At 38.3% G+C, this 111133-nt stretch overlaps 11 protein-coding genes across 11 annotated transcripts; 6 read left to right on the forward strand and 5 right to left on the reverse strand.

The window, feature by feature from the left end:
• Window positions 1-20266: 20266 nt before the first annotated feature.
• Window positions 20267-30164, reverse strand: psmb5 (proteasome 20S subunit beta 5). The gene is made up of 3 exons (XM_084412198.1): window positions 29893-30164; window positions 25687-25993; window positions 20267-21091 (listed from the first exon to the last, which is right to left on the reverse strand). Exons 1-3 carry the CDS (start codon window positions 30106-30108, stop codon window positions 20805-20807), a joined length of 810 nt encoding a protein of 269 aa, XP_084268324.1. The 5' UTR covers window positions 30109-30164; the 3' UTR covers window positions 20267-20804.
• A 1274-nt stretch (window positions 30165-31438) lies between these two features.
• On the reverse strand, window positions 31439-32554 carry psmb11a (proteasome 20S subunit beta 11a; the record flags this gene model as incomplete). The annotated part of the gene is made up of 1 exon (XM_084412602.1): window positions 31439-32554. One exon carries the CDS (start codon window positions 32552-32554, stop codon window positions 31439-31441), a length of 1116 nt encoding a protein of 371 aa, XP_084268728.1.
• Window positions 32555-33441: 887 nt separating this feature from the next.
• On the forward strand, window positions 33442-50855 carry prmt5 (protein arginine methyltransferase 5). Its single transcript, XM_084410998.1, has 17 exons — window positions 33442-33600; window positions 33692-33799; window positions 39157-39275; window positions 40859-40944; window positions 41287-41421; window positions 42450-42562; window positions 42760-42809; window positions 42911-43074; window positions 43147-43308; window positions 43416-43493; window positions 44372-44430; window positions 44546-44668; window positions 45226-45401; window positions 45484-45687; window positions 45798-45908; window positions 46321-46385; window positions 50174-50855. The coding sequence occupies exons 2-17, from the start codon at window positions 33702-33704 to the stop codon at window positions 50324-50326; spliced, it is 1896 nt and encodes a 631-aa protein (XP_084267124.1). The 5' UTR covers window positions 33442-33600; window positions 33692-33701; the 3' UTR covers window positions 50327-50855.
• Window positions 50856-53073: 2218 nt separating this feature from the next.
• Window positions 53074-65240, forward strand: slc7a8b (solute carrier family 7 member 8b; the record flags this gene model as incomplete). The annotated part of the gene is made up of 11 exons (XM_084410413.1): window positions 53074-53194; window positions 56884-57088; window positions 57158-57309; window positions 59500-59625; window positions 60627-60780; window positions 61639-61762; window positions 61944-62047; window positions 62579-62675; window positions 63009-63158; window positions 63333-63510; window positions 63621-65240. The coding sequence occupies 11 exons, from the start codon at window positions 53074-53076 to the stop codon at window positions 63710-63712; spliced, it is 1503 nt and encodes a 500-aa protein (XP_084266539.1). The 3' UTR covers window positions 63713-65240.
• Window positions 65241-65963: 723 nt separating this feature from the next.
• Window positions 65964-79524, forward strand: ap1g2 (adaptor related protein complex 1 subunit gamma 2). The gene is made up of 22 exons (XM_084412185.1): window positions 65964-66224; window positions 68054-68262; window positions 68455-68579; window positions 68687-68828; window positions 69073-69169; window positions 69269-69345; window positions 69433-69528; window positions 69646-69726; window positions 69817-69915; window positions 70044-70099; window positions 70741-70854; window positions 70958-71098; window positions 71982-72036; window positions 72502-72624; window positions 73029-73118; window positions 74039-74166; window positions 75011-75115; window positions 75239-75383; window positions 75470-75602; window positions 76051-76202; window positions 78791-78889; window positions 78995-79524. Exons 2-22 carry the CDS (start codon window positions 68062-68064, stop codon window positions 79118-79120), a joined length of 2385 nt encoding a protein of 794 aa, XP_084268311.1. The 5' UTR covers window positions 65964-66224; window positions 68054-68061; the 3' UTR covers window positions 79121-79524.
• Window positions 79525-79609: 85 nt separating this feature from the next.
• Window positions 79610-81130, reverse strand: nedd8l (NEDD8 ubiquitin like modifier, like). Its single transcript, XM_084412186.1, has 4 exons — window positions 80797-81130; window positions 80488-80535; window positions 80313-80395; window positions 79610-80211 (listed from the first exon to the last, which is right to left on the reverse strand). The coding sequence occupies exons 1-4, from the start codon at window positions 80812-80814 to the stop codon at window positions 80118-80120; spliced, it is 243 nt and encodes an 80-aa protein (XP_084268312.1). The 5' UTR covers window positions 80815-81130; the 3' UTR covers window positions 79610-80117.
• Window positions 81131-83240: 2110 nt separating this feature from the next.
• zp3f.2 (zona pellucida glycoprotein 3f, tandem duplicate 2) lies at window positions 83241-85618 on the forward strand. Its single transcript, XM_084412477.1, has 10 exons — window positions 83241-83429; window positions 83732-83916; window positions 84009-84112; window positions 84211-84302; window positions 84380-84560; window positions 84685-84790; window positions 84871-84959; window positions 85046-85137; window positions 85234-85334; window positions 85514-85618. The coding sequence occupies exons 1-9, from the start codon at window positions 83354-83356 to the stop codon at window positions 85296-85298; spliced, it is 990 nt and encodes a 329-aa protein (XP_084268603.1). The 5' UTR covers window positions 83241-83353; the 3' UTR covers window positions 85299-85334; window positions 85514-85618.
• Window positions 85619-87550: 1932 nt separating this feature from the next.
• On the forward strand, window positions 87551-89996 carry zp3f.1 (zona pellucida glycoprotein 3f, tandem duplicate 1). Its single transcript, XM_084412040.1, has 10 exons — window positions 87551-87650; window positions 87764-87942; window positions 88294-88391; window positions 88478-88569; window positions 88658-88838; window positions 88979-89084; window positions 89161-89249; window positions 89506-89597; window positions 89741-89821; window positions 89895-89996. The coding sequence occupies exons 1-9, from the start codon at window positions 87569-87571 to the stop codon at window positions 89788-89790; spliced, it is 969 nt and encodes a 322-aa protein (XP_084268166.1). The 5' UTR covers window positions 87551-87568; the 3' UTR covers window positions 89791-89821; window positions 89895-89996.
• A 1226-nt stretch (window positions 89997-91222) lies between these two features.
• On the forward strand, window positions 91223-93823 carry LOC311292831 (E3 ubiquitin-protein ligase RNF212B-like). The gene is made up of 12 exons (XM_084412637.1): window positions 91223-91566; window positions 91687-91739; window positions 92074-92148; window positions 92344-92450; window positions 92524-92584; window positions 92670-92698; window positions 92787-92830; window positions 92929-92953; window positions 93043-93091; window positions 93212-93272; window positions 93421-93451; window positions 93558-93823. The coding sequence occupies exons 1-12, from the start codon at window positions 91467-91469 to the stop codon at window positions 93631-93633; spliced, it is 711 nt and encodes a 236-aa protein (XP_084268763.1). The 5' UTR covers window positions 91223-91466; the 3' UTR covers window positions 93634-93823.
• A 662-nt stretch (window positions 93824-94485) lies between these two features.
• Window positions 94486-100814, reverse strand: homeza (homeobox and leucine zipper encoding a). The gene is made up of 2 exons (XM_084412636.1): window positions 100487-100814; window positions 94486-97232 (listed from the first exon to the last, which is right to left on the reverse strand). The coding sequence occupies exon 2, from the start codon at window positions 97201-97203 to the stop codon at window positions 95227-95229; it is 1977 nt and encodes a 658-aa protein (XP_084268762.1). The 5' UTR covers window positions 97204-97232; window positions 100487-100814; the 3' UTR covers window positions 94486-95226.
• Window positions 100815-101323: 509 nt separating this feature from the next.
• On the reverse strand, window positions 101324-105871 carry dhrs1 (dehydrogenase/reductase (SDR family) member 1). The gene is made up of 9 exons (XM_084412638.1): window positions 105708-105871; window positions 104297-104440; window positions 104048-104191; window positions 103851-103930; window positions 102631-102763; window positions 102299-102442; window positions 102105-102174; window positions 101891-101971; window positions 101324-101786 (listed from the first exon to the last, which is right to left on the reverse strand). The coding sequence occupies exons 2-9, from the start codon at window positions 104438-104440 to the stop codon at window positions 101650-101652; spliced, it is 933 nt and encodes a 310-aa protein (XP_084268764.1). The 5' UTR covers window positions 105708-105871; the 3' UTR covers window positions 101324-101649.
• Window positions 105872-111133: the final 5262 nt, after the last annotated feature.

Consider the following 111133-nt stretch of genomic DNA (forward strand, 5'->3'; position numbering starts at 1 on the left):
AGTCGCCAGCTGAGGAGAGTGAGTCGCTCGCTGTGTGAGGAGAGTGAGTCGCTCGCTGTGTGAGGAGAGTGAGTCGCTCACTGTGTGGGGAGAGTGAGTCACCAGCTGAGGAAAGTGAGTTGCTCACAGTGTGAGGAGAGTGAGTCGCTCGCTGTTTGAGGAGAGTGAGTCGCTCGCTGTGTGAAGAGAGTGAGTTGCCAGCTGAGAAGAGTGAGTAGGCTATATAGATCCACCGCCGGCATATCAGTGGGGAATCTCAGTAGCTAGTGGCTATAGTAAAGTGACTTCCCACGTCATTAGTGAGAAGCAGTCCTATTTTTGGACTTTCCGGTCCGCTATACACCCATATTCACACCGGAGTCTCAGGAATATCTAACAGAAACATCTAACACACACAGGCCAATCTGATGTTTTCATTCCTACTCATATTTCCCATGGATCTCTCTCTCTCTCTGCTTCTCTCCAGCGCTCCCTCCTCCTCTCATCTCCCTTCCTTTTCTCCTTCTACCAGATGGCTGACCCATCTGCTCCCTCTCTCTTGCTATCCCTGCCTTTACCTCCATCTCCATCTCTCCTGATATACCCCTTGGCTTTTGGAGTGTAGGTCCAAACCACATAGTTCATACATTTCATAAATGTCAAAGTAACAACAAATTAACCCCAAGGTTACACATAGACACCACAGCCTCAAGGATGGGAGAAAGAAGGAGAGAATAATCTATGTTTTGAATCTCTTTGGCTTTATCTCAAGCGTCTCTCATGCTGCGTCATGCTGCATATCTCAAGCGGCGTGTTGGGCTATAAGCTGATCTGATCGTAGTGAGGTTTTCCATCTCTGCCAAAAATGTCTCTCTTTCCCTCCATACGCAATTTTAGCCTCCATAATCTGTTTGTGTAAGCAGGGTTTCAGAGTATCCACCTAGGTTGTTCCAGACATAAAATGCTCAAGTCATACATGTTTTTATTTAAAGGAATAGTTCACCCAAAATAATGAAAATTCTGTTATTCATTCAAATCAACTACGACTAGTTTTTTTCCCAGTAGGAAAGAAAAAAAACTCTCTTTTCCATACAGTTACAGTAAATGGTGACTGAGACTTCCAAGTTTCAAAAAGGGCATAAAAGCATAATTCGGTTCTCAAGTTCAAATTAATAAGCAGGGGAGGATACGTGAATAACGACTTAAATTTTGGAATGTTCCGCACACAAAGCTGTCGTATGACTTAGACTTAGATGACTTAGATGACTTAGAATATAGTGCATGAGTCATATGAACCTCTTTTATAATGCTTTTGTTTCCTTTTTAAAGCTTGGAAGCCTCACTGCCCATGAGGACTAATTGCATGGAGAAAAGTAGGCCTACCTAATTCATCAATTTTGTGTTTAATGGAAGAAAGAAAGTCATACAAATTTGGAATGACATGAGGTTAATTATTTTTAGGTGAACAAGTTTCCTAATTATATCCCTGAGGACCACTTTTCATGTAACTGTAAAGTTTCTTTTTCATCCTAAAAAGGACCATAATTTAGTTTTTCACTGCCATTTTCCACCCTGTTCTTTACACTGGTTTATAAAAATATCTCCTCTGAAATGAATGGTTAGTATAAGACAAGATGATCATGGATCTTGTATTAAAAAAATGGCGACATGACATGATGACATGACTTCACTGAAATGGCGACATGGCATGTCTTAAAGGGATGGTTCGGAGTAAAATCAACTTTTACGTGCTTTTCCCAAATCACTGAAGTGGCCTCGACGTCCAGGGTTAATGGTAGCATGAGCCATCAGTCAAGTGTTATTTAAATAAACTCCTGGTGTACTTACAAACTTTCCAACGCCTCGTTTTATGAGTACAGAACCTATTTGTACTACTGTAGAAGTTTGGTACCATTCTGGGCATTATTAGTGGGGTAATTTACGAGATACAACCTTGGATCCATTAGCGCCTGCACTAAGCCATTCGGCTGATATCTCTAAATAAGCTCTAACTTTAATAATGTTCGACCAAGGGGACCAGGGGTTTGGCTCGAGGTCATAGGGGAAACGGACCCTAGGTTGATTTTACTCCGAACTATCCCTTTAACTAAAATGGCGACATGACATGACTTAACTGAAATGGTGACATGACATGACAACTGAAATGGCGACATGAAATGGCATGACATGATAAAGACACAGATTCAAATCCTATACGCTTAACTTTTCAATAAACTATTTAATTGTGTTTGTCTTATGATTTTACTGACCTGAAGCATAATTTTATTTAAATAATATCCATCTCCCTCTTTGTTCGGGTTCTGGAAGCTGTGGAGACTTAGTGTGAGACAGCTGGAGAAGTGTGATGACGAGGTGGCCAACCTGCAGTGAGAAAAGTATACAGAGCATAAAGAACCTCTTCAAACATATATCACTATCTGAAGCCACAATCCTGTTAAACTGTGGTTAATCTGCAATAGATAAGTGAACACTGCGGAGGCCAGAAGCTTCCTATGATGATAGGACGAAGCTTTCCATATCCTTGTAATCGTTTAGCGCTGATATATATTCATTTCTTTGACATCAGAAAGCTCCAGACATTCATAACAAGCTGTTTTTGCGGTTTAGTTTTAATAAAGCAAATTCAATAAAGGACAATAAAGCAATTTTGAGTCCCAAAAGTTATAACATGTTTCATTGTACATAAAGCTCTTTAATATAAACAATCAAAGAAAAATTATCCTCAACAACAGTATGCTGGGAAAAGGGAATTCATGGAATTTGTGAAAGCCTTAGAACAAATATATACAGTGACTACAAAAAATACTTGAATACTTAAATTACAATTACAATGTATACATGTTTTTGCACTATATATAACAAAATATCAAAATAAATGGCATTACTTTTAAAGAAATATCGCACAGGCGCACTTTTCAATCAAAACACTTGAAGCAGCAATACATTTATGTTCAGTAGATTGAATAGATGTTGTTCAAATTGAATACAAAAAGTCTTGGACACTTGTGTAGAACTAACACCGGTGGATACTCTGCTAGGACATGTGTGTAAACTTTCGTTCTGAGAAAAGCATTAGCCTCATTTGTTTCCAGATTTCATTGATATTTTGCATACTGCAATGAAAGCCAGACATTATTGTGACTTAAATGTTCAAAAGCTTTTTGGGACCACCGTATTTGTAAATGTATTTTTTGAAGGAAAAAAGCATCTGCCAAATTTTGTTAAATGAATATAGCCTACACTACTGTTCACAACTTTGGAATCAGTAAGATTTTTTCATGTTTTTGAAAGAAGTCTCTTATGCTCACAGAGGCTGAACTTATAGAATAAGTTCTATATTCTATTTATTTTCTATTCACAAAAATACAGTAAAAACAGTAATATTGTGAAATAAAATTGTGGTTTAAAATAACTGTTTTCTATTTTAGCATATTTGAAAATGTAATTTATTGTGTGATAGCAAAGCTGAATTTTCAGTAGCAATTACTCCAGTCTTTAGTGTTACATGATCCTTGAGAAATCATTCTAATATGCTGATTTAGAGCTCATGAAATAACACTGTGCAAAAACCATGATCTTTTTTTTTTTCAAGATTCTTTGATGAATAGAAAGTTCAAAAGAAGTTGAAATTGAAATGAAAGTCTCATCGCAAAGTCATAGAAATGACTTTTGATCCATTTAATTTGTCCTTGTTGAATAAAAGTATATATACAGTGGGTACGGAAATTTTTCACTCTTTGTTATATTGCAGCCTTTTGCTAAAATCATTTAAGTTCATTTTTTCCCTCATTATTGTACACACAGCACCCCACATTGACAGAATTGTTGACATTTTTGCACATTTATTAAAAAAGAAAAACTGAAATATCACATGGTCCTAAGTATTCAGACCCTTTGCTGTGACAATCATATATTTAACTCAGGTGCTGTCCATTTCTTCTGATCATCCTTGAGATGGTTCTACACCTTCATTTGAGTCCAGCTGTGTTTGATTATACTGATTGGACTTGATTAGGAAAGCCACACACCTGTCTATATAAGACCTTACAGCTCACAGTGCATGTCAGAGCAAATGAAAATCATGAGGTCAAAGGAACTGCCTGAAGAGCTCAGAGACAGAATTGTGGCAAGGCACAGATCTGGCCAAGGTTACAAAAAAATTTCTGCTGCACTTAAGGTTCCTAAGAGCACAGTGGCCTCCATAATCCTTAAATGGAAGACGTTTGGGACGACCAGAACCCTTCCTAGGGCTGGCCGTCCGGCCAAACTGAGCTATCGGGGGAGAAGAGCCTTGGTGAGAGAGGTAAAGAAGAACCCAAAGATCACTGTGGCTGAGCTCCAGAGATGCAGTCGGGAGATGGGAGAAAGTTGTAGTAAGTCAACCATCACTGCAGCCATCCACCAGTCGGGGCTTTATGGCAGAGTGGCCCGACGGAAGCCTCTCCTCAGTGCAAGACACATGAAAGCACACCTGAAGGACTCCAAGATGGTGATAAATAAGATTCTCTGGTCTGATGAGACCAAGATAGAACTTTTTGGCCTTAATTCTAAGCGGTATGTGTGGAGAAAACCAGGCACTGCTCATCACCTGTCCAATACAGTCTCAACAGTGAAGCATGGTGGTGGCAGCATCATGCTGTGGGGGTGTTTTTCAGCTGCAGGGACAGGACGACTGGTTGCAATCGAGGGAAAGATGAATGCGGCCAAGTACAGGGATATCCTGGACGAAAACCTTCTCCAGAGTGCTCTGGACCTCAGACTGGGCCGAAGGTTCACCTTCCAACAAGACAATGACCCTAAGCACACAGCTAAAATAATGAAGGAGTGGCTTCACAACAACTCCGTGACTGTTCTTGAATGGCCCAGCCAGAGCCCTGACTTAAACCCAATTGAGCATCTCTGGAGAGACCTGAAAATGGCTGTCCACCAACGTTTACCATCCAACCTGACAGAACTGGAGAGGATCTGCAATGAGGAATGGCAGAGGATACCCAAATCCAGGTGTGAAAAATCCAGGTTGTTGCATCTTTCCCAAAAAGACTCATGGCTGTATTAGATCAAAAGGGTGCTTCTACTAAATACTGAGCAAAGGGTCTGAATACTTAGGACCATGTGATATTTCAGTTTTTCTTTTTTAATAAATGTGCAAAAATGTCAACAATTCTGTGTTTTTCTGTCAATATGGGGTGCTGTGTGTACAATAATGAGGAAAAAAAAAAGAACTTAAATGATTTTAGCAAATGGCTGCAATATAACAAAGAGTGAAAAATTTAAGGGGGTCTGAATACTTTTCGTACCCACTGTATATATATATTTTCTTTTTTACGTACTGACCCCAAAAAGGTAGCTTGTAAGCTTATTCATATTTTCCGGAACAGAAGGTCATCTATAGGAGAATAAAGAGCAAAAAGCTTCTGTTTACATCACATCTGCGTCATAAGTCAAATGTCAGAACAATTACCCACTTCCAGGTCAATTTAGCCCATTTACACCAGTGGTGATAATGAAACTAGATGGACAGTGACAACATCTATACCCTCGAGGCACAATTTTCCAAGTATTCAGCAGTGCTTCCATGGAGTCTGAGACACCTGCGCACTGCCTCGCAACCGTCTCCAGTATCAGCCTCTGCTCATGAGCGCCACTCCAGCTGTCTCGAGCATATTGAGGGAGGAGGAGGATGAGGAGCATGATGAAGCAGGGGACGTCTGCCCCTTCATCTCTTTTCCCACGCTGACGCATCAGTTAGGCATCCGGAGGCATTCAGCTCGAGGCTTGGTATCCAGCCCAGGCCTTATGGTGTTCCTGAGAGCTCCCAGTGCAGGACAGATTTGCCAATTAATAAGATGAAAGCCAAGTCTACATGGGCACGATCACAGCAAAGAATTACCGAAGTCAGGTGATGCAAACAAACAAACCGTTGAGATTAGAACTGAAGCAGACATCGAGCTGTAAGTGGATGCATGGCGGGTCGTATACGGCAGAGAACGATTGTGCACATCTTCGGCAGACACCGGGACTCAGTAAAACTAATTAAAGCTGCAAATGGGAATGAAGACAGAAGCGGCAAGGGTGCGAAGCAGTGGTAAACAGCAGATTAGGAGTCATTCTGTCTTTATTAAACCTCATCTCTCTGAAAGGGACACTCTAGTCACCACATACACACACCCGCTAAGTACTACACTGTGATTTAACAACACAATTAATTACAGCACAGATGCACTACCAGACTCTTAATATATACTAATAAGGTAAATAAATCTGAGAGCTGAAGGAATACACCCTTGATTTCTCTCAAATACCCATGGGGTGCAACAGTCCAGATCTTCTCATAAGCTACAGAGACACACACAGCCAAGACGCTACAAGTAATAAACCTGTCCTTGATTTACTGGATAAGATGAGCCAGCATTGGCTAAAATAAATCTTCTCAAGGTAAGGCTGGATCAGCTACTTGATTGCGGGATTCTGTCTTAAGGAGTTTCATGGGGCAAAACAAAAACATATTTTAGAAAAACAAGAGAACATAGTAGTGACAAAAAAAAATCCTGCCCTTAAAAAAAAAAAACCTTTTCTGGAGCTTTTCTCATTCATGGGATTTCAAATCGTCTCATTGCATCTTATTTCTACCACTTTTTAAGTGATCCCAAAAGGGCTTTTCAAACTACTTAGCCCTGGGTTATCATCGTTCTGAACCCCACTTTTAATCCCGGATAAAAGAACATTTTACACTTGTTATTTGGAATTGGGGTTAGCACCGCTTTTTACACGGGGGTTATGAAACCCTGCTCCATAGCAATGTTAGCACCGCTTTTGCATAATATGAGAACATGCAATGAGCTTTTATATAAACTGGTCGCATGCTGCACTCGTCCTAACAACAACACTGACACAGCAAATATGCAAATAAGGATGTTAACCAAGGGTTTAGGAATGTATGGTGTGAAACATCTTGCTTATAGATACCCAGGCTGGGATTAATTGTTAACCCTGTGTAAATTACGAGCCATGTGAAACGTGAAGCAAGATAACCCAGGATTCCATTTACCTGGGGTTTAGAATGACCCAGGGTTAACTATTTCACATGTGAATAGCCCTAAAAAGTTCTAGCCACAATTAAAAATGACTGAATGTCATTACATTAACAAAATACGCAGCTAAATTTGAATAAATATAGCACAAGCACAAAAAAGGAAGTTTAAGTGGTATAGTTATTTTATAATTATATTACATTAATTATGTTTAAAAATAGATTAATTTTTTTGCACATTTTGGTGGAAAACCTGGGGAGTGAATTTAAACATGGTAAACATGCTAATTAAGCTCATGGTAGATGAACACATTATCAAATTAGCTAAAATACTTAAAGAATTGTGCGAGGGACAGGGAACATGTAAAACTACTTTATGTAAATGATGGATGTATTTGCAGGGGGCACTGATTATGTATGGGCACAAACACTGAAGTTAGAAAACATCACAGTTTGATATTTTGTTATTTGCTGTAATGGCATACATTTTTAGTGTAGCTTTAGGGGCACTGTATGACAATCTCTGCCAGAGGCATTTTCTCCAAAGAGGCAAAAAAATCTGGATAAGAAAATAACGGACACTGCAGAAATAAAACAAAATGAATATTACAAAATATAAGATGAAATAATGCGTACAGCAACTGTGCAGTTTCACATGGAGACAACTTCACTTTAAAGACAAGACACAGGTGAAAAGTCAAGTGAGAGGAGGCAATGCCATAGTCACGCTTGATTGGCCTTTTACCCTGTCAATGTGATAATGTGCGCCTATTATGTTCTCTTTATCACTGATTGGCTTATTACACTGTCAGTGCAACAAAGACCACATTTCATGTTGACAATCAGTCTACAAATCGGCCAGAATAGGTCCACTCGCCGAAGAAAAAAAAAGAAGAAAAAAACAGCTGTCACTGGAGCAGGACAGTGCATATAAATACCTTAAAGCAGTATCGGCTCCTGACCGTAAATTTAGGTAGGGAAGATTCTGGGTCTTAGCACTAGCTTATGATAAACATTTTGTAAGCTTAATATTCTAATCGTTGAACACGCGCAGAACACTTGGCAGAGGTTGCGTTATTCAGCCTGAGGGTGGCTTTCTAATATTGACAGGCTTTAAGTACACTTGACACGCATAGAATGCTATCTTAGAATTGCCTTAATAGGCCTATTTATTGCATCTGAATGTTGTTTAAGAATGTTAGAGGGTTGTGGAGGAATTCATGGTGAGGAAAAGAAAGTCAAGTCCATTCTCAGATCAAACAAAACAAACACAACAGAACTATTTAAAAGCTATTCTTATGAGCATGTTTAAACTTTATGATTTATACTTATTTATAACTTAATTTGATATATGATCCACAAGGACAGACATGCCATCTAGTTACTGACCTGATGCAGACTAATACACAATGCTGAAGATGATTGATACCCAAAAATGAAAATTCTGTCATCACTTACTAGGCCCCAAACCTGTATAAATTTCTTTCTTCCACTGTACAGAAAATAAGATATTTTGAATAATGTCGTAACAGTTGATGAGCCCCATTGACTTCCATTATAGTGTGTGTATATATATATATATATAGGCCTATATATATATATATATATATATATTTTTTTTTTTTTTTTTTACATACTATGGAAGTTTATGGGGCCCAGCAAACATTTGGTTACCGACATTCTTCAAAATATATTTCATTGTTGCAGATTTGTTACAGAGAACTCATCTGCAATCATCAGGACACCTGTAAGGTTGTCCAAGGACTTATTGACTAATGGCCTGAAAAAAGGCAACAATTAATAAATAATATTTACAAGAAATATGTGTTTAATATCTACAAAAAATTATGTAAATAAAATAAATAAAAATGTGTACATTTAAAATGTAGGCCTATATTAAAAGTTTTGGGGTCAGTAAGACCTCCTCATTTATTTTTTAAAATTATACATCAACCACCTTAGTATTCCTCAATCAATTCATTATAAACAATATGACAAGAAATGTTTTTTTATAAAATTATAAAAGAATGCCTGTTTTCCCATTAATTTTTTGTAAAAAAAAATTATTGTATAGGGTTTTTGTTTTGCAAAAAAAAAAATTGTGACGACCCGAGGTGTGTATCAGTGTAAGTATATTTTTTCTGCACAACAATAATTTAATCTTTGACGACTGAATAAGTTCAATTCACCTTTATTCCACAAGGAGGCAATGTCTGATAAACAATGAAGAAGTGACGTTTCACTCATAGTTACCGCAGGCAGAAAACAAAAGAATAGGAAGTAGCTATCATCAGCAAGTCTTGAAATAGCTCAGTGATTTACTGCAGAGCAAGTACTGAACGCAATCACTGTCACTCCATGGTGGATCTGGTGAAGAGCTGTCAGCGATTAAAATACTGATTTTGAAGAAATGGAAAATTATGTTTTGAGAATTTTGAAATCGTGCATATGAGCCAGATGCTGAATGTACTGAGAAATAGATATAGATACAGGCCCGAATATGTAATAATGATTGGCAAAATATTCATGCATTTAAGAGGTGTGTGTGTGTGTGTGTGTGTGTGTGTGTGTGTGTGTGTGTGTGTGTGTGTGTGTGTGTGTGTGTGTGTGTGTGTGTGTGTGTGTGTGTGTGTGTGTGTGTGTGTGTGTGTGTGTGTGTGTGTGTGTGTGTGTGTGTAAACATATATATATATATATATATATATATATATATATATGATTTCTGAAGGATCATGTGACACTGAAGGCTGGAGTAATGGCTGAAGAAAATTCAGCTTTGCATCACAGAAATAAATTATATTTTAAAGTATATTAAAATAGAAAACCAGAAGGCAAAAGTACTTCTGTAATACAGAATCAAAGGTGAAAACTGTGCTTCACTCAATGAACAAGATGAATAGATCAGTCAATCACATTTCAGCTACTGTAAGAATAAATTACACCATGCTGAAATCATATATACAGTGACAAATACCAGAGCTAAATTACACAAGTGTAGGTCAAAATCAAAAGTGACTCCATTTAGAATTTTAAATCACTTTCAAGGTGACTGGAATGTGGAGATATGGCCCTAAAACTACATTGCCATGGCAACATACTTTTTCAGACTAAAGGGGGAAGTAAAGGCCAAAGCTCATTGTAAAGTGTGAGGTGTATGATCCAAAACCTTGCATCAAGGTCAGGTGTCATCGTTTAGTAAGGCACTAGACACCCTAGGTCATGGAATCGAAGTGTATCTTTAGCTAAGAGCGAGTGTAGGTGTGTATATAAGCAAATTTACGGACAGAGGCGTCACAGTGTGCCCTTGAACAGACAAACAGTTCATGAGCAGACTACTGAAAAAGGCCTTGGAGAGGCACTAGGGAGAGAACACCAGTGATCTGAATCATCACCATCACCATAATGAGAGGAGATTTGTCCTCTCTGAGAGCGAGAGAGATCATAAAACGAGAAAGGGTGCATGGGTATAAGCATGAGCACGATGAAACAGAGATTCTAGGGAGAATAACCAAAAGGAGTCAAATAGATACAAACACCGGGGTAGATAGAGGACATGGGAGGCAAAAGATAAGGGCGGCATATGTAGTTATTCTGGGATTCTGCTTCAGCCCTGACAAGCCGACATTATAGGCTAGATAGCAACTGGCAGGATTTTAACACCGCTGGATATTTGAGCTTGTACTCGATTACACACAAGGAAAGGAAGAGAAAAGCAAACGGAAAACAAGAGCAGCCAGGTAAACAGGATGTGCAAAGGACGCGACATGGGCTTTCAAGGTAAAGGACGAGCCAAAAATACGCCTGGAATTTGCATAACACATTCCCCTACCTCAGCCCGTTGTGTCCCAAACAAAGTCGGTTCATTTCCATAACATGATCTATTCATTTCCACAGCAGCCGACACGGAATAAGAACGATAGGAATCTAATCTCCTCACCCGCTGACCTTGTCACTCTTCCCGAATCCTCCACCCATCCCATCCCATCCATTAGTACAACTTTCACACAATCCACTTCTAGATTCGTCAATTATACCCAATCTTGTCCAGTGGCTGTCAATCACCACCCTGACGTCCTGCCCACTAGATCATCCATCAGTTGTGGCAGGCCGAACGCATCCCTTCTCATTACCCTCATGTCGCTGGCCTGGAGAATTACAAGTGTGGCGACAGTGGAGAGGCCTGCAGCGGAGGGGAATGGCTTGAGGAATGAGCTGGAGGGCCTTAATTAAGGCTAGTCCTCTACCGCCGTGAGGAGGGCTGAGGCATTGATTAGCCTGAACAGGAGCACAGGGGAGATGGCCAGTGAGACAGGGCGCTCGCGAGAGATTAAGTGGGAAACTACAGGAAAGGAGAAGACTTCACGCCTCAGAGACTTGTTCCTTAGGTGAGCTGGAGACTGCTTCTGCATATCTAACATCCCTGTCACAGCAGCCACAAAGATGTTAAACTATCCAAACTAACGGCTGAAATGCACTCTGTGCAAGTACACAGACATTAATGATCAGCCAAGCAAACTGTGCTGCGGTTACTGTGGCAGCAGCAAACCTCAGTACTTAAAGTGGCGATGTAACGGAAGTTGCGACAGATCTTTTCTTGCGTATTGCGATGTACTTCCGAGTGAAACGGATTATCACAAAATAAAAATAATAAAGTAGGGCGGGGACTTGGTTCTATCCATCGGTAGTTGATTGGATGGAGGTCGATCTGAATGTAACCTTAAATTAGTGGGGTTTAAGCACACTTAATGATTAGTCAATAAACAATTTAACATAGCCTATGCATAGATTAATCATTAAGATTAATAACATGCATTTAGAAAACAGAGTATTTCCATTTTATGCCAACTTTAAAGGCAGAATGAAACAATGAAGTCACAATAGTCTTTTCTTCCCATTGTGATATATCATGTGATCTCATGTGATTGACAGGTTGCCCCGCCCTCGTGCCAGTAAACGCATCATCAGAGAAGAGAAGACGTCGTTGCAAGTGGAAGGGAAAGCTCGATTAAATATTATGAGGGCATATGAACTTTAAAAAATAATGATGAATTAGAATAAATCATTTATAATAAATACTGCAATATTCTAGCCTGGCAAGCCAAACCCACATCAAGATGTTGGGTCTGGGAACTCACCATTGGCAGGGCTCAATCCGAGGGGCGGGATAAACGGTTGTCTTTCAAATTCCCTCTGCACGCAATAGCGCTACAACCAACCAGAGCATTTTCCCACCAGCAGAGCTAGTGGATTCAACTTTTGCCGTATCTGGTCGGCAAAACTACAAACACACGAAAGTGACGTTCTTTGTTCTTTTCTCAAAGAAAAGCTTAACTCCAAGTCTTCCAGAGTCGCGGCCAAAGCCGATTCGAAAGACCGCTGTTCGCCAGCAGCAGCAGCCATTCTTTGTTTTCAAGTAGCAGGGAATTCACGCGGAACTGTTGCAACTCTGTCGTCATTATGTTAAGCCCGCCCACCGACTCTATACACGATGTGATTGTCCTGACTAGAGTTTGGTTTTTCCAGCTCGAAAGCCAACGGAGAGTTGCTAGACCACCCTGGCTGCAAAATAAAATTTGCTGCCACTAGGGTGCGTCCAGATTTCTAGGCTTGCAATATTCCATTTAAAAAAGAGAATTGTACATTTTGATTTCATGGTAACTTTAAAGGTGGGGGAGGGGTAGAGTTGCCTTCAAATGTCTGTTAAATCACATGTGGTATAAATCAGGTAGACAGCTATGACATGTCAACTATTTTATGTACAACAATGCTGTGAAAACGTATTTGCCCCCATCCTTTTTTTTCATCACATCTTCTCAAAAAAGTATTTATTTGATAGTATTGGTGTCACCAATTACTTATACGGCGTTTGCGGAAAAAAATTAACTCCCTTTGAAAGCAAAAAAAATAAATAATAATAATAATAATTTGGTAATTAGATTCAGGAGAATGAATCTGTCCAGTTAAAATGAAATTGCACATATATTTAATCTTTGTAGAGTCACGAAAAAGCTTCTTTGGATACACAATGCCACATTTAAACATAATGACTAAAGTTTTGACTTAGGTCAGTGTTCAAGGCTCCACTATAAGAAAGAGACTGCATTTAAATAGGCAAAAGAAGAAATCCCTGAAGTGGCACTGGTCGCTGAAACATCAAGACTCTCTTCAAACTGTTGCCGTGCCATCACAGTAGCTGACCTGAAAGGTAAAAATGCACTTGCATAAAGTATGTTTCGAGCCTGAGAAAAACAGAGATTAACATTAAACATTTACAAAAACTAAGATAAGGTTCATTATACAGAATGAAAAAAAATCAATCATTTGCATCCTTCATGCATGCTAAACACATGTAAATAAGGTCCATACACTTAGAATAGTGAGTATTTGGTAGTGTTATTTTGCTCAGTCGGCTACTCTCTAGTGCAGAACGCACAATGCCGCATACTCCATGACCCGCTGTGAAAAGCAATAAAAAATTTTTTTTGCTGGTTGTCCCCGTGGGGCATGCTCAAAAGGACACAGAGAGCAAAGGAACAAAAATACACAAAAGCAGTGACCACAGTCGCAAATTTCAGTCTTAAACTCTTCTCTTCAGACAACAGCATCGCCCCGCTTCACCTTCTCCCTTGCAGGGCCGCCACACGCTTCAAACAGAGACGCTGATTATAAGACAAACAGACATGATGCATTTATATGGTCAAGTGTCATGAGCAAAGGTGAACGGCTTGTGTCAGTCTAGTCATTCAGAAGACAGGTGATGACTATATGATGGACCTTACCTTGTTCATAACTATCATCTGAAACCTCCATCATCAAACACAATTTCAGAGACATTAAGCTTAATCAACAACCACAAAAGTGTCTGATTCTGCCAGCTATAAGGTGCATGGTGTTACATCTAGCTCATTTCAAAAGAGTTGAAGTTTTGAGGGTTTTGGAATCTATGATTCTAGTCAACATTACATTTATGCTGTCAGTATAAATATGTAGTCTATAGGCTACTACACATTCAAAAGTGTGGAGCCAGTAAGATTTTTATTTTTTTTAGCATGGATACATTAACTTGATCAAATGTGGTAGTAAGTGCATTTATAGTGTTAAAAAAACTAATTCAAATAAATGCTGTTCTATTAATCAAAGAATCCTGGGGGAAAATATATATATAAGATTTGCATTTCTGAAGGATCATGTGACACTGAAGACTGGAGTAATGATGCTGAAAATTAGCTTTGCCATCAAAGGAATCAATTACATTTAAATTATATTAAAATAAAATAAAAAAGTTTTTTTTAATTGTAAAAATATTTCACAATATTACCCTTTATCTGTATTTTCTGCTCTTGGTGAGTTGACCTTTCAAAAATATTCATATAAAATCTATATAAAACATACTCTAAGTAAATTGATACCTTGGGTAAACATAATCCAATGGGTTGGCTTTTTTCCACACTGTTTATACTTCGCCCTGGGTTACAGTAAATCTAGGTAGGTTTCAAGACTGTACACTGCACATTTGTAAACCCTGGATTAAAGTTGTTATTTGCATATTTATAGATTGATAGCACTGATTGAACAAACACAGCATGCATTGAGCATGCAAACTGTTTCAATAACTGCTTGTCCATCTGTGAAAATGATTACTGTATCCCTCAGAAGACTTGGGTTCAGAACAAGTTAAGCTAAATTGACAGCACATGTGGCATAATGTTGATTACCACTCAACCTTTAAAAAGAAAAAGAAAAGAAAAGAGAGCGAGCAAAAATCTGGGGTTCAGAGGCACTTACATTTGAAGTGAATAAATTAAATCTGTAAACATTAAAATACTATTTCAGTAGTATTAACATGACATGTGTTAACATGCTTTTTGTGTAAGAGGAAAAAATGCTCACAAAACTTCTGTGTGAAGTTCAATTTTGAACTTATATATGATGATATATAGCTGGGCAGTTTTAAAACTGAAAAAAAAATTAAAATAATAATAATAATAATTTGTTACATTTATATAGTGCTTTTCTCAACACTCAAAGCGCTTTACATATAGAAGGGGGAATCTCCTCAACCACCACTATATACTATACAAGTTTTAATAGAATAATAAATGTTTTTCCAAATTATAATCTTTACATTTGCTCCTCCAAAAATCTATCAATCTCGTCACAATTGCTGTCAGCTGAGCTTACTGAACTCAGAATATCATTTAATTATTTTAAAACATAAAGCAAAAATAGTGTCTCTTCACTCCAATTTGCACGTTTGAGGTTGCTGCACAAGTTTTAACTGTTCCCTTTTAAACACAGCGTGAAAGTTTCTATGACTGACTTCAATATGAATATTTAATTAGATAAGAACTGAGGCGGTTTATGATTGGTTGTGTCTCTAGGCCTAGGGCTGCGGGTTTCCTAACCCAGGGTAGAAAATGCTGAAGGCGAACCCGTTAACTCTTTAAACCTGAAGTGTACCGCCGGCAGTAAAAAGGCCCATTAGGGGGGTGACCGTTAAAAAAGTTTTCTGTCAAACGATACCAACCTTTTGACTTTCCTTGGAATAATTTTGGAGTAATGAATCTTTACTTTTGTGTATATAATTATTTGTACAGCCAGCAAACACAAGGACACAAAACACTGCAATACAGCAGAACATAGAATACCCAGAGTCTCTAAAACACAATAGGCCTAGTAAAGAAATACATTTAAAACAGTTCATATCTGACAGACAGACAGACAGACATTTGATGGGGAGATGAAAGACAGAATTACTGAAGCCACTAAGATACGACAAAACAAAATTTCATGCAGAATTGTGTCCAATATTGTCTGATCATGCAAGATTTTACATAAGCCTATATATTTAAATTACCATTAATTGAAATTAATGAGCACAGCCGCAATTAAAATGAAACATTATTATGAAACTGAGGGAGAAGAAACAAGGAGGGGTGAGCTAATGAGGTATGCAACAGGAATGACAAGAGCGTGTCTGTCGCACGCGGGGAGAGAGAGAAAAGAATGCGCGAGTGGCACCAAACGCAATTACACGAGGCACGAGCTCGAGGACTGAGGCACGCTGATTATATAACGTCTCGAGAGTCTTTAGGCGGACACTGTATCGGACCAGAGTGATTTCCTGACAAATTGACCTCTCATTTGTTTTCGATCCGGGAACAGCTTCCGAAGAGGAAAAAAAACAGTTTTAATCTTGTATATTCAATCACAACCACAGGATTAAATCACGATCCACTGTATTTTTTTATTTTGATCTATGCTTACATCTTCCAGACCAGAAGAATTTTTTTTTTTTTCTTGAAGAGAAACCACCCTGAAACCAGCTTAGACTAGCTTGATGGTTTGGTGGTCTTAGCTGGCATCCAATCTGCACTTCCAGCCTGACCAGCTGAAGTGTGTCCAAAACCACTATAAAACCAGCTAACACACTAGCCTGACCAGACTGTGAGACCAACAAACCATTTAAGATCAGCATGGCGAATATCTCAAAACCATGGCCCTGTCCCAAATGGCACACTCCGGACTTGTGGACTTCCTCAGAGTCCACACTTTGGTGACGTCATGTAGTGCAGACCTATTGGGCCCTTGGCGCGAGTCCACGAGGGCGCATTGAGAGGTATTTTTGGGACAGACTCGATCGGCACGCCGGAAATAACGGTCTGGTTGTTGATGGAAAGGAGAAATCACATTTTTGCGCTCCGACGTCTTATCTCCATGTCAACTACACAGCCTAATTTTACAGTTCTATATTTTGATATTGTGCATATCACCTGGGCATTAGACAATAGATATATCATGCTTGTTTAAATGATGTATACAGTTGTACATAATAATACATAATGTTCCATTTGAACTAAGATTACAGTTTTAAAACATAATGAAAATGTGCATGCGTTTCAGATGAATTTACAGGTTTCAATATTCATACTATGTTTACATATGACTCAGTAAAGCCCTGCCATTCGGTTCTATTTATTTAATGAATCATAATGCGATCGTATTATTAAACGAGCTATTATTATGTTTGAGACATCAACCACTGGTCGATGACCATAATGTTTGTATAAACTGTAGGTAACAACTGGTCAAATGTACATTTAGGTCATAAAAACCCTTCTCTTCTTCTCAGCCATGTCAACAATTATCCGTGAGTGAAATCTCCTCCCATCCGTTGTCTGATTGGCCTTTCGCAAGGATTCCTGGGTAGTTAAAGTGCGTGGAGCCTGCTTCTATGCGGGCTTCGGGTAAGACCGCTTCAAGGGTACAAAGGGGGCGCTGCTGAGCACACCTCAGAGCGGTAAAATGCTGAATGGGACGGCCTACGGACTCGTAGACTCAGCGAGCACGCGCAATTCAAGTCCACGAGACCGAAAGTCCGCATGAAGTGCGCCATTTGGCACAGGGCCCATCTCAAATCTGCTAGACCAGCATTAAGACCAGGTGTGAATCTAATTAATTGGTAGTTGCGGGTTGTAGCAGGTCTATGCTGGTCTTAGTTGGTTTAAGATGATCACCTTACCAAATAAAACCAACCAATAGACCAACATGACCAGGAGAAGAAAACCAGTGTGTTGGGAGATGAAGATCTTCTGGTTTTAGCTGGTTAAAGCTGGTCTCCCAGCCTGTCTTGCTGAAAAACACCACAAACACCTTTAATAAGAGCAGCCAGTAAAATTTCAATTCGGAGCAAATCAAATAAAGCAAAAGAGATTTGTCATGTATGCTACGGCCACCTGACAGATGGTGGCACGTGGGTGCAATGGGGTTATTTTTTGACACTGTGAAAATCATATCGCTGGCACCAACAAACTAACCAGCTGGTCTCTCACACAATCCTATTCTTCATTTTGGCTTTGGTTAAGATACAGTTTGACTATCCAAATCACTACAGACTTACGTGGATTGTATCACAATGCTTGTTGTATCATAGGACAAATAGTGTGAAGATGATCCATAAATATCGACAAGCACACTTCTGGTACTGAAACTTCAAGTAGCTCTTCCGTTCCTACATTTTTAAACCTTGAAGTGGAGGTTTATATATATTACTCATGAGAGATTCAAATGGTAACTTCTCCCATTGCAAAGCATCCAACAACATTATTTTGGTATAATGCATGTGAATTGCATTTTCTAAAAGCTAACCATTATGGATAATTAGGGTAGTTGATGAGTGCTTTCAAGAGTGACCTGCCCAACATCTCATTTCACCACTCAAAACAAATACGTGTTCGATGCTGCAGATGTTTTGCAACTAAATTACTTCAAAAACATGATTTGTAGTCATGTCGTAAGAAACTCTCTCATCTCTTCATTTTCTCCAAGCAAAGTAATGGAGAAGAACTCCCCATTTACATTTATTGAAATCCAATTTGCTTTCCATCTGCTAACTAGCCACCTGTGAAACTAGTTTTTAACAATCATTGGGGCTCAGGGCCACCACATCGTCCCATAGCCTTTATTAGTGTTTATTTTCAGCTATAAAACTACTGAGGGGGGCTACAGTGAATCCTTGCATTGTAAAACAACCTGATAGAGCACATTTGGTGTTGGGAAACTAGGTGTGCTCAAATTAAAATTGGAAATAAATTCCCCCTCTAATTAAAAAAATAAGACAACCAAGGACTGAGTCCATTGACCCGAAAGCCTGAGGACGATTGCAAAACAGTACAAAATACAATTACTATTTTCCTTGTCAGCTTAAGGTGTTAGAGATTGTTTACTTCTGTTCAGCAAGCGCAAGCACTAATAGCCCACAAGACAAGACCAATGCAGACAAAGACACAATGCACTATTTGCATCTCTAAAATGCTATTACGAAGCAGTGATGGCAAGAGGAAGGAAAAAGACAGACACTTAAAACGGGGCCTCAGGCAAAAGTGAAGAGGAAAATATTCAGAGTTCCTGTGCTGATGGAGACAAATGGGCAAGATGGCTGAAACGAATTCCATTGCAAAAAAAAAAAAGGAGATTTTTTTTAAGCCATCTGAGCTGATATTAAAAGGTTCACCTAGAAATAGATACAATGCTCCCAAAATAGTTGGACACAAATGGAATGGCACTAGATATAGGTTCTAGAATTATATTCATAATTACACGATATACTAATTTAATCCAATTTATGAACAAATCAATTAATTTGGAGACTTTCACAGATAATATTGATCAATTCAAAGACATAACATTATTGTGGCAAAAACATTATGGTGGTATTTCAAGCTTCAACTGCTCCGAAAGTAGGAAAATCCCTTAAGGAATTTACACACGGGTCAGGGGGCATGATTAATTGCATTAATTTTTGCCAACGCATTTTTGTATATAATTAATCACAATTTAATTGACAGCCTAATTTGATAAAATATCAAACCAAGTGGCATTTATTTTAATGAAAAATAGCATGAACACAGTAATTAGACCAGTGGTGTTCAACCTTTTTGACTGATATGTCCCCCATTGGCTAACACAATATTTGAAGGCTCGCTAGGGGTGGGCATTATAATGGTAGACACGATAATCCAGAAGAAATTTGTCAACCGGTAGAGATTTTGAACTATCGTCTCTATCGCGGTTATGCTCATGTGGCGTTGCACATGGATAGCACAAAAGCTTGTCATTTGCATGCATCTTTAAGCATTGCGGTTTAAAAACAGGTGATTTGAAGCACAATTGGGAATTTACACAATTGTATTTGAAAACAGTCATTTATAAGGAACCCCACTGGCTAACACAATATTTGAAGGCCCGGCCCACCATATATTGACTGCTTTCTCTGGTATTTCTGATGTAATTATGAGATTATGAATGGAAACTGGGTTCATATTAAATGAACCGATTCACTTTGTGGTTCCAGAATATCCATGATTCTTTATGTTGTTCAATAAAACAATAATAAATGAGGGACTGATTTATTGGGGGGCTTTTTTTAGCATTTTGTTTTTGCATAATAAACTAATTATTTAAAGACATCATGCAGCCCTAATTAAAAATGATCTTGGGACAAGTTGCCTAAAAGTAACTGGACAAGAAAAGTATAGTTCTGAGAAAAGATATAGCATTATTTGTTGGCACTTTGCAGATGCCGCTGGTTTGATATTTTGTAATTTAATGCAATGACATTCATACATTAGCTGTGACAAGTTTCCAAATACATTTTAGAGCCACTGCACAACTTGTGAACACCTGTCAAAACACTTACCAACCAATACATCAGGATCAAGAAAAAGAACACTTAAATAGCAAAATTTCAAGGTTTTATTGAGAGTAGGTTTAGTAACTGTGGTAACTGCAGATACATGTGAGAAGAGAAGAACAGAAGCCCACTCCCACTCAGCGAGAGCTGGCCAACAGGAGTTTTGGCTTGTCATAGTGTCCATTGGGACGCAGCGCCCCCTTATTTTATAAATCACAAACAACAAGTGGAACTGCAATGGATGGGGTTGTAATACTACTGAAACTGTGGCTGAAAACTCAACGAATAACATGCGTGAGAAAAATAACGGAAAATGATCTAACTTCAAGAGAAAGAGAGATGAGAGGAAGAGAGAGAGAGACAGCTTTGCTTGAGTTTCTCATGCGCAGACGAGCAAGCTCTTACAAAAGAGTTGGCATTAACTTTCCTGGAAGCAGATTTGATTTCATTAAGTTAACTGTAGTGCCTTTCAGGTTATATCAGCAATCTGCTATTCATTCTTCATCTGACCGGTCTCACCCTTCCTTTTGAAACTCAATTGATGCTGTGGCTTCTTCCCTCATCCCCATCCAACCCCTCTCTCTATGCTTTCTCGCTCTGGTATTTAAGGTGCAGCTGAAGCACGTCTTCCTGAGAGACCCTTTCCCAACCCTCGCTGTGGACGTGGTAGAGATTGACTTGGCCTCCGCTGTAGGCATCACGGTAAGTAGCTTGGTAGATGGCGCGGCGGCCCAGGTCGCAGGCTTCCTCTATGGACAGGTCGTTGCGAAGGCCGCTGTCGACGACACCGTAGGCGTACATGGAACCCGAACCAACCGCGAACAGGTCTCCGCACACGCGGTTGCCCTCTGAATCCACATAGTAGAGCCCTGTGATCAGAGGAAAGCAGAAGGAAGAGGAAGAGAGAGACTATCAGTACTGCTTTACATCCTGCTGTGTTTAAAAGGCAGGCGCCTCCACGAAAGATGAAAGCGTTAAAAAAATAAAAGCAAAACCCTTAAGAGAGAATTCAGTAGATCGATGTTATGAACATAAATAATGTTCTGAACTATACAAGGTCAAATCCATCTCGATGAGTACATGTGAGAAATGGAGTCATGGGAAACAGTTGGTTTACTATTTTTTTCTGACAGCCGGATGCTCGATAGCTCAAGCTCTGTCTCAGGGTTACCTAAGGGCTTCAGCATAAAATCGGGGGGGGGGGGGGGGGGGGGGGTTACAGAAGAGAATATCAAGCAAGCTAAAGGACAAGCTATGACCTGGCACAAGCAAATATAGCATCCAACCCGGGGCGTCGCCTAAGGTGCTATTGAGCGCTCCAAAAACACCAGAATTAATTATTGATCTACACCTGAAGACTTGAACTCTCCCCAAACATGATGGACGACGCACATCACACTTGGTGAACTGGTGGGTCACTGTCTGGTCCAGCAGCAGATCACCTCAAGGCAAGTTTCAAGTGCCCAAAAGGTTGCGCTATGACAAAACGCACTGCTAGAGTAATGGTGACTACATACCATCTGTGCTCCAGCAGAACCAGGCTGCAGATGGACCATTAACCGGATAGTTCACCCAAAAATTAATATCGTCATCGTTTACTCACCTTTTGGAACATAAAAGATATTTTGGAGAATGTTTCAACTGATTTTGTCCACACAACAGAAGTCAGAACATTTGACTCATTGTATCAACAAAAAAGCAACATTTCTTTTCTGCAGTGGAAAGAAACTCATACAGGTTTGAAACAACATGAGGATGAGTAAATTCTTTTTTGGTAATAGGGCTGCACTATATGTCGAAAAAATATAACAAAAAAAATATTGAAATCGTGATATGAATATCACAAGGTGTGCGGTAACAATTGTAATACTTCAGAAAGTTACGTAATGTCAAAGATAGCATAAACGTAACTGTTATTTTGAATTCGAGTGTGCTCTCCGATGACACATGCGAGACAACAAGCTGTTATGACGCTCTTATACCAAACTAGTCAGAGAAGATGAGTCAGCCCAAGGCACCAAGAGAGCATGAAACATGTTGGTCCTATTATATCAAATTGATTTTACACACTTAAAGCATTATTGCATCAACACATACTGCATTATTTAACAAGTAATTACACATCACATTTGTCTTTAATATCATGCAGCCCTTTTAGGTGAACTATCCCTTTAATGAGCGAGCATGTTAGTCTGATAGCAACGCAAAGAACATCACTAGTACTGAAAACTAGGGATGTGATGATTCACCTTTCAAGCAATTGAATAAAAAAAAGAATTATAAAAAAAAGTGCAATGACAAACTCGCTTAAACAGGCGCTTTTACATTTTGCTTTGAAACTGAATCTTTCGCCGTCGTTTTGTCAGTCAAGAGTGAGGTAATATGGGCGAAGTGCCACGGTGGGCAAGGGATGTAAGGGTTGCTGCTGAACACCATCTAACACCGACTGTCGCAGCAAGCCTACTGAAAACGTAATGGTAAGTTTGAGTAAAGTTCAAGGACCCCAAAATCAGCTCACAGAGACATTTTAAGGACAATCGTAGGAGGTAAGGCTCAGACGTCTTCAAGCAAATTACACTCTCTGTACGCATCGTTAGCTCAACCTGATAATCGTTACTGCTCCCTGAATATATGCAAGGTAATTTACCATTTTGTAGAGCCAAGTGTGATGACTAAAAACAGGTTAAAAATGCAATAGGACGTCTCTTTCAGCCGCAAGGCACCGGTTCTCATTAGGAGCGGAGTGCGAGGGTACTTCAGCAGACTGGAATTTTTTTTAATGTACAACACCTGGGATCGTTTTATCACACAACGGCCGTTGCATGCTACCTGCGTCGCTGAGAAAGGGTGGGGGAAGTAAAGGTGAACAAAAGAAGCACTTGAATTTGCGAGCCCTCGTAAAGCAGAGGCGCCGAAGCGGGAGCGATCTCGGGATGCTACGACAGCCAGACTCCTTGCACTCCATCACAAAGGTGACAGGCAGTTAGATGTGCAAGACTGAAAGAGCGGCTGTCTGCATGTATGAATGGCAACTTCAAGACAAAAGGAAGGAAGGAATATACACAGGTGATTGGCTGACTGCTCTGTTGATTGTCACACAGCCATGGTTGGTTAAGAGTGCCACTGATGAGCGCAGCTGTTCAGAAAGCCAAGCATCTCTGTGTACAGACGTCTAAGCATGCATGCACATCGCCAGTCCGTGTCTACAGAACATGAAAAGATGGCAGTTGAAAGCTTCGTACGTCTTTGAGATAGCAGTCCTGCTGATATTTGCATCTCCTGGCAGGACAGCAGTTGTCTATATTTTCACAGTTGCTGCACAACAAGCCAACAGAGAACAAAATAAGTAGATGCAAAATGAATGTGTAATGTAGAAAGATGCAGAAAGAAAATACAGACCATGACTGTTGCTTATAGAGAACTCAGACCATGGTGAAACACTTCTTGAACTGCTTGACCAAAGGTCAGATTGGCCTCGGTCTCAACATGAATCTCATGTAACCACTTCATGCATGATGGCAAGAGTGTTATTTAATATAGTCTTTTAACGTCACATTCCTGAATAAGGTTAAAACTTGTTTAGGCTCAAAGCTTAGGCTTAATTGATAGAGTAAGCGACTGAACCACACAACATTTGGACCTCGCTGTGATTGAATCACAAATTAATTTTAATACCAGTTGTAAACAGAGTCCATAACTCAACCAGCAAGGAAAGAACGCATCTGTAGAACCGCTCTAATAACACAAGGGCTAAACTTTGGGGCGTCAACAGTGGTCTCAACAGAAGTTTAACTGCATCACCATCTTGAACCATGTCACAGATTTTTATTTATTTTTAAATCAGACACTTAATCACAGGTATAAGAGTGCCAGACATTGTTAAGGCAGTAAATGTGTTCTGTTCAATCAAGATTGATTTAATTTGCACAACATTTACCTCTCTATTGAATCACAACGCAGCTAGTGCAGCTATCGAACTTCTAACAGCAATCACTACTTGCTAAATTAATTGGAAGATTTACCACGTAGTTTTGTTTATCCGCCAGGCAAAGGTTGTTGTTTTTTTGGGGGGGGACACGCTAGCCCGTGTCACTGCATAAACCCCAATTGATCGAGCTGACAGGATTTTGCATGCGACCCGATTGCCCTGGCTGAGAGCCGCGTCCATCATGGTGTGGCTCCCTCCTGGCCCACAGTCACCGGCGCATTGATTTCCCATTACTGTGTCACTGTGCAGGGCCTCTTTAAACACATTGGCCGTGATGTAGAGCAGTTACAACACACCAGTGCTTGCAATTGAGGGATGCATCCGTATCACAGAGCGCTTTGTCGCCATCTGATGGTACTGGCTCTAAATCCCTGGTTTGCACACTCATGAACTGCATTTTGTAGCAGCATTTTATCTTAGTCTTTCTCAGTCAGTTTTGCTTCATTTAGGCTTGCACTCCATGTTAGGAAGAAACAAAATGAACTGAAAATGGGCAGAGCTCACCATTAAGACCATTAGATTAAAAGCCTCTTATAGATCTAAATGCAATATCCAATTAAGAAAAATGGGCATCAATCATTTTCTAGAAAAGCAAAGGTCTTGAGAGTCCATTAATGTGCAAGTTTGTGATTCATCTCAAAAACAAAGTCATGGTGCTGCATATTAAAACCAGATCCTGGCTACCGATGGAGTCTGGCGGGAAATTATGGTGATAGAGCTATTTTTACAAAGCGGTTTCAGCAGAAAGGCAGGGTCAAATAAGCAGAGAAAAAAAACAAAAAAAAAACATAATTTGTCCCTATGCCATCTGCAGCAATCATTCAAAACATAAACGGTAAAGAACAATTCTGACAATATTTTACATCACAAAGCTATTCCAGATGCAAACAGATTACAGCTGGAATGTTTCCGGCTCAACGCCTTTAATGGAAGCATAAAGGAATCGGAATCAGAAAACCACCTTTAATTAAAAGCAAATATTCTTGTAAATACCATTACAAAATATATGTAATAACCATAATCCTCAATCCCAGGGCTCACAGGACAATTTTAAAAGAGAATATTAACCAGGTAGGGTGTATTAACAGGTGAGAAAGTTTTTACATTCAATTTTAGTATTTACAACAATGTTAATGTCAATTCTTGACATTTGATTTACCTAGAAAATGTTTTTATTTTTGACAAAAGCAATACCAATATCAAAGCACAATTACTGGCAGCTCCAAAAAATAATTACATGGGAAATATATAAATTGATAAATAATATACACTATTACCAGTATATTATATATATATATATATATATATATATATATATATATACACACACAAACACAAAAGTATTTATATTTTTTATTGTAATATAATATTGCATTAAATATTTTTAAATTATATAAGTGTGGCCAAATACAACACAAAATTACAACTTTGTCTAACCAAGTCGTAATCCACTTTACACATGTGTATGATATTTACCTGGCCCTCTTTTGTCCCAGCCGCAGACCATCGTGCCCATGCTGAGGCCCATGCCTTTGTACTGATACACCATGTTAGCCAGTAGCTTGGAGGCAGCCGCCACTGAAATGCGCTCTTTGTTGCGCAGCTCGTAGATGCGGCACTGCCTGGCCAGCAGGCGCTCCCAGAAGCTGCAGTCCGCGGCTCCTCCTGCCATAGTGCCAAGCAGGTATGGGTTGATTTCAATCACCTTCTTCACTGTCTGTGAAGCGATATAGGAGCCGGCTGTCGCTCTGGAATCCACAGCCACAATGACGCCATGCTGAAACTGAGACATGAGAGAAATATGTTGATGAAGCTTGCACATTTATTTATTTAAATGTCACTTTAATTTTCTTGATTTTATAGAAAACAACAAAATGTTGATGTATACTAACTTTAAAGTGCCCCTATTATGCTATTTTTAAAGGTTCCCAATTTATTTTGGAGGTCTTCTACAATGCATCCAAGGTCAAAAACACATTTATTTTCTCATAATATACATTGCACATCACCTCATTACTCAGAGTCTGAAAAAGGTTTGTTCAAAGATTCAGTCTCTCTAACCCCCTTTTTTCCCCCGAGAGCCTCCTCTGCTCTGACTGGTCAGATGGCCCAGTCTGCCGTGACTGGTCTACAGCTTACAGCGCGCGTCGGAAATGAAACACCTATTTTCATATCTGAATTTCAGCTCCAGAAGCTTCCTCAGCACTTGTATAGACCTTATGCGCCAGAGAAACGAGGGCGCAGCCATCTTTAGAATATTGTCTTTGAACTTCCGTTTTTGCGGTCGCTCTGTATATTTCTATGGCATTGCTGTCCAGGAATAATTAGCTTTTGAAGTGGATTTACTTAATGTAAAGTTAACGAAAGTTATCATAAGGATTGTAATGTTTAACCCCTTAACGCCTGAATTTATAAAGCTGTATATAAAAAAAAAAATTCTGTGTGTTTTTGACTTTAGGTAGATGGTAAATAATGTTGAGATTATCAATTTCACTTTTGCACAACAAATAAATAGAAATTTTGGTATGTTGCAAATTTGCGACAACAGGCATTTAGGGTAATTTTGGTATGTTGCAAATTTGCGACAGTGGGCATTTAGGGTATTTTTTTACAAAATGGAAAAATTAATAAAACACATTTTCCCATCTCAGGAATGTAGATTTTATTCATGGCACAAAGTTGTTAGAACTTATAAACTGTATACTTATAAACTTTGACAAATTAATGAATCTTGACAACAGCAAGAAACAAAACACTCTCCTACTCCCTAACATTGACAGTAGTTTTTATACATTCCATGTTACACTTTGTTTAACTCTTTCCTTGTTTCTCCAGTGCATACATTATATATTCTTATAGTGTTATATCCTAACATGCTATTTTTTGTGGAAAAAAAAAAAAAAATTTTTTTGGCTGAAACCATCTAAATACAGCATTATTATAATATGTAGCCATTAGCCCAATCCAGCCGTTATGGCCCAATGTCGCAAATTTGCTACAAACAGAAATCTACAAAGTACGTAAAAAATATTCGTCACATGAAGTCTATATGAATAGCATAGCTATAGAAGCAATCAATAAGCTGGTACATATTTTTATCTTAGCACAACTTAACTCATTTTGGGAAATTTCTCCACATTTGCGCACTTGATATGCGGATTTTGCAAAACAAAATATTAGCTTCGGTGAACCGGATGTAGTTCCCACTCCGACCGCTCCTACGATAAACCAGTGCGTGCAAAATGTTCCTAGGTATGTATCGAATGTGCACAAACAGGCATTGGGGGAAAACACACGCTATCTCGCCTGCAGTCTGAATGGAAAGGGTTTGTTGCAAATTCGCGACAGTGGGCGTTAAGGGGTTAAAGCAGATGTCTTAACAAATGTCATAGACCGGGAAGATTTTAAAAGGAGCCGTTCATTCATAAATACGCATGGTCGCTGTGAAAATACAGACCGGAAGACAAAAGACAACGAGCGTAGCGCTGAAAAGGGGCGGGGCTACATAAGGTCTATACACAGTGATACGAACAGTATCAATGGCGTAGTTTTTTTTCCGTATCAACTCTATCGTGAATCTTCATCCTTTGGAAGTGCATGCAAAGTGGATTCGCAGCACAGAAAACATGTCGACAACACAAACCAAACTCTTCTAGGCCTCAGCTACAATTACAGTGCTTGAGGGTGGGTCAAAGTAGACGATGTTTGTGGGCAGCCAATGAAGACCACATAGGCTGGTATTATGCAGATTTGGTACACCGTTACGTGTAACATGAACATGTAACATGAAGTGAGATGGACTTGCTGACGACTCGTTTTGGCAGTTCAGAATCAATTCTTTCTTTTAGGAGACAACTTTATTTGTTGTGCACTTTGATCATTAAAACTTTGCAGACCTTTTACATTCACAAACAGCTATATTAGTCACTGCATGAAAGGTAATATTTGAAAAAGTCAAGGTTTGGCTTGTTAGTGTGACAGTAACGACACCTATTCTCCATTGAGAGCCTTTCAAAAGTTGCATTGTACAGGGGGTTTTTTTCTTTGCAAAACCATATAATCACTAATATTTTATTATATTTTAGTAGATTATCAGTGCTTGTTATCCAGGCTTATGTTATCCTGTCTGCAGTTTTTCATGTCACTAGTATCATGACTAGTTTCATCAGCCAATCATTGCTGTCATCATTTTAGAGAATATTGTTGACTTCAACAAACAGAATGACACTTTATTGCATCATGAGCTATAATTTGTTTGTTCTAACAAATAGACTATTACAAGCTTGTGAATAATCTATTAAGACAATTCAATTGAGTGCCACCCACTCAAATAAATATGTATTATTGGCAGGGAGTTAAAAGGAAAATTAGTTAAGATTGAGGAAAAGATATTCCAATGCAATTTTGTCTGCTTGATGGATTCCCCCCAGATCAGTTTACTAAATCCCAGTTATTTATATCAAATGTAATATTAACGGCACCTAGGAAGATAATCACTGTGAAGTGGATGAAACTGCACAAACATACTGTGACAGAATGAACACAAAGAAAAACAGATGTATTTATTTGAGAAAATGACTGTGGATTTACAGTTGAAATCAGACATTTTTCAACAGAAGTGGGTGCTAATTGAAAAATATTTGCTTTAAAGGAAATAGCTTTAATATATGTTAATGTATGAACAATGCAGATAACGGAATGGAATGTTGTGTGTTCACTGAAGTGTAAGTGTACCCTATATTTAATTTATCTGTTTACTTTTTTCTTACGTTTTTTCCTTTACTGCTCTAGACAGATGCTAGTGTGTGTATTTGTTTTTTTGTTAAAGGCTATCATGTGTTTATTGTATTTTTATTTATTTTTTGTGTAAACTTATTAATTCACTTTTTATTATTACAATTCTAAACAAGTGTTATTTAACAATGTTTCATTAATAGGCTATATAAAAAAAGTTAAATAAAAACAGAGTTAAAAAAATTACAGGTAGTGAAATTTTAACAGTAAAGAGTGTTGCGACCGAGCAGTGAATTTACAACAGACTAGTCTACTAAAAAAATTATCTTATGTCTGCAACTCTGCATTACATTCTGACAAGATCACCTGCTCAGGATCACATAAGTTAACGTTAGGTATGCGTCAATGAAAAAGCACATTAGTTGCGGTGTCATTGTGTGTCTTATTTTGACAATCTTCGCTTTGGCATACAGACACAACTTTACTACAGTATCTATTCATACTGTAATCCGCCCCCATTTAAACTTCCATACAGACTTTTAGAGACTTCGTTGCACTGTTAACACGTTTTAACTATGCTTGACACACACGTTTGCTGTTCTTGTTACTGAAACGAATTGGGGCGCTGTCCTTAAAACACTTAAAGCACAATACATTTATCAGTGCATGTCACTTTTCATACGATAGAAATACGCTAAAAGTACTCCGCAAGTCAAATAAACCAGTTAAATGAGTAAACATTGGTATACTTAGCAAACTGCCTAGTCACTCATCCTTTAGCCTTTATCTATTCATTACAAACACTGTATAAACATCAGGGTAGTTTTATAAAAGACACACACTTCTGAATGTGTCGTGATTATTAGGTTACATTAATGGTGAGGTGGACTAACGTAAATAGTTTTTAAATGGTCCAGATGCTATTAGCTGCTGGCTAAATGAACTCACTTTGAATGCTAAGGTGGTCGTGCCATGCAGAAACTCGATTTTTCTCTCCGGTTCATCCCCTTCACCCAGTGTTTTCACGGCAAAGTTCAGAGTTTCACTCAATGCGTCTCCAAAGCCGAGATCCGTCTGGTTGATGCCACAACCGTGCCCAAAAGGCCGGTCAAAGCGATCTGAGAAATCCGCAGACTCACTCCGCAATACACTAGACAGCGCCATGTTTCAGATAATAACCAGAAGCGGCGTTCTGCTTCTTCATTACATGGTGAGGATACAAACGATAATGGCTCCGCGTCGCCATCTAATGCCCAGGATGACCGTTTAGCAAAATTAATAGCCATTATATACATAGTACTTACTTTTTACTAAATATGCCTAAACCTACACATTAGAAAGTGGCTGACACTCTGTAATGTATCATAGTGACCGTTTTTGGCCCGAAAAAAGTACATATTTAATGTCACAGCTTTATTAAATTCATACAACAACTACTGACATCCGTTGCTAAAACACTGTTGCTGAATTCAGAACCGCATAACACTCTCACTATTTTTGCCATATAGGCCTGGTTTCACAGACAGAGCTTAGATTAAGCTAGGATTACCTTAGTTCAATTAAGACATTTAAGTAGCTTTTATAAATGTGCCTTAGAAAAACAAAACATTACTGGTGTGCATCTTGAGGTAAAACAATGGCACTGACATATTTTAAGATGTCAGTGCAAGTTGCTTTCAGTTATTTAAGTCTAGGACTAGCTTTAAGCCTCGTCTGTGATGAGGAAAAATAATTAGAGTAGTAGTATGCGGTTCCGATTTCATGTGTGAACAAATGTAAACATTTACCAAATAAAAATTTGACATAATAATTTTACTAAATTCATTCTTAATACGTTTTTCTACAATTCACCCCAAAACAGGCTTAAAATAATGATTGCTATAACACATTCAAGGAGAAAAGAAAAAACAACATTAGTGTCAATGCTTGAGTCTCCAGATAAAAAAAATCTGGACTATAATTTTGGACTATGAAATGGTTTATTATTTTTATCGATTTACTCAATGGTTGGTCATTTTAAAACTGACTGTTTCATTGATTTATAATTTTCTTAAATGATTACTGAATGACTTTAACTTCCATACAAGGCTACATTTATTGCAAGTACATTGTCAATTACTGTAAATGGACTAAATTTGTTGACTTTAATGAAATTGGTGCATATTATTGATTTAAAATACAAAATCAATCCATTCTTGGTCAACAACATCAAGAAGAATCCAATGTTTTTATGATTACAATTGTTTGTTTGAAAAAATGCAGTGTATTTATAAAATATTTTATTAATTTGGTTTAAATAAAAAGTTTACGAGAACTAGCTTTCTCTGTGCATTTTGCATTCTTTTTATGTTCTGTCAAGTGAACCGCCTGAAATTGTTCTATACTCACGACTGCTATTTCAGTCCATCACATTCACCATGTCTTTTTGTTTTTCCACCTTTTGAGTTCCTATCTACAATGTACTGAATATATATCACCTTCCCCTTCAACCAGCTCACTCCACTGTTTTCTGTCTCTCTTTCTCCCTCTCCCTTATCTTCTCCTTCTCTCTCTCCCTCTCTCTGTAGTACTCCTCCTTCAGATCTTCTCTGTCTCTGCGTCTGCAGCCATGGGCAGTGATGTGGAAAAGGTCTACATTATTCCCAGAGTAGGCATCCCAGTGAGTGGCTCTGAAAACAGCCTCCCGGGCCAGTGCCACCGCCTCATCCACAGTCATTCCCCATTTCCAACCATCATCAAGCACGGCGTATGCATAGGGTGACCCTGAGCCCACTGATATTAGTTCTCCTCTCAGTTGCAGGCCATCACTGCAAACATAGCACACCCTGGGACCAGACCGTCCTCCAAAAGTAGACAGAACATTTTTTGTATTTTGATCTAACACAGTTGCATGAGTGTCCTTCAAGATATCCTCTTGTTCATTTATTGAGGCCATTTTCTCACCTAGAGCAGATTCATCTGAAATTGCAGTGGAATCCTGTTCCATTGCTTCCTTAATATCTGCCATTTCCACGCTAGACTGTAGGGTTTCCTGCCGTATCTGAGTTTCTTCTCCATCCCATCCACATAGAGTAGCTGCCACACACACATTAGTGCCTTTGAATGGATGAAGCATCATGGAGAGCAGCTTTGCAGCTCCATTGACACTTAGTCTCCTGCGATGGCGAAGCTGGTAAAGCCTCATCTCACGGGTGAGGATCCGTTCCCATAGCATACAATCGGCACCGCTGCCCGATGTGTTGACCACCAGGTGAGAGTGGATGGGCATAATCTTCTGACTTATCGGACAGCAAATTAGACCTTCACAGCTGGCGCGAGTGTCTGCAGCGGCTATCACGCCATCCTGAAATATAAAACCCAAAGTCGTTGTACCATGTGATAGCTGAAAGGGTTGCTGATGAGGTGACAGACATGAGAAAGTAGAAGAGAGAAGATTTGGGGCCTTGCTTTTTCTGCTGTTCTGCTGAGGGGGGGAAAGAAAATGAAAAGGACTGTCTCTGTCAAACTCAAACGGTGTCTTCCACATGCATCCCATCTCATTTGGTAGATAAGTGCACGGGCTGCTGTCATCCAGGGTCTCCAGGAAATCACAAACATCTTGAAGAGCCATTTTTCCTTTTAGTGAGAACACAGCTAAGTTGGTGCAATGTTGAGCCTAGGAAGAAGCGCAAACAAAAAAGAGCCTTCTGAGACCAGTGATTTATATAGGAGGTGGAGAGTATTCACATCATATTCTTATGTACACAAGCATGCCCTTGTGATGTCTCAGCAAAAATCTTTGCTACCCTTTTTATCTGATATGCTTCTGTGGTCATCACTGAGGCACAACACTGAAGCGACTCTTCAAACATAATCATAAAAGTGCTGAGATGAGCTCAGTCTGTTATTCACACACATACAAAGGCTCAAATGCAAATCTCACAAAATATTCTCAAAAAGGTTTACGAGGAGTAGACTTAAACCATGTGGATTACAACACTGAATTCAAATGAAATGACTTGTGTATAGTATGGCAATCAGATTTAATAATAAATATTTAATCTAAGTAGTAAAGTGGATTCTGGTTTTATAATCTAGTTTGTTATCTGATATTTTTTTCTGATTTTGTTTTGGCTAATAGTTCTGAATGACCGATAACTTAAAAATGTAGTAGGCCTAGCCAGTTTGTCTGTTGGTGAATAAAAAAGTGAATTTCACATCCCCTGTGGTAAGTGATGTGAATAACTCATTTAATATTATGTTTTTGAGAGTTACTCAACTTAAGGCAATAGTAAAGCCCTCAAATAGGCCTATTCTTTTATCTGTAAAATTCCAGTGCAAAATCCATTTGGGATACGACGGGTTTAATCTGGAAAGTGTTCAATTCAATTAAAATAACGCGTCCTTGCCGTGGTTATATCCTCAGTTTATAATGATAATCCTGTTGTATTAAAAACAAGCTGATTATTACATAAACGACGCAATCCCTTAAAACTAATTAAACATTATCTCAAAATTACTGGAGCAAATTCAAGTTCGCTTCTTTCTAGTCTGCTGCATCACGTACTGTCTGCCTCGTAGCCTGACCTCGTTCTGATTCTGAAGTCTCGCGAGAGTCGTATGAGAAGAGAAACTGCGATTCAGACCATCACCATTTTGGATCCACCGCCGCATATGGTAGCTAGAGTGCAGGCACGCTTGTTTTGAGCCAAAATGACTTCAGTTTCTCCATAGTCCTCTTATCAGTTTAATTTTCCCTCCCATCCAGTCTCCTAACGATGGCGTCCGGCAGTGCAGGTAGCAGGGTCTCCTGCGGGAGAGATTTGAGTTGTGTTCCCGAAGTGGCGGATACCCTCGCCGCGGTCGCCAAACTAGGGTAAGCAAGGGGAGCTTTCGGAGCAGTAACTAAGAAAACATATTTCAGAATTGAACCTATATGAAGTGAAGTGTGTTCAGTTGAAGTTCACTCGGCTAGGTCTCTGCACGTGATGCACATGAGCATTTGCTAGCTTAGCGGCTTCCAGATCTGCTTTGCACACATGAGTCTGCACATCATTTTTGCCAGTAGGGTATGGCTTTCTTTTGAAACCTTTATGGATATCTCTAGAATGAGTATTAAAAATTAAATAAGTTCGCCTTATTATTTAATAGATGTTTTTGAATGGACTTATTCAATCGTGTTGATGTGACGTTCGTTTTCCAGCGCAATTGTGGCAGAAGTATTATTGAATGCTGCTTCTGTTCATTTGTTATTTAAAGTGGAGGTGATTGTATATGGAGAAGTGTATGGAATGCCAAAGCTGACTTAATTATAAATAAATAAATATACGAAGAAATGTAAAAAAGCAAAAATACATAAATAAATACATAAATAAATATACAAAGAAATGTAAAAAAAAAGTACAAATAAATGAGTATTTATACTTTTATTTCCTTATTTATGTATAATTGTATTTTTTCACACATTTTTTTTAATTTATATACATTTATTTATTTCCACTTTTATTTATTTCCACATTTATTTATGTATATTTGTTTTTATGTCTACATTTATTTATTTTCACATTTATTTATTTCCACATTTATTGTGTCACTGTGGCCTCAAAGCTTCAGCACTGCCACTCTGAGCTCGATTGCTGATGTCTGAGGTAAAACACGCCCCCCTCATTAGCATACGGACAAATAAATGTGGAAATAAATAAATGTGGAAATAAATAAATGTAGACATAAAAACATATACATAAATAAATGTGGAAATAAATAAAAGTGGAAATAAATGTATATATAAAAAAAAGTGTGAAAAAAAAATAAAGATACATACATAAGGAAATAAAAGTATAAATACTCATTTATTTGTACTTTTTTACATTTCTTTGTCTATTTATTTATGTATTTATTTATGTATTTTTGCTTTTTTACATTTCTTCGTATATTTATTTATGTATTTATAATTAAGTCAAGTGCCACTTAAAAATAAAATGAAGAATCAATTTAATAATTCAAACATAAAAATGTATATAAATAAATCACTTTTAAATGGACAAATTAATAGACATTTTTAAAGTTGTTTATTTGATTCGTGTTTTTAAATGTATTTTAATAAAACAATAAATAAATAAATAAATAAATAAACATTTTAAATGTATGAATAAATAGACAAATTTAAAATAGTTTTTTAAACGTAGATTAATAAAACAATAAAAAGCACATTAATAAATCATTTAAAATGCACATGTTAAATCGCTTTTCTTTTCTTTTTTAAATCATTTGGCAAACCTTTCCATTCTCTATTTCCAAGATGCTTTTCTTTGTCGTTTTGCCAAATGCTTTTATTTATCCATTTGTCAATCGAGTTACAAAAAAAAAACATTGGACAGTACCCAGTATTTTTTTACTGTCTAAGGACAGTACACACGTGGGAGCAACCAATCAACTTTCGCCTCAATTTGAAGCGCTAAACTAAAATCAGAGCCCGTCTACGGAGAGCCTGCCCACTCCCTATTAAGCCCTGTTGTACCGAATTTCGGTTGTAGTACCACCAGAGTTCCACTGGGGGCGATCGCCATGAGTGCAAAATGAATGGGAGTCAATGGGGCTAGACAGCTAAATTTGTCTCTTTCACCCGATTGCAGTTGAGAAATCTCAGATCTGATTGTAGATTTTGCAAGTTCAACATGGGTTTTAGGTCGAAAGTTGAATGAACGAGTACTTATGTCCTTTCGATTTCTTACAGGTTGAGTTGTTGTTGCCCATAACACGCTAGCATTCTGCTAATGAACGCTGATTGGTCAGTGAAGGACTGATTACGACCAGAGATACCGCTTGATGGCATCGTGGCATCCGAAGCGGGACCAGAAACAAACAAAACAAAAACTCTTCTAGCACGTGTATTTACCTGTGTCAGCTGTGTTGTCGATGCCTCCAGAGAAAACAAAGTGCAGAGCGCGAAAGCACCAAAGTGACTGAACGATTGCCGTAAAGCAGTATCTCTGGTCGTACGATGTGTATGACGTCATTGACACTTTAAAAGACTTTTTAAAGCAAATAAGTGACTCAAAAAAATCTAACACCCAGCAATGTGTAATTTATTTGCATCTCCTTTCGAATACAGCATTCAAATTACTAGACAAAAAATGATATCCTGAGAAAAGTGGATTTTTATTGGTATAGCGCCATAGACCTCCATTCATTCTGCACTCGTCCTGTGAGCGCCCTCATATGGAATCAGAGAGGAACTGCAACCAGTTCAGAAGCCGGAAGTGTACTGAGAGTGAAACTTCTCGCCTTATTAGACATTCTCTGCTAAAATGTAACACGCACTGTCTGTCATTGGACAGTTAGAGAAACTATACGTCATTACAGCGGGAGTTTGAAGACGGGTTCGAGCGACGCAAAATGTGCGGTGAATCTGAACGTGTTTGGAGAGGGATTGTGGATTATTTGTTAGCTGTTAGCTGATTTCTGCGAAAGAAATTGTCCTCTCAATTATCATTTTGTATATAGAAGAGTTTAACAGTTGAGGGAAGACGTTGCAAATGCAGCGGATAATTGTGGTTGACGTTGTACAAAAAATGGAAGGATGGGTTATGTTTGATGAGGCACAGTGTGTCATTCAACGACTGAGTCCCTCGGACTGTTGTAGCCGTCACGCTATTGTACTTCCAAGCATTCTTGAACACCACCAGTCGTTGGATGTACCAGCAGAAGAGACGGCAAGATGTATCGGTGTGTCGCTAAGGACAGTCCGATGAAAACTTGCACATGATGGTTTAAGGTGTGTAAAAGATAATGTTGTGTCAGTGTTTCCAGAAAGAATAGCCTCCCATGCCTTGAACGGCCTGCACACGTTAACTACAGCGGTCAATCGCATGACTGACGTTATAGTATTATATAGAGCATGTAGAAACATTAGGCTGGATATTTACTACAGTTAAGTTGGTTACGTGAAGGGGGGAAACTCTCGAATGTATGCGAGTGCTTTAAAGGGCAGTGAAGTCGAATTTGTTAAAATATTATAATACAATTGTATTATGTAAAACTTTTGTGTGATACCTTACTATGATTAAAACATGCATTGTTTTTAGGAAACGTGACTTGAACACCTCCATTACGAATGAGGAGTTGGATAGAATATTGGCGGAAATACACCACAGATACCCCAATGCTGGCTACAAGATGATCTTGGGACACATAAGATCCAGGCAACTGCGTATGCAAAGTAGGAAATGTAGCAAAAATTAACATTTTAATCATCTAATGTCTCATCCAGGTTTGAAATTAACAGATTTAAGGACGTCTTAGGACGGCCCGACGCTACAGTGTACCAGCTCCCAACAGTGTGTGGAACATTGATGGGAATCATAAACTTATTTGGTTGGTGTTAATAAGCATTTCTTTGGTAAAGTTAAAGGTGCTCTAAGCGATGTCATGCGTTTTTTTTAAGCCGAAACATTTTTTGTCACATACAGCAAACCTCTCACCATCCGCTAGCTGCCTGTCCCCTGAACACACTGTAAAAAAACACAGTCTCTGCAGACACCCCAGGCTCCACAAACGGCAACAAAAACAAACTGGGCTAACCCGCACCACAAAACATAACAAACTGTTCCAGCCAATAACCAACAAAAAGGGTTTGGGGGGTTAGTGCGCGGATGAGGAGGAGGGAGGGTCGAGCTAGCCTTTAGAAATGCTTAACACCAACTGAATAAGTTTATGATTCCCATGATCAATGTTCCACACACTGTTGGGAGCTGGTACACTGTAGCGTCGGGCCGTCCTAAGACGTCCTTAAATCTGTTAATTTCAAACCTGGATGAGACATTAGATGATTAAAATGTTAATACTTGCTACATTTCCTACTTTGCATACACAGTTACCTGGATCTTATGTGTCCCAAGATCATCTTGTAGCCAGCATTGGGGTATCTGTGGTGTATTTCCGCCAATATTCTATCCAACTCCTCATTCGTAATGGAGGTGTTCGTCACGTTTCCTAAAAACAATGCATGTTTTAATCATAGTAAGGTATCACACAAAAGTTTTACATAATACAATTATCTTATAATATTTTAACAAATTCGACTTCACTGCCCTTTAAAGCACTCGCATACATTCGAGAGTTTCCCCCCTTCACGTAACCAACTTAACTGTAGTAAATATCCAGCCTAATGTTTCTACATGCTCTATATAATACTATAACGTCAGTCATGCGATTGACCGCTGAAGTAAACGCGTGCAGGCTGTTCAAGGCATGAGAGGCTATTCTTTCTGGAAACACTGACACAACATTATCTTTTACATACCTTAAACCATCATGTGCAAGTTTTCGTCGGACTGTCCTTAGCGACACACCGATACATCTTGCCGTCTCTTCTGCTGGTACATCCAATGACTGGTGGTGTTCAAGAATGCTTGGAAGTACAATAGCGTGACGGCTACAACAGTCCCAGGGACTCAGTCGTTGAATGACACACTTTGCCTCATCAAACATAACCCAAATTCTTCCATCTTTAGTTCTTACATTGTCAAAGTTCTCCTTTAACCCCGGCATCCTGGCCAAATTTGCTTGTTGACCTCTGTCCATCATGGCCTCCTAATCATCCCCGTATACACTGATTGGCTTGCTTCATCACTCTGTCTCCTCTCCACCAGTAAGCTGGTGTGTGGTGGGTGTTCTGGCGCATAATGACTGCCGTCACATCATCCATGGTGGTTGAGGAGATTCCCCCCTTCTAAGTAAACCGCTTTGAGTGCTGAGAAATGCGCTATATAAATGTAACTTATTATTATTAAACCACTTATTACATTTTTTTTTTTATCCATTTCTAATTTTAATATCTGGATTATTCCATAAGATGGCTTTGTGGGGGGAAAGGTGAATAGAGATGCATGCATTATTATTAAAAGGTCTGACCTCATCGACTGATGGGATTGTGAGTCTGATGGGGAGAGGTTGGAATGACTGATGATCATTTAACAGCTGAATAACACCAATGATTTATCCCTCTATTTATAAACTTTAATTTTTTGTGTGTGATGCCAAACAAGCTTTGTGTTTCTGAATTGAAAAATATATACTTTGATTCCTAAGCAAAGATCCATAAAGTCCAAAACAACATTTGAAGACCTCTCTCCCCATTGAAGACTTTTCCATTAACTTTAAACATAAAATACAGCCAATATCTGTTTTCTTTGTGTGCCTGTTTGTCTAAATACATGTCATTCTGTCCTATAGCTTTGATTTCCTGTGCATGCCGTTGTTCCACCCGCGGTTCCGTCGGGAGTTTGAACTGGACCCTGCTAAGTCACGACCCGGAGCCCAAACTCGTTCTGACCTGCTGTTATGTGGCAGAGGTGAGATATAAAGAAACTATTGCATGAGTGAATATTTACATGCATTTTTTTAGAAACTTTCTTAAAGTGGTCATGTCATAACTTAGAAATTTTCTTGATATATGAAAGATGGATATCCATGTACACATATATCAATTATGTGTATCATAGATATCAATCATTAAAAACATATTGTAACTTTCAGAACTCAAAAACATCAGCATTTTTTTTTAATGTCAGATAGAAGAAATCACTTACATGTGGCCGCCCACGTTTACACATCAATTATGACTAGTCTGTATTCCGAAACTTGCCCCGTGACAGTAAGATAATTTGGAGGAACTTGTATAGATATTAATTCTGACACCAGATTAATTAATGATAAGAGTAAAATGCGGTCAAGTGTCACTTGCCCAATCGGGCCAGTGTTGCATCACAAAAGTTGATCATTTGCATGTGTTTTTAAGCCTTGCCAATTTAGATATTCAAGTGCAAGAGGACACGAAAGAGAACTCAATTCTATAGTGAGAGTAGTTTTGTGTGCACGCACATCCGAAGCACGTGCCCAAAAAGCCACTTCTCAGACAGCGTCCGAATGCAAAATTAAGCTCTTTCACGTCGTCTTGCCGGTCTCGGCGAGTATCCTAGTAAAAGGAGTCTGTTATATCGTAAATGAATCTAAACAGTTGAGAAATAAAACGCATGTGTAACAGTATATTGGATCCATGCAGCTCTTAAAGTGACAGCAGCCCAATAAACCTTCTGCTGTCTTTGTTTAAAAAAAAAAGTCACTCGCTGCTCTTAACTGAATAACTTTTATAAGAATGAATCTATAAATAATGTATACAGTGAAGACTATTCTGTGCTATTTTACATTTGATTATTTTTCTCTACCTGAAAATTACTGTTAGACTTAACTGAAAACATGAAAAACTGTGTTTATTTTATTTGTATGTTTGTTCTATTGTATTTGTGCTATTGCTTGTAATTTGATTATTTGTCCTTATTTTATTACTGACAGTTTACTTGTCTTTAACAATATTTGTAATTTATATGAGTTAAGGCTTGTAGTTTTTAGTGTCACACAACCTTATAAGACTATGGGTCAAAAACAATGAAGACAATAACTAGGCCTTTTTAATTTATGTATTACTTTTTTGTGGTGGAGCCAGTGAACATTTTGTCAGGACAAGTACAAATTTTGGGCTTAGTGTTGTACCCTGGCGGTGAAGCCACATTTCACATTCAAAGAGAGACTTAAAAGTGATCTATTCAATTTTAAGGGTCAAAAAGAGGTTGGAAAGCAGTCATGAAACCTAAATCATGACTATTTTTGCCACAAAAACCTTAACTAGCTTTTAAGCGAACCTCAGGGGACAAAATAATAGGAATAAAGATTGTGTGATAAGACCCCTTTAATATCAGTTTCTCATTAAGTTCCTTTTTAAGAAATTAAAGCTTGAATAACTAACATGTTCTACATTTATCCATGATACTCTGTGTAATTACATTTACAGAGTTAATGCACGTAGACATTATGATTAAATCTTTGTAATAATAAGATTCTTAAGAATATAATAAGAATAACATTCTTTCTTCATTAGATTGGAACACACTTATCGTGGGAAAGCTGTCCTCCTGGATTGAGACCGACTCAGAGTTGACCACAGAGCGCAGGAATTCAGAAGCAGTATGTTCACACTGTCTTCTGTTTATTATTATTTTGTAATTATCTATATGTTTGTGGTCCTTATATATAATTTTTTTATTTAAACATTCCTCATCTAATCTCAATTCATTAGGCAGATATTAATTTGCTGTAACCTACTGTTGTCACAAATTACGTGTACAATATCTTGACCCGATTGGGCTCCTTCAAACAGACTGCAGTATTATTGTAGATGTAATCAAGAGTCGGATGCAAACGAGGACCATTTATTGGAGATCTGCCCAACAGAGAGGAAGCTAAGCAGATTTGTTGATTATTTTGATGTGATCTCTCCTTCTAATGTCTTTTGTGCCCTTGCTGCAGGCGGTGGTACAGGAGCTCAATTTCTGTGCTTATCTCGGGCTGCCAGCTTTCATGATCCCTCTAAGGGGTCCGCACTATGCCAACCTGGCTCGAATCCTGCTCAACCACATCCACACAGGACATCACTCTTGCATGGTAATGGCAGTCTGTAGCATAGAATGAAAACAAATATGCTCCGAAACACATTATTCTTTTATGTATACACTCTTGGCCTATGATTTACACACAATCTTCGTTCTGGCTGCTTCCCTTTTTTCACTGATGGAAATTTAATTAGTGGTGTGAATAGACCAATTATCATTTTTGCTTGCTGCCCATCTGTTATTTAAAATAATACTTTATGCATTATCCATAAAGGTCAAGGGATAAGATCCTTTTGCAATACTTAACGAGGCTGTCAGATTAACACATTCATGTGCTTAATTGTATAAAAAAAATTAATGTTAAGAACTTAAAGTGCCGTCTAAATCCAAATAATTGCTTTTATAAGTCAAAAATCGTCTGTTTGTAATTTGAAACACTATCTTTTAAGCGCAGTGCTCATGGACACTGAATAAACATTAAGATTTTATGTAATTGCCAGAAATTATTATCATGTGTAGACCAACAAAATTAAGGCTTTCGGTTTCAAATAAATGTTTATTATCTGTTTATTTGAACTTTCTATTCATAGAAGAATCCTGAAAAGTGTATCACTGTTTCCACAAAACTATAAAGCAGCACAACTGTTTTCAAAATTGATAATAAGAAATGTCAAATCAGCATATTAGAATGATTTTTGAAGGATCATATAGATTATAAATATTAATATATGTGATTTAATTACCATTTTTAATTAATTGACTGCATTAATTGTTTATGATTTGTAATGATAGTCTAAATGCCATTAATTCCACACTTAATGTACATTCAGGACAGACATTTTCCTGTCATGCTTACTTATTAGAAAGTAAGTTATTAGAAACATTTGTTCATTAGAAACAACCTCTGTTCCAATAAGGACACAGTATCAACTCAATTATAATGCTAAGCCTCTTGTGATGCATCAGTGTGCAAGCAGAAACAAATCCATTGGGTTTTTCTCAGTTGGTTGCTCTTTTATTGCTTGTAATGCTGCTTTCTTAGTTGATTAGGAATAAATTGGTTTGTTTTTAATTACATAGTTTTGGATACGAGTTCCACTGTTGTCTACTGAGGACACGCGTGAAGATCTCATTGAGAACGAGCCGTCTAAACCAATAGACGATGGCAGCAATGATGAGAAGACCTGGGGATGGTGAGACAGCTAAAACAAAGCCGTTTGTTCAATTAAAAGTATAGATATTAAATAAGTTATCTAATGAAACATCCCATCGAGGATGTGGCAGTCTCTCCTAGTCTATATTTGGGTCTGCTGTGTAATTAAATCACTCGGTTGCATGAAGTACAAAGCAATCTTCGGCCTCTTCATTTCATTTCCCGTTTCCTCTTCAGGTGGCACTCATTCAGAACACTCTGTGACTATAACAAGAGGATTTGCCTCGGTAAGAGCATAAAAGCTCAAATGTCCAGTGCTTATAATTGTCTATTAAAAATGAAGCTGTGAATGCAAACACTCAGTTTTTTTTTCTTCTTCTGTGTGAAGCAATTGAGATCGGAGAAGACCTGCCATCTGACACGGTGGTCGACAAGTGGCTTGGAGAGCCGATCAAAGCAGCCATTCTCCCCACCAGCATATTTTTAACCAATAAAAAAGGATTTCCGGTCCTTTCAAAAGCCCACCAGCGAGTTCTTTTCCGCCTCTTCAAGGTAAATGTTACCCATATTATGTCACATTCATTAGACTCAGTGCGGTTATCTAACTATCTAAGGTCTCCTCAGCTGGAGGCTCAGTTTATTTTCACAGGGGCGAATCGCCACAGTGAGAAAGACTTGCGCTCGTACCTGCAGTATCTAGAGTACCTCAACCAAAACCGTCCATCACCTAATGCCTACGAGCTCTTCGCCAAAGGCTATGAAGATTACCTACAGTCACCACTCCAGGTGTGTCTGCCAAAGCGTAAACCTTTTGCCTTGTGCGTTTTTTTTTAGCACAATATTGATTCTTTTGGTTTCGATTATACTAATGTGATGCCTAATTGTTTTGTCAGCCTTTAATGGACAATTTGGAATCACAGACGTATGAAGTTTTTGAAAAGGATCCGATCAAATATTCTCAGTACCAACAGGTGAGTTAAAAGGACTTGCTAATAGAAAGCATAATCTTATCAGTTGATCACCAGTTAGTCATTTTCATTAGAGCTGTTTGTTGCATCATTAGATCTTATATTCAATTATCAATAAAATGGGCCAAAAAAATCCCATGGACTTGCATTGAAGGAGGGAACTCAGCCATACATGATCATCACAATATAATAGTGTTGAGGAGGAATATTTTTATTTGGGGTTGTAAGGAAACACCCGAGCAACTACATAGAAATGTTAAAAACATTCAGAGCACCTTAGCAATTACATACACTACTGTTCACAAGTTTGGGGGCATTATTCTATTTTTAAGAAGCTAACTTTTATTCAGCAAGGACACAATAAAATCTTCAAAAGTGGCAGTTAAGACTTTTGCATTGTTACAAAAGAAATTCTATTGAAAAAAAAAAATCAAAGAATCCTGAAAAAAATGTATCTCAGTTTCCACAAAATGAACAACTGTTTTTAACACTGATAATAAGAAATGTTTCTTGAGCTCCAAATCATATTAGCATATTAGAATGATTTCTGAAGGATCATGTGACACTGAAGACTGGAGTAATGAAGCTGAAAATTCAGTTTTGCAATCACAGGAATAAATTACAATTTATAATATATTAAAATAGAAAAAGGTTATTTTAAATTGTAATAACGTTTGATCAAATAAATGCAGTTTTGGTGAGCAAGATCTTTTCTTTCAGAAACAAAATCTTGACCTTAATGACCTTAAACTTGTGAACTGTTGTGAACCAGCACCCTTTGTTGTAGCGATGGAAAGGCACCACTTGAGAAAACAAATATGTAGCGTGAACTGTTGTTACTACCACTGTTGTTAATTGTGGTGAATTATCTTTTCCGACAGGCTGTATATAGATGTCTGCTAGACAGAGTTCCTGAAGAGCAGATGGAAACCAATGTGCAGTAAGTGACTTCACACAGTACCAGGTGTCCCCTTTGTCAGTTCTTAATTAACTAAAATTGCTGAGAATATGATGTTTGCTTGGCAGACTATGTCAACGCTGAGTTTTCTTTTCAGGATTTTGATGGTACTAGGTGCAGGTCGTGGTCCACTGGTAAACGCCTCACTTCGTGCTGCAAACCAGGCTAAGAGGAAGTTGCGTGTATATGCTGTTGAGAAGAACCCTAATGCTGTAGTCACGTAAGTAACTTAACACTGAAGTGAGACACTTCTTCCTTTCTCCCTTTCCTTTACCAATAAAATACTAGAATAAAAAAATAAAAAAAATGTTTTTGAAAGAAATCTCACCCATGCTGTATTTATTTGATCAAAAATACAATAAAAACAGAAATATTGTGAAGTATGATTACAATTTAAAAGAGCTGCTTTCTATTTTAACATAATTTCAAAATTATTATTTTCCTGTGAAGCTACATTTTCAGCTGCCATTACTCCAGTCTTCAGTGTCACATGAGCTCAAATTAAATGTATTTTTTTTAAAACTATTTACTTTCAGATTACTTCTATTTCTTGAACCTTTTTAGAATAAGCAAATGTGATGTTTGCTTTAAAGGTGACGTGTGTGTTTTTTTTTTTTTTTTTTTTTTTGTGCAAAATTAAAAATTGTAGAAGTTGCACAGAAATTAGACACTTCAACTTCAACCCAGTATGCAGTCAAAGATAAAAATAACGGGATTTCAAATGCAATAATGTCCATGGAAATCAGCAGAGCTTTGTTCTCCCCTTCACTTTCTCAGGCTGGAGAACTGGAAATTTGAGGAGTGGGGTGATCAAGTGACTGTTGTGTCATGTGACATGAGGGAATGGACGGCTCCAGAGAAAGCAGATATCATTGTGAGCGAGCTTTTAGGGTCATTCGGAGACAATGAGCTTTCACCCGAGTGCCTTGATGGAGCGCAGCACTTCCTCAAAGGTTTGGGATGATATAAATTTTGTCTTTGTTTTAATTCGCCCTATTTTACATCTCTTGATCAGCTTTTTTTTTTTTTTTCTAGATGGTGGCGTAAGCATTCCCTGCTCCTACACGTCTTTCCTGGCTCCGTTGTCCTCATCTAAACTATATAATGAAGTCAGAGGCTGTCGGGAACGGGACAAAGACCCAGAGTGTCATTTTGAGACACCGTATGTTGTCAGACTACACAACTTCCACCAACTTGCAGACCCCAAGCCATGCTTCACCTTCGTACACCCTACCACAGGTATGAGGTCATGCAGAGACAGACACATAGATGCCAAGAAGACCAACCTCTAGTTTCTTTTTTTAACACTTTCTACTGAGCCTTTAACTCTTGGTTTATACCCTGCACAGATATGAATAATAACCGGTATCAATGTCTACGATTCTCCGTGGGATGTAATTCAGTGCTTCACGGCTTTGCTGGATACTTCGAGGCCACACTCTACAAAGATGTCACACTCAGTAAGTCTCATGTAGTAGCAGTGTTTGTGGCGCACACCGGGTCAGTTTAAAGGCCCATTTCACAATGTAAGGCTTGCATTGTTCATTCACACTTGCTGCATGACCAGACTATATTTAAACAAAAGTTAACTTCTGGGTTACCACATTGAGTATTTTAATGGCCACAAATTGGCATGGTTATTGGGAGAGGGTAATTTAAGAATCATTGCCTTATTAACTTGATCGCCATTAAAATCTAATTTACATGAGGGCGGATCACATTTACATCCAAATGGTTATTAATCTACACAGAATGCATCAAATTGTAGCTATAAAGTGTTTAAATTGTCTGTATCAAATCAGATTTACTGAACAAAAGTGTTGTTAGTGTGGTACTTTCAACAGCTTAATATCTCTTTCTTCATCTTTGCAGGTATAAAACCTGAAACACACTCTCCTGGGATGTTCTCCTGGTTCCCCATCCTGTTCCCATTGAAAGTAAGTGCAAGACAGTAGGCCTTTTTTTTTTTTTTTTTACACTGTTGTTTTTTTTTACAAAATGAAATGCAAGCATACATTACTGTTCAAAACTTTGGGTTCAGTAAGATTTTTATAGAAAGAAATTAATACTTTTATTCAGCAAGGAAGCATTAAAATGATCTAAACTGACAGTAAAGACATTTACAATGTTAATGCTATGCAATGTTAATACAGTGTTATGCAATTTTAATGCTTTTGAACTTTCTATTCATCAAAGCATGCCTATTCATCATTTCCATTCGTCGCTATGCGTTTTGGGATGCTTTCTCTTAAAAGTATGCATGCCATGCTACCTTAATTTTTCATTTAAATTTTTCACATAGCTTCATCTTAGCAGTCAGTTTATCTTTTCTAATTGACTTTTATCTAAGGGGCTGTTTACACCTGGCCACTTCATGTGTTTTCTGTGATCGGATAGCTATCCGATCGTGAAAAGACCAGGTGTTAAAAGCCCTCCGAAACGCATTCGAGACGGATTTGAATCCGATCGCTCAAACCACTTCAGGAGGTGGTCTGGGCCACATTCCAGATGAACTGTAAACTGGAGTGTAAATGCATCTGGTTGTTGAAACCATATATCGTTAGCCTCATAGCATAATTGCCTAAGTCATTTTTTGGCCAAATTGTGATATCTGCCTAACTTTACTGTCAAACCACTGCTGCATCATCCTGCCTTTCTGCCTATGTTCTTAGCCAATCACAACACTTATTAGAATCCAAAAACACTATCTGCCTTAGTCATCTCTTTGACTTAGGCAGTTTTGATACAAACAAAATGGCAGAAAACATGGGAAGACAGATGTCCAGAAGTGATGTTAGCTCTTCTGTTTGATTCGTTTTCATCTGGTAAGAGTTCATATTTCTTCAATTGTCTAGATACTAAATGTAATTTCAGTTAATGAAAGGGATTATAAACTGTATTTCAACTTGAAATCACATTTTTTGCAAGAAGATATGATGAAGTAGCTAGCCAACACTAGCAAAATATTACCTCATTTCTGGTCAGAACAAATCTTTACACTTAAGAAACGTCACCATAAAAAGACATTTAGGCAATTTTAGGCAAGTGAAGTAATTAAGCATTTACTTTTTATTTTAAGTGCAAATAGATTTTTTTTAGAAATTAGACATTTTGACTAGACATAAGTATTTGGTAAGATTTAGATTTTTTTGCAGTGAACCTATGAATGTAACATGATTTACTGTGTTAAAATACTCAACAGCATTTTCTGCTTTATTGTCAGGAAATAAAGATGATACCCTTGTAGTGGAGTTAGAGGATTTAGATAAGAGTAGACCTAAGAAAGAAGGTCATGACGTGGACATGGGGCAACAGATAGAAGAGGAAACAGCCAGTAAAGCCTCCAGAGCTGAATCAGATCCTGATTTAGTGAAATCGATGACACTGTCTTGTCTAGACACAGAGGCGCGGCCGGTAGTGCGAGGCGCAGAGGCGACAGGGCGAGGACTCCGGGTACGTCCTCCGGATTCTGGCGAGACTGACAGGTCCTCTTCCTCCTACGTCGGCGAAGGGGCATTGTAGGAAGCGGTGACTTGACTGGCTCTGGATCAGCCGCGCAGGCGTCTGGCTCTGGATCAGCCGCGCAGGCGTCAGGCTCTGGATCAGCCGCGCAGGCGTCAGGCTCTGGATCAGCCGCGCAGGCGTCTGGCTCTGGATCAGCCGCGCAGGCGTCTGGCTCTGGATCAGCCGCGCAGGCGACTGGCTCTGGATCAGCCGCGCAGGCGTCTGGCCTGGCTCTGGATCAGCCGTGCAGGCGTCTGGCTCTGGATCAGCCGCGCAGGCGTCAGGCTCTGGATCAGCCGCGCAGGCGTCTGGCCTGGCTCTGGATCAGCCGCGCAGGCGTCTGGCTCTGGATCAGCCACGCAGGCGCCTGGCTCTGGATCAGCCGCGCAGGCGTCTGGCTCTGGATCAGCCGCGCAGGCGTCTGGCTCTGGATCAGCCGCGCAGGCGTCTGGCTCTGGATCAGCCGCGCAGGCGTCTGGCTCTGGATCAGCCGCGCAGGCGTCTGGCTCTGGATCAGCCGCGCAGGCGTCTGGCTCTGGATCAGCCGCGCAGGCGTCTGGCCTGGCTCTGGATCAGCCGCGCAGGCGTCAGGCTCTGGATCAGCCGCGCAGGCGACTGGCTCTGGATCAGCCGCGCAGGCGTCAGGCTCTGGATCAGCCGCGCAGGCGTCAGGCTCTGGATCAGCCGCGCAGGCGTCAGGCTCTGGATCAGCCGCGCAGGCGTCAGGCTCTGGATCAGCCGCGCAGGCGTCAGGCTCTGGATCAGCCGCGCAGGCGACTGGCTCTGGATCAGTTGGGCCGATGAGAGGAGGGATAGTAGACGAGGAATTTTTCCACATTCTCCTCCAAAGACAACTTCCCTTACTCTGTTTAGTTTTTTAGGTTGGGGCGTTTTTTAGTTAACAAAGACTCAAAGAAAACACATGGCTAAAATACACTGGGGAAACAGATCTAGCAGATAAGACACAGCTGGGGCAAAATTAACGAGCTAATAAATGGGGTGATTAACAGGGCACAGGTGAGACATATTACCTAATGGAACAGACAAGGGAAAACTAAATCAGAACTAAACTCAAACAGAGACGTGACAGCACCTGAGTGGAACTTCGATTAAGGGTGGAAAAGGAAAACAGTGGTTAAGGTTATACATTAAGAAACAACTTGGTTAAGGTTGGCAATTTACACATCTTGGTTATATTTAGGAAAGTAAAACAACTTTTGTTATGTTATGTTTGTATTTATATGTAAGAGAAAAATGCCTAAGTCATGGCATTTTCTGCCTAAGTCACTTTTATTTGTTAGGCAATTGATGATGGGTCTTTTTCTTTTTGCATACTTGTTCACACATCTGGTTGAATGTACTGTTATAATATCAATAAAAAAATAACAATGTGATTTCTAAAAATTTAGTTTTTTCTTGTTTTCCAAAAACATTGAAATATGACTTAGGCAATTATGCTATGAGGCTAACGATATGTAAATTTTACTTCTCCCAAAAATGCTAAACAATAAACGTGTGAGAGCGTGTTATAGGCTATATGTCGTGTTATAGCCAGATTGCTACTGCAACACGCATCGCGGCAGATGAGCATCTATTCATCAAGCCAACGTGCAAGCTATCGCAAATCAAAGTGAAAGTAAGTCGCAGACGCTTAACACACAATCATCTTCATTAAAAGTAAAGAACCGAAATGATCTTACACGGCTGTTGCCGTTCTCTCTTATTGCGGTCTTTGATTTTGAAATTTTAGCTGATGATCAATCAAATGCAGCTCATATCTGTTGCTTTCGGTGACGTGCACTCCAGTAAATCTGCATATAACGTGGGAATTTAGCAAAAACACGTTTATGTGACCAGGTGTAAATGGAATCGTTTTGATAAATCAGATAGCTATCCGATCTGAGAAAACGCATGAAGTGGCCAGGTGTAAACAGCCCCTATCGGTACAGTTACACTGATACTGTATTATTAATGCTGCTGTGTTTCATCTCAGTCCTCCATTGCTATCTAAACCATCACACAATGTATGCATTTTCTTGTAATACCATTTGGTAAGAGTGCGTCATGGACATAAATACAGTTAGAACTTTCGGTTTGGAGCCTGTAAAGCACTGTCAAAGCGTGGCAGTTTATCAACTCCACAGTTAATGCGCTAAAGCGTACAGTCACGTTGGGAGTGTAATCCTAACACCTATTTCTTTCCCCCTCTCTCCCCGTGCAGCAGCCGATCCCGCTGTCCTGCGGTGATAATGTGAGCGTGAGGTTCTGGAGGTGTAACAATGGAAAGAAGGTCTGGTATGAATGGGCTGTGACCGAGCCTACATGCTCCGCCATTCACAACCCCGCCGGGCGCTCTTACACCATCGGCCTGTAGCAAGACTCCCACACTGACATCTACTCGCACATGGGGTTACACTGACTTATTGTTCGTTTTTTTTGTTTATCAACTTTTTGATTTTCAGTCAAGTGGCAGGTTTAAATATCTTGTTTCAAGGGCCCAACTACACTCACGGAGATCGTACATGACAGCGATGTATCTTTGGTCGTTTCTGTAATGTTTATAATGATGGAAATTAAAACTGCACTTACGAGGTATCCTTTAAAGCAAAGTGCGATTGTCATGGTGCTCTTTCTTAGTTCAAACACCAGAATTTAAGAGTATTTGGCACTTATTAACAAAAACATCTGTTAGTTTTTGAAGACTTATTATTTTCTAGAGCTGATTATGTGAGTCATATTTCCCTATTGCCCACCAATGCCCCATGGTTAGAACAATCATAGTATGATGTCCCCAGTCAGGCCATGTTAGGAAACCTATTCCATACTTTTATACTGTTGTTTGTTTTTTTTCCTGATAACATCTTACAACATGAATAATAATAAATAAAAATTATACAAAATGATGTGATGATCTTTCTCTTTGTTATGATTGTCCCGCCTCAAACTCAAGCCATTGGTTGAGCCCAAGTTCTTTTTGTATGCTTTTGTAGAGTTAGGGTTACAAACTCTTTCTCCACCCCCCTACACTTCTATATTTTTGAGTATTTATTTTCCCCACCAAAAAAAAGTGAGAAAATAAAGTTAGATGAATTTGCTTATCAATTTTTAATTGTTAATCATTTAAAATCAAAATAATTTAATCATAATTTATATACTTATGATAAAAAGATTGACTTTTTGTCATAATTATTTCATGCTCCATATGCATACAATTTTTTAATTCTTACATTTAGTTTTTTTTTTTTGTTTTTTTTATTTAAAGTCATAAGAATCTTAAACGGTATAAGAAAAGTCTTTTTCAAGGGGTCTTAAATATGAGGACAGAAAAAGCAGGAATTGTGACAGGAAAGGCATCCAGCGTAAAACCTGTGCCAAATCCAAATGTGGACACAGCATGAACGGGAATGCACCAGAGAAGGTGGTCTTTAAAAAGGTTATAAAAGGCTTTACATTTGATGTAAAGCTAAAAAATCTGCAGATACGCTGGATAATCGTGTAGTGAAAATCTGAGATCGTGAAGCCAATGTTGTTGTGTTGTGCTGGTCGGGATGCTCAAACAGAACCAACATTTTTACGTGAACATTTTACTGCTGAATAAAGAACAACATTTATGTAAACATCAAATTGTCATAAGCAAAGAAGTCACTGTAGCTGTTGAAATGTATTTAAGAGAGGGTATTATTTTAGCTAAACAATCATAGACAAGGGAAACCATCAGCTCTGGTTTGGTTTTGTTTGCTCATGAACTCTCATTAGGGCACAGATTGTGAACGACAGAGATTTCTGCCAAGACATCTGAACCTATTTGCTAGCATCACAGGGAGTATTCACAAATGGCTGTTCAATCACTATTGATTGTGACCATCACTTCTTGGTGAGCAACTTTGAAAGACACTTCAGGAGACATTCTCTATATCTAGTTTAATTATGAATCCATTTTGATTCTTTTACCTTTTTTTCAGCTAATCAGAAACACTCATTTCTTTGGAATTTAATTTTACAAGCCATTGCATCATTGTTCAGGTTATCGTAAATGATTCTTGGCTGCTTCTTCGGCTACTTAAACATCTTTGGGAGTTTTTTTCCCACCACTGATGCCTTTGGCTAACTAACTGGGTGGTTTGTAAGACATTTTCACTTGTAAATCGGCTTTGGAAGAGTGCGTTGTGAAAAGCACTATACAAATATATTAAAATGTAACTATGGGAAAAGATATTGGTTTGCATGGCTGACTGAGAAGCTTTGTTCTCTGGCCAGAGAGCTCATTTTGTCACACGGCCCTTAGCAAACATAATTCTGGCACTATATAGTGCTGAAAAAATTGTGCCCTCAATATTTCTGGTGGTTGCTGCTCTGTTTTGTGTCTGCGTATATTTACAGATCAATGTTCAGATCATCTAATTCTAATTATTATTACATACACCAAATGCCAAACAACCCTACACACATTTTTTTCTCAAATTATGTCAGATAGAAATTAAAATGTATCAAAGCCTTACAAATAGTATATAAAAAAATAAAACGTACCTATCTCTATATTTGAAAGCCTATCTGACACAAGGGGGGGGAAATCCTGCTTTGTTAACTCAATTATGACATACTAAGTCATAATTATGCGATTAGAAGGTCGATTCATGACAAAAAGTCAATAATTGTCATACTTATTTTATCTTATAATTTTGACTGTCATAATTGCAACTGTTTTTGTCATAAATATGATTTACCAAAGCATGAGTTTTTTTCTTAGATGACAGAAATGTATTAAAAATATTTTTTATTTATAACTTTGTCCTCACCAACAGGTTTTAAAATTTTATTGTCTTGATAATATCAGTGATTATGGGTCAAGAGGTCAAACATTCAAATCCTGTTTGTTTATCTGATTATGACCCCGATTAATTTGTTTGTTTGGGCCATTAGAATACGGATATTGTAATTCCAATGGGCTACTGAATAATAAGTTGCATAATATTTCCTCTGTTACACTCATCTACTAAACTAGACCAAACCAGAGCACTGTAGGTGGGTTTATCAGATTAATACATTAAGTTTGGGGCGGGAGGATAAAGTTACCTAGACTCTCAACACCAACAGCACAAAGTCGCTGCTGTCTGTGTGAGAATGAGCAGCAGTGGCGCCCGACGCAGGGCTTCTTCAGTGCCGGACTCAGACACAGACAGTGAACCAGCGGTGGCCTTGAAGAAAGAGATCGGACTCTTCAGTGCGTGTGGTATTATTGTGGGTAAGTCTAAGAATGTGTCTTTTAAGCTGTACTTTACCTCTCTTTACTCTCCTTCCACTTTATCTGGTAGAACAATACATGAAGATAATAAGTAGTAGGCTATGCCTATTTTGTGTCCTCTGAGTACATATAAGATATTTTGAAGACTGGTTTAACTGTTTTTGTCCATACAATGAAAGTGAAGGGGGTCCAATGTTGTTTTCATTGTATGGTATTTTCAAAAAATCCTCTTTTGTGTTCCACAAGAAGAGCATACAGGTTGTATGATTACATATTGTGATCACGTATTATATTTATTCTAAATGTAATTTAAAATACAGTTTTTGAACACTGACTCCATCTTGTCAGAGCTTATGATGCAGGGTTTCAAGCAGGTTTATAAAAGAAGGATTTCTCAACGGTGAAGAGATTTGTCAGTAGGAGTATGGTGTTAGGTAGCAGGTTTAAACCTAAACTAGGTCACTACATGGCATGTAAATTAGACTTGAATGCAAGCTCACCAACATGTCTTTGCCAGTTACCTCAATGCTGGGTTAATGCATGTTATCTGAGATATAAGCTGTGAAAGTGTTTGGGTTACAGTTGGTCGGGTCACTATCTTGCTGTGTTGCCCATTAACAGGGGCTGTGGTATTGGCAATGGTAAGTGTGTGTGTGTGTGTGTGTGTGTGTGTGATCATTTTAAAGGGGTCATATAATGCCATTTTTGTACAAGCTAATATGATTCTTTAGGGTCTAAATTAAAAGTTTGTAACATACTTTAATTAAAAATTCTCATTAGTATTGTAAGAAAACACGCCGTTTAAGTGCATGTGTCTTTAAATGATAATGAGCTTTGCTCACCCCGCCCCTCTGTTCTGTCCGTACACTGCTTGTTAACACAATAACGCAATAACCATAATGCGTTGTTCATTATAAACGTGGGATTATGAATTGTATTGAGAACGTCGTACATAGAAAACATGCCGTAATGTACCCTGAGTGTAAACAGCCGCATTCATCGTGAAGCGTGCAGCAAGCGATTTGCAAAGATTAATATAAATATTAATATAAAGGTTAATAAAACGTTACACTCACTTCAGTTATTCTGGAGGTGCAGGAGGAACACGAATAGTTGGTACCGATCCTTTTTTTTCAGGAGCAGCTTCTTAGCAAAACCAGCTTTATACTGACCTCGTTTGTAAAGCAGTCTGGTGTGTGAAATGATTCGCGCAAACATGAAAGCATTGACGTTGATCGTGGGGAATATTCCCTTCGAAAACAAACTCAGCCACTGCGTCTTCAGCGGTTCGGATTTAGGAACATCAAAATGACTGCTGTGTTCCTTATTACACCCAAGAACAGAACACCACAATCGCTTAGACGCCATTCTGCTCATAGACAGTGCTCCAGCGTATCAACAATGACCGCGCCGGTCCGCGCGGACTCGCGCCCATGAGCGAGGGCGGGTCTGTGTTGAAACGCTGCTGTCAATCAACAATCGTGGGAGGGGCGTCGATTTTGTGACGTCACAAAATCGAACGGCTTGATTTGAGATGGGGGGAAACAAGAAGATAAAAAAAAAAACACTGGATGGATTTTTATCATTTTATGATGGTTGTGTACAGGCACTGCCAACACACATTTCAGTACAATCAACTTGTAAAAGTGCATGTACCATTATATGACCCCTTTAAGAATTTGAAAAAAAAAATATCTTGTTTGCAAACAATTAACACTAACCCCCAGTTTCACAGACTAGGCTTAACATTTAACAATTAACATTAACTGAAAGCAACTTGCACTGGCATATCTTAAAATATGTCAGTGCCACTGTTTTGTCTCAAGTTGCACACCAGTAATGTTTTTTTTTTTCCTAAGGCATGTTTAAAAAAGCTACTTAAATGTCCTAATTGAACTAAGGCCTAATCCTGGCTTAATCTAAGCCCTGTCTGTGAAACCGGGCCTTAGAGTATCTGATTTTAACAATACTTAAGGATTTTTACTCGTACTGAATAAGTGACATGCCAGTGAAAAACAAGGAACATTTGATTTGTGAGAGCAATCACATGTTTATTTTCCATCACCTCAATATTGCAATCGATACAACAGCCTCTTAAACGTCTGCAAACACTCAAGTCTCAGTTAATCTCAAGTTGCCCTTTTCATATGCTCAAAAAGGGCATACGTAAACCAATATCCTTCAAAAAGGTCACTTCGATGTTACGGATAAATAAAATAATGTTAAGTAAAATGAAATAGTCAAAGCCTAGTTGCACTGGATGTGCTGGTTTCACCGGCTAGAGCCATGCATCTCCATGCATCTCATGTATGAAACGTGATTCACAACTACCTGCTAATGCACTCACATTCGTGTAAAGTAGCCTTGTTGACATGTTTGGGTGAGCAAGGGCGAAACACACAAGATATAGTATCTTCAATGCCCTGTTGATGGCGATATCGCTTATTTTGTAGCAGATATAAACTGCTGCATAAAAAGCTAGGTACCATGCATAATGTAACAAGTAACTGCATTACTCATCACAAATGTAGTAAAGGAGTAAAAGTACATATACTTATTCAAAAATGTAGTCATGTAGAGAGTAAAAGTTGCTAACATCTTTGATGCTCAGTCAAACTACAAAGTAGCCTAAAAGATACTTAAGTACAATAACTAATTACATTTACTCTACACCACTGACAAAAATAAATAATGGAGGAAAGGGACTCGGGAAGGTGCTTCAAGAATAATAATAAAAATCACCTGCAGTTCAGAGCTTCTGTAAGTGGAAATACAGCTTATTTCATTAGCCTCGTCTTTTTTCCAAATCTCTAGAGAATTCCATCTCTTTTTGTTTCCAAACAAAGAAACTTTTCACTGCTCAACAGGTGTTAACAATGAGCATTCTTAATATTTTACCAGACTGGTTAAAACCAGCCCTCAAGGTCACAAAGCACAGAAAAAAAAACTTTAGAAAAGAAGAACACAGACTGAGGCACAAAAGAGCAGAACACAATGAAATAAAACCATGCCAATCTCTAGGTATGGTAAAGGCCATGTGATGATGTGGGGCTATTTTAATTCCAAAGGCCAGGGAACTTTATCAGGATGCATAGTATCCTGGATCCATGAAGTAACTTGCCTTTAAAAATAAAAATCTGCCTGCCTCTATGGGAATTTAACATAGGGGTGTCCAGACTTATGCACCCTGTATTTTAAGGAAGAACATTTATTTATTTACGATACATTATTCATTCACAAAGAAAATTGGTGTCCTTAAAGGTTGGATTTTTCCTAATTCTTTTAATTAAGGCATTAAGTTCAATTTCCAAAAGATGATTTTTTTATTCCTCTTTTTAGTCAACTTTAGCATGGGTGTCTAAACTTATGCATAGCACTGTACTTACTTATATATTACATTTACTGTCACGTTTGATCAATTAAATGCATCCTTAAAAAAAAAAAAAAAAACGGACCCCATTTTGAAACGTTAGTATATACTATATGATCAGTTGTATATGGACATCCAAAACCCCATATTTGTCCGATATCCAAAACAATGGGCATTATTAGAGAGATTGACATATACCTTTTCCAAATTTTGTAACCTGATGGCTGTGGGGACTTACTTTATTTTAGACACAATCATCAATGAGCAACAATCAAGTCCTTCTGTTAATTGCAGTTGCTTGTTTGTTTTTATTTTCCAGGTAACATTATTGGGTCAGGGATCTTTGTAAGTCCAAAGGGTGTATTGGAAAATGCCAGTTCAGTGGGTCTGGCTCTCATAGTGTGGATTCTCGTGGGCGTCATCACTGCCATCAGTGCTCTGTGCTATGCTGAACTGGGTGTCACAATCCCAAAGTCAGGTGGAGACTATTCCTATGTTAAGGACATTTTTGGAGGTCTAGCTGGGTAAGACCAAGTCATTTTCTTTTAGATGTTATGTCATGTAAGGTCTTACAGAGCTTGTCTTCTGAAAAGGTTTCTAAGGCTGTGGACTGCAGTGTTGGTGATCTATCCAACTAACCAGGCTGTGATTGCCCTCACATTTGCCAATTACGCACTGCAGCCTCTCTTCCCTTCATGCTTCCCTCCAGAGAGCGCTCTGGGTGTGCTCGCTGCCGCCTGTCTGTGTAAGTCACATTTAGAACATATTACAATATGACCAGCCATGACAACACCTTTTATAGTATGCTGCCTCTGCAGATCTAACCCTGCTTAACCTGTTTATAATTAAGTGCATCTAAAGACCTTGGGTGTGGCTCCCTTAGCTATAACAACTTAAAATTTGTTGAGAACTTGAATATCAAATTTAAAAAATATTACGTTTAGTTAACTAGTTTAGTTTAGTTAAGTCAAGCACGTACACGTACTTTAAGTTGAAACAACACATTATTTGTTATACTACTGTTGAATTTTCAGTTGTGATAAATAATCATAGCAATCATTTTTTACAGAGTATGTCCTCATAACGGAAGTTCTGAAGCGTGAAACATAAATCATATGAGCCAACTCACTACACATAATGACATGCGATAGATGATTTTCCAAATACAAACCATTATTTAATTGTATTTCAGCATAAACACATCGCTAGGCAGGTAATGAACAAAATAGCTAACATTTATAATTTATTTATGGCTTAAATGTTGCATGTATATGTAACAGTGTTTAACTTTAAATAATATTAAAACATAATGTCAGAAAGATATCAGTTCTGCTTTTTTTCATAAATACCAGTATAGTGAAGTTGTACAATGAGGACGTTGTCATTTCGCCAGAAATAGAGTCAAAAGCCAGGGTCCTTGCTGTCCTTACCAGTGCCTGAATTTGTCGACATGATATACTGATTCACGGCCTAGGGAAGCTAGGGAGCTGATTGAGACACACTCCTTGATGTGTGTTCAACAAATGTGGTTAGAGTTGAAACTATGGACTCTGATGGAAGGAAAACAGAAGCCCTGGCCTTAAAAATCTCCTCATCTTATCAAGTTATGGAAATTATTGCAATTTTTTATCTCACAGCCTAAAAAAAGTGAGTGACATATTAAACAGCAGCTTGTTTTGTGTTTTCTGAATTTTAAGTTAGTCTATATATATATAGGCTATATATATATATATATATGCACTCACCTAAAGGATTATTAGGAACACCATACTAATACTGTGTTTGACCCCCTTTCGCCTTCAGAACTGCCTTAATTCTACGTGGCATTGATTCAACAAGGTGCTGAAAGCATTCTTTAGAAATGTTGGCCCATATTGATAGGATAGCATCTTGCAGTTGATGGAGATTTGTGGGATGCACATCCAGGGCACGAAGCTCCCGTTCCACCACATCCCAAAGATGCTCTATTGGGTTGAGATCTGGTGACTGTGGGGGCCATTTTAGTACAGTGAACTCATTGTCATGTTCAAGAAACCAATTTGAAATGATTCGAGCTTTGTGACATGGTGCATTATCCTGCTGGAAGTAGCCATCAGAGGATGGGTACATGATGGTCATAAAGGGATGGACATAGTCAGAAACAATGCTCAGGTAGGCCGTGGCATTTAAACGATGCCCAATTGGCACTAAGGGGCCTAAAGTGTGCCAAGAAAACATCCCCCACACCATTACACCACCACCACCAGCCTGCACAGTGGTAACAAGGCATGATGGATCCATGTTCTCATTCTGTTTACGCCAAATTCTGACTCTACCATCTGAATGTCTCAACAGAAATCGAGACTCATCAGACCACTGTCCAATTTTGGTGAGCTCGTGCAAATTGTAGGCTCTTTTTCCTATTTGTAGTGGAGATGAGTGGTACCCGGTGGGGTCTTCTGCTGTTGTAGCCCATCCGCCTCAAGGTTGTGCGTGTTGTGGCTTCACAAATGCTTTGCTGCATACCTCGGTTGTAACGAGTGGTTATTTCAGTCAGAGTTGCTCTTCTATCAGCTTGAATCAGTCGGCCCATTCTCCTCTGACCTCTAGCATCAACAAGGCATTTTCGCACACAGGACTGCCGCATACTGGATGTTTTTCCCTTTTCACACCATTCTTTGTAAACCCTAGAAATGGTTGTGCGTGAAAATCCCAGTAACTGAGCAGATTGTGAAATACTCAGACCGGCCCGTCTGGCACCAACAACCATGCCACGCTCAAAATTGCTTAAATCACCTTTCTTTCCCATTCTGACATTCAGTTTGGAGTTCAGGAGATTGTCTTGACCTTGACCATATACATATGACTGACTTCATTTCACTTTTTAGTGTAAATTTGCATGGTTACTGTCATCAAATTGAATGTGAATGTTTGTAATTTGTTCTTTTCCTTGTAGTGCTGTTAACTTGGATTAACTGCTTCAGTGTCCGCTGGGCGACGCGTGTACAGGATGTGTTCACCACGGGCAAGCTCCTCGCCCTCTGCCTCATCATCATTATGGGTATCGTGCAGATCTGCAAGGGTACAGTCCATGGTGCTATAAAATCCATTCATTAACATCACTCAGATAAACATCACTCAGATTTTTGTTTTTGAAAGAGTCTCTTTTGCTGCAAGGCTGCATTTATTTGTTCATTAAATGCAGTAAAAAAGACCAATATTGTGAAATATTTTGATTTGAAATAAATGTTTTTAATTCGTTATCATCAGTCATCAGTGTTACATGATCCTTCAGTAATCATTATAATATGCTGATTTGGTGCTCAAGGCTCATTAATTATTATCAGTGCTGAAAATAGTTGTGCTGTTTAATATTTTTGTGGGAGTCGTGATGCATTTTTTCAGAACTATTTGATGAATATGAAGTTCAACAGAACAGCATTTATTTGAAATAGAAATCTCTTTTGTAACATTATGCATGTGTTTAATGTCACCTTTGTGTTCTCGCTAAGTGCCCTGTGTTTACCAAAGGCCTCGCAATAGAATTTTTTATTGTTGTTACCACAGCCATAAACATAGTAGCACAAAACAAACCAGTCTAAATTATGTATCAGAGCAAGGAAACAATAAAGGCTTGTTTAACACATGTGAAGTATTAGATGTGAACATTAAGGGCTTGAATATAAGAGGGCAGGCATTAAGCTAAAAGTATTACATAGGCATACTTTTCATATTTGACCCATTTTAGCACTATAAACAAAAGAGCACAAATCCATTAAGCACAGACAAGCTCGCATATGAAGTCGACTGTCATGCTGGGCCGTTTGTAGTCTGCTGCTTTCATGTGCTTGATATCCCAAGGACTAAAAAGGGGCTCTGAATGTCTTCTAAAAAAAATCCTCAAAGAAAGTACCATTGATTTTGATAATGGAAAGTGTACTGTACAGTGCATAATACGCTTTTCTGCAATAAATAAAACTCATTATGCAGTAGTTAATTCAACTTCCTCCATTCATTTTGGATACTCTCTACATATTAACTGAGGCACAGCACATACAATGCTCCTCTGTTTTGTGTCTTCAGGTCATTATTATTGGTTGGAGCCAGAACATGCGTTTCACCCTTTCCAGCCCTATGACATGGGCCGCATTGCACTCGCTTTCCTCCAGGGCTCCTTCGCTTATTCAGGATGGAACTTTCTTAACTATGTAACAGAAGAGCTCATCGACCCCTACAGGTACATTGTCATTTGCCAGGGATGATGTACAGTCAGCTAGTCACAAAATAATATCACAAAGTAATAAACTTTGAGAGCTGGTTTTATTAAATAATTTTCATACAAAATAAGTAAAAACTAGTCAAAACTTGGTGTGGGTTACTACATTAAACAGTCAATATTATTCGCAGAAGCGCAGAGATGTCATTTTCTACAACTGTAAAATTAATATGAATATAATATTCAAACTGAATGTACACTTTAACAACATACATAATTGTTTGATCTGGTGATTCTATTGACATTAATAATGTAAATGACACCAAATCAGTGTGGTGAGAAGCCATAGGAAGGAAGAATTGGATCTTATAATGTCTCAATTTGTCTCCTACACATCATTGAAAATGAATGCAGACTTTTGGCAGCTAATCTGCTTCTCACATTTTTCTGCTGATAAAGAAATCTCATGTATCAAGTAAATTCATATATCTCCTCTTCAGTTGCAGAGATTTCAACAGTATCTCAAACTGTTCGGGTTTATCAAGAAACCAATACTAAAACATCAGAGATTTCTATATTCTATTACTTGAATATTTCTCATCAAATTCTTTCAAGATAAAAGTTATTTGGGCTATGCGATTTTATCGTGTTTGTTGTCTGTAATTTGTCATTTTATGAGAAATATGGGACAAAGTGAACACTTAACTGAGAATGCTGTTGATTTTTAAACATGCAGAAGTTATTAAGATCATTAACTATTGGGGTGTAATATACATTTAGCATTTTAAATACAGAAGAATTGGCGCTTGGGACAGATACAGCTCTGTCCAAAAAAATTACAATCGAGATTCAACCCATGTTTTAATTCTGTATTTGCAGGAACCTGCCTTGCGCAATCTTCATCTCAATCCCTCTGGTCACTTTTGTCTATGTATCTGTGAATATTGCGTATGTTACAGCTATGAGCCCTCAGGAACTGTTGGCGTCCAATGCTGTTGCTGTGGTGAGAACTTTATTGAGCTCCTTCATTAGAAAAAATGAAACAGCCTATTCATCAGTAGATCTGACAGACTTATCTGACTTTATTGCTGAATGTCTGCTCACCTGTAGCCTATAAACTTGATCGGTTTTCAACTTTTCTCTTTGACCCCAGTGCCTTCTTTTTCTCTTTTAATCTCCATCAGACATTTGGTGATAAGCTGATTGGGATGATGCCATGGATCATGCCCATCTCTGTGGCTCTGTCCACCTTCGGAGGGGTCAATGGATCCCTTTTCACGTCATCTAGGTCAGTCTTAAAGGAGCCGTATGTAAGATTGTGGCCAAAACTGGTACTGCAATCACTTTCAAATTACTGTAGAGCAGTGTATCCCCTCCCCCTCCCCCCTGACTCAAGGTTGCCAGATAGGCTGCAGGATCCAGCAGGAATGTTTGTAGCTGCAGCTGTGGTAACGAGAGCTGAGCTGGCAACCCGGATGCCGAAACACTACTGACTTCGTGATTGGTAGATAGGTAGAGGGTGGCGTTTCAGGCCAAAACACAACATGACAACATCAACATCAGTTGAGGGCTGCAACTATCACTTTTAAATGACAATATCCTGGCCGGACTAACTGTTGTCAGTGATATAAGTGTTTGAAATGAACATGATTTCCTAATGTCTAGTGACATATCAGGGCCATTTTATGATTAATTGAAATATATTTCTTACATACAGCTCCTTTAACGTGTTATTTCTCATTTGCTCCTTCAGTTTGCATTACATTTTGCATTCTCAGCATTATCGTTATCAGGTTGATTGACAGTTGGTCTTTCACAGGTTGTTCTTTACAGGTGCGAGGGAGGGTCATCTTCCCCGTCTGTTGGCAATGATTCATGTTAACCGCTGTACACCCATCCCAGCTTTGCTTTTCACTGTGAGCTCTTTATTTCTTTCATTAAAGGTGCTGTATGTAACTTTTTTTTTTACTCTACTAAAGCATAAAAATATATATATGTTTGCAGATATTTAGGAAACATATTAAGTTCACATGTAAGTCTCCTCGGTTTTCGTCATCAATTGCGCTCGCTCCTGTTGCTGAGGGGGCGGGGGAAACAACGGTCTCTGATATTTTGGACTGCAGCACCTATTTCGACCACAATGTAATTCTTACATACAGCACCTTTAAGTTATGTAAAAAACATTATATGTAATGTGCTGGTTGGTGCTTGCTTCTTGTATTTAAATCAAGTTCTGATTTATTTTATAGTGTATATCAACACTGCTGATGTTGTGCACCAGCGACATATACACCCTCATCAACTATGTCGGTTTTATCAACTACCTGTTTTATGGGCTCACTGTTGCCGGGCAGATTGTGCTTCGCATCAAAGAACCAGATATACATCGGCCAATCAAGGAAAGACTGATTCTTATTGACTTTATTTTGTAGTTTTGACAGTGTTAGTGAGCTGTCAGAGCCCAGCATTAGCCTGTGACCAATAATTATGTATAATTAAGTATAGATTTCTTGATTTTTGTTGTACTGTGCATTTGTAGTCCTTTACTGTAATCAACAGGTTTCACTCCACAGGTGAGCTTGGTGTGGCCAGTAATTTTCCTGATTTTCTGGGCATTCCTGCTGATCTTTTCTCTGTACTCGGAGCCTGTGGCGTGCGGCATTGGCCTAGCCATCATGTTGTCAGGTGTTCCTGTGTATCTATTTGGCGTATATTGGGAAAACAAGCCCAAGAGCTTCAGTTCTTTTATTGGTATGTCTTAAGATGATTTACAAATGTCAGTTACATTTGCAATAGACTAAACAGATTTGAAATTAGGCCTACAGAATCTACTAAAGATATCTGCCGTTGTCTGTCTATAGCTAAACTGACACACTTGGGGCAGAAGCTGTGCATGGTGGTTTATCCCGCTGAGGACAGAGATGGAAATGAAGACAAAGAGGAAGCTGAATAGGATTACATTACATGAAGTAAATTTACAGGTTCATTGATGTATATTCTTTCAACAGCTAAACTTAAGCAATATGAGTGTGGTAGATTTTGAAAATTCAAAACAAACATCCACACAAATGTGGAGACTAATTTAATAATTAAAAAAGTATTTCTTTTCATTTGTAAGACTGGCCTTAAAAAACATCCTTAGTGCAATACTGCCACCCATTGGCAAGATTATTAGACGCTATATAAATATTGCAGTTGCCACTGTTACAGAGAATTTTGTATTTTTATATTGAGCATATTAGGTGATGTTCTCTTGATCAGTCTCTGGTGTTTGTATCCCCTAAATTGTATTCTCTATTTTAAAATGGTTGAATAATTGTGGTGAAGATAAAGATATATATATATATATATATTTTTTTTTTTTGCATTTGTTGCGTGCAATTGTTTAAGACTCATTGAATAGAAAGAAAGAAAGAAATGTATGTATGTATGTATGTATGAGCATGGAATCTTGCCAGCATATATAGAAAATGTCTGTAATTTAGGAGTAAATGGGAAGAATAGCATGCTGTGTCATATAACCCACATTGCTTTTATGGTGGACAAGGACAACAAAACACGTCCAGATTTCTGTTACACTGTTGGCCTTTGCAGAATAGTGAAGGTAAAGTAAACAGCACCATTTGTTGACTGGAGAACTTAAACTTTACTTTAAACTGGCCTATTACAGCACTACACTGCATCATTTTTAACACTAACATTTTTACATTGCTTTACCTCATCAAAATAAGTTAAGTAATTTTCAACTTTTTTAAGTTATACAAGATTCAGCTATTTTTTAATTCTGTTTACTGTAAATTTAAGTTGAAATTACTTAAACATCCAAGTTGATTGTATTTAAATATTTAAGGCAGCAACTTTTTTTTTACAGTGTAGGGCCTTTCTCAAGGTTAAAATATATTAAGTTAAAAGAAATTCATTTAATAAAAAATAATGGAAAGTTCAAAATTAACATCAAAATGTGATGGTTAGAATTGACTAGAGTGTGTGAAAAACAGTTAAAATACTTTATACAATGTGCTACTATTATACAGATCCCATTGTTTTTAGTGTGACTTTATTTTACAGTCATGTCCATTCTTTGTAAAACAAGTGGTATCTACACCGAGTACACCCCCAATCCTTCAATGCACAGTGCTGTCTAAGAACAGAGTTCAGCTCCTGAACAAATACTGGATAAATGAATGTCAGCCATGTATCTAGCAATTTCACAAGTGTTTCATTTAGACACTACTTATTTCTTCACTATCCCAACAGTGTGACAAGTAGCCTAACTATAGCTCAATCAACAAAAGCTGTCGTTCTATGTGGATCTGAGGTTCAGATATCAACTTTTCACTTCCTAGTATACAGTATATTCCAGTTTACCTAGTTCCTTTTTATGAGAGACTAGTATCTAATTTATCCCAGTAACTTTTACCTTATACACTGTTCGAAAGTTTGGGGTACGTTTTTTTTTAAAGAAATTAATATTTTTATTAAGCAAGGTTGCATTAAATTGATCAATAGCAACAGTAAAGACATGTATAATGTTACAAAATATTTATATTTCAAATAAATGCTGTTCTTTTGAAATGATCCTGGGGAAAAAATCGTTACTTGCGACAAATAACTATATTATTTCTGAAGGATCATGTGACACTGAAGACTGGAGTAACCTATGGCTGATGAAAATTCAACTTCGGAAATCATTATTTTAAAATATATTAAAATTACGGCTATATATTATATAGGGCCTACAATACTAGCAGTAGCCTACTACAATACTACTCTTTTACTGTATTTCTTATCAAATAAATGGAGATTTGGTGAGCATAAAAACAAAACAAAAATCTTAAACTAGCCTACTCACCTCAATATGGCTACTAGTAGGCCTAAACAGTAGGAAGTGACATATAATCTTGGATCCCCATAGTCTAGGATCCCCATAGAATTTCGTGATAATAATATGATTTAAATTATTTTACGGATTCAAAGGAATAAATAGTATAGAGGTAGGACTAATATATAGTTAGTTACTTTGAAACTGAATTATTTACTAGTTTACAACTAATAAAAAGTAATAACATAAAAATTTATATTAGTTATTTTTATGAAATAAATGTAATACTACTTTTTAATATTCATTGAATCGTTTACTTTAATTTACTTGAAAAAATTTGGACGAAACATCAGTAAATAGTTCGCGGGTCCTTTAAATACACACTGCACACAAGTATTTTTCCAGTTCCAGAGCAGCTGGACGGGAATGAATGGCACACCCGGATGGCGGAAGTAGCGCTCTACAATGAGGCTTATACACATTTGTAAATGCTGTTACTGCGGGTAAAGTTGCTCGTAAAGTAACATACCTCGCCTGGTTACTAACGGATACATCGTAAGGTTAAACAGAAGAGGAGGAGCGGATGAATTAGGCTCTGAGCAGCCGGCTGGCTTCGGCGATTGGAATTACTGCGCTGCTTAAGGTAAGACGATGAGCCCGGGATCAGATGCTGGAAACGTCAGCGGATAGTAACACGGGTTAACAACACTCGGGACGTGAACAAACTTGACTTTTGCCACCGAAAAGTATCATAAGTAAAACTCAGTTTAATCACAAACAGATGCAGTGTACCACAACGCAAGAAATGTTTACATCTCCTGCAAACGATGAGAGCGACGAGCAGCACAAATTGATCGCCGTTTTCAGATCATTCAAGTCTTTCCTGTCGTTATCTCCTGACTGTTTACGTTTTATCAGCATTTTATTGCATCTGAGTTTAATGCACACACAGCGTTTGTATTCAAAGGTGATGGTTCGATGAAACTGACAATTTATGAACACATTGACTGCGCTGTATATATTATATGAAAATGGCTCTGTTAGATGTCAAAACGACAATGAGATCATGTGGAATGCATTTGTAGATTAGTAACGTCACAGCGACCGAAGGCCGCGCAGCGCGCGCAGTGCGCATGCGGGAATGAATGTAGTCATCATGGGAAGATCTGAAATGAAAGCAGGTGCAAGTTCCTCAGCTGAAGGAAGAGGAACCAGAGGCAACAGGCCCAAATAACCTTTAGGTCCTTAAAACAATTTTAGAGAAAGAGTGCACTCAAAAATGAGACATTTCGGGATGTTTACATTGTTTTTTGTTCATACAATACAAATATATAATTGACTAGCTACAGGCTAATTATGCTCCAAAGAGGCACCCCAAAATAATTTTTAAATAAATAGCCTACAGTGAGGATGCATTAAATTGATCAAAAGTGAGTCAAGATTATTTGAACTTTGTATTCATCAAAGAATCCTGAAAAAAGATGATCATGGTTTTTCACAAAAATAGTAACGTTTACATTTATGAATTTAGCAGATACTTTTATCCAAATGGACTCACAAAAGAGGAAGAAAGCATTCATCAAAGAGCCAACAAACATTGTAGTAAACAATGTCATGTTTAAAGGACAACTAGATTAGGACACCAGCTAGAGAAGAGAAGAAATGCAGAGAAGAATACACATACTTTGTGTGGAACAGAGATACTTTTTGCCTCATTGTTTTGGCTCATTCAGTAACCTGATCTGGCAGGAGGAAGCGTACATTTGTAGCTGTGGGTTGAGGTAGGGGGGAACTGTTCCAGGACCAGGGGTAGTCCTGAAAGCCAGCATTAAAACTTTAAATTTGATCCTGGCCACAACTGGGAGCCAGTGGAGTGAGATCAGGAGGGGTGTGTGTCTCGTGGGTTCTCTTTTGCATCTGCAGAGGCTTAGTGGCAGCACAATTGTTTCTCAAGCACCAAATAAGCATATTAGAATGATTTCTAAAGGATCATGTGACACTGAAGTCTGGAGTAATGGCTGCTGAAAATTCTGCTTTCTTTCTATATTATTAAAATAGAACATGTATATATTTTTTTGATCTTGATGAGCATAAGATACGACTCTTGCTCTATAATCCAAGTTATCTGATTATCAAATTGTTATTCACTAAATATATTGCACATACACTACACATGGATGAAGTTTGCTGTGTTGGTCGGTGGTCAACTGCAGTTTTCAAATTGAGGTTCTATTAAAAAAAAGTGGTCATGGGATTGCCCTGACATGACTTGATAGTTCTTTATATAAAATGGAAGACAAATTAGACCCTCAGAGTTGCATTTAATATAAACATTAAATTCTGTCTGTTCAAAAATGCAATTGAATTAAGTACAGAGAAACCACCAATGTAAAGTAATTGCTTTGTTCTGGGTATATGCTGGTTCCTCTTTCAATTTCTATGAAATGCCTCTCTCAATCCCTCTGATTACAGATACAGTCATGACTCCATCAGTGCGTTTACAGGAAATGATCCGGGTAATCCGAAGTGCCCGGACACAAGGCGAGGAGAGGGGCATCATCCAAAGAGAGTGCGCAGATATCCGTGCCCAGTTTCGGCAGGGTGACAATGGGGAACGTTCGCACAGCCTTGCAAAACTACTCTACGTGCACATGCTGGGCTACCCTGCACACTTTGGCCAGGTAACTCTTAATGTGTGTGCGGTTACATTGATGGATAACAAAGTTTTACATCTCCAATTATGGATACATCACATCTTAGCATCTTAATTCTCATCTGTGTAGCCTTATCCCTCTGTATATTCTTTTTTTCAGTTGTCTTTTCACCTGTTATATATGTTACTATGGTGATAACTTTAGTATTGACTCCTGCAGATGGAGTGTGTACGTCTGATTGCCAGCCCCAGGTACAACGAGAAGCGGATGGGTTACCTGGGAGCCATGATGCTCCTGGATGAGAAGCAGGATGCTAGCTTACTGATTACCAACTCAATCAAGAAGTAAATGCTGTATATTATATATATTATAATATATGTTATTTATATATTCTGATTTGATTCTAGTTTCAAATCATTATTCTGTCTGGCCATTTTTATCTCTGTTGTAGTGACCTTTCCCACAGCAGTCAGTATGTTCAGTCTCTGGCTCTATGCACTCTGGCCTGCATGGGTTCAGCTGAGATGTGTCGAGACCTGGCACCAGAGATCGAACGGCTCCTCAGGGCGTCTAATTCTTATATCAAGAAAAAGGTCAGTTCATGACATTTTATGTCAGTAAACATTTTTAAGTATAGTTTAAGCAAGGGTGTAGAATACGGTAGGGAGCCACCAATATCCAGCGACTACTGAATTATCCCTAGCTATGATTTTTATGTCAAAATCAAACCTATGCCTTTGTGTTTAAATCATGTCATCATCCAGATTAACATAATCCTGCTAAACTGTGTTTTGTTTTGTTTTTTCTGTGTATTACTGATAATGATACCTGCTTTAGGCCACGCTGTGTGCCGTCCACATAATAAGAAAGGTCCCAGAGCTTGCAGAGCTGTTTATTCCTGCTGCAAGGTCTCTTCTGTCTGAGAAGAACCATGGTTAGCTACATTGTTTCTTTTTATAACTTAAAAAAGTTTGTATTATGTGCAGTATTTTTAATATGATGGGGTTTTGTAACTGCCTGACTGTTTTCACAGGGGTTTTGCATGGGGCTGTCGTTCTTATCACTGAATTGTGTGCGCGAAATCCTGACACTCTCGATCAGTTCCGCAAGGTAATTCAAGTGAATTTTCTCCCAAACTTTTACTTCAACTACTCAGTTATACAGACTACTAATTATTTTTCCTTCCCATTCCATCAGGCTGTTCCTGAACTGGTCCAGATCATGAAAGGTCTTGTGACATCCAGTTATTCTCCAGAGCACAATGTAGCTGGTATCAGCGACCCCTTTCTGCAGGTTTGTCCGCTACAGTCAAGCTTAATATCACTCTTTATCAGGCTACAACATACTTTCTACATGTTACACCGAACTGTATGACTATCAGGACTTGATTGGTCTATTTTTGTCCCTCAGGTGCGCATCCTTAGATTGCTAAGAATTCTGGGTCACAATAATGACACCGCTAGTGATGCCATGAATGACTTGTTGGCACAGGTACAATAGAACAAACACACCCTGTGAAATGCAATTAATCATATTAGTTATGTATTTTTAAAGCTTGATCTTGGTGATTCTGTTGCATAGGTGGCTACAAATACAGACAGCAGTAAGACTGCAGGCAGTGCTGTGCTGTATGAAACGGTCCTAACTATCATGGACATCAACTCAGAGAGTGGACTTAGGGTTGGTCAGAATTTCATGTTTTCAAGTTTTATGATTAGTAGGGTTGTTTGGGTTAAACATGAGTGGAATATGATGCTTCTGTAGTTTATTTCAGGTCATTTAATGCATATATAATTTGTCTTTTTAAGGTGCTAGCTGTAAATATTCTGGGGAGGTTTCTACTTAATAATGACAGGAATATTCGGTAAGTTTCTTCTTTTTTTAATACTTCTATATTTAAAAGCACTGGAACTGTTAAATCGGTCTAATCAATCATAGTAGATCTAATCTATTTTATTTTTTATAACACCACCACATACTTCTTATGTTTCTCTCCTGCTGTGACCTGATTGTACACTTTTAATTCATATTTGAGCTGACTAATCAGAATGTGTTATAGAGAGGCTGTCAGGGTTAGCCTGTTTTTCTTGTTCTAGTAGCTTCAAAAGTTTGGGATCAGTTAGCACAACTGTTTTTAACATTGATAATAATGATATCTGAAGGATCATGTGACACTAATGGCTGCTAAAATTCAGCTTTTCCTTTACAATAATAAGTTGCATATTAAAATAGAAAACTCTTACAGACCCCAAACTTTCAAATGGTAGTTTTTCATTTTGCAATAAGAGCAGATCCATTTCATAATTTTTATTTAATGTTTAAAATCTAATTTGGGTGTCTGCTGTTCACAGATATTCAAAGTTTCTTTTGATAAAATTATATAATATATATATTTTTTTTTTATACTTGCACTACAGTGTTTTTTGAGTAGAAAATGTAAATTCAGTTTCTCAGCCCTACAAGTGCCAGTACATGCTCATTTTCTGTCTCTCTCATCTATTACAGCTACATATCAATGACATCACTCCAGAAAATAGTGCAGACTGACCACAATGCAGTGCAGCGGCACAGAGGCACCATTGTGGACTGCCTGAAAGATCAAGACACCTCGGTGAAACGGTACTATAAATTATTTCTAAAAAGACAATGCATATAGACAATACAGATGTATATAAATTGAGGTGTAATTACAGTCATTCATCCTGCTCTTTTTCTTATGCAGTCGTGCATTGGATCTGTCACTTGCCCTTGTGTCGGCTGTGAACATTCGCTCAATGATGAAGGAGCTTCTCATTTTTCTTTCAACCTGTCCTCTAGAGCTTCGATCTCAAACCGCTTCTGGCATCTTCAACGCTGCTGAAAGGTATCATCAGTCCTTTGTACTTTATATCTACCTGTTAGTTTCATCCATTATATGTCTGTGTGTCTGTGGTTCAGCTCCGCTCATTTGTGTATCTCTCCTATTAAACACTGTCTTACAGAAACCAACTTTGACACTGTCCTGTAAGACATGCCTACGTTTAATACCATTTCCCATCATTTGATATTAAAATGTATAGCTTACCTATGGAACTTGGAGAGGTAGCTAAGAATATCAGATAATGTGTGGTGCTAAATCTCTACATATTTAACTTAACAAAGAATCCGTACATTTCAATTTATGTACTCTGGCAGGCAAAAGATTATCAAATAAGGTATGTTACATTTATTTGGTTCAAAAAGAACAAACTTCTTTCTTCAGAAATTTTAGGAGATGCAAATGTGTATTTTAGAAATTTAGTTTTTACCCATATCCTCATGGTAAATTATTAAGTCCTACTACAGATCTGCTCCCCTGATTAATCATTAATTAATATACAAAAACAACATGTAAACATATCCCAGCAAACTAGCTCAAACAGCATGTGGAACGTCTCAGTGCCACACATCTACAAGACCGTGTGACTCAAACACATCTGTACACATCAGTCTATAAAAAATACCAAGGTTAAGGTTTGGCTCGTGAATATTAATTAGACAACTGGACCATGAAGATTAACTGGACGTTTGAGCTCATTAATATTCATGAGCTCAGTCTTTGCAATCATTGGCTAACCCATTCTAAAACGTGTCATGTGGAAGAATCCTGATTTATTGCCTTTTTTGTTGTTTTCTGTGTTAACCGGTCTATCTTTGTATATGTGGCAAGTCACAGGCACTGAACAGCACGTTGTCTTTGTGTGTCTCTCTCTCTGTGTCTTGGTCAGGTATTCCCCTTCTAAGCGCTGGCACATTGATACCATCCTGCATGTGCTCACTACGGTAAATAGCCACTGCTACACAACCAAAACTGTTTCATGCCTCCCAAAATACAACAATAGTCTTCCCATTTGCAAATAAGCAATGACGTTCAGTCTGTAAACATCTTAGTGTTTATTAAAGTTCTCATCCATTTCAACGCAGCATTATTTTCTTTTTTTTTTTTTGTGAAACACAACAGGAAATCTCGCGCACAATGTTTGGCAGCGCAATGAATGTAAATTGTGTTTTTTAAATGCCAAGCTCGAAAAAATAACAACAAAGTCTCATAAAAGTTGCCCATATGACTGATGAGCATTATTTTAAGTCTTCTGAAGCCACAAGATAGCTTTGTGTGATGAATAGACTGGAAAAAATATCTCCTAAAATTCATAAAAAAAGAAAATGATACTGCGTTAGAATGTATTAGGTGAACTACTGTATCTTTTCAACTGTATCAAGTTATAAATGTAGTACTTTCTCTTTCAGGCAGGGGGCGATGTAAGAGATGAGACAGTGCCGAATCTAATCCAACTCATCACTACTGCTTCTGAGCTCCACTGTTACACTGTTCACAAGCTCTATAGAGCGCTTGTAAAAGATATTTCACAGGTAAGGATATGTTTTTGCTTATAAGGGGCCATTCACACAGGTCTTGGAGTCTCTACTAATGAGCTTAATCAGGTGTGTTTGATTACAGGAAGATTTAGAAAATGTGTAGACATGATTTTTAAAAGTTTAACTTCTTGAGCACTGCGTTTTTAGAACTCCATGTCATGCACGAGGCGCTGCAAAAGACCCAGAAGTGTGACTAGCGCATTTTCACATTAAAAAAAACAATGGAAAAGTAGCGCAGTGAAATGTAAAAACGTGGCCTTCCACACAAGATGCATTCTTGATTCTTACAAACATGTGCATTGTGTTTTTGGCCTTTGAGCATCTCTGGGCAATGACGTGTCATGTGTGAACATTTCATACGTTCCTGTTTGTGTGTAACAGACAGTTTATTTTCATAGCAATCCTTGGTCCAAGTTGCGTGCTGGTGTATAGGGGAGTATGGAGACCTGCTGTTGAAGGGCGAGTGTGAGGAGATTGAGCCTGTGCAGGTAAACAGAAATAAAATAATGATACATGTAAAATTATATAGGGAGCACATTTGGTGCACTAATCGGTGTCAATACTGGATCAATGTGAATCTGACATATAAATTAATACATATAGAGTATTTTATGTTGCAAGCCACTAACAAGAAGGAATCCAAAATTAGCCTACTTTTTTTTCTTTCTTTTTTTTTTTACCAAGTACTGTGGTAGCTCAAATGTTAATTTTTTTGATGTACCTTGGAGTACCATTGTACATGAATATGCTTAATATCCATTATTGTGGTAGGGATAGGTCATGAAGTTTCACTAGACTAGCATGCTGTACTTTTGCGTGTAAAGTTTAACGCTTTTCTTACTTTAAAGGGATAGTTCACCCAAAAATGAAAATTCTGTCATCATTTACTCACCCTCATGTTGTTCCAAACCTGTATTAATTTCTTTCTTCTGCTGAACACAAAAGATGATATTTTGAAGAATGTCAGTAACCAAAACAGTTGATGGGATCCCATTGACTTCCATAGTATTTATCATACTATGGAAGTCAATGGGGTCCATCAACTGTTTGAATACCAACATTCTTCAAAATATCATCTTTTGTGTTCAGCAGAAGAAAGAAACGAATACAGGTTTGTAACAACATGATTGAGTGAGTAAATGATGACAGCATTTTCATTTTTGGGTGAACTTTAACAGAAACCCATCTGAGAAGTTGTGTCTCACAAACTAGCATAATTATACTTACAATAATTTATATCCTTAACCAATTAGTCTCTTTTGAAAACATGTAGTTTTGCACATCAATTACACCATGATAAATGAAACAAATTGCCATGGTACTGATATCTGATGCCTTCCCTATACCACCACAGAACTTGTTGTTTAAGGAGTTACTAAATTGTGTTTTGGGCCTTTTCTGCCATTAGGTTACAGAAGATGACGTTCTTGAGGCCTTGGAGACAGTTCTTCAGTCTCACATGTCATCACCAGCGACCAGAGGCTTCGCACTCACTGCTACCATGAAGCTGAGCACTCGGATCACTGATAATGTCGAGTGAGAAACGTTATTATGAAATACTGGCAAAAAAATGCACTGTGAATTGAATATGAAAAATAATGTAAGAAGTATTTCTATAAGGTGTTTGGTGTTTTCTACAGTATTTTGTCTAAATTAATTTAAAACGCTGAAAACTAAACTCAATCGTTTTAAATGTTCAAAAGTGAGTTTAGGCATCACAAGAATATAACGTACAGTATAAAAATGGATATTCATATTGAGATTTTCTAAAGATTGCATTTAACAGTTATTGAAATATTAGTGTTTTTATTTGTTACTTATTTTTATGCACGTAAGATGACAGCATATGCACTCTAAAAGAAAAATAGGGAAATTGAGCATAAACAAACAATTATATATCCAATATTATCCAATATCAACCAATATATATTGGGGGTCAGTAGTTTTTGTTTTTTTAAATAAGTTAATACTTTTATTGAGCTTGGACACATTAAATTGATCAAAAGTGACAGTAAAGACATTTACATCGTTACAAAAAAAGAAGAATATTAAGCAGCAGATCTTTTTAACATTGTAATTGTAATAAGATTAAATGTTTCTTGGGGCACCAGATCATTATATTAGAGTGATTTCTGTAGGACCATGTGACACTGAAGACTGGAGTGATGGCTGCTGAAAATTCAGCTTTGATCACTGGAATAAATACAAATTTGAACACACTAAAAATTGAAAAATAAAATTAAACAATTTTTACAATTTGGGCTGATAACAATTATGGTACTGATATATCATACAGTAAATCCTCTCAGTGTATTTGCTTGTTTCTTTGAGCCTGTTTTGTCTTAGATGTTTTTCATCTTTCTGTTTTTCTCTCAATCAGCCGAATCAGAAGTATTGTCAGTATTTACGGCAGCTGCATTGACCTGGAACTTCAGCAGAGAGCGGTCGAATATAATGCACTCTTCAAGAAATATGACCACATGAGGTACCGCTGTGTGCTTTATTAGCCTGCTATTTTCCAGTACAAAAAACCCTGAGATCACGCATGAATGGTGCAGCTCTTAAGCAGTTCATGATTAAGCGATCAAGTTCACTGTCTTCCTCTCAGAGCTGCAGTGTTGGAAAGAATGCCTGTGATGGATAAGAACTCACCTGGACACACTAATGGAGACACATCAGGAGAGATTAAGGAGCCTGACCCATCTAAACCCAAACCAGTTGAGGCAGGTTTGCTCTCAGAACCAGCAAGCCAGGTAATTATTATATGATCTTGTATTTAGACACTGAACTGTTAAAGAATAGATACACATTTTTTTTTGTATTTATACTTTTGTTAAAGGTGTGCGACCTTCTGGATCTCTTGGGTGGGACCGATACGCCTCTCCAACCCAAGCCTGCCCCAACCATCACTCCAACAACTACCTCTAGTGCCGATCTTCTTGACCTGCTGGGAGGACTGGAACCAACACCAGGTGAGAACATGGACACCTGAAGAACTGATGATTTCTCCAGTTGTGTTTGACCTTTAAAGATACATTACCATTACAATTTTGGGATCAGTATTTCTTTTTTAAATAAAATATTTTTAAGCAAGGAACCAAAAATTACATATCTAATGTTACAAATTATATTTCTATTTCAAATAAATTGTTTTATTTATTTTTTTTAATTTTTTTTTACATTCTATTCATCAAAGAATCCTGAAATTCTTTTTTTCTTATAAAAGCAACAAATCAGCATATTAGAATGATTTCTGAAGGATCATGTGACACTGAAGACTGGAGTAATGGCAGCTGAAAATTCAGCTTTGCCATCACAGGAATAAATTACATTTTAAAATATATTAAAATAGAAAGTTATAATTTTAAATTGTGATTAATATTACAGTTTTCACCTCTGTGTTGGTGTGTTTGCATGTAGTTCCCACTGTGACGGTGTATGAGAAGAATGGATTAAGCCTGAAAACCCAATGTGACAAACAGACAGAAACGGATGTCACGGTCACCCTTATTGCCTCTAACTCCACTCAGAGTGACATCACCAACTTCACTCTTCAAGCAGCTGTACCTAAGGTCTGATATTAATTTCAGCTCATTTTCATAAATTCACTATAAACCTATTTGTCAACAGTCTTTTATAACATAAGCTTTTGAGTGTGTAATAGAGTGAACTACTCGCTATACAGATTTACAGGGGGGGGGGGGGGGGGGGGTTACACTCTGTAGGACTTATTTCTCAATACTTGAGTCACTTTTAAAAACTTTTTGCACATTTTTCCTAATTAACTTTCAACTTGGCACAGGAGTTTATTTCACATTGAAAATGCACTAAAACTACCAAACACTTTCTACAACACTTATATAAAACACTAGCAAAGTTTTTCACCCAACACACTTTGTCACTTATAAAGAATGACCTATAAAACTCTAATCACAAGTAGCATCACAAAATGTTTTTCTTATGTACATTTTTTTTACAAAACAAGAATGACAGCTCTCTGCTGTTTAGAATTCACTGCAGTATATGTAAAATGGTCCATTTTTACATTACAATATGAAATTGTCCTCTTTTGTATAGATGGTAATACAATTGATAGACTAGGTGTAGGTGTTCAGCTACATCTAATTGTTTTTATAGTATTTGAATTTTTTTTAGATTTGGAATATATTTCAATATGGTGTTACTGTAGTGTAATGCAGCAAATTGCGGTCTTAGGGACCGTTCACACAGAAGGGTTTTTTTCATTCCAATGCGCTACTTTTCCATTGTTTTTCTATGTAAATGCGCTAGACTGACATGTATAACCGCTGCACTTGCGTCTTTTGCAGCGTCTCGCGCATGGCACTGCGTTCTAAAAACGTGGCACTCAAGACAAAATCAGTTCGACTTTTAAAAAACGCTTCTCGAGACTGCGTTTTTTTCCCCATTCCAACAAGTGTTAATCACTGCAGAGTCAAATAATGACCAGCTCCTCCTCTCTGGAGCTCCAATGGGGTGGGATTAGTCCAGCTCCTCCTCTCTGGAGCTCTAAGGAGCTGATGGGATAGAGTTGTGGGTAGGGTTAGGGTGTGGTTGGATAGTCTAGCTCCACCCATTAGGCCTAAATTACATCATAGAATTACATTCGCTTAACGCAGTGGTTCCCAATTCCAGTCCTCGTGACCCACTGCTCTGCACATTTTGTATGTCTCTCTTATCTGACACACTCAGTTCAGTTCATGGAGTCTCACCTAATGAGCTGATGATCTGGTTCAGGTGTGTCAAATAAGGGAGACATACAAAATGTGCAGAGCAGTGGGTCACGAGGACTGGAATTGGGAACCACTGGCTTAACGTAAGCTCCACCCATTTGCTCAGCTTCTCCATTCCGCTCTGCCCCACTTCTCGCGTTCTTTCAAAGCAAAAAAGCATTCTGTGTGAACGAGCCCTTATTCAGTTGTGTATTATGTAAGCTTTTGAAATTATGTAATTGAATGCGTTTTGTGCCAAAGAAATGATAAATGTGATTCTCCTCCACATTATATCCGTAATAAATGACATTTCTCAATAAATACAACCCCAATTCTAGAATAGTTGGGACATTTTGTAAAACGCAATAAAATCAAGAATCTGTGATTTGTTAATTCTCTTGAACCTTTATTTAACTGACAAAAATACAAAGAAAAAAATCCTTGTTTTCACTGGCCAAATTAATTGTATTTCTATTTTGATGGCTGCAACACACTCCAAAACATTTGGGATACCATTTAAACTGTTTTGTAACAGTTAGCAGGTGAACTGGTAATAGGTGAGGGTATCGTGTTTTGGTATAAAAGGAGCATACATCTGTTCAATGCAGAGATGCTGCCGAGTTCTCTGGACTTGAGCTCATGTCAGATGGTGTAAAAGACAGTGACAGTGCAAATGTGTGCTGTGGTCAGATGAGTCCATGTTTCAGCATGTTTTGGGGAAAAATGGATATCGAGTTTTCAGTCCCAAAGACGAAAGGGGCCATCCAGACTTTCATCAGCCACAGATGCAAAAGCAAACACATGTCATGGTATGGGGAGGCATCAATGCAAACAGTACGGGTGTCTTGCATGTGTGTGAAAGTACCATTGACGTCGAGGCGTATGTTGGGATTGTACAGAGACAATGCTAGGCCTCATTCAGCACATGCTACAACAACAGAGTGGTTTCTACACTGACACTCTTCACCGAAGAAGGGATGTGCTTGATTGACTGCCTGCAGTTCAGATCTGTCTCCTATTGAAAATATACGGCCCATCATGAAAAGGAGAATCAGACAATGATGACATTTGGACTGTTGAGCAGTTGGCTTGAGATTGGGCTAAAATTCCACTTGCAAAACGGCAACCATTAGTATCCTCATTTCCCAAATGATTAAAAAGTGAAATTACAAGGAAAGGTAATATGACACAGTGGTAAACATGCCTCTGTCCAAATTTTTTTGGAGTGTGTCACAGCCATAAAAAAAAATAAAAAATAAATGTTATATATATATATTTACAAAATACAATTAAGTTGGTCAGTGAAAACAGGTTAAAGACAATTAACAAAGCAGATTTTTGTCCCAACTCTTCTGGAAGTGGGGTTTTAATTTGTCAGAATCTGTCTCACACTGTTATCACATTAAAACAATATTATTCTCCTTTTTCAGAGTGTTCAGCTGCAGATGAAGGCTCCGAGTGGTAATGTGATTCCAGCACATGGCCTTGGTCAAGTCACACAGACTGTTTTACTCAACAACCCTAACAAGGCAAGTCCATCCTGCTTTAGTTTTGTGCGACTGTGTTTCTCACTAAACTTATCGGTGCTATATATGAACAAGCTTGACTATACTTTTATTTCCCCCCCCCTACAGGTCAGCCTTAAGATGCGGATTCGAGTGTCTTACTCACATCAGGGCGCAGTGCATCAGGACACAGTACAAATTGACTCCTTTCCTAGTCTGGGTTGGAACTGTCAGCCATCAATCAGCCCCTTGTGACCGACCTACGAGTTCAGAATCTCCATGACTGTCTATCTCATTGAGATTGAAATCTATGGAAATAGGCAGCTCTCTGTCAACCTTTCTATTATGGACTGAACGCTCTCATGGCAGATTTGATACAACAGGTGTTTATGAAGTGTTATCTTGGTTTGAGAATTGTCTAGAACAAAGTGTGGTTTAATGTGCTGTCATTACTGCACAAGAGTGAACAGTCAAACTAATGCACACTGACATTAGATAAGCTCCTTTGTGCACTGTCACTAAATGACCCTGTCAACAAGTTGAAGAACTTGAATTACAGATATCCTTCATATGCCCTAATTAATTAATTTGAGCTCCAATTGCCTTTCTGTTATCATTAAGCCTCTCATCATAATTTTTTTTTCTGTTTACCGTTTTTCTTGACTGTGAATGTGAACTTACCATCTCACATATTTAGAATGTCATATTTCTCAAACAACCTCATTGTGTGTGAAACCACAAATATCCATTTATCCAATTTGTTTATTCTTCTTATCCAAACACAATACAATAAAACATTATATATATATATATGGTATAATGCACCCCATTCAAGAAATTAGTTTTTAGGAAGATGATGGTGCACGTGAGCATCTCTTTTAGGAAACATGCCTTAATGCATGTTTAACAGATGAATGAGAAATTTAAACTAGCAAGAGATAATGCTAACTAATGAATGAATCCTTAAAACATGAGTAAACGGTTCTTAACCTGCTAAAGTGTATACTGTCATATACCACAAAACAAAAAGGGCAGAAACAAATGTAAATATGAACTCACATTTAGGTTGTAACCGGTTCAGATTCACAATAACATGACTTAGAGAGCAATGTATGCAAAGCCAAATGTCCACTTGTGGCTTTAAGCAGCAGAGCCACCTGGCTAGTCTGTTTATGTACATGATAAAACAGATTTCTACTATTTACAAGTTTACCATAATAGATTAGAGGAAAGACACAGGGAGATTGCAGGGCTAGTGCAGGTTTTCCCCTCCTCGGAGAGCCAGAACTAAATGCAGGACAGATCCTCCCTGAATCTTGTAGTCAGCAGCAGTCTTCTCATCATTCCTGAAATAGAGAAAAACAGATAAGAATTTATTTTTGAATGGATTATTTTCCTCGATATTTTAACTTCAGAATGATTCATTAATATTAATGGGGAACTTTACATTTGTTTTCCACTGTAAATTAGTCTTTGCTGTTGTGGTGGGATCCCCTCCTTTTCTTCCACCCTCTCTTTGATTCTTTCCACCTTGTTGAAAAAAAAAGCGCATAAAAGAAATATCCAAATACTTCCAAAGATACCGAAATATTATTCACATTTTAAGGACATAACACTCATACCTTGTCTGTAGGTTCGATGTCAATTTCTATTTCTTTGCCTGTGAGTGTCTGAGAAACGATTAAAAAAAAGGTATATTTTTCACATCTGAATCACTTCACTAGTAACGTTAGTTAAAATAAAAGAAGAAAGAAATCTGCATTTTTATATGGATTTTAACTAGATAATCGGTTAATCTTTAGTTAGAAATTAAACCCAAATCAAATACAGTTTAATCAGAAAGCATGTTACTGGAAATCATAAAACCAGGTTAAAACAGAATATGGAAACTCACATAGCGACAGCTAAAAGCGAGGACAGAAATCGCTTACCTTAACTTTAATCAACATATTGAGAGATGTACTTTAACTCATAGAAGTTGAACAAAAACTGGATAATTTTATATTTTAAACAATAGTAATGGCAAATTTACCGACTTAAACGCTTCTACGAAACAAACAAAAACAAAAAACAGTCTGACTTCCCGTGTATCTGAAATAAACTCCGGGTAGTTTGGTACAACTATAGCAATGGTACAATGGTTCCGCTTTTGGGCTTCTTCTTCTTCTTTGGGATTTTACGGCAGCCGGCATCCAAAAAGTTGCATTGCTGCCATCTATGGGACTAACACCTCAACATACTATATTCGGCTATAAAGTCCCGTGTCTAATAAAAATGTGCAAAAACAATGTTTTCCCCTCCCGCTTGACCCTACTTCTAAAATACTTTTCAAAGATACTTCTTTTAAACCAACTTCACACAATCTGATAAGATCTTGTCTTTGGAGGTCATCATTTCTACAATACATCAAAATATGTTGTACCGTCTCAGATTCCTTACATGAACACAAGCCACTCTGGTGTTTTCCTAAAATAAATAAAGTGCTGTTTAGAAACGTGTGACCTATCCTCATTCTGGAAATAATCACCTGCTCTTTACGTTTCATTCCTTCTCTTTTAAAAACATTAACTGAGTCATTTACCCTACTAGACAATGAAAATAGGTGCCTCCCTTTGTTTTCTTGCTCCCAGATCTGTTGCCATTTTAAAATTGTTTCCTGCCACACAATACTTTTACCCTCCCCCTTGGATAGATTTATATAGACATCTATATTTTCCTTTTGAACAGCTTCCTTGGCCAACTTATCAACCTTTTCATTTGTTACAATACCTACATGAGCCATATGAATGATATTTCTACCCCTCTCATTTTCACATCTCTAATTGCCAAAAGAATATCATACACAAGGTCTTGCCGACTCTTTGATGACCCTTTCCCAATACTATTAATAGCTGACACAGAGTCACTACACATTAACACTTTTTGATTTTGAATCTGTTCAGTCCATTGTACTGCCATCAAGATTGCATACAATTCATCTGTGAATACACTTAGAAAATTTGAGGTTCTCTTAAAAGCTTGGACATTCCACCTCTGAACAACAAAAGCTGCTCCTGTAGTACCTGTTTCTTGATCCTTTGACCCATCAGTGAAAATTAATATGTGTTCCTGATATCTTTCTCTTATATGACGCTGAAACTCATGTACCAAATTTGACTCTGGATTTTCTAACTTAATCCCATCTCAGGTCAGTCTTTGGGACCTCCATCTGCCATAAAGGAACTGAAGGCCACAATACTCCTGAACAAAAGTTCTTATCATGTATAGTCATTTCCTGTGCCAATGCCTCCCCTGTCCATCCAAAACTTGGAAGTCTTGCCACCTCTCTCTCCCAGCTTGACTGAATTGCTATTTTAACTGGATGATCATTCCTTTGACCCATCAAGTTGATCCAATAATTAGCCTGCAGCTGCTTTCTTCGCACAGCTCCTGTACATATTCTCAATGCCTTAGCTTGGACTACTCAGCTAAAACTGATTTGGCTGCAGATCCATAAACCAAACTCCCATATTCAATTCTTGCTCTGATTAAATATATAAATTTGCATCAAAGAACCTACATCTGCTCCCCATTCTGTTCCAGCCAGACATCTCATTAAATTCATTACCCTTTTATATTTCTCTATTACTTTTGAGACATGCTCCCTCCATGTAAGTCTAGTGTCAAAGACCACACCAAGAAATGTAAAACTTTTAACCCTTTCCAAATTCCTACCATACAACTTCAATTGTATACTTTCATCGACTTTCTTCCCAGTAAAAAACATAACCTAGTCTTCTCAATAGAAAATCTAAAACCTCACAGCTTCCTGTACCTTCTTCACAGTATACTTCACATTTCTCCCATTTTTCCATATGCTACCATCATCTGCAAATAGTGACTTTCCAATTTCTGGCTGAACATTAGAAAAAAACATCATTAATCATTATGTTGAACAACAATGGACTAATAACACTACCTTGTGGTGTCCCATTTTCTACCAAACACCTTCTAGATGTTTCTATCCCTATTTTCACCTGGATGCTTCTATTATTTAAAAAGTCCATTACCCAGTTAAACATATTTCCCCTTACTCCTAGCATATGCATTTTGATTAAAAGACCCTCTACCCATAACATGTCATATGCTTTTTCCACATCTAAAAATACTGCCATAACAGTCTCTTTTTCTATCTGTGCTTTTCTTATTTCATCCTCAAGACATATAATAGAATCAATAGTACTTCTCTTTTGGGCGTCTTGTTGGATCCTACGAATAAACCCTTGCCAAAATTATATACAAAATTGTAGATTGCTACAGAACTAATTATAATGCAAATGTAGCGTAGCATACATTCCAATTAGTGAGTAAATGCTGATTTTCTCATTTCCTCCCCTGTCAGGTGTCAGCTGTTGTAAATTAGCTAGCCTACTGATAACTGACGAAGGAACAGGATTCAGCTGCTTATAGACAGCGTTTGGTTTGCACTTTTGGTTTCTACTTCTGATCATGAATAACCTATGTCAATGTTTGTTTGTTTTTTCAGTTGCCACAGCATTTGTGATGTCTGAAAATAGTGATAATGGTAATGTTTATTATGGCACAAGAAAAATATGATGCATTATAAGTTCTTATCATGTAACCTAACATCTAAAAGAATCCAGCTTTAGTGGGTAGTTGTGCTTTAGAGCAGCGTAGGTGATCATGGCTGGTAGACAAACCACCATGTTTAAAAAAAAAAAATTGTTGTTGCTGATCCAAGATGGTCTACTTGCTAATAACCTGCTTTGAGACCAGGTTCTAAACACGGATGAGCAATCAGAGTTGTTCAGTTTTCTTCAACTTTGAGGCGTACAATAAAGTACTTCCTCTCTCTTTTTACTATAGATATCCAAGTTGCGTGTGACGAACAGTCTGTTCACGTTAAGTGGAAAATCAACCAATCGATGGCTGGAAATCCTGCTCGTCTCTTCTTGGGTAGTTGCTTTCCTTCACAGTTCTTAAATGTGTCAAATGAAGGAGCAGAGGCAGACTTTCACTATCCACTTAGTGAGTGTCAGTTTAGACGTACGGTAAGTTCAGTTCCTGATTTTGGTAATCATGGAATCCTGAAAATATGCTGATGAGTTTTTTTTTTGTTGTTTTTTTTTTTTTTTTTGATTAGGCTACATGGAAATACTTGGTGTATGAGAACCAGTTAACCTACAGGCCATTGCCAAAGCCAAACCCTCCTTCTTTTATCTATCCAATCAGATGTCTGAATGACAGGTAACGTCACAACTGGGTAGCCTACTACATGTCTTCACCAGGATTCTCAATCCCAAATCGTTCCCATCGATGTACAATAATTTTGATTCGGTCTTCAGGCCAAAGGGTTGGATTCCTGCTTTCCAGAGCTCTTCTACTGGTGCCATACAAGGTCATGGAGAACTGGCCTTTCACATGGCGATTCTCAATCGTATGTAGGCAGATCTTGATTCATTGTCTGTGATTCTCGTTCTAACGATAACTCGCCTATGTTAATCTTCTCTCCAGATGATTTCAGTGGCCCTGCAGAATCCACCATCTTTCCGCTGGGATCTTTTGTCCCTATTTGGGCTGGTGTTGACCAGCAAGCCCATCAGCCCCTGGTGTTGCTTCTTGAGGAATGTGTAGCCTCTACAACTCTCGAAATCTCCCCGGATAGTCTTATATACCCACTTATAGCAAATAAAGGGTGTGTATATTTGTGATTATTTGACATATCCATTCGTCAGTACATCAATAAAGTTAGACCTTCCTTATTTGCTGCAATTTAGTGGCTATATTTTTATAATTGACTTAAGGTGACCCCATCATAGGTGTCTTGTAGATGGTAAGAAAAGTTTATCCACGTTTTTACCAAGATCTCACTCCTCCTCAATCCTGCTTCACCTTCAAGCATTCAGATTCGCCATGGGACAAGAGGTGAGGGAGTCTCTTCATAGGAGTGTGGCAAGTTATTAAACATCTGAATTTGTTGCTGCCTGTTCTCCCCCACCCTGCAGGTCTATATCCATTGCAAATTAATTGCATGGGACCCTGACAACCTCAGTGATGTGAAGAAGGCCTGCAATTATAATAAAGCCAAAGGAGAGTAAGTGTATTCTTGATTTGTACTTAAAATCCTTCAATATGCTGACATGATTTATGGGAAAATATCCTATAATCCTTCACTAACAGATGGGAGCTTTTAGATGACCCATTCAAGAGTTCTCTTTGTCATTGCTGTGATTCAACATGTGGAGTTCGTGGAAAGAGGGAAACTGATTCTGGTAAATCAAAAGCATAATGCCAAATAACTAATCATGTTAAAATTGCAAACCCTTTAACATGGGTTTAAGTTAACATGCAATGTGTTGGGATTACAGCACCTCAAGGACTGGTACTAAAGTCTGTTTTAGGACCTTTGACAATTACTGAAGATTCAGCATGATTTTACGCTGATGTGCCATCCTTATCTCAGCGAAAGGTTTGTAATTATGTTCTTATATATATGACATATCTCTATCTCTATCTCTATCTCTTGAGTGGCTGTCTGATGTAGTGGCTAATTGACAGGTTAGTGGTGTTTACACTCTACATGATATTCTTGTGCTGAATAAATAACTATTGTGTGCAGTGAACTGATGTTTTCCATCTTTTCTGTAGGTGCTTGATTCATGGTCAGGAGTTATTAGGAGTGGTCAACGAAGTCATTAGATTTGTATGACTTGTTTTGTTCATTAAAAGACTGTGAAACGTCCTTTTAAGTCTATTATTTGAATCTGTGTCTCTGTGATCTCTTTGACCAAAGTGATAAGGGAAGTGGTGTCACATCAATTTTGTCTTCATAAATTGCCTCAGTATTTCCTTTTGATCATATAATTAAATTGATTACGCCCAGCTAAGGGAGCAGGTTATAGCATGCATTGAGGAAATGTAAAAGTCCCCCTGTAGTCAATTGTATCCCTTAACTCATCTTTGATCACCAAAATTACATATTTAAAAGCTTTTTTTCCTTAAATTTCTTCATGCCTTAAAATAGCTTGAATGTAACTCCACCCTTGTCATTTAGTAGCCTATATGTTTCTATGAATATGCAAATTAGCCCTGCCTCCACTCACACCAGCTCAGATCCACTCATGATCACATGTTGATGAGATTGGTTACATGGTAGTTTAAGTCAGAAACACCAGTGATTTCAAAATGCATTTTGAGACTGTCTTTGTTTCACTGCAGTTTTAAGGAGAAAATACTCTTGCTATAATATGGTGCTGACTTATGAATTTGCAAATGGTTTGTCTTAAAGCATATTAAAGGGTGGTTGAATATGATTTCACTTTTTTAACTTTAGTGTGTAATGTTGCTGTTTCAGTATAAACCTCTGCAAAGTTATGAAGTTCAAAGCAAAGGAAGATATTTGCTTTTAAAGAAATTGATTTCCCTCAGGAACACAATTTATAGATTTTCATAACAGAATATGCTAATCAATGACTAGAAGATATACACATAAGCTACCTAAATTCATCAACTAACCATTCAGGAATGTCCTGTTGCGTTCTGTTACTTCTTGAGTCTCTCCATTATTGTCTGACTCTGGTTTGAACATAAACATTGACATTTTCAGTGCATGTCTGTGTGAGGTAAAAGGACACAAGCTGTTGTAGCTCTGTCCCCTGTGCTGAGAGCAGCAGCTCATCTGAATTTAAAGGGACACACACAATAACAGAGCGTTTTTGCTCACCCTCAAAAATGTACAATTTTAACATGCTATATAAAAATCTCTGTGGGGTATTTTGAGCTAAAACTTCACATACACACTCTGGGGACATCAAAGACTTATTGACGCTTGTCTGAAGTTTAAAATTATTGGTTACCCGTAAGCCAATCACATAACGTTTGGTTATGACGTGTGTTATGCGCCGGCTCAGCCACATCGAACTTCCACTGTAAACACATGTATGATGTGAAAACAAAACCATCGAGCGAAATACCGGAGTGAACATGGCTGTGAACGACTTTTGCAGATTATGTGAAGTAAATCTACGCATCCACAGTACAATCACGGTACGTCTACGTCACGGCTCTCAGCCCGCCCTCTGTTCGTTGATTGGCCGGCTGTTTTGAGGCCGGAGGAAAACTGGGAGATAGGTCGCTATCTCAGACTGAGTACAGAAGCGAACTGAAATTGAGCGGAAGTACGAAGTCTGACGTAGTCAAGCTAGCAATCATATGCTCAGATGTGAAATGTGTATAAAAACCACATTAAGCAGATTTTCACAGAGCCTGAGCTTGTAAAAAAAAAAAGTATGTTTTTGCAACCTGCTGTAATACCGTCGGGGAGCTATTACAATTGGACACAAAGACTAGTGCTAAAGAGTTGCCACATTTATGGTTTTAAAACAATGCCAGAAATGTGAAAATGCTTGTGGGTTGGTTGTAATTAAATTTGTGTTGCAAAAACCCTTTACCTGGCATTTGTAAAATTCACAACCAAGATGAATGCCATCACTATAAAACTAACACACTTGATATGTAGTCAATACAAAGTTCTTCCAGTTTATATGCATTTTTTTTTTTAACACTATACTAACAATATTTGACACATGTGATCAAAGCCAGAGCATCAGCAGCTGATGCTCATTAAGCTCATCCAAACAATGTGTTTCAGATGGGAATCCTTTAATTAGGTTATCAATCAAAGTGCATAAATTAGCTTGAAGCATGCAACAGCATATTGTCAAAATGTCTTCCTTTTTTATGGTCGCTGTTTTCAGCCTGGTTGTTTTCTCAGTGGCACGAGCAGGTACTATGGCCCTTGTAACAGATAGAGCTTTTTAACACCATGCATTGTACACTACTGCTGAATTTTGCACACACAACAATTCTAAAGTCATCTCCAAATTCACTTCCCTTCAGAAATTACTGTGGAATGTGGCAAAAACTCTATGTCTGTGCGATGGATTGAAGCAAACTCTCAAGTGGATCCATCCCTTCTCAGCCTGGGTAGCTGCCCTCCAACCCAGGTTTCTGTAAAACCTCAAGGGTCTGAGGCAGTGTTCTATGCTGAATTTGGGGCGTGTGATATTAGGAGGATGGTAAGTTCAGTAAAGAATCTTATTGTAAAGTAAACTGATTTGCTATTTGACTTACTCTAGTTTGGAAGTATTTCGCTAATAACTTGAGGAAACAAAGTTGTACTTTCTGTAGGTAATTCACTGAGCCATATTCAAATCTCACAACTTTTTGGAGATATCTGTACATGGAAAAAGCACCTCTGACACAAAGATGACTGTGATTGGGGTATCTTTAGTGTTGAGAAAAGTAACACTTTTATATGTGGTGTGAATGACAAAGTTGTTTAATGTATTGAAATGGCAATACATAGCGTATAGAAAATACTTAAAATCTATTCATTAGTCTTTTCTCAATCTCTTCCCCCTTCGTAGGTGACATTCAATGAGCTTGTATTTGAGACTGAGATCACTTCTACAATGTTGTCAAAAACCGCACCAATTTCTTACCCTGTGGCCTGTAAATATGAAAGGTGACGTTGTGCTCCATTTTAATCCGTCTTATGCTTGAAGACCTATTTCAATGTAGATTTTAAAAAAACTGCTGCCTTTTTCTCAGGCCAGAAGATTGGACGCCGCCCCTGTATGATCCTCTGCTGTTTCACACACATGGCCAGGGAGATCTGTCCTTTCGTATGACTCTCATGAAGGGTATGTATGTACTTGTTGTATGTAACGAAACATTCTTGACTTTCTTCTTGAATACAGAATTATCTTATAACTAATTTTCTAATTATAGATGACTTCAGTGCTGTGGCCACTACCACAACATTCCCACTGGGCTCAACAATCCCAATTGCTGCTTCATTTGACCAGAAGACCCATCAGCCATTAATACTGCTCCTGGATGAATGTGTGGCCTCCACAACACCAGAATTGGGTCCAGATTCTCAGATTTACCCACTCATTACCAATAAGGGGTATGTGCGAAGACGATGTGTGCTCTTTCTGGAGCCATAAAATGTTTGTTCCACAGCAGTGGAATGATGAGCACAGTTCTTGGTCTTACTACCTTTTAAAGTTGATTACGGTGTAATTACCTTTTTGTTTTTATTTTAAGGTGTCTGGTAGACAGCAAAAAGACAAACTCCAGGTTTCTGCCAAGAAACCAGTTGTCAGAGATCAGGCTGAGTCTTCAAGCTTTCAAGTTTGCCATCGGAGAAGATGCAAGTTTGTGTGTGTTTGTGTTTGTTTGTTTTGTTTGCGTGTGTTTGTCTTATTTTTCTCTTGCACCATCCTCAGGTCTACCTGCATTGCAAACTTGTGGCATGGGACCCAAGTGACCTGGATGGTAGCAATAAAGCTTGTCAATATGACCGGAAAAGCTTACGGTATGATAATTTAAAAATTGAATGCTGAATACTCTTCAAAATAAAAGGTTCCAAAAGGGGGGGGGGGGGGTTTAAAAGTGGAGCCATACAACAATTTTGGGTTCCCCAAAGAACTTTCCAATGAACCGTTATTAAAAGAACCATTTTTGGCAACTTAATCCAAAGAACCCTTTTTCAAGGTTGCATTGATAGTTTCTTCATGAAACAACTGATACCATTTGGCTAGAAAAGAAACGTACATGCTCTGTTTTTGCAGGTGGGTGTTGACTGATGATCCATCCCAGAGTTCTCTCTGCAGCTGCTGTGACACTGACTGTCAAGGAAGAAAGAAAAGGGAAATAACAGCAGGTGAACGTTCCCTGTTTTAGCTTAAAATACAAACCATGATACTTCCATAAAAATAACTTGGGCACCATTTCAGGTGAAGAATCATTTTTAGGATTTATCAATTAGTTTTACTAATGAACATAAACTGACTGCATGATCTACAGATTCCTCTACTTTAACTTCCGTGCTTGGGCCTCTTGTTGTTGAGAACTGAAGACTGAGTCCTGCCTCATGGATCTGGCAAGGTTTGCAATCTTTGCTGGCATTATCATAATTAATTTCCATTATGTGACATCTGTTTCATGTTTGTTTTCAAAGATGGGCTCCTCCAAGCCACTGGAGTTGTTTTGGACGTCCTAAGGATGGAGCTCTCTGTGCCTGTTCAACTGTTTCTTGAGAAATAAACTATTATAAAGTTGATTCTGTTCTTTACTCTATTGAATATTGGCTTGTGGACAAATTAACATTTTATAGCTACCCGCAGGGGTGGCGTTTGTGTATGGCAGAGTTTGGCAGTTGCCGTAGCCTAGCAGTCAGAGTTAAGATAAAAAAAGATGATGCTCGTTAAAGATTGAGGGCTTTAACCCCCCTAGATTTCCACCCAGCAACTTAATGTGCTATTAGCTACACTAATTCGTGATCGCCTCAGTCACCTTTAAAAGTCATATGAATCCGGCTCCTCCCAGTAGCCTACTCTCCTCGGCGTCAGAAAAAAGCAGAGGACAACGTGTGTGCATGCATTGATGGATCGTTATGATAGATGCATCTGTGTAGTGCTCTGTTTGTCATAAATGCAGTTTAAATATGATGCTGGAGCAATTCAACACACGGTTTCCTCACTGTAAAATTTGGGCTTATTTATGAAATCCCCTTCATCCCTACGGCATGAGACTTTTCCTACTCTTGCTATACTTAAGTGAAATAAAATTGACAAAAGTGATCATTAACGACTCTTATTTCTTACCGCTGACTTCTCTGATTGGATCCCACTTCAGAAAAAAATGCGTGTTTTTATTATTTTAACAACGTCGAAAACACAATGGCAGATTTTAAATGAACACAAATGTAAACATTATTTAAAAAGTATTTAAAATATATATGTAGAGTGTGCGCAGCCGCAGTTTATTGCATCACTTAATCGCACGTCTTTTTGATTAGCTTAGCTGTCAGATACTGAAACATTAGGCTTATGCAATAACTGCACTGCAACAAAAAAGGTAAGGCATGTGTTTTTATATTTAACGCTGTTCGCTGTGAGTTTTAATTAATAGTTTAATAGAGTTAATAGAGCATCGTGCATTTTGTTTGGTATAAAGGTATGTCGTTGTTCTGAATGCCATACTCGTGAAATACTTTGTGAAACGGCGCCACTGTAGCTAGCCTACCCTCAAACATCTGTTTTTAGTGTGAATGACTGGGACAGACAAAAAAATAACATTACGAAAACTGAGATTGCTGCTGAAAAACAAGTGAAAACAATTTTTAACTGCTTTTCCTGCCTGCAGTTGTGAAGAACATGGGGATAATGAATTTCAAAGACTCTTTTAAAACTAAGTTTTCTAAACTGGCCACGAGATGGCGCAATAGTTTTCTTGATTTTTTTTTTCCTTTGGCGCCATCCAGTGACGTGACGCTTACGTTCACTCGACGCCAGCCAGTGTGAGAAATGTATTACGTTACTCTACCAACTACTGGTGAATTATTCAGATAAACATACCACTCATAAAACTTGTTTAAACTGACAAATTATTTTAACGCATTAAGCAATTTGCTACATCATGAGTAGCATTAAACCTTTTTAGTAATATGACGTATTGACGGAGCCATAATCTTCCGTTAATGGTAACTTTTCCCAGGTGGTCTTTCTCTTTTCTTTTTTAGAGTGTAGAAATGAACTGGTTTCACTGTAACAACTGTTTTGTGAGAGAAGGGAAAAAATTCGTTGTGTCTAGCTGTGGCCATATATTTTGTGAGAACTGCATAAATACAAGTGAGTCCGCAATACGTTACATTCAATACGTTAATTTCGGGATGTTGTGATAATTTTACCTTTTTGTTATTTGCGAAGATAATGTGAATCATTAAGAAAGTTTAATGTGTTTTTCTAAAGGGCAGTGTCGAGTTTGTCATGCCAACTGTAACTACCTACACATATCTGATCAGGTGAGTCGAGTCCACTGAGAAACCAGATTATCTCAGGCACATTCACACTGCTGGCTCTACCCCCCAACTTTCTAGCCCACCCTGAGGGTCCCATGGCTCACTTTGGAGCTGGGCCTGGTGGTCAGACTTGTTTCGAGAGCTAAATACAGTTATGTCCATACACTGTTTTGCTATAGGAGAGAGTGACAATAAGTTTTCAAGTCACAGCTAAATTAGTGAGTTCAGTTGATGTCGACTGTGGTTTCTTTCATACAAACAATCATCAGACAAACAATATTTATTACCCATTCCTTCCAACCTCTGTGTTTCTTACATATTCTTTCATTTTGTGAAGATGAAGCCTCAGGAAAAGATGTTTTTCAAAGATCCAGTGAAACTCGTTCAGACTCGTCTGGAACATATTGGACAGGTCTCAGTCATTTTCTGCTTATCAAAATACATTTCATTTGTCCCAAAAGCTTTCGATTATAAATGAATTGGAAGGCTAGAAAACCCAAGCATATGCTGTGAACTCTGGTACACAAAATCATATGTCACAGTGACATCAAACCCTAAGCAAACACAATTCTGCCAGTTATAAATTAAGGACATGTGTTTGTTTCAGATAGCTAATTTTCAGAAAAGGCAGAAGGAGCGAGTCATCGCTTTCTTAAGAAGCAGGTCTGCGGAACTGGAACGAAAGCTGAAAGAAGTTCGTGATGAGTGCTACAGGTGGTAATTAGATCTGAGATATATTCAGTGGCACTTAAAATGGGACTGTTTAGTTACTTGTGCTTTGTTTAAGGCAAGTCTCTGAGCTGAAACTAGAGAACGAAGAACTAAAGAAGCCGCTTTCTCAGAGGAGGGTAAGAGTTTCTTATTGCATGTCCCTCACTTGCCTTCTAACTTACGTTCTCTTCAGATGTGATCATTTTTCTCCCCTCCACACAGACATCTCCTGGGAGGTTTCCGATTAATGGGTAAATACAGATAATTGTCTATGTGCATAGATGTGTGCCATAATATAATATAATATAAACATTTAAAATATTTTCTCTCGATATATAGAGGAACTCCAAGAATGATTCTTCCTGTGGCTGTCACATCACCAGGTAGCAAGTTTCATTTGAGACAAGAACCTCACTTATAAACAGTATAAGGCTCTTTATATTTTGTTCTTATCACATTTCATTTCCCATTACATTTCTAGTCACACCTCGCTCTAGAGCTGTCAGGTAGGTTGCATTCTATCATCTCAATTATTTTTAAACAGTAGAATTGCCTTCCCTCAAATAATACTATCCAATTCTGATTGTCATGCAAGTTCGGGTGACACTTTGGAGAGGTTTAGACATTCCAGACTCGGCATGACAGTGAGTTAGCTCCTCTACTGTATTCTAGTATATAGTTTATTTAATTTTAATATTGTCAGTTATCAGTATAAGCAAAATAAGCAATCCTTGTGTGACTGTTTTACATCTTATTTGTTCTAGACACCCCCAGGGTCATCCATCTCTATGTCAGGCATGAGTTCAGTACATGAACATAGTTTCAGTAAGTGAGGAATAGTGACATTGTTAATCATGTCTGTCAGATATCATTATTTGAGTTCATAAAGTATCCATGGTGTCATTCAAGGTGGACACTCTACTGTTCAGACTCTTTACTGTTTGTATGCTTGTGTTCTCTTTTTATCTTAAAGGGACACCCAGCTCAGTTAACACTCCTACAAGGTAACGTTTTATGCATTTACCAAGACCAAACATTTTTAATGCCCCAAATTGAAAGTTTTCACACTAGGAAATTGCACTGTCCATCTTCCCTTCTCATATTTTTTAGGTCCCAACATACAACCCCAAACAACTTTCAGTACCAGCTTCTGACTAGACCTACACTCCAGTCTCCACGGCCATAATCAATAATCATTTGTAGCTTATACAGGTCATTAGAAAGCTACTTTATAACTAAGGCAGCACCTACATCACCCAATAGATGGGTGATATTCTTTTCATCATATAAGTAGAAAAAATTATATTGGCCTTCTTTTATTTGAAAAATAATTTTAAGTTCAATTAAATGTGACAAATAAAAGCAATATGAGTCATAAATGTTTTTAATTTACTTTGGCACCTCCGTTTTACAGTTTTCTCATTTTTTGAACGAGGTTATTGCTAGAATTTAGCTGATACATATACAGACAAAATGTAACTTTTCCAATTGAAATGGAATTCATTCAACGTTTTTGTTGAACACATCACACAAAAACAAAACACATCAACATTTTTGTAAGCTTGGCTCAGTTACAAGAAGGATGTCAGAAATAAATGAATGAAATGCATTTTTCCCCAGTGTATTATAACAGAAAGGAATATGAAAGGAACGAGAAAAAGGAATTGTCTTCAATAACTCTCCAGCATTATTGATCTATTGTATAATTATAAATAATAGCTGTATTATGGTCCCTTTTTATAGATGGAGTTTGATAACAAAACTTAGACATGGTTCTACAAATATACACTTTAGCATACCAAAAGATCTGAGCTTCTAGCATACATAACCAACACTTGTGTGTCTGTGTTGATAAGTGAAATACTGATCTAATTTAAACCTTAATTTAATACCAAATATAGTTATACTCCAAATATTGTAAATAATTTGCAGGCCATTTCATACCCCATTTGCCCAATTCAAATGTCATGCAATTACCAAATTTGATGAGACCTATTTGATAATGTTAAGAGGATAATTGGACAGAATGCAACAGTGATTTAAACATAATTGGTCATGTTTTATTTTGCCACCCTGAAACACAAATTTACAGACAATAAGGCACAAGATTTTACAAAAGACATGGCTTTTGTTGTCTTTTCATTGGATATTGAACAAATCTGCCGTGGAGTAGGGATGTATTCAAATGAAAAGTTTATTCACAATGAAGTAGAGAGATTAGAGAAATGGATCAGATAATAGAGTGTGGAATGTTAGCTCATTGGAAGGGGAAAAATATATTGTAAACCTAAGGTTTAAATTGTTTAAGAGGGAATCAATATACAGTGCCATATGGATCTCTGAATTAAACAAAAACGTACTCTCACATTGCTAACATTTCTGGCCCAAACATCTAAACTACAGTACCTAATAGATAACCAAACCAATGTTTCTGAAAATAAACAGTTTGAGCATCGTCAGTTCTAAGAAGCAGCAATTAAGGCTCTAAAAGATAACTAACAATAATAGCATAATAAGGGTAATACTTCGCAGTGAATGTAGTCAAATAGTCAGTCAAGACTAAAAATACATTACAATTTTGCATTTTCAATACTGCCTGTCCAATAGGTAACAAATTATGTAGTGACTGTTGAAGAAAATACTTCACATTGCTATTTTTTAACAGTGGAAAAGAGGGCATTGCATGAAGTGATTTTATACTGTGCCTTCAAACGGGTCTTGCCTAATTACAGGACTCACAGCAGATTAACAGACATGATCACAAACGGTTTTCTTTATATTAATCAATAACTGTGAGCTCTGTGTCCAGTGTTGTACTGTCTTTAGACGCAAACCAGTCTCGCACCTGTTGGTAACTCATTTTTGACTTTCGGCAGAGATGGTCAAGGTCTTTCTCTTGTAATGGTCCCGTCTGTTGATAATACAGCTCCAACGGACTGATGTCTACAGAATCCGTTACAGACTTCTGTGTTTTTGTTGTGCTGTTCCCTTGTGACTTACGTTTCCTGTTGCCTTCACTTCCTGGGGTTCCACTGGCATCGGCGGCAGCAGCCCCTCCACTTTGTAACAATGCTATCTCAGCAAGCACTTGTCCACGTACGTCAGCATGCACCCAGCGTACATGGCCATTTTTTACAGCATAACGCGTGTCCCCAAACCACTGGATAATGTCAGCACGAGGCAAAGACGTTATTTCCACTAGCTGTGTGTATAAATCACTCTTTGGCCATGGGCATTTATGGAAGTATTCCTTTAAGATGGCCAGTTGCTCCTTTGTTTTCCTTGGTCGTCCAGCCACTGTTAATACTGAAGAAGGTGAAGAGTTGTCCAAGGGCTTTAGGGAGTTGTTCAAAGTGTTTGCTTTGACAGAGCGTGCAGATTTTGACGACCTGGCTGAGTGTTTTTTAGATGGGGTGATGGATGGAGAAGAAGAGGAGGAAGTGGGTGCAGCTGGCTCCGGAGGTGTCACACAATGGCCCTCACTTTCCTGTTCGCTTCCTACTTCATCATTATTCTGAATCTCACTTTCCTCTGAACATTTCTCCTCATCTTCTCCTATTGCTCCATCTTCAAATGCCTCAAGAGTGTTAGACAGGAAAAGCTGGAAAAACTGAGAGCTCCTCTGCCGATTCTTTCGCGATCCTGTTCTTTGCCTGGTCTGTTCTTTGCCTTCGTTGTCAGCATGCTTTGTAATTTGCTTTTTAGTGGTGAGAGGAAGAGGCTGAACCTCCTGAGACTGAAGTAACAGACTGCAGTTGGGTTCATTTTTTTCTCCTTGAGAAGCAGAGAAGGACGTTGTCAATCCCCTACCATTTCGCAGCTGATAGCGACTGTCACTAAACCATTTTCGAATCTCATTACGAGTTAGGCCCGTCTCCTCTTGTAAACGCTGGAGCTCTGTCTCATCAGGCCAGTTCTCCTGTAGGAAACTCTTACGCAATGCAGCTAACTGGGCTTTGGACTTTTTGTAGCGGCCATGCCGTGGCTGCTCAGATCCAACAGGAGATTCTGTAGAAGTAGGTGGGGTAGCTGCTTGAGGTGTTTCGGGCATTTCTACTGGTTGTCGGTAGTAGTACGAATCCTGAGGAGGAGGGAGAGATGAACGGAAACGTGAGGGAGCAGGAGAGAGCTTTGCTGGTTCTGTGCTTTCAATTTTATGTCTTTTGCGAGGCAATTGTGGACTTTGCGCTAGATCTTCTACGTGGTCTTCTGTTTCTTTAAAATCCTCAATTCCCTTTTTCCTCTTCATAGTGCTCTCTTTGTGTGTCTCACTTGTTTCCCCAGGCCTAGCCAGCTTAAGCCGTGTCTCTTCAATGTCCTCCGATGCCCAGCTGATTCCATACTTGATGCGTTGCACCATGAACCACACTTTGACTTTATCTAGGGGAAGAGTACAGACATGGGCAAGAGTGCTGACCTCTTGAGATGTTGGATAGGGGAAGGTGTTGAAGGCCTGAACAAGTTCAGGGACACTATCCAACTCACGTGTTTGATCGGACTGGGTCCACACTAGCTTCAGTCCTTCAGATACCAAAGGAAGACAAACTACAGAGTTATTATTAGTGCTGAAGCTTACTGCAGTGCTGCCATTGCTCTCTCTTGGTCTGCGAGTAGAGGGGCTTGCATGTTCCTTTCCATCGGAATTGTGGTGTGGTGATTTTTGCAGCCGTGGACTGGTGAGGTTTCCGTCTTGTCTTTTTGCTGCCACCCCTCTCGGAGAGATAACTTTCAAGTCATGGTCAGTGTGCGTCGCCATCAGAGATGTCACACCTCTATTGCCACAGACTGAAAGAATGACAAAGAAACTGAGTCAATTGACAATGTGTACAATTTAGAAAGCATTTAAAAATATATATTCCTAATGGCAAGTATAACATAAAGACCATAAAGAAGTTTATTGACAGAGTAAGATTGGTCTCGTAATTAATTTGTTTTGGTAAAATATCAAACTATTCAAATGTACAATGGAAAATAATAGATTGAATATTACAACACATACCAGTACAATCTGGATTTGTAGTCATTCGAGTTGGTTGTTTTTTGTGGTTTGGGGTGCGTGTAAAACCGGTAAAAGCCTACCAGTGCAGCACTTTATTGATGAATGAAAGTCAATCAAGGCCCAAATTGTGACTTTTACACTCATTGTGAAATGGCCAGATTAGAAACTGCAGTTGCCCTCACAAGCGCCATCACACAGCATAGTAGGGCATGTGCACTACCCACCATGCCTTTTCTTGAACAGTTAATCTTTGTGAACTTAAAATCCTGCTTGTTGTTTGTAAGCCAGATTTGTGAGGGGTGAAGAGGTTGGAATGCTGGGGGGTGGTGGGCTGTTGCTGGCTGATGGGTGCAAGGATGATGCTACTTTGATTGGTCAAATCTACAACAATTGTTCAAAGCATTTGCAAGATCCAGCCAACTTAACCTCAGGAAATCTTACATTATTGATGCCTATCCAGAGACTGAGTTTCAAGGAACACCATTCATCAAACTCCCTAAAAGTCATTAAACTGGAACTTTATGGTCAAGTCTACAGTCCAGCCACTGACTTTCCTCTCTAAAGTTGAAAGAAGGACAGATGTCACCCCCTTCCCCCTGCCGTTCTCTTCCACACATTAGCCTTTTATTAAAGCCTGTCGTATACTCTACACCAATGCACACCCAACCCCCACTTTGGCAGACTTGGGCAAAAGAGATGGGGGCCCTGCCCTTCACAGCTCTCTTGCCCCTTTCCAGTGCACGTAATGGTCCACTTCCCCCGTTTGCCTAACTCCATAGAACCATATAGAAGTTCGTTTAACCTTCCAACAGATGGCCAAAAGGATAGTAGGAGTTGGTCTCAGTTAAATAAAGGTAACAAAAGTTAGTGCAATTTGTCAAGCTGTTTTGTTTGCCAGTTTTGCTGTTTGCCTAGATGCCTACCCAACACAGCTCAGTCTACAGAGAACACGCTGGTTAACTTAAATTGGGTCTGTGCTAAAAACGTTGTCTAATCATGACATGAGATGATTTCTCAGTGTTTGTCCTGACTAAGACACCTAAACTGCTTATGGTCTCCAATTTCTAAATGAACGACACAGTACCTTAAGGGGTTAGTTCAACCAAAAATTATCCCATAATTTACTCTCCTTAAAGCCATTCTAGGTGTATATGACTTTCTTCTTTCAGCCAAACACAATCCGAGTTATATAAAAAAAATACTCTGGCTCTTGCAAGCTTTATAATGGGAGTGAATAGCACCCTAGATTTAGAAGCCCCAAAAAAGCACATCCATCAAAAAAAAAAAAAATCATATGGCTCCCGGGGGTTAGTAAAGGTCTTCTGATGTGAACCAATGTGTTTTTGTTCGAAAAATATCCATATTTTTAACTAAAAACTATAAATCACTGGCTTCTGGTAACGGCCGTACACATGTCGAGTTCCGGTGGAAGAGTGACCGCTGACCCGACGAATGACATAGGATGTAGGAGTAGCGTAAGCTTAGGTGAGAGTAGACGCCTTTCGCGGTTCAAACTAATAGGGCTGAGCAACAAACTCAAGCTCACCTTCTCTTGTATCAAAATCCTCCAACATTTCTCTTTAAAAAAAATCTCATTTTGGACTTTTAATTTGTGATCTTCTGCGCTTCCGCATGCGTCAATACGTCGGGTCAGAGTTCACTCAGCCTTGTGTATGGCTGTTACCGGACGCCAGTGATTATGGTTTATAAAGTTAAAAATATGGATATTGTTCTTACAAAAACACATCGCTTCACTTCAGAAGGTCATTGTTTACCCCTGGAGCCGTATGAATTACTTCTATGATGGAAGGATGCACTTTTTGGGCTTCAAAATCTAGGGTATCATTCACTCCCAATTATAAAGCTCGGAAGAGCCAGGATATTTTTTATTATTTTTGTTTGGCTGAAAGAAGAAAGTCATATTCACCAAGGGTGGCTTGAGGATGAGTAAATGTTGGGATTTTTTTCATTTTTGGGTGATCTAACCCTTTAAGTTTTAGCTTGTTGAAGCAGCATCCTATGACTTTAATGAGCCCAAAACAAAGCTGAACTGTGAACCACAGAAACTGATTTTGCGCACTACTTGAGCACAGTTAGGCAATACTGATTGGAAAGGCTTTACCAATGTTAGGCAATTTACCACTACACGCAACAAGCAGGCCAGTCATCTACAAAACAAGTTGGAGGTGAACTTGACAGGATAAATTCCAGACCGCCTGTGGTGACCTCATTTATCAGATGATGACTTGGAATGACTCGACTAAGCGTAAAGTCCCTTGAAGTCAGAGTAGCTTTTGTCATCACATTGTTTAGCAGCGTAGCCATTTGTACTTTAGTGTCCAGTTTACAAATATATGAACTTATGAAATATATATTTTACAAATACATTCACAAGTTCACATATTTTACAAAGTTTAGTCTGAAATGTGAGATACTCAATATTAATATGGTCAAAATTAATAAATTAAATTATGTGAGAATTAATTTTATTATAATTTGTGAGCATGAACAATGGTCTATCATACATGCACTCTATAAAAAAGAAATACATAGCAGTTTACACTAAAACTTGGTTAGACTTGTTGGAAATTGCGTCACTGGCCGATGTTTGTCCATGGCCTCTTTTATAATCAGCTTATGTGGGGAACTTTTGACGCAGGTCGTAGGGTGTGAGATGAGATCACTACAGTGTGTATTTATCCAACAAACAATAAGCAGGTGTAAGGGCCATCGTGGGCCGAACGCTTCTATAATAAACCAGGGTTTATGCCAAAAGAGTTCTTGTACACAATCCATTTCGTGGCGCAGGATCCGCTCACGCTTCAGTTACGCACATAAACTCCCGTTGTTCCACTTAACCACACATTCCCCGTTGAACCTCGTTCAAAACAAATGCTTCAAATAATGTGAACGCGACGCTAAACAAAATCGCCTGACCCATCGCGTGGCTTTCTGGGTCCAATAACAAGCCTCGTCTCGGCTACGCTTTAAAAACTTCGCGAATGTAAACTGTAGCAGTTCGCGTGAAACAGCAACTCACCGCTTGAATTTCTCTCAAGGTTGTATGTGGATACACCACTTCAGCTGGTCTGTATCATACGTTGTTGCTTTTGTTCTGGAAATCCCGAAGTGTTTTTCGCCTGTCCGGTCAGACCGAGGCTAGACAGAGAGGATCAGGAAACTCTCGGACCAGCCCCTTCTTTCTCATGAAACGACGGTGCAGTGCTCGAGCAGGTCCAATCCGGGAAGGAGAGGGATGGGAGGAGGAGCACAGCTGAAACTTGGCCCCTTGAATGCACTTCCCATCTGGGATGTGATTACCATGTGAATTGTGCAATATGAAAAGTTTTAGGAGTCTCCAGGTAAGGCTGCAAATCATTATTCTTTGATCAGACATGTTATTAGAGATAATTTTATGAATGTTATGTTCAGGAAACAGCAATTAATTGAATCCACAAATTAGGAAAACAAACCCCTTTAGAGTAATACAACAAGAGCTCTTGACTTTACATAGGGGTCATGATCACCCTTTATTTTGCTTACTTTGACTGTAATACATGGCTACCCACCAAATATATTAATAGACATGAATTATTGATTTCAGGTTAAGTAATTTTGAATTTGATACAGCCAAGTGTCCAGGAAAACTAATTGAACTTATTACACGGCTGAATTACATGAAATATTGATTTGATTTACATTATTTAGCAAACTTGTAGAGAACGGAGAGGCATAACATGAGCACAACTGTGTAAGATTTCCCAGATGAGTGGACAGTTATGAAGAGTTACCCTAGTGTGGCTGAGTGCTGTTGTTGACCAATCAGAATCAAGTATTCAAGAGCTATATATCAATCTCTCAAAAATACAACACAAAAGACTAGTAAAATGTCAGTATTTATTGAAATAAAATGTTTGGTTAGTATACATTCATTTATTGGAATTAATTATTCTCTTTCAAGTTAAAACCAGTATATTTAAAAGGGTATTTTTTATTATTATTATTGTTTTAGAAAACAATAAGTTGTGACAAAAATGATGTGCTAATGAATTGTGTAATAAGTGTCTTCCAGACTCAGCTACTGGTATTTTAATCAGTGCTTACTCCTTTGTAAAGATGTGCATTACAATAATTTTAGAAACAACATGAAAAAAAAAAAAGACAATTATTAAAAAACGAGCTCTGTTTCTGCACAGTGATATGTTAAAATTTTCCACTGCCAAGACTCAGCATGGAACGAGGCACTCTGATGAATGAAGGAGTGAATACGGAGAGCCAGGACACATAGGGTACCTGGGAAAAGACGAACTTCAGAGAGGTGTAGTCCACAACACTGCGGCCTGGAAAATAAACATCATAAACACTGTAGGATTTTGGAACATCTATGTATCTTTGTTCATAACAGGAAGCACCATCACTCCAGCATAAACATCTATCACCGTACCATCAACATCTGTGAGTCCATAGCGCCGAGCCAGGTCACAGGTCATCAACACTTGCCCAGTCATGGACATCAGACTTGTATCTGTTTGTCACCAAGAAGCAGAAAGTAACATGAACAAGAGCCTCCAAGTAATACATTTGCCTTTCACGGTAATTCATAACCGTGTTAACTTTAACCGCTCATTAAATTATTTATTTATTTTTTTAAATCCAACCTTTGGCCAGCTCAACTATGCATCGTCCACTAAACTCCGTCGTCTCACCATTACTGAAAACTTCCTTTAACTGAGAAACAGATTGTAAACAAATATTTAGCAAGGTAAGTTTGTAATATAATAATCATACCCATTTTATATGAACTTTAAAACCAGTGCTGATTAAAATCTGGGATAAAATGAATATGGCTTACTTTGGGATCCAAACCTGGAGGTGCCTCATCATGAGATATTAACTGATTCACTAACTCAGTCTGAACTGCCCCTGGCCAGAGGCTTACAGAAACCACACCTTTCTTCTTCAGCTCTACTGCCATGTCTGCTGCCATTCTGTCACACTGAAGAAAAGAACCGAAAGAAAGATGGAACATAAATGCTCTGAGAATAATGAAGGAATAGTCTTCAAACAAAAAATGGAATGTAACTGAAAATGCATTCTGTGCAACTGAAATAATCAGGCTTTCAATATGATACACTGAACAGGACTGCAAATATAGAATCTGAAATGTTGTGTGCCCTGACTTACTGCAGCCTTGCCGACACCATAGGGTACATTAAAGAGATAGCGCATGCCACCCATGGATGATATGAACACAATCAAGCCCTTGCCCTGAGTCACCATCATCCTTGCCGCATACACTGAGCAGAAATAGTGACCCCTGTAAAAACACAGTGACCATGATCTCTGATACGGCTCTCAAAGCAAATTAATTGTTATGAAAAAGTAATTTCGTGATTTTTCAATATGATTCAATTCATTGTGCAGTATTGCTTTAAAGGGTCAAATTTTTATATGGTTCGGTAATAAATGGTAGCCTGGAAATCCAGACCCAAACCCGAAAGATTAAGGGTCTGGCATTGAGTAATGAAAATCACCCAACTTGAGGGGCGGCACCAAGCATGCATTTGAAAATCTCACTGCACGCAATTGGATAACACTGACCAATCACAACAATACATGGAGTGTCGTATCCAGAGCCCCATACGCTTAGCTACCAGCGGAGCTAACTGGTAGAACTGGTAGACTCTTGCCGTATCCGGTCGGCAAAACAGCAAAAACATCCTTCTTGCAAAGGAACGAATCGAGCGCCGTCTTCTGTTCCCCTTTTAGAGAAAAAGCCAAGTCTAACTCGTTCATTAGGTTCCGTTCATCTCGTCACTGTCGCTATCTGTTTAGCTCGCCTCTGGCCCGCCTATATCAGATACACCGATGAGCTTGGTGCAGCTCGGCTACAAGGGCATAGTTAATGAGCATCAATACTCATTGCCAGAGTGAGTCGCTGAGCAAATTCAAATTGTGCTCTCGCGAGAACTCTGGATTTCCAGAGTAACTAAATGCCCCAATTTACTCAGAACAAAGTTATTTTTCCTTATTTGCTTTGCAGTAAAAAATATGCAAGCTGCGGTCTTCTATTAGTTAACATTCCGATTAAGGTTTTCCAGGAAGTTTGCTTTGGCAAGCTGGTTCAAACTCCTGAAATGAGCTCAAAACGAACATCGTTTTGGCCTGATTTTGTTCAAAATGGCTCCAGAGTCAGACCAGTTCAAATAAATCAAGCCTTGGTGAGCATAAGGGGCTAATTTTCAAAAAGATTTAAAAATATCTCCCAAACTTGTTTGGTGAATTTGAGGCTGTCTATTGGATAAGTGACAAAAAGTCTTCAAATGTATTCAAAATTATTATTATCGGTTCATGCATTATATTTCATTATTTTATTTGGAGTCACCTCCAGATCTGTACTGTACCTGAGTCCAGTGTTGTTTATGGTGTCCCAAATATCTGGATCCACCTCCCAGAACTTCTTGTTCATGTTGTCAAAAATAGCCTAACACACAGACGTAAACGCAATAATAAAAAAAGTTATTTTATGAAACATCAAAAGTAAAAAATAATTCAAGTTTACAAAATCTAAATATTTGTTCCATTGTTAGCTGTAACTGACCTGTACACCAGCATAAGCATTATTCACCAACATGTCAAGCCTGCCATTTTGCTCACGCTGGACACGTTGGAACAGCTCCTTGATGTCATCCTCTTTAGATGAGTCACAGACCACAGGGAGACACCGGCCACCTCTCTCTGTCACCTGTCATCATGGAAATAAAGGAAGCATGAAACCAGTATCACCTTCCCCAAGTTGCACAAACCACAGAGGGTTATTAATGTTACAATTAATAGCCAATTTCCAAACCTCAGCTGCTGTCTGCTTTAGAGTTTTCTCCTGTCGACCAGTGATGTACACAGTAGCGCCAGCCTCAGATAACTGAAGGGCAATACCTCTTCCAATTCCTCTGGAAGCACCAGTCACCACACAAATCCATCCTGATAGTGCCATCTGATAAACACAGATTGATGTCTGATTCATAAAGCGGTTCTTTTGAATTAGATCTTTGAATTGGTTCACACATTCTATCTAAACTAGTTTAAAGGCCTGTTCACACCAAAGAGGATAACTACTGGAATCACTTTCAGAACGAATTTTTTTTTTACTTAGATCACTTTCAGAACGATTTTTTACCAGCTGATGAACCATAAAAACATTGACAGCCAATCAGAATCCATCCTGTTATAAAGCAAGTGGTGCTCACTGCAGAGCCAAATGATGATGCCCCCTCTCTGGGCAATATGGGTGCGGAGCTTGACTGCACCTCTGTGGACTTCATGGAGTTAGCTTGACCTAATTAGGTTTAGGGATAGGGCTATGGGTAGTGTTAGGGTGTGGCTGGCCCTTTAAGCTCCACCCACTACATCCAGCGAGGGGGAGCTGGACATCAAGCTCCTCCCATTGGCGCTGCAGTGAGCTGCCTCTCCTGCCTCTTAAAAGCTTGAGCATTTAAAGTGGCAGATGACAAAACGGCAGCACGTGCTTATAATTAAAGAATAACTAACATGGGTATCTTTATGGTAGGCCTATCGTCTTTATGCTGTTTACGATTTTACACTGTCAACACTATCTAGTTCCGGCGTATGACCTATGATCCAACGCACGCATATTGACAAACGCGAAAGCTCAGAGCATAGAGCAAAATAAAACACCGGTAACGAATTAGAAGTCTAAAACAAGATTTTTTTAAAGAAAAAATGTCAGAGGATTTCGATATTAAGAGGAGCCTGCGTTTGTTGCTCAGCCCTATTTGTTTAAACATGATGGCGTAGTGAACAGCCGAATCATTTGGTTGTCTGTATAACGAACTGTTCTCAAAAGAACCGATTCGCAAAAATGAGTCGCTAGTCAGTGACAGGGAACAGGGAAGCGGAGAGAAATACAAGCCCGTCTCCCTGTGGTTACATATATCCATTGCAACCTTCTTCACAGCGACAAATAATTGGCCCGGAATTAAAGTTATGCAACAGTGCATCATCACAAATTAATAATTATTTATCAAAGCGTCGTGCAGATGGAAAGATAGGCTACATTTAAATTTCTCGTTTCACTCTTTTGACACGTCAACTTGTCTCGAAGGCTATGTGTTTAATGCGATATAATTTGTGTTTAATGCGATATAGATATAATATAGCATTGTCTTTCTTGTGACATAGTGAAAAACCTATTGCGAACTTCCTTTACATAGGCTACGCATTTATGTAAACGAGATACGTACCTGTTCAACGCTACGTTTAAATTTCCAATGAACGGTATTTGTCGCTCAGGAACTCTTGCCTAGACTTGAAATCTCCAGCAACAGTCAAAGTGTGGTGAAATGAACTGCTACACATATAACGTGCAGATACGACAGTCCTGTTTATGGCTATCCTCCCATTCCCGTAATACGTCTAATATAAAGCCACTGCGTTTTGCACATATAAACTGCTTTTACAAGCCTATTTAAACATGAAATCACCCACCCCATAAACACAAATGTACAACAATGCAGTTCTTTTCCATTTGTTCAGCTTTTGTTCAACTTTAGCCTAATCACATAGCAGGAAATCAAATCCAGGACTTTGTTCAAACATTTTTGTTTACAGCATGGGAAGGTTATGTTCCTGTGATCTGCCAACTACACTCTTACAAAGTGGCAAGGTTCGTTGGCATGGATTGTTCCATTCCACAAAATATTTTTTATAGTGTAAAAAAATGTTCTTTAGATTAATGTACTTCACACTGAGAAAAACATTGCTTTTGTAAAAAACTGTTCTCTGGGGTACCAAAAATGGTTCCTGCAATGGAATCTGCAATGTTTATACAAATCATTCAAGCCATTCACTTTCCCTGAAGGCATTTCACATTGGTCTTCTTTTTCTTTTTTTCAGGTAATTTTTACATTTTAATTGAGAAACAAAGAGAGAGGAGCTGCATCTGAAATCACAGAGTAGGTTCTTTTGATGAAGAACTTCTACTTCGTGACTGATACAATTGGAAGTTGTAGTCATCCGTGTACTTCTCTCCTACTATTTTTCAAACAATATGTATTTGGACATATTACTCTTTTGGTGTACTATGTAAGGAAGCATATTCAGATGCATTGGGGACCAGGGTGGGAATAGCTAAATCTTAGGTTTCCATGATCACAACAGCGCAATATTTCTGAGCATTCACATTGACTACAAGGCCACCACTCTGACAATGGTCATTTAATTATATAATTAAACCATGGTCCTACAACAAAATCAATACCAAATAGTGGTATTCACTGAATTGTTTTATGCAGTCACTTTGTTTTATGCAGTCACTTTATTTCCCCAACAGTGCTTGGATTTATGATTGTGGGGCATCCAAGGATCTTGGCCCCAATTACTTATTGTGCAATTTGCCATTTGTTATTTCCAGATAACATTTGCTCTAAATCTACTTTGATGCCACTCTGCAGTCACCATTGCTTGCATGTTACCATTGTTAGAGAATTAAACACTAAAATCCAAGTCGCTGCTCACAGTACCAAAGGCCACTGTAATTTCCCTTTTTAATAGTTGCCATGTAGCATCACAGAGTCTCCCATTAACCCCTTTTCATTGTTTTGTTTTGTTTGAGGTGCACAGGACACACAGTTGAATATGAAGCTACCGAACAGTGATGAGATTTAATTGATGCCCTGTGTGTTTTCCTCACACAGGTAATGGCTTAATAAAAAGAAAGATAGTGCTTTAATCTTAGCAATAAAAACTAAGCAGTAAACCATGTTCTGAGATGTTAATTGCTCTGCTCAGTGACAAGCATAATCATTTGAGCAGAGTGTATACTGGCATCACGGTCATACAGTGGGGAAAATAATGATTTGATCCCCTGCTGATTTTGTAAGTTTGCCCACTTACAAAGAAATGAAGGGTCTATAATTGTTATGGCAGGTTTATTTTAACGGATAGAGACAGAATATCAACCAAAAAATCCACAAAAACACATTATATAAAGGTTATAAATTGATTTGCATTTCAGTAAGTAAAATAAGTATTTGATCCCCAAGCAAAACATGCCTTGGTGGAGAAACCTTTGTTGGCAAGCACAGAGATAAGACGTTTCTTGTAGTTCACCAGATTTGTACACATCTCAGGATGGATTTTGGTCCACCCCTCTTTACAGATAGCCTACTCTCAGATTCCGGTTTCTTGGCTGTCGCTTTGCAACTCAAAGTTTCAGCTCTCTCCACAGATTTTCTATAGGATTAAGGTCTGGAGACTGGCTAGGCCACTCCAAGACTTTAATGTGCTTCTTCTTGAGCCACTCCTTTGTTGCCTGGGCGGTGTGTTTTGGGTCATTGTCATGCTGGAAGACCCATCCACGACCCATCTTCAGTGTTCTGGCTGAAGGATGGAGGTTCTCGTCCAAGATTTTACGATACATGGCCCCATCCATCGGCCCCTCAATACAATGAAGTCGTCCTGTAACCTTAGCAGAGAAACACCCCAAAAGCATGATGTTTCCACCTCCGTGCTTGACTGCAGGGATGGTGTTCTTGGGGTCATAGTCAGCATTTCTCTCCCTCCAAACATGGCGAGTTGAGTTGAGCCAAAGAGCTCAATTTTGGTCTCATCTGACCACAGCACTTTCTCTGTACATTTAATGTTGAAAATACTCATTACATAAAATATTTCTATCACAATACACAAACCATGGGTGACTTGCATTAGTTTTTTATTTCAGCCCTAATAATTCCAAACTTTCATGTTCATGTATGATGCCAAATAAATTGAAATGTAAGTAATATTTTACATTTTGAGTAGTATTTGATCAGTATTTTGATCAAATATAAAATATTTCAAAATTATTGTCTTCTATGAAGATTCTAGGTTCTGTTTTTTCTTCCATTTTTGGAAACACTTTTTTGTTTAGTTAACTGCTGATGAATTTGCATTACAAATAAAAGTACCATGTCATTGACATTTGCCACACTCAAAACCACTCTGTTATCACCAAGCTCAGCGCTGGGTGTGCCTTATCTTCCTGACACATATCTTCCTCTTGTGCAATATGATTTTTTTTTTTTTTTTTTTTGCAATGAAGGTCACTGTCAGTGTTGCCACAGTGATATGAAGTTTGTTCTGATTCAAATAGTTCAGAGACAGTACACTGAAAATTTGTTTTTGGCAGCATCTTTTTGATGCTCAAACTTTGTGGCTTATACAAGAAATCGTTAAACAACTCTATGATGGTGGAAATAAACACAAATCCAATGATGACATCACAATTTTGACAAAACCATATCCATATATTAAAGGCTCAGTCGGGGGCCAGTTCTCCTCTGGCTAACGAGCGAACAGTGTATGATTATGATTCAGGCAGCATTACAGGTCAGAAGTCAGATTGGATCAGAACATTCAGAATATTATCCAGTTCCATCTGGTTGGAAGTCGGAGTCATCATGCCGGTATGGAGATGAGTTTGTTGAGGATCAGTGCCGATGGCTGTCGTGTCGATGAGGCCTTCACAGGGCTGATGAGGCTGGCACTTCAGGGATGCGTCGTGGATGGGTACAGGCGCAGGTCCACCATCTGATCTGGATACGGCCCGGATCCGGCTGACTTCAGTAAACCTCGGAATAAACAGAAAGACTAGCATTAGCGTAGATGCCATTCTTCTTATGATGTAACGAGTACATCAGGTGTTATGGGAAGTGTCCCCGGTTCCGGCTGACCTAAACTATGTAGCCTAATAATCATTTAACTGATTTGAATAATATAAATGTTTAATGTTCTAAATGAATGCCAGATAAAAGAGATGCGTTTTTAGTCTAGATTGAAACTGAAAGTGTGTCTGCTTCCCGGACAATGTTAGGAAGACTGTTCCAAAGTTTAGGTGCTAAATAGGAGAAGGATCTACCGCCAGCAGTCGATTTTGATATTCTAGGTATTATCAACCGGTCAGAATTTTGAGATCACAGTAGACGTGAAGGACTATAATGCGTTAAGAGCTCACTCAAGCACTGGGGAGCTAAACCATTTAGTGCTTTGTAAGTAATCAGCAATATTTTAAAATGTATACGATGTTTAATAGGGAGCCAATGCGGTTTTGACAGAACGGGGCTAATATGGTCATACTTCCTGGTTCTTGTAAGAATTCTAGCTGCTGCGTTTTGGACCAAGTGGACTTTGTTTATTATGCGTGCAGTGCAACCACCCCGTAGAGCATTACAATAAGCTAGCCTTGAGGTCATGAACCCATGAACTAACTGTTGTAAGAATTGAGAAATTAGAAAATGCCGGACAGTCTGGTTGAAGACAGGACCTTGCTGGAAATTACCATTTGAGACAAAAGTCTCACCTCAGAATACATATCTTTCCCTCTTCCCCCACCCTCTCTCTCTTATGCTAAAATCACCTGAGATTTACACACAATCTATATGGTTTAAATGTTAACAATTATCATCCAGTTTTATAAATGTTTGGTATCATTTGAAATGTCTCAGTGCGACTGGTACAAAGGTCTCATATCCAAATAGGTCAAACAAAAAGTAATAAGGGTTTTAGGAGTTTAGAGATAGCTGACATACAAAGGAAGGTGGTCTCCTGGCAAATGGTCTCATACCCCCAAAAGGTGTAACCTCTGAATGCAAATTTCCATTGTTAGCAGATGTTTCCATGTGAAAGAGGTTCTGTCTATATAATGGAATGCAACGAGAAGATGGGGGCCTTCTGTTACTCAGATGAGCCCATGATGTTGAAGGACCTCAAAGAATTCAGCATCATGTATTTTAATGTTGGGTTAATTCGCATCTCTTCTCTTTATTCCAGAGCATTTGATGTTTTGTATCGAGTATCTTTGAATTGATTATGAAATTGGCATGATACATTTACCTGACATAATAAATTGTTACATTTGATTATTTTAACCGTCTTTGACATTATTTTCATTAAAGAGTTAAAAGGAATAGCCAAACATTCGCTCACATTTAATGATGCACAGATATCATTAAAACTTTTTCATTATGGAGTCAGATGAAATAACGAGAGAATACATATTCAAATGTATTGCATTTAATAAAAAAATACTTTGCCTCTAGAAAAGACAGTAACACGTAGAGACCTTCTGCGCTGGTCGGATGCCGGACTTTGGGCCGATCGAGTGTGACTGTTCCGCATTTTTCATTGAAAGCATATTTCGTAATATATTTTTAAGATGGAAGACTGCGGTTTTACAGATGCTAGAAATGTGGCTTTCAAATGAAAGATTGCTATCAAAGAGCACACCCAAGTTCCTAACCGACGACAAAGACTTGACAGAGCAGCCATCAATTGTCAGACAGTATTCTGGGTTAATACGTGCAGATGATTTAACGAATTTAGACAATTCTTCCTCTCCATATAGCAATGAATGAATGAAATTTTTCCTCAGGGAGACTACAATGCACTGTCTGATGCGATACTGTAGTAGACGGTTGCATAGTTGTAATTTTCACTCTGATATTATCAATCTTGTAAGTAAAGAAGTTCACAAAGTCATTACTGCTGTGCTGTTTGGAAACGTCCGTTGTTGAAGCTTAATTTTTTGTTAATTTAGCCACTGTTTCAAATAAATACCTAGGGTTGTGTTTGTTTTCTTCTAAAAGTGTTGAAAAATAAGCAGATCTAGCCGTTTTTAAGGCCTTTCTGTACG

The sequence above is a fragment of the Rutilus rutilus genome (assembly GCF_951802725.1).
Source record: "Rutilus rutilus genome assembly, chromosome: 6".
Classification (NCBI taxonomy): domain Eukaryota; kingdom Metazoa; phylum Chordata; class Actinopteri; order Cypriniformes; family Leuciscidae; genus Rutilus; species Rutilus rutilus.

Bases quoted from the DNA above. Each gene is read 5' to 3' on its own strand.
- homeza (XM_084412636.1), bottom strand. From the start codon at position 97,203: ATGGCGACGCACACTGACCATGACTTGAAAGTTATCTCTCCGAGAGGG.
- LOC311292831 (XM_084412637.1), top strand. From the start codon at position 91,467: ATGAACTGGTTTCACTGTAACAACTGTTTTGTGAGAGAAGGGAAAAAA. The intron at 92,149-92,343 runs GTCTCAGTCATT...TGTTTGTTTCAG, and splicing joins GTCTGGAACATATTGGACAG to ATAGCTAATTTTCAGAAAAG. The intron at 92,585-92,669 runs GTAAGAGTTTCT...CCCTCCACACAG, and splicing joins AGCCGCTTTCTCAGAGGAGG to ACATCTCCTGGGAGGTTTCC.
- dhrs1 (XM_084412638.1), bottom strand. From the start codon at position 104,440: ATGGCACTATCAGGATGGATTTGTGTGGTGACTGGTGCTTCCAGAGGA. The intron at 102,443-102,630 runs GTAAGTCAGGGC...TCTTTTCTTCAG, and splicing joins ATGGTGTCGGCAAGGCTGCA to TGTGACAGAATGGCAGCAGA. The intron at 101,787-101,890 runs GTACGGTGATAG...TTTATTTTCCAG, and splicing joins TGGACTCACAGATGTTGATG to GCCGCAGTGTTGTGGACTAC.
- zp3f.2 (XM_084412477.1), top strand. From the start codon at position 83,354: ATGAATAACCTATGTCAATGTTTGTTTGTTTTTTCAGTTGCCACAGCA. The intron at 84,960-85,045 runs GTAAGTGTATTC...CTTCACTAACAG, and splicing joins TATAATAAAGCCAAAGGAGA to ATGGGAGCTTTTAGATGACC. The intron at 85,138-85,233 runs GTAAATCAAAAG...TTGGGATTACAG, and splicing joins AAAGAGGGAAACTGATTCTG to CACCTCAAGGACTGGTACTA.
- zp3f.1 (XM_084412040.1), top strand. From the start codon at position 87,569: ATGCAACAGCATATTGTCAAAATGTCTTCCTTTTTTATGGTCGCTGTT. The intron at 87,651-87,763 runs GTACTATGGCCC...ACTTCCCTTCAG, and splicing joins TTTCTCAGTGGCACGAGCAG to AAATTACTGTGGAATGTGGC. The intron at 88,392-88,477 runs GTGACGTTGTGC...CCTTTTTCTCAG, and splicing joins GTGGCCTGTAAATATGAAAG to GCCAGAAGATTGGACGCCGC.
- ap1g2 (XM_084412185.1), top strand. From the start codon at position 68,062: ATGACTCCATCAGTGCGTTTACAGGAAATGATCCGGGTAATCCGAAGT. The intron at 69,170-69,268 runs GTTAGCTACATT...CTGTTTTCACAG, and splicing joins TCTGTCTGAGAAGAACCATG to GGGTTTTGCATGGGGCTGTC. The intron at 71,099-71,981 runs GTATCATCAGTC...TGTCTTGGTCAG, and splicing joins ATCTTCAACGCTGCTGAAAG to GTATTCCCCTTCTAAGCGCT.
- psmb5 (XM_084412198.1), bottom strand. From the start codon at position 30,108: ATGGCGCTGTCTAGTGTATTGCGGAGTGAGTCTGCGGATTTCTCAGAT. The intron at 25,994-29,892 runs GTGAGTTCATTT...CTCATGTCTCAG, and splicing joins CGACCACCTTAGCATTCAAA to TTTCAGCATGGCGTCATTGT. The intron at 21,092-25,686 runs GTAAATATCATA...CTCTGATCACAG, and splicing joins CTGGGACAAAAGAGGGCCAG to GGCTCTACTATGTGGATTCA.
- prmt5 (XM_084410998.1), top strand. From the start codon at position 33,702: ATGGCGTCCGGCAGTGCAGGTAGCAGGGTCTCCTGCGGGAGAGATTTG. The intron at 33,800-39,156 runs GTAAGCAAGGGG...TCTGTCCTATAG, and splicing joins GCCGCGGTCGCCAAACTAGG to CTTTGATTTCCTGTGCATGC. The intron at 43,309-43,415 runs GTGTGTCTGCCA...TTGTTTTGTCAG, and splicing joins ACCTACAGTCACCACTCCAG to CCTTTAATGGACAATTTGGA.
- nedd8l (XM_084412186.1), bottom strand. The intron at 80,396-80,487 runs GTATGAGTGTTA...TTTTTCAACAAG, and splicing joins ACATCGAACCTACAGACAAG to GTGGAAAGAATCAAAGAGAG. The intron at 80,212-80,312 runs GTAAAGTTCCCC...TCTCTATTTCAG, and splicing joins ATTTACAGTGGAAAACAAAT to GAATGATGAGAAGACTGCTG.